This window comes from Squalius cephalus (assembly GCF_949319135.1).
Source record: "Squalius cephalus genome assembly, chromosome: 1".
Classification (NCBI taxonomy): Eukaryota; Metazoa; Chordata; class Actinopteri; order Cypriniformes; family Leuciscidae; genus Squalius; species Squalius cephalus.
The window spans coordinates 49,931,352-50,051,829 of record NC_137122.1 but is presented as its reverse complement, the minus strand read 5'-3'; the positions used below and the strand labels follow the sequence as shown (position 1 = coordinate 50,051,829).

Below are 120,478 nucleotides of genomic sequence, written 5' to 3'. Positions count from 1 at the left end.
TTCTCTTGTGAAAAAGATGTGCATTTAATTGTATTGAGTGTGCACTTGTAGTGTATTTAAATGAAGCCCCTTAAACGACATGTTGAAGGGGGGGATGAGATTGTAGGAAAAATTGTCAGTGCTTTTGTGTTCCCATGCTAAACTATTTGTTCCTCCAAAAAAGTTTGTGTTCCCACGCAAAACTTTCGCGTTACCCAAGAAACTTACCTGAGAAACTTTGTGTTCCCTCGCAAAACTTTAGTATTACCTGAGAAACTTTGTGTTCCCTTGCAAAAATTTAGTATTACCTGAGAAACTTTGTGTTCCCTCGTAAAACTTTAGCGTTCCCAAAGAAACTTTGTGTTCCCTTGCAAAAATTTAGTATTACCTGAGAAACTTTGTGTTCCCTCGTAAAACTTTAGCGTTCCCAAAGAAACTTTGCATTACTTTGCAAAACATTAGTATTACCTGAGAAACTTTGCGTTCCCTCGCAAAACTTTAGCATTACCCGAGAAATTTTGCGAAACCATCGGTCATTTTCTAAAAAAACAAAAACATTTATATACTTTTTAACCACAATTGCTTGTCTCGCACTAGCTCTGCGATGCGCCACGCATTACGTAATCACTTTAAAAGGTCACGCGTCAAAGCGTCACGCAGTACTGTCCTCACATAGGTGGAAGTACAGACCTAGTGTTTACAAAGCGAACGTGTAAAGACTAAGTCAAACACCCTTTACAAAACACATAAATAAATAAAAGGTAAAACAACGATGTCGGACGATTTTGAAGTTGGAGGAGAAAATAAGATGGAGTTTTTCGCCCTACCCTACCTTTTCCACCTGACCTTTCCCACGTGATTACGTAATGCGTGAAGTCGTGGACCTGCAAGACGATCATTTGTGGTTAAAAAGTATATATATTCTTAACGACCAATTAGATAAGTTTCACAAGATAAGACACTTATTCCTCGGCTGGGATCGTGTAGAGCCCTTTGCAGCGGCATTGAAACTGCAATTTGGACGTTCAACCCGTTGGTTCCCATTGAAGTCCACTATATGGAGAAAAATCCTGAAATGTTTTCCTCAAAAACCTTAATTTCTTTTCGACTGAAGAAAGAAAGACATGAACATCTTGGATGACATAGGCGTGAGTAAATTATCAGGACATTTTTATTCTGAAGTGAACTACTTCTTTAAGTGCTAAAATGTTGGGTTAAAAGGTGAAATAGTTTGATGTGTGCAGTTTTCTTTCCTGTGTTGATGTATTTTCTATTGAATCAGGAAATTTGGTCTGAAGTCTGAACATATTGTAGGTTTGTCACTTTTTAAAAAAAATAGTCAATAGCTCTGAGCATAGCTTGTAGCTTTAATGGATGATATCATTGAAGACACTAAAAATTTATAAATTCCAGCCATTTCCACATAAGAAAGTAAATAGTATATAGTGGTGAAAGGTAAGGATTTCACCAGAACAAAAATAATGCACATTTTAAATGTGTATATCTGCCAATTGTTTTTTGTTTTTTTTGTCAGTGTTTAGTAGGACCATAGCATATAGACGAGCTCAGGCTAATCACAAAAAAGTCACAAAATTCTTAGCTTCAAACTGCTTTGAAACTTTTAAAGCATAATAAACCATCCACAGGCTTATCAGTTCACATCTGACATTCGCTCCAGGACGTCTGCCAGTGCTGTTTTCATTGGGGATATTTCTGATCTGTAGACTCAAATGATAAGTTTATGAGTATGATAAATCAAACCGAATCTAAGTAAGATATGACAATATAATCATGTCACATTGGATTTACAACCTTCCCCTTCTGCCGTTCACTTGCACCCGATCTTAGTGTGTGCTGAGCGTCTGTCACCTCACATGAGTGAAGAGAGCCATATACGTGGGATCTGTAAGCAAACACACAGGGTATAGGGCCCTTGAGAACAGCCCTCTCAGCACCCCCAAAAGAAGCTGTGTCTAGATGAGAGAAGAGGAAGATGTTGGACAAACACACTACCAAAGCCAACTCTGTTTACTCTTCACCCTCCCCCAGACGCCATTTGCTAAAAGCTGGCAGTGCCATTTCAGTGGCCCCATGGCAACAGGAGAGAATATGTCACTGGGGTAAGTACTTTCTCATGATGTCATGAATTCATTATCTTGGCACAATGAAATACTGCATTGTCTGGTGCTCTGATAAGCCTCCTAGCAGTGAAGGGTGTATTTATGATAACTTCGAATTATGATTTTTTATAGCAAGATAAATGTGTCAGTAAATGAAGTAATATTGTACAATGTTTAGTACATTTGCCATTTTGAAATTTTCTTCAGAACACCCAAGCATTATTATTATTATTAATTCACTTTATTATTGAGCATCAAACCAGGACACACAGGGAGGAGGGGGTGTTTTGTTTTTTTTGTTTTTGTTTTTCACACACTCTTATATAGTAGTTATTAGAGTAGTTCTATAAAATGTTATCTATTATATCAATATTAGAGAAAATGTCTTAGTTGATGAATATCATATATAGGCTGTTGTCATATCTTTTATATCATGTGTTCAACCTTCTTCCTGGACAACTGCCTCCTGATTTATTCAGTTTCCCACACATCTTGAACAGAATCAAATGCAAACAAAGTAATAAAAACAACCACACATAGTGTTGGTTTAACTTAAAATAGTAAGTAACCTGGTTGCCTTCAAATTTTTAGTTAATTGAAATTAACAATTTCACGCACTATAGAAATTATCGTAAATTCGAGTTTCCTAGTTAAAAATTGGACATGAACGCCCTCTCAAGTCGTATTTACCCCTGGAAAGCTCAGGGATAATTTTGATACCCAAGTTCCCAAGTTGGGCGAGCCATACACTTTAAACATGGCGGAGGGGAGAACCGTTGCTGCTGTGACTGCTATTCTTTATTCGTTTTTTTCCACAACCGCTACATCTTGTCTGGTGCACATATATGAGTAATGCACATATATGAGTAATCATTTGAAGTGAATTGTATGTTTTATACACAGCTCAAATATCCTGTATTTGACCAAAATTCCAGAATCGTCAGCAGGATGTCTATAGATAGCACGGTGAATGTTTATATGGTTGTCAATGAATGGAACGCTAAATATCAGTTTGGCTTTTAAGGGAAAGAATTTCCCAATAAATAGGCAAGAATAGACCTGGTGTTCTCCATGATTCCTTTTCTTTTCCGACAACTAAGCACTTGAATGTGACGAGCTCGTAATCACAACTTCAGAAGTGGGAAGTAGGAAATTTCCGATAGCCCCTTGAAGGTAGTTTTACCTACTGGGTAACTTGCTCACTTGAGAAGCTGCTTGTGCTTAGAGAATGACAGTGAGCAGGACATTTATGAGAACAGGATGGATTGAGACGCATTCAATAGCTAGAAGGACATTGAGGACACTTCTTTTTTGTTTGTTTGTTTTTTTGTCAATGAAGTCCTGGAAACCAGGACTGTTACATTTGTTAGTCCCAATTACTCTAGGAAGTTTGGCCACCAAGGTGTCATTTTGTAATACATTCATAAAAGCTCTGTTCAGCTGAATTTGAACAATAATGTTGCTGTTCAACAGAAGCACTATTAGTTAGTGCTTTTATTAAAGGATGGCGAGTAAACAATAACAGAATTGTCATGCTGATTTAATCAAGTGCATTGGTGTCAGTTTATGCTTGAGATTCTCCCAGATCTTAAATCTGATGAGCGTACAGACACATTAGCATTTGTAGAGAAACTATGTCTCCATTAATTCAGAAGTAGGCATCTCTCTTCCATACTTAAATATCAGCGTCTGAGTCTGAGTGCAAAGCTGGCTGTTTGTTCAGAGTAAAGAGAGTTTGTGGTGTTGCCGCTGCTCTAACGGAGTCCCTGGCAACCAGAGTGGCCCACCCTGACCCGGACCACTTCATAGAGGATGTGAGTGGACCTGAACTAACCCAGGATAAATTCAGTCATTAGAATGAGGGCAGACGGGGTCACAGCGGTGTCACACAGACAACAGCCATTGTGAGGTGACAATGTTGGTTTGGGCTCAGCAGGAAACAGCAGGCGGACGGGCTGTGATGATGGATGGGTCTCTCCGTGGCACAATGGACGAGGAGATTGATAGATGGGAACTGCAGACGGAGGGCCACACAGAGGCGGATGTGAGCTGTTTGCTTCAGGACAAAGTGAGAGTTAAGGAAAGGTGGGGGGTTGAAAAACATCGATAGAGACATTGATCCCATTCCACAGATGTGTGACGTGATTGTGATAGAATGGGTACATTCGTTTCGAAAAGATACACATTTGTTTAGTGCAGATATTGTGGGTTAAGGCCTTGCTTTACAGTGATTTTCCCATGGTTAATGGGGCAGTTATGCATGAGACAAAGCAAATAGACACTAAATAAAGAAATAAAAGGTTGCTTTATGCCAAGTAGTTTTTAATTGTAAGTAGTTTTTTCTAGGCTATAATATAATAATCACTTTATTTTACAACAGATTTGAATGTGGCTCATTCAGTCACATTTTTTAGCTAGTTCTTGTTTGGATGTTTCTCTTAACTGGTAGCCGTTTTGAGAGTGTACAACAACAAATATGTGTTTGTGTTGCAAGACTTTTATTTTGAAAGGCATTCGTGAAAGTGGTTTACTCTGTCAGACACTTGAGATAAACGTGTTGTCGTTGTGATGATTTAGCATCTGCCGTAAAAAACTATACAGAAACGTCACGCCATCCGGATAGAGTGAATTTGATTGTGGTTATATGAGAAGTATAAACATATACCATTCCGACACCCTATTGGTTTGTACGCGATCCATCGTGTACATCGTCTGCCTCTAAAGTTTGACTTTTTGGCGGTTTTGAATTTGATTGTGCGGGTAAAAAAAGGGTTTGGGCGGGTGGACAAAATTTTGGCTGGTTTGGGGTCAGTTCGGCGGTTTTCAAACATCTACAACATTTTAAAGTCTAATTGGTTAAAAAAATAAACTAAAGTGTGCATGTAGTCCATAAAATCAGTCATCATGACATTACCAGAGCCCGTCTACGGAGAGCCTGCCCACTCCCTATTAAAGGAGAACTCCGGTCAATTTTAACATTGAGCTCATTTTTTTGTAAATTTGGAGAGCTGTCAATACAGAGAACAACGACAAAAATCGGTGTTGCCTACACCGTGTTATCCTCTTTTTAAAATTTGCACCCTGTTGACTTCAATGGGGCAAGTTTTAAACCTGCTTTTAGCCTCTTAACATCCTTGAAATAACATCATTTTTATTCATATCTTTCACATCTACTGCAGTCAGATTCACCGCGTGTTCACTCTGAAGGAATCACTCACATGGCTGGGCACTTGTAATGACACATCAAGGATGTTAAGAGGCTAAAAGCAGGTTTAAAACTTGCCCCACTGAAGTCAACAGGGTGCAGATTTTAAAAAGAGGATAACACGGTGTAGGCAACACCGATTTTTGTCGTTGTTCTCTGTACTGACAGCACTCCAAATTTACAAAAAAATGAGCTCAATGTTAAAATTGACCGGAGTTCTCCTTTAAGACCTATTGTACCGAATTTTGGTTGTAGTTCCATCAGAGTTCCACTGGGGGTGATCACCATGAGTGCAAAATGAATGGGCGTCTATGGGGCTAGACGGCTAAATTTGTCTCTTTCACCCGATTGCCGTTGAGAAATCTCAGATTTGATTGTAGGTTTTGCAAGTTCAACATGGGTTATAGGTCGAAAGTTGAATGAACGAGTACTTATGTCCTTTCGATTTCTTACAGGTTGAGTTGTTGTTGCCCATAACACGCTAGCATTCTGCTAATGAACGCTGATTGGTTAGTGAAGGACTGATTACGACCAGAGATACCGCGCAATGGCATCGTGGCATCCGAAGCGGGACCAGAAACAAATAAAACAAAACCTCGTCTAGCACGTGTATTTACCTGTGTCAGCTGTGTCGTCGATGCCTCGAGAGGAAACAAAGTGCAGAGCGCGAAAGCACCAGTGTGACTGAAGGATTGCCGTAAAGCAGTATCTCTGGTCGTACGATGTGTATGACGTCATTGACGCTTTAAAAGACTTTTTAAAGCAAATAAGTGACTCTAAAAAATCTAACACCCAGCAATGTGTCATTTCTTCGCATATCCTTTCAAATACAACATTCAAATTACTAGACAAAAAATAATATCCTGAGAAAAGTGGATTTTGAGGGGTATAGCGCCATAGACCTCCATTCATTCTGCACTCGTCTGCGAGCGCCTTCATATGGAACCAGAGTGGAACTGCGAACCAGTTCAGAAGCAGGAAGTTTACTGAGAGTGAAACTTCTCGCCTTATTAGACATTCTCCGACATTACTAAACACATCAGCTGACGTTGGTATTGACGTCACCGACGAGCACGCACTTTTAGCCAATCAGCGATCAGTGAATATGAAAGTGGTTTACTCATGGGTTTACTCTGTCAGACACAAAGTGCCTGAGACAAACGTGTTGTCCTTGTGATGATTCAGTCTCTGCCTCAAATGAGATTTTTTTTTTTTCAGGCTGCTATGAGTCATTCATTATTCTAATTTTATTTTCATAACTTGTTAATATAAACAGTCTCTCACCTCAGAAAAATGAACTTTCCAGTCCTGTCAGACATGCTCATAGCGCGCATGAATTATTTTTTAATTATCTTCAAAAAATTAGTATGAATGGGGCTAGGAAGTGACAATGTTAGTGACATTCTTAAAATGTATGTCACGTATGCTAAGTGCAGTGCGACCGTACTTGTGTGTATGTCAATCATTTTTGAGAGATTTTGCATGCTTCCTAAAAAAAATGTTCGCGGCTTAAAATGGCAAAAATGTGGGTCACATGGCCAAACCAGTTGAGAATCACTGTACTAATAAGTCTGAAATGTGTAGCAAATCCTTTGTCTAGGCAACTAGAAAAAAACAACAACAGTGTCATATACAGGAAACCAATCTTTCACTGTCTCATCTCTCTGCCGGGAAAGACTACAAATTACTACTGTTATTCATGTGCCAGTAGCCAACTGCTAACAGGTTCATTGGCCTCTATGCAATCACTGAATCACCTGATGGAGTTATTCAGCAACAAAAGAGCTCTGTTCTCCAGCCTGATGCAACCTTTGGAGAAATGAGGGAGGGAGGTATAAAATAAAGCTATGATATGTGCAAGATATTTGGATATTAGAGGAACATTAATTAGCCTACATATAAATGATATATATATATATATATATATATATATATATATAAAAAACGTTACTCCATATTGTGTTATAAATGTGTAATAATTGATATATAATATATGAAATGATAACAATAAACATTATTAAACAAACATACACTGTCATTCAAAAGTTTGGGATTGGTAAGTTGTTTTAATTTTTTTTTTTTTAAAGAACTTATGCTCACCCAGGCTACATTTATTTGATCACAAAAACAGTAATATAGTAAAATATTATTTAAGTTTATATTAACTGTTGTCTGTGTTCATATATTGTCAAATATAATTTATTACTGTGATCAAAGCTGAATTTTCAGCATTATTACTCAAGTCCTCAGTGTCACATGATCCTATTTGATGATAAGAAAGCTCAAAAGAACAGCATTTATTTGAAAGAAATCAACATATTTCTTTACTGTTACTTTTGATCAGTTTCATGCGTCTTTGCTGAATAAAGGTATTGATTTACTGACCCCAAACTTTTGAACAATAGATAACTAGAATTATTGTATGTGAATAAATAATAATTACTAAATTCCTGTGCAGTTAAAATAGGATCCAAAAATGGTTTAACCTTATGATGTCTTTGCAGTGGGACGAACCCTTTGTGCACCGGGACGAATTCATAATTCCTAACCAACATGTTGATCTGAACTCAAGAATACTATATTAAGAAAAAAAATAGTGCTGATCTTAAAATGCTACAAACTTTTACAAATATTTTTAAAAGGTTACACTTTATTTCGATGGTCCACTTTAGACATTCTAGTAACTATAAGTAACTTTGCAACTACATGTAAACTAACTCTCATTAGAGTATTAGTAGATTGTAGAATAGGTTAGGGTTCAGGTTAGCAGAATAAGTTGACATGTAGTTACTTAGGATGTCTAAAGGGGACTATCAAGATGAAGTGTTACTGTTAAAAAAAGGCAAGAGCAAAGCTCAAACCAACACCTATACCACAGTACATGAGTAATATCTGCTAAAAAAGTGTCAGGTCTGAGATGTGTCACACTGTGAAAACAGGAACTTACCAGCAGAAGCAACAAGACATGGACACGATAAGAACGTTATCATTTCACTATCTATGGCGCGGTCTGATGGCAACCCTATGAATAGGGACAAGTGTGTGTGTGTGTGTGTGTGTGTGTGTGTGTGTGTGTGTGTGTGTGTGTGTGTGTGTGTGTGACAGCTGAATCATCAGCTGTATAAAGAATGGCTGAGCAGAGGGAAAGTACATCTTAAACAACAGTCCCACACATATGCACACACACTGTCAGCAGTGCTGGCTGCACATATGCACAATCCTGGCATTTATATTCTTCAAGTGGATAACATCTCTGGGGTTGTACAGGATCAGACCCCTTGACCCGGGAGAATGAGCTCAGGCAAGGAAAACGACCAAAGGGAGCAAACAATGATGACTTGCAGGTGTTTAAATACAGCAGGTGGAAGAGTAAACATATTAGGCAGTAAATTATGAGCACAGGGTAAACAACAGGGATAGGGCCGTAATCATAAAAATGACACATGAAGAGGTTTGAACTCATTTGGATTGGGAAGGTTTTGTGTTTGGTGTGGATCGGGTGAAAAGATTTTGCAAGATTCTTCTAGGGAATAAAATGCAACCCTTTGTGAAAAGGAGGTATAGGCCTACCACCCCAATAAGCATACTTTTAAAAAGAGTAGCCTACTTATTATGATAATAATAGACTTTAAAAAGAATATACTTAAGTGCTAACTTAATGTAATGTTTTCAGACAGTTAATTGCATGTTATTTACAATTAAAGGTACACTATGTAACTTTCATTTGTTCAAAATACAACAATTCAGCATCAGTCCTTCTTTCAAAGTGTGTTTTTGTCTTGCCCTGATTCACTATGGTAAGTGTTTATATTTTAGACCGGGCGGGAAGGATTTTTTTCCGGGAAATTGTGTACATACATCACTTGCTCCTGTGTGTTTCGTTATGTCAATGTTGTAGTAGCGCTGTGCTGGAATTTATTTTCAAGCAACTACCGTGTCTATTAATGGGTACAGTAACGTCTTCAGCTAGTCAGCCTGAGATCCTTTCCAGTTGGTTAAATAATATTTTATGAGCAGTAGGAGAAGCATATTCATTCGAGTATCTTAGTGTATCTTTAAATAAATAAAAATGTATTATCATTTAAATGTATATTATATGCTTATAATTGTACTTTTAAGGTGCTTTTGACCCACTTAAAGCTGCAGTCCGTAAGTTTTTTGGGTTAAAAATGATCCAAAATACATTTTTGAGCAAGTACATAACTAGCCAGTGTTCAAAACTATCTGCTTGCCTTAGCTCGATTCAAAACGGTAAGCTTGTAATAATGTTTTTGATTCCAGTGGTACTGGTGGATTTCCGTGGGAAATTCGAGCATGTCTCATTACGTCACATCTGTACTCATAAAGAAGGAGTCTCGGCTAGTAGACTATGAGTGTGAGGATGTTGGAGGTGGAGATTTAGAGCCTTTTCTCACAGCACTTGATTTAAACGTATCAATTTGATGGCGAAAAACGACAATCACTAGTGACAACTAGAGATTCATCCGTTGTAAAATGCAAAAGACTTCGGAGTGGCTCCAGAAAAAAAGAGACTGCAACCGGGCCCATGCGAAAACAAGGATAAATATCGGAAGGGCATTAAATGTAGTCACGCAATGCTGATGTTGTTAACATTAACAATTTGAGAATAAAGTATAATTTGCACGGTTTGACGTGATATGATAAGCGATCGTTAGATTTAATCAGCGCGATTTACTGCAATGCTTTTTTTCCCTTAGTTGGTCAGAACAAAAGTGGATGTTACTTACTTGTTCAGATGACATTTTCCGGTGAAAATTCATTGGTCATACTTCCAAAAAGTAGAGTCTGTGATTGCGAATGACAGTATCCACACCAGCGCGGTGACTGACAGCCGCACATTCTCCTCAAAACGAGCTGTGCCGTGCCGAGGCACAACCCACGTAAAGTTGATAATTCAAGCGAATAACTGCAATTGCAGATTTCGAACAGAGATGGCGACAAAGAGGAAAAACTACGGACTGCAGCTTTATGTATGACTTAAGTAGCCTACATCTTTATATGCAATTTCATAATTACATTTATTGTCTTTGAAATATAAAGTATACTGCCAAAAGTACTGACAAGCATCTCAAGTACTTTGCATGTGCTTTAAAAACTATTTTTTTTTATTTGACTATTATAAAGTGCACTTTATAAGAGCGTACTTAAGTGTGTTTATAAACATAGCCATAAAAGTGGACCTGCAGGCACAGTTTAATATTTAATTTGATAATATTTGAAGTGCACTACAGGAGCACATTAATTGTTTTGTTCAATGAAATGATCATACTATATTTTAGTTGGATAATGTTTTTTATTTAATATTTTGTACTTTTAGGGGATTTTATGGTGCTAAATTATATTTATGCTATAGTCATAATCCATTTATTCACTTTTTGAACATAGACCTGAAAATGAAATTTCTAACTTAAACTGTCATAAGTCTTGAATGCCTTAGAGCACAGACTTAAGTTTGGCCCTTTTAAAGACCACACCTGGCTGATTATTGCTGAAGTGAAAAAAGTTTTAAAAAGTGAACTTGAAAAAAGTTAAAAAGTGTATATAATTTATAGTTATGAAAAATACACAAAAATAATATTTTTATAAATAAAATATAAAATATTTTCCAAAACACATTTTAATCTAAAACTGTGAGAAAATCAAAGCCATGAATCAAAACAAGCTATGATCCAAATTTGAGGTTGATATCTCAAAAAATGAGCTTTCAGTAAGATTGACTGCAGTACCAAACGTTTCCAATAGATGAAATTCGTCTCCCATTCATTTCCAAAGTAGTAATTTTTGACCACGAACGATACAAGTGTGACTTTTCTCAGGACCATTTAACCTTTTCGAATCGTGTTTTTTTGTGTTCACATAGCAAGTGCCAAACCCTTTACCAAGTTTCGTACTATTCCGATGACAAAAAATTCTGAAAAAAAGAAGAAAAAAAAAGGAAAATAAATTCTTTCAGTCAAAAATGACTGAACAGCTCCAGAGAGTTAAGTGCACTTACATCAATACATTTAGCAATAGTAATTTAACAATAGTTATAGTAAACACTAAATATAATTCACTTCAATACAATTCCAAAAATGTACTGAATTTGTGTTTCTCACGGATTTAAAAGGCTTATGCTTCAGTTCAAATGAGTTTTGTAGAAAGTATAAATTGTGCCTACATTTGAATTTCATTGAAATGCTAATGTGAATTTATTTTTTGTAGTGGATAGTAAATAAAAGGTAGCCCATAAGATGCGGCAAAACTTTTGACTATTATTGTATGTCCTGAAATTCTCCCTCAGGATTACCATGTAGCCACTGTTTCTGGGTTGTAATTACTGTTTTGAATGGTCTTCTCAGATAAAGAGTCATTTGTGAGCATATTTATGGCCGTGTTGTTGAGGGTCATGCTCTGCCACGCTGAACGCTGGGATATATCAGCAGACATTCCTCTCACTGACTGACTGAATGCCTGGCTGCTCAACAGTTGTTGCTGTTAGATGCCGTGAGCTCCCAGATTGATTATGGGTGGACTTAAACTGGAAAATGTGCTGACGAAAAATTCCCTCAACCTCTGCTATCTATAACATGTATATCTGCTCAGGAATGTCGAATGCTATGAATACCCCACTTACAAACATGGTGTAAGTATGAGGAAATGTCCTATAGCTAGGCTTACTCCAAGAGGATTTCAGTGTAATAATATTAAGTAGCTCATATGTTGCTCCCCTGATATACTGTATATGGGTGTTTCTGCAACTATGGGTACTTTTACAGTAGTGACATTTTAGATAATGTTAACATTTGTCATCTGATGCTTCATAAATATAAACATAGTGTCATTACACACCTTGACATAAAAATAATGAATGAATAATATGATTTAATGTAAAATTATGAAGCATTTATATTAAACACCATTTTTGCTGTGCTCTCAGTGTTGAGAGTCCTTACCGCAACACTGAAAAAGACTCTTAATATGACATTTGTTCAAAGCCAAACAAATCTAGTTTCTATGGAAACAGAAATTAGCATGTGAGCTCATGTCTGAAAGATTGGTCCATCTCCATTAGGTCACTCACAAGATTATTTAAAATGTATTTAAAACATTTATTTAAAACTTGTTTTAAATAGCAATAATATTTCACAATATTACTGTTTTTGTTTTTACTGTATTTTTTATCAAATAAATTCAGCCTTGGTGAGCAGAAGAGACGTACTTAAGCAGAAAAATTTAAACATTAAAACACTAAACATAAAGTCTTGCCGACCCCAAACTTTTAAACGGTAGTATATCATATGCATGGTTCTTGTTTTGCTGCTTGTTTTTTTTTTTTTTTCTTTTTTTTTCATAACCTGAAAACTGAACTGAGCTGGACGATGGCATCACGGTTTTCTCCAGAGTGGCTATATATATATATAAATGAACTAAATTAATAACTTTTTTACAATAAAAATGAACTAAATTAATAACTTTTTTACAATAAAAATGAACCATCACTGAACTGCATTATTTTCCTGCCATCATTGTAGAGCTGCTTTGAAACAATCTATATTGTAAAAAGCGCTATAGCCTATAAATAAAGGTGACTATTATTATATAAAAACAATACAGGTCATGAAAGTAATAAAATTACCGTAGGCCTATACCTCAAGGCCTCTCGTAGCTTATTAGTTTACTAATTTCTACGGTTGTTTTTTTCTCCTTTTGAATACATTTACATGACATCAAGCTTTTTGAATTCCTGAACTAGTGCCAGTTAAGCCAGAGGATTTTGCATCATTATCAGGGTTTAACCCAGGATTACTTCACAGGTCACATCTGAGGTGGTGCGACTGAATAATAATTTAGATTTGGGCTCAAGCTCATTTTTATGTTCACGGATTTATATTTCATGATCAACACAACCAAAGTTCCAGAAACTGCGCAGACTTCACTTTTCCATAGGAAATTCTCAAATCTGTATTCACATCCAGCCAGTTTTAAATAAAGACATATATAGATCCACTGCACCCTCTAGTGTTTGAGCGATCCGAAGACTCTGTGAACCGGCCTCTGATGGGTTATAGCCAAGGAAATGAAAAATGTTACACAAAGAGGCATTTTTAGTGGAATCTTCCTATATTTATAATCTTAAGAATTACCACAGAAGAAAGTCTCACACACACATACACACAGAGAGAACATATTTTATGCCTAAAAGGACATTTCTCAAATTTCCAAGCATGACAAATGAAGGTTTATGATGTGGCCTTGAGACGGCAACCATGACTAAAGCTAAGCATCACATAAAAGACACTCACTGTGCGGCTCCATTTTCAATTCATCATTTTTTATACAGTGGTGAACATTAATCAAAGATGTCTAAACAGCTCAGCTGACGCATGAAACTAAATCATTGAGTATTCGGTGGAATAAGATTGTCTTTAATTTAGTCCTTTTTTTACTTGAGTCTCAAAAGACTGAAGGCAAACATTGGCTTGACATTTGCATAAAACATATTTTCAGTGACAGCAGTTCACCAGCTGTGCAATGTGCTGCTCTAGTCAGGGCAAACTTTCTATAATAGTTTACAAGCATCAGCAAACTATTATAGAAAGTTTATTAATCCACATTTGAGTGATTCTGAGAACATTGATGAAAAATGAAGAACATCAAATTGGCTCTGAACATTCATATGCAAAATTATTCAACCCCCAAAAGTCTCTTTTATTCTTCATAACCTCCAAACGCTGCCTATAAGTGCTTAGAAGCGTCTGTCTCCTCTCTACTGCAAACATAGCCCATTCCTCACTTGAAAAAGCTTCCAGGTCACTGATAATCTTTGGTTTCCACGTTACCATGCTTTCTTCATATTTCCACCAAATATTTTCAATGAGATGTAAATCTGAAGACTGTACAGGCCACTCAACAACGTTCTACGACTGATCCCTAAACCAAGCTTCAGTAGATTTGGATGTATACTTTGGGATGGCAGGAAAAGTCCATTGATCATCAAACTTAAGTCTATTTTGCCAAAATGGTTTGATCTTTCAAATAATTCATGATGTCCTTCATACAGTCAAGATTTCCAGTTCCTGCTACAGCAAAGCTCCCCCATAACAAGACTGGACCGCCTCCATGTTTGACCATGAAGATGTTCTTCTGCTCATTAGCTTTGTCTTTTTTGCACCAGACATACCACAGTTTGGTCATTTCACTCCATAAAACATTCTTCCAGAACTCCACAGGTCTTTCCAAGTGAATTTTAGCATATTCAAGTCGGCCTTTTATGTCCTTCTTGGTCAAGAGTGGCATTCGGCAAGATGTCCCAACATGAACTCTGCTTGTTTTTTCCTTCTTTCATCAGGTCATCTTGCAAGTCTTTAGCAGTAAATTGAGGTTTTTTTTTATAATAATAATAATCTTTTATTTTTATCCCCCTGAATAATATTGTGCTTTTTCTTCAAAGCCCTCAATGATTTTCTGGTACATCACATTTTAAACTTATGAATCAGGCTGCCAGCTGTGTCTAGGAACTGCTAGTGTTTTGGAAATCTTCTTGTAGCCATAGACTTTCTAATGTAATAAAACAATTTGTTCTCTATAGCTTTTATGAGAGCTCTTTTGACTTGGCCATATTTGCTACTCAACTTTAGCACATGCATGGAGTAAATGTATGGTTAACAGCACAAGCTAATTCAGTTTTGTTAAAGATCCTGACATGTAGATTCAACGTGTACCTGATGTGGGCCGGATTTGGGCCGACACTATGGTGCTGGCTGGGGAGTTTCCAAAGGCTTAATTGTGTTTTAACACTATTTTGTACCATACCATAAAAATAAGTGACTTAAAAACAGCAGCGTTGAATAATTATGACATAGCTGTATAACAAAACAAAACAAAAATCCTATAACTCAAAACATTACATCATATATTGACAGTATCACTTTTAATTTGCCACTAAACTGCTATAAAACTGTATCTTTAGAAAAGCCTATATATTTGTAAATGACAGTCTCTAGTGGGGTGGGGGGTGAATAATTTTGATTGCCACTGTATATAAAATCCCATTATCATCTCAAATTAAAATCTTTTCTTTTGCATTTTAAAAAGTCGTGGTTAATATCAGTTCAGATTCATTGGAAGTTCATTCAAACGGAAGGAAATGGAAAGTCAAATCGAGAGATGCTCTTTGTAATAATTATAAATTATATAAATCATAAATATAAAAATATAAAATAATAAATATAGATTCTTATTTAGATATTATATAACTTATAAAGTATATAAATATATTTATTATTTATATTCTGTATAAGATATATAATATTCTTTAACATTATATAAGATGCTTTTCTTGTATAACGCACATGTTGGGAATTGTAGTAGGTGATCCAAATACTTCATCCATACTGAACTTCAGACCATACTGTATAGGCCTATTACACAAATAATACAAGTAATATGGTGGTTTGCTATTCTGAACATATAAGCCAGGGCTTCATGCTTTGCTTAGGAGCAGAGCACACATCGTGATCAGTTGAAAGACAGATAAAGTGCATTATTAATAAATGGCAATTTTTAAAGGACACCTATGCATCTGTATTTTTGTCCACTATATTTTGGTCTGTAAGTATATAAGCTTGTTTGCAATTCGATTCTGTTGTGTGTAGCAATAATACAATGTACAGTAGGGGTTAAAAGTGATATCCAGTCTAGGGAAATTGACATCTTTATTCAATCTTAGCTTTATTCAAATATTTTTTTAAATGTGTTAAAGAATTTGTAAGCTTATTTCATAGTTGTGCTTGGAGTCAATTGTTTTATTTGTGATAACGAAATAAAACATGACAAATTGAGCGGACATCATTTTTGGCCAAGCTGTCATACAAAGAAATTATGAACACATGCAAAAACAAGAGAGAATCATTGAAACATTAATAACTGATTTTTTTTTTTTCTATAAATTTTTTCACATTTCTTTGCCTTTTTAAATAATTTAGTCAGATCAATACCTTAATCAAGTTTAGTGTTTTGTTCTACCCTCATTTAAAATATATTAATTTAAACAAAAAAAAAATGCCTGGTGCGTCACAGACCAACACAAGATGAACAATTGTGGTTAAAAAGTAAATACATTTTTATTTTATTTTTAGAAAATGACCGATCGTTTGATAAGACCCTATTCCTCAGCTGGGATCGTGCAGAGCCCTTTGAAACGGCATTGATTTGGACTTCAACAATTTGGTTACCGTTGAAGTCCATTGTGTAGAGAAAAATCCTGAAATGTTTTCCTCAAAAAAAAAAAACGTAATTTCTCTTCCACTGAAGAAAGAAAGACATGAACATCTTGGATGGCATTGGGGTGAGTAAATTATCAGGAAATTTTCATTTTGAGGTGAACTAATCCTTTAATAGTCTCTTGTTGGCCTGTTTCGCAGAGCCATTCATAGAACAAACCCTGACAACTGATAAAAGAACATATAGACACTTGATAATCTTATAGGATGATTAGATAATTGCATTTGAAAGATTTTACTTTCAATAATAAATTTGCAATCGATTTGTAAAAGGTGTTTTTATGCATGTTTGGCCTGGTGTTTTTGTTGCATTTACACTGTTCTGACCACTAGTGGTCACCGTGGAGACGGGTGTGATTGATTCAAAGCCTCGACACGTCACATTTGCTTCAACTGTTTCGGTGTTCAACAAAGCCTCGATCTGCCCACCCCTACTATTAGCAATACAGTAGGATACTTCTGATCCAAAATACTGTGCAAAAAAGTCATTATTTAAACAATTAATTTTTATTTTCATTCACAAATAAAACAGTAATGAGTTATTTCACGATTGGAATCACTTCTACAGCAGAAGCATTACTCAGACCAGACTATACAGAGCAACCTCAGACTCGTAAAGATTCATTACTGAAGCTCTGGGGTGTTGCTAATAAATTACAGGTCGGCGATAGGCTTGTATGGCCAGTATGGATATTTTTCCTTGTCCAGCTTGGTCTCCGGGAAGGTGTTGTTGAGATCCTCTATGGTCATCTGGTCGAAAGGAATCATGTTCCTGAACTTCTCAAGCTGCCAAGGACAAACAATCAGAGAGGGAAAATCATTTAAACGCTTCATACTTGATCAAATCACAATTATTTAATACATGAGTATTATGGAAAACCTTTGGTTTTGTAATAAGTTCAGCGCTCATAATGTGACCGTGATGGTGCAGGTTGAACTTACCCCTTTCTCGTACTCGGCGATACGAGCTTTAGATGCTTCCAAGTAAGCAGCTGCAGTTTTGTTCTGAATACATCAAGAGACACAACATAAGGATATGTGAAAAAAATATAGAAATAATGCCCTGAATTTGGCCTGGTGCAGGTTTCAGAATGACACCTTGACCTGCCATTACAATTAGCTAGTTTGATTCAAAACTCTGATCTCTTCAATCTTTAATTTGCATTAGGACTTAAAAATGTTCACTGAAGCGTTGGCCCTCCAGGAGCGGCGTTTGATCGGAAACATCTCCTGGAGAGAAGAAAAACTGAAGTATGAAGAGAGACTCACAGAATCCTGCTCCTGGGAATCAATCTTCGCAGTCTGAGTGTCCACCGGCTCAGGGACCGTCAACGCAGAGAACTGGAGACAGAGAGACGGGTAGACAGAGAACATAAGGCACGCTGCAGAAGAAGAGATGGGGTCAGAGAGAAATCACTGGATCTCACCTTCTTCTCAAACTCATCCACCATGCCGGCTTTGGCCACAGCTGTTCTGTAGTAACTCCAGTCAATGGGAGCCGGTTTCTCTGGCAAGGAAGCAAGTCTGCAAGTAAACATGGTTCAGCACAAATTATAATCGACTCGACGGATACAAACATTTCTATATCTAAAAACCTTGACAGTCAGACTTAATTTTTAAAATGTTTTTATTTGATATGCTCACCAAGGCTGCATTTATTTACAGTACAGTAAGAAAAAAAGAAAAAGTAATATTGTGAAGTATTATTTCCATTTAAAATAGCTCTTTTCTATGTGAATATATTGTAAAATGTAATTTATTCCTTTGATCAAAGCTGAATTGTCAGCATCATTACTCCAGTCTTCAGTGTCACATGATCCTCCAGAAATCATACTAATTCTTATCAAATAATTTGTGCAGACAGACAGATAGATAGATACTATTTAAAAAAGAAAGCAAAAAAACTTTAGGTAATAGTTTTATATTGAACACAAGAAATTGATACAAAACATTTATATTTAATATAAATGTTATGTTGAACTTTTTTTCCATCAAAGAATCCTGAAAAAAAATGCATCATGATTTCCACAAAATGCACAAAGTTTTCAACATTGATAATAATCAGAAATGTTCATCAAATCATCACATTAGAGTGATTTCTGAAGGATCATGTGACACTGAAGACTGGAGTAATGATGCTGACAATTCAGCTTTGATCACAGGAATAAATGACATTTTACAATATATTCACATAGAAAAGAGCTATTTTAAATGGAAATAATACTTCACAATATCACTGTTTTTACAATACGTGTATAAGCATATTAAGACAACCTGCTTTAAAAAACATTTAAACAAGAATTGCTATTTATGCATCACAGCTTTAGCGAAGTTTAGCCAGCTTGTCCATTGACCTGCACCTGACCTATGGTGTTTTGCTCAAGGGCACAATGATGATGATGGCTTATGGATCACCCCGTGCTGGGTTCAAAACATAAATCCAGCATACTTTTAAAACCATTAGCTTCCATCACTCCTGCATAAACTACATGCTGGAGATTGTGCAGTGATGTAGAGACTCACTTTGCTGTGATGGAGTCACTGCGGGTCTTCAAGCTGTTGAACATGGCTCTCTGGTTCGGTGGGACCCTCTCCGCAAAAGCCAGCCAGTCAATGGCCTTTACAGCTGCACGTCGGCCTGCCATCTTATACTCCTGTCAAAACATTTTATGAAGTTATGGTTATTAAGAATAACAAAGATCTTTCACAAGTCAAGCTAACAGGTTCCAGCTGCAAGTCAAGCAAATTGTACGGTCAGTCGGTCAAATCATATAATAATTGTGAGGCCAAGCACATAATAATGATTGTTTTCCACATGCAAGACATATAATATATTCAAAATGTAGCCTACATATTATCAGTCACAGAATACCAACATATAGGACACTGGGCAGATGGCTCTAATGTAGCATACTAAAACACTGTTTTCGCATTTAAGCAGTATTTATAACTAAAGTGTCACTGTTTAATATTTTGATTACAGAAATTAGGTTTATAAGAACAACTGAGACGTAAAGCCTTCACTAATGCACACAAGTCGACAAGACAAGGTCAGCGTACGAAATATATAAGATAAAGACATAAATAACCACCACAAAACCGCGACATTTCTTATAAACATGAAAGATAAAGACTAGTATTCATGGTTTAATCGAGTAAAAACAATCGGGCGCTGTATTATTTATTAAATGACTGGATTTTCGACACATACTCACTGCTCAAGGATCAAGCCGCTGCAATGACAGAAGCGTGATGGCCGCCGGAGAGCGGAAGCGCGGTTAAGAAAGCAGCGCGCGTTACTGACACCCAGCGGACTGGAGAAAAGCTGCAGCAGACTTGCGGGTCCACTCAATAGTAGACTTGCGGATCCACTCAATAGTAGACTTGCGGGTCCACTCAATAGTAGACTTGCGGACCAACTCATTAGTAGACTTGCTGGTCCACTCAATAGTAGACTTGCATGTCGACGTAATAGTAGTCTTGCATGTCGACTCAATAGTAGACTTGTGGGTCCACTCAAAAGTAGACTTGCGGGTCCACTCAATAGTAGACTTGCGGGTCCACTCAATAGTAGACTTGCATGTCGACTCAATAGTAGACTTGCGGGTCCACTCAATAGTAGACTTGCATGTCGACTCAATAGTAGTCTTGCATGTCGACTCAATAGTAGGCTTGCGGGTCCACTCAAAAGTAGACTTGCGGGTCCACTCATTAGTAGACTTGCGGGGTCCACTCAATAGTAGACTTGCGGATCCACTCATTAGTAGACTTGCGGGTCCACTCAATAGTAGACTTGCGGGTCCACTCAATAGTAGACTTGCGGGTCCACTCAATAGTAGACTTGCGGATCCACTCATTAGTAGACTTGCGGGTCCACTCAATAGTAGACTTGCATGTCGACTCAATAGTAGTCTTGCATGTCGACTCAATAGTAGACTTGCGGGTCCACTCAAAAGTAGACTTGCGGGTCCACTCAATAGTAGACTTGCATGTCGACTCAATAGTAGACTTGCGGATCCACTCATTAGTAGACTTGCGGGTCCACTCAATAGTAGACTTGCGGATCCACTCATTAGTAGACTTGCGGGTCCACTCAATAGTAGACTTGCGGGTCCACTCAATAGTAGACTTGCGGGTCCACTCAATAGTAGACTTGCGGATCCACTCATTAGTAGACTTGCGGATCCACTCATTAGTAGACTTGCGGGTCCACTCAATAGTAGACTTGCATGTCGACTCAATAGTAGACTTGCAGGTCCACTCATTAGTAGACTTGCGGGTCCACTCAATAGTAGTCTTGCATGTCGACTCAATAGTAGACTTGCGGGTCCACTCAATAGTAGACTTGCGGATCCACTCATTAGTAGACTTGCGGGTCCACTCAATAGTAGACTTGCATGTCGACTCAATAGTAGACTTGCAGGTCCACTCATTAGTAGACTTGCGGGTCCACTCAATAGTAGTCTTGCGTGTCGACTCAATAGTAGACTTGCGGGTCCACTCAATAGTAGACTTGCGGATCCACTCAATAGTAGACTTGCGGATCCACTCATTAGTAGACTTGCGGGTCCACTCAATAGTAGACTTGCGGGTCCACTCAATAGTAGACTTGCGGGTCCACTCAATAGTAGACTTGCGGATCCACTCATTAGTAGACTTGCGGATCCACTCATTAGTAGACTTGCGGGTCCACTCAATAGTAGACTTGCATGTCGACTCAATAGTAGACTTGCAGGTCCACTCATTAGTAGACTTGCGGGTCCACTCAATAGTAGTCTTGCATGTCGACTCAATAGTAGACTTGCGGGTCCACTCAATAGTAGACTTGCGGATCCACTCATTAGTAGACTTGCGGGTCCACTCAATAGTAGACTTGCATGTCGACTCAATAGTAGACTTGCAGGTCCACTCATTAGTAGACTTGCGGGTCCACTCAATAGTAGTCTTGCGTGTCGACTCAATAGTAGACTTGCGGGTCCACTCAATAGTAGACTTGCGGATCCACTCAATAGTAGACTTGCGGATCCACTCATTAGTAGACTTGCGGGTCCACTCAATAGTAGACTTGCGGGTCCACTCAATAGTAGACTTGCGGATCCACTCATTAGTAGACTTGCGGATCCACTCATTAGTAGACTTGCGGGTTCACTCAATAGTGTTCTTGTCAGTTTGTCACTTTCAGCTCACCTAAAAACAGAGGATTTCAATCCTTTAGAATAGATGCATCATGGACCCCATCCTCAAATTTAAAAGGAAGTTATATAGGCTATTTTTATGTGTAAAGACCAAATGTAGGCCTATACTGTGAAAAATACTATTAAACGTGTAAAATAGACTATAGTATTTGGAGAATATTTAGTTTATATTATGTTACATTATTCCATTTTTTTCTACTCACTATATTACTGTGTTGTACTGTAGATGTACTATTTATAAGTATTATTTATTTATTTACAATAGACTACTTAAACCATTTTTTTAAATAAATGTCTTATTTTATGACATTTATTTGTGTATGTTTTTTTATTTATTTAGTCAGTTAGTTATATTTATCTTTATAGTTATCGTCCTTGGACCTTTAGTTAATCTTTTGTATTATTATTTTTTTTTAATAAAAATAAATAAATTAAATAAATAATTGTAAAGTAGGCCACGTTAGGTTTGCAGGAGTGCGAGCACGAGCAATACGTTGGTGTCTGCAGTTCACTCAACGGCCACCGGTGTCGCTAAACAAGCGTTTCTGAATTCTACATAGAGCTCGCTTGATCAATTTCAGCTACCCTCAAGTTCAACAGCATTCATGCTTTTGTTATTTTCATTGGTAAATTTACTATTTTCATTTTATTGCCATGGTAAATTTTATGGTTATGCTAAAGGTCAACGAGGTACTCCATATGAAGTAGCCAACATTTCCCCAAAACACAACACAACATAAAAATCTAGGTAGCTGTTACAGTAGGCCTAATTGGATAATAGATGACCCTTACATAAAATACGCATTCAAATTCATTAAGCATAGCCTACTTAAGTAAAGTTCAAGTATATATTTTAAGTATACTTTATGAAGTAAGTAGGCTATACTAATTTCAATGTGCTAGAAGTAGGCTATAGGCTTTTAAGTGTACTGTTTTACTTACTGGCCCACTTTTTAAATTTATAAAAGTATAATTTAAATATACTTTAAGTGTAAAAGTAGGCTACTACACTTCGAGTACTGTTTTTACTGCAACTATACTACAAGTAAACATATAGGTAGCCTATACTGATAGTTTACTAGTCAAATAGGCTACTTTTTGCACATTTTTAGTTAAAAGTACACTTTGAAGTATACTCAGTAAACCAGCTGTAGTAGTTTTATACTGTAAGTATACTTGTTGTTAGTATTCTTTAAGTCAACAACATCATTCTTATAATGTATTATTTATGTATTATTTTAGCACTCTAAGTACACTATATGTTCCTATTTAGATATTATTTTTAATACTTAGGCCTACCTTTAACTACTTTAACTCCTTCCCTTTTAAAAACATTTAAACAAAAAATCTAAATTCAATGTTCAGCTGCCCCATGGCACGTTATCTTGACTGAAGGGTAACTTACAGCTACCATGAAGGGTAGCTGTAAGTTAGCATTGTAAGTTTGGCATTGAGAAAGGACGCATGTGACCGAAACGTTTGCCTTTTTTTTATCAGTAAAAGCACTTGACTTTATCTCGCTTTTTGACGTCTTTCGTCTTTTGTGGAGTGTGCAGACTTTTTTGAAGTGCCTATATATCTTGACTAACATGTTTCTAAGAAGTGAATGACACAAGTTTTCTAATAAGGCAAAGCCATTTTGACCTGTGACAGTCACAATTTATTAAATGTCACCTGTGACTGTTTCTGTGACTTGTTGACTCTGTGGCTTATTCCACGAAACAGACCCCTTTTCCGTTTATGTCACCCAATATGGTCAGCCATATTGAAATAGCTTTGTCAATCAATGCACAAAATAGGCTACATGTAACCCACTCATCAGCAAAACCAAAACTTGTTCTTCTCACAATTCACAATTAAATAATAAAATAGGCTAGTGAAATGATAGATTGGATTAAAAGAATGAACTGACAAGGTGTAAGCCTACTTATATAGGCTACAACCTATCCCTAGTGGTCAGAAGGACTACATCAAGAAACATATTTTATGAAAGACTTCAGAATGGTCTTTGGCCATACGCATTGACGTGGCCGAAATTGGCGAGAACGTCATTTTATTACGTCAGAGTAAATAGCGTGGTAAAGGGGCAGTGACGATGAAATCATGCTGGAGTTGATAAAGTACTGTCACGAGCTCTCTCTAATCCCGTCTAGCGCGCGCAGCTCTCACTCAGTGCGCGTCGCCGCCGCCGTTCACTCGCGCGGGTCACGCTCGGGCCAGAGGGCGCGCGACTGGTCAACAGCAGCACACGCGGAGGAGGACCACTTTACGTCCAGCACAGATGTAAACGTACTAAAGGTGTACCTCTACGTACTAAAGGTGAGGAAAAAACCTATCATGTATTCAGAAGGACATAATAATATCCTGCTGGCTGCTTTATTAGAGTTGATGGTGACTTCATGACGGATGAAAAGAGCAGGTGTGGTGTCTTTATCTCTTTATCTCAGCTTTGTTTGAGTTCTTATTAGGATGGGAGGTTTAAAGGTGAGATTTCCGATCAAAAAAATTAAATTTATCTCGTGTTTCAGGGAGTCAAGGCAGTTTTGTGCATGATTAAATGAATTAGGCTACTGTGCCAAAAAAAAAAAAAAAAAAAAAAAAAAACGATAACCTGCTGCGCGTGCAAGTTTTAGCTTGTCAAACCGCTCTCATGCAGTGAACAACATATGAAATGTAGAGACGCATAAAAAAAAAAGACTTTCGTAACAGGTGCGGATTACCGGTGCTGTTCAGGAGCTGATCTCGCGTTAAAGGCTATGCGCGTGATGCTGCCGGTGAAAGTAGACTAATAATATATGAACAGAATAATTATAAAACTCGTTTTCGAAGTGAGGAGAATTTGAGATTAACATTGACAGTCAGAATGAAATCTATAGGCTTCTACAGAAGACTAAGACTATTTAAATGTTTTGACTAATGCACTTAATGCACCATATGTTCAAAAATAAATGAAAAAGGCAAAAATGCAGAAACCCTCAGATATATAGACACAGTGGTATAGACATAACCAATAACAAAATAAAATAAAATATTATATATTATAGCCTATACACAGCCATGATATAATGTAATTTATTATAATACAATGTAAATGATTATAATACAAATATAATATTAAAATTTCATGTGAATAAAAAATGCAATATTGTTAAATTAATTTAATTAAAATAATGAAAAAAATATTCTAAATGTATATGCACACAATGTTATAGATATAATCCTAACCTTAATGGCAAATGAAATACTTATATTTACACAGCCATAATATAATATAATATAATATAATATAATATAATATAATATAATATAATATAATATAATAATATAAAACATGCCTCAAACACTGTAACTGAAAATGCTTAAAATAATGAAAAATATATTTATATTTTTATTCCACTTTTTTGTTTTGCATAGTCACAGGAGAATTTGGCTTTCAGTGTTTGACACAAACATGAATCTAAAGATATCAAGTTACTCAGCACTCCGTCCCACAGAACAAACAGGGTTTTGTGGCTGAATGTGACGATTTCCATGGTGGAGATTTAAAACCAGAGAAGTTTACTGCATGCAAAACAAGTGCTTATAATCAACCCCTAGTAATATAAACAAAAAAAAAGACTATTTAAGGAGATGTTTTTTTTATAGAAAGTATTGTAAAAAGGATGATAATTAGCTTGTTGTCTAATCCCATAGGCACTTGAGTGAGGAGACACAATGACGGAGGGTGCAGAGATTCATCAGACCCTGCAACCAAACAGGGCTGATGCTGCCAGGACGTCCTCTCTGCGGGCCGTAGAAACAGATTCCGGCCCGGCAGAGACGGCCAGCTGTGAGTCAGAGGAGCCGGACCACCAGGAAGAGGACTCCTCCACTTTTCCAGAGGTGCAGCATCATTCCTCTGCAGGGCCGGAGGACAGTGGCCATGTGGCGCCCGAGGGTGGCTGGGGCTGGGTGGTCGTCGCTGCAACCATTCTGGTCTTAGCCATGACTCTGGCTTTCCCTTCGTGCATCGGGATATTTTACACAGACTTGCAGAACGACTTCCAAGCCAGCAACACTGAGACGTCATGGGTGCCAGCTATCATGATGGCAGTGCTGCATGCATGCGGTAGGGAGGGTTCTCTCATACTAACCGATTCATGCATTTGATCCATTAGTTCATTCGCGCTTTGTGACGCAATCCTCACGGTGCTCCCGCATTCACCCTCACCACAGGGTCAGATACAGTATCTGAAAAACACTTCTATCAAATTACTGTACCAATCAGTTGTGCAACACTGATCTGTTTCATAACATGAAACATAAACAGGCACAGAGGTCAGAGGATGACAGCGGTGGTCTGTTCACTTCCAGTGCTCTTGAACTCTGGGATTGTACTCAAGTTCTTTAGCAATCTTAGAGGGTTAGTTCACCCAAAAAATGTTATTATCCCATAATTTACTCATCCTCAAGCCATCCCAGGTGTATGCATATTTTCTTTGTTTCAGAAAAAACACAATCAGAGTTATATTCAAAAATATCCTGGCTTTTCCAAGCTTTATGATGGGAGTGAATAGTACCTTGTTTTTTGAAGCCCAAAAAAGCGCATCCATCCATCATAAAAGTAATCCATAGGGAGTTTAAGAAAGGCCTTCTGAAGCAAAGCAATGGGTTTTTGTAAGAAAAATATCCATATTTATAACTTTATAAACTATAATCACTGGGTTGCGGTAACAGCCGTACGCGAGTCTAGTTCCGGCGGAAGAGTGACCGTTGACCCGACGCATGACGTAGGATATAGGAGTAACGTAATCTTAGGTGAGAGTTGACGCCTCTCGCAGTTCAAACTAATAGGGCTGGGCAACAAACTCAAGCTCTTCCGACATTTCTCTTTAAAAATGTTTAGACTTCTAATTCATGACCGGTGTCGGCGGATCCGCGTTCATCAATACATCATCCGTCGGGAACTAGACTCGCTTACTCCCAGAAGCCAGTGATTATAGATTATAAAGTTATAAATGTGGATATTTTTCTTACAAAAACGCATCACTTCGCTTCAGAAGGCCTTTATTAACCCCCTGGAGTCGTACGGATTACTTTCATGATGGATGGATGCGCTTTTTTGGGCTTCAAAATCTCAGGTACCATTCACTCCCATTATAAAGCTAGGAAGAGCCAGGATATTTTTCAACTCCAATTGTGTTTGGCTGAAAGAAGAAAGTCATATACAGCTAAGATGGCTTGAGGGTGAGTAAATTAAGAGATCATTTTCCTTTTTGGGTGAACTAACCATTTAAGTGCGATTCTTAATCGTAAGGAGTACACATGCTCAGTCAGGACTCTGCATTAGAAACAAGTGTTATATCCCTTCACTGGGAAATTCATCCAGTCATTGCGGTACAACTCAAAGAATAGCTGACGTGGAGAAAAGGATTTGGGGACTGGCATTTTTATTCAGCTTAATGCAGCTCAGTATTCGTTTCTAGGCAGCAGCAGTTCAAAGTACACTATGCAAATATTACAATCCATTAGCATGGGTTACATAACAGTAGTAGAATATACAAACGGTGTATATGCACAATAATTTTGTGAACTGTAGTGAACATATAGAAATGTTGCTTGCTGAGTGCATGTGCAGGGAGTTGTGAACACTGCATAGGGACAGTCAGCTCTGAGTCAGGCAGATTGCTATTATATTGCTCTGGAACAGCCAATATGCCATTGTTCTTCTGTGAGAAACATTTATTTGTCTTTGTCCAAGTTAGCGCCAAAGACAATGTTAAGGTGATCCCTATTGGTTTATTTTCACACAGTGCCGTGACACCTAAAGCATTCATTTAAGCAGTGCAAATGTTCAATCTCCCTTGGGGTTTTAAAGAGCTTGAAGTAATTTGCACTATACTAACTGCTGTGCTCAGTGGGTGCAAAGTGTTGCATCAAATCAAGTTTCTCGTTTAACAAACAAAAGGAAAAGGGGCAAAAGTATGATACTGTGTGACACTCATTTCCCTCTTGATATGATACCCACTTAGGTATAACTCAGTCGATAAAATCGATAGCTTTCTAAAAGTGTGTTTTTTATTATCCCAGATTAATGTGCAAAGACAGCTCTAAGTTAGGTTTATAGCCTTGTTTCATGAAAAGTAAACAATTTCAGGACATTGCTCTGTTTGTTTGAGTCGTGTCAACATGTCAACCAATGGCGTGAGTTTGGGGCAGGACCAGGAGGATCACTAAAAAAAAATATTCCAGTATAAATGACTAATTACTTACTAAAAATGTTGTTTAATACTGACATTTATAGCGAACTAAAATGTACTTGATGTCATGTATATTTTAATGCTCATGCTAACTTTTGTCAACTTTACAATAAGTAAATCCACTTCACCAGCTAAATACTCTTCGACAGCGATGCCATAGAAATATACAGAGCTACCGCAGAACGGAAATTCAAAGACAAATTTCTAAAGATGGCTGCGCGCTTGTTTCTCTCGCGCATAAGGTCTGTAAGTTCTCTTGTAGTATGGTTGCAGTACAAACGTTTACTTCCGTTACACATAAAGTATACTCACTTTTATACACTATAAGTATACACTAAAAAGTGGGCCAATTTAGTTTCAAGTAGCATTGAAATAAACTAGTACACTTACAGTACAAGTATATTACTAGTACATTGATATTAGTATACTTAATAAAATTATCTTGAAGTGTACTTATTTTCGTACAGGCAATTAAGTGCACTTTTTCAAAAGGGACCAAAATGTGAATAGTGATGTAAGTTTAATAACAGTCGAGTCCATATAATCCAATATTGTGAATTACAACAGGGCCACAATTTTCTGAAAAAATTGAACAAATTTAGTCAGCGAATACTTCATTCGTGGCCATGATATGCATCTTTCCCCCCTCCTGCATGTCATGAAGTGACATGACGTAGGGGCAACGGTAACCCGTACTCAGAATTTGTCCTTAGTAGCGAACACACACACACACACACACTGCAAAACGTGGAGACACACACCACACCCAGAGCAATGGGCAGCCATTTTTGCTGTGGCGCCCGGGGAGTGATTGGGGGTTTGGTGCCTTGCTCAAGGGCACTTCAGTCACTTCCTGCCAGTATAGATAATCGAACCCATGACCTTCGGGTTACCAGTCTGACTCTCTAACCATGTGCAGGACTCCGTATAAACCCAGCCCATGTTCAGGAGGGCAGTACAATATTACTTCATTGAAATGGCAGCCTAATTCCATAATCAAATTTAAACATTTCTGTCAGAGCCTATCAAATACAATGAATGAACTTTAATTTGCATATATATAGTGTTTTAATACCAAATGTAAATATCCAGTGGTTTGGGTGAAAAAAACCCACACGATTGTTTGACATCATCTGCATATGTGTGAGCGTGAGGACATTAAACAGGACCATCTGTAAGTCAATGCAGCTATTGTGCGCACACCGTGACCAACCATGTTCATTATTGTTCATATTACAATGCCATTGTCTTTCCGTAGGCCCCTTATGTAGTGTTCTCGTGGAACGCTACGGTTGCCGTGCAACAATAATCATCGGCGGGATCCTGAGCGGACTGGGAATGGCAGCCAGCTCATTTGCACAGACAATGGTAGAGCTGTATATCACTGCTGGCATTATCACAGGTGGGTATATATTACCTTCGCAGAAACAGTGGTGTGAAAATGATTCTTGCTCAGTAGGATGAACCACATGAAATGGACTGAATTATCATCTTTCCTTCAGGAATGGGATTCTCTTTGTCTTTCCAGCCATCGATCACCATGATGGGCCACTACTTTGTGCGTCGCAGGGCTTTCGCCAACGCTCTGTCTTCCACTGGCACTGCACTCGGGCTGAGCACCCTACCATTGCTGGCCAACTATCTGCTCAGCTGCTTCGGTTGGCGGGGCAGTTTTCTGGTGCTGGGAGGGGTTCTGCTGAACTGTTGCGTTTGTGGGGCCGTGATGCGCCCCCTTGGGGCCAAACCAAAGACAGAAGGCAGAACCGGACCTACGGACAATCACCACCTCAAAACCAATTGCCTTTCCGTTCATCGGGAAAGAGAGGGTCTGAAGGGCCGCCTACGGGCCACTCTCTCCACCGTCATGCCTTTCCTGCGCAGACACATGGCTTTTGACCTGCTGTGCAGTAACCCTTACTTCTGTGCCTATGCTCTTGGGGTGTCCTGGATGATGCTGGGCTTTGTGGTGCCCCTGGTTTACCTGGTTCCCTATGCCACCGCGTACGGTATGGAGCAAGACCGGGCCGCTCTACTGATGGCCATCCTCGGATTGATCAACATCACCGTTCGGCCCGCGACAGCGCTGGTTTTCGGGTTGCCTCGTTTCCGAGGAAGCCATTGCTTTGCATATCTGTTTGCCACGGCGGTGCTGATCAACGGGTTGAGCAACTGCATCTGTGGGATAGGAACGAGTTTTTCAGTACTGCTGGCGTATGTTATAGTGTTTGGGTTTTCTATGAGCCTTGTTGGCTCCTTGTTGTTCACCGTACTTATGGACACGGTCGAGATGAGCCGCTTCCCGTCCGCCCTGGGCCTCATCAGCATTATGGAGAGCATCATGCTACTGCTCGGCCCACCATTAGCAGGTGATGTAATGTTTCTACAGTTGACGTCTCTGACGTTCGTTTGACGTACTACATTTATTAGTGGGTGAAAGCAGAATGCCTGCTTGTATTTGTCAAGGCCAATTAATATGAACTCTCATGTTGTTTTAAACTCATGTGATTTTTTTTGGAAGTACTTACACTTTACATGGTGCTCTTTTCCATGAAACAATTACAATGAGTTTCAAGCTCCTAAAGGAACAACAACAACAACAACAAATAACATAAATGTAGTTCCTCTAGTGCACTATGTAGACTCCCAACTCATGCACTATATCAAAGACTATAGATAAACCAAGACGGTTCACTCGTATTGCTACGAATGGGAGAAACTGTAACGTGCAATATGGCGGAATAAGTCCCGCCTTCTAAATAAAAGAGCCAGTCACAGTAGCTGTTGTTAAAGCTGCAGTTCCTATAGCAAGATTTTAGGACTTTTAATGCTACTTGAGCGTAAGAAACAACCTTTATGAAACAGCTCATGTTAAATAAAATGTTATTTAAATTGCATGAGCAAAAAAGCTCCCTAGAGTAGGGTGACAGTCCCGAAATTAGGAGCTTTGTTCCTGCGTCCTGCAAGAAGTAAGCAGTGTCCTGCATTTCAATTATGTATAATGATGTATTATTTTGTCTTCCCTGAAATTACATCACAATAAGAATTATATTTGAAAAAATCATCCTCATGTTGTTCCAAACCTGTATATGAGTTTCCATTTTAAAGAAAGTCGGTAACCAGACAGTTGATGGTAGCCGTTGACTTCCAAAGTATTTTTTCCTACTATGGAAGTCAACGGCTACCATCAACTGTCTGGTTACCGACTTTCTTTAAAATATTTTCTTTTGTGTTCAACAGAAAAAAGCATTTTCCTTTGTGAAATGCACATGGAGAAAATGAATGGGAAAATACTTCTGGGGAAAGAAATGGCCAGTTCACTCTATTTCAGGGATCAACTTAAAAGTAATTTATGTGGCTTATTATGATTTTTTTTTTTTTTTTACAGGAATCCTGGTTGACACCACTAGGCAATACGCCTATGTGTTCTTTGCCTGCAGCATAACCGGGTCCACAGCTGGTCTCTTCATCATGCTGTCCTTCTACTGGCTGGACAGAAAGAAAGACAGAGAGGTTAAGAGCTCCTCCACTCATAAAGACACTAATACACTGAAGCCAAGCATTAAGATGACCATAGACTGTGATTATAGTCCAGTGCCTTTGCATAGTAAGAATGACAGAGACAGAGAGACTGATGTGTGATGTGTGTCAAGACACCACCTTGAGTGCACTTTACCACAGGCTATTCATTTTTACCTTAAGTCTTCTAGTATTTACCCATCCTACTATTATTGGACAATCAGCTGTATTTGCCATAGATTATGTTCACAAGAGATAAAGCATACCATTTCCTGGACTGCTGTAATAAAAGGATCGGACCAGAATTGCAGGTCTAACTTTTCATAGTGCCATATGGAACTGTTATCACTTCAGATTATCTCACAAAAAAACATGTTTGAAAATACAATTGCTGTTATCACTCTAAACTACTTCAGGATTACTGACAAAAGCCAGTTGCAATTGACATTCATAATACTGTAATGTAGATTCTGAGGTTGTTCTGGGAACAAATGAATGTAGAAAACAGAGAATGTGCAAGGCAGGGTCATGCAATGAGTGTTTTTTATTATTATTATTATTTCTAGATGCCTTAAATGATAAATGTTAGATCTTATAAACAATTTTTTTTTAGTTTTGTATAGATGCTGCTTTTTAAAATCAGTAACTTATTTATATATTTATGTATTAAAGAAAATGTATGCATTTGTGTTGTCTCAGTTTTCCTTAACCAAGCACTCTTTGTGCTTTCTCTTCTGTAGTCAAATCACGCTGTATAGGGAAAAGTGGCACATTCCTCCAGTTGTGCCATAGTTTGTTTTAGGGTGTTCACACACTTGGCAGGTCTGGTTTGAAACTAACTCTAGTGCGATTGCTTTCTTAGTGCGATTATTTGAAGGTGTGAACGCTGTCTGAACCCTGGTGTGCACCAAAAGCAGACCAAGAACCACATTTCAGCTTCCAAATGAACTCTATAGTGTGGTTCATCTGAAATATGATCGCAACACGGACCAAAGGCATCTAAACTAACCAAAAACTGGATGTGATGTCACAAGATGCGACCCTGAAAAAGGACAGATGCTCAAGCATATATTCAAGTTACGTTGCTCATTACGTTACGTCAAGCTCTCAGAGACGAGAGAAGGCCCGGATCCAAGTGCAGAGAAAACATGATAGAATAATATCAAACAAAACAACCAATCAAATACAAGAAAATCCATATAACCTGGGAGCAGAACTGAGAGACAACACAACATCCCACAAAAGAAAAGACCTGACAAAGAACACCGGAAACACAAGGGCTTATAAAGGGAAACATTAACATTACAAGACACGCTGAATGTAATCACAACAATCATCATGAGCATAGGCAAAGCACACTGGGAAATGAACTTCACAATGCAAAAGCACAGGAGTAACAATTACAGTTCTGTACAGGCTTTAGAACCGCATCTTCTTGCAGCAGTTCTTCATTTGTGTGTAACAGAGGAATTCCTGCCGCTGTTTTGACTCCTTTACACGTGTTATGAGCTCTTTGTAAGTTCTTAGCTGGAAAAAAAATGAATAAAAAGACCACCATATGCACATAAACATCAAGCGTGCACTTAGCCCAGCACACAGCGTTGTTTTTTGATGTTCGTAGTTCCGTCGCAATTTACGACGTCATACTTTATATAATAGCCTAGTGTTGTCAAAAATAATATTTCGATATGTATTGATACTGAAATATCTGAAACGGTCAATGCTCCTTTTCTGCAGTATCAATACACCGAAACCAGCTGCGCGTTCTCGCTCTCTATTTTCTCAGATGGCGAAATTACAGTTTGACACCCCGCCTCCTGTCACAATAGTGCTTGCGCATAATTTTACTCATTCCCGCAGGTTTTGTAGGCCTACTCACACCACTGATATAGCCAACAAGTTGCGCTCTCATAAAGCCGCCTCTCAAACAGCTCATGAATACCAAAGTGACTACTTTTTCGTGGCTTATTGCAATTAAACAGTCAAATACATACAAAATGCCCGTCTTGCCGAGTTTTCATACAGTCAGTTTTGGAACGTAAAGTTGAGAGAAAAAGCATGTTATGTAACAGTATATTGGATCTGTGCATTAAAGTGTCATGTTGATAAAAGAAAAGACAGAGAAAAATCACACTGATAACTTTAATTGCAAGCATTAATCTTTATTTAATTTTTACAACGGAAACTATCCAGTGTTATTTTACATTTGATTACTTTCATTTTTGTTGTATTTCTTACCCGAATACTGTTCGACTCATCATGAAAAACTTAAAGCCGTGTTTGTTTCATTTGTCTCTTCATTCTATTGTATTTATTTGTGCTATCGTTTGCAATTTGTTTAATTTTTTAGTTCAATGATTCCAATAAAGCCTCCTTGTGCTGTGTGTAAGTAAGCTATATTAGCCTACAACAAAATTACCCAAATTATCAACAAAAAAAAAGTGAGATAAATTGTCTGTATGGTGGTATATTATATACCACCATACAGACTATTTGTTATCTCACATTTGTTTTGATAATTTTGATAAAAAAAAAAAAAAAAGAAAAAAAAAAAAGATATTCAATACCAAAACTGCCATATCGTATAGGCTATATGGCAGTTTTCCCCGTGGTATTAAATACCGATATTTTTCAAGGGATCATATTGAAGTTGGAAATTCCGGTATCGTGACAACACTATGTTCAGTGTTAAAAATGTCCGTGTTCAAATCTGAGAGAACCGAAAAGACCAGATGTACATGTAAGAGTTAACTAGAGCTCAGTGTGCCTATTTTGACCTTTTATCTAAAAAAAAAAAAAGAAAGGATTGGGGTTTTCCAAAGCAGAGCAAATATCTCTGTGCAGATAATGTCTCTAAGAACCACAAGAGGGCAGTCATGTTGTGACTTGTGCAAACTCTCTCAGGCCATATACTGAATCACTCAGAAGCGCATACCAACTTTAATACGTGCTTGTATAATTTTTACATTAGAGGTGCAAAAGATCTGATAGGATTAATCTTTGTATTAATTATTACCTCACAAAACAGCTGTTTTAACAGTGGTGTGTAGGAGACTTTTACATTCACTGTATAAAACTTCCTCTCTTCAGATGAACACAAAGGGAATCAATTATGAAACACGAGTAGAATGAATTTTGGAAACCATTTATAAAGGCTTTGTGACAAATTTTCAGATTCAACGAATTAATTTGCCCATATTGGTAATCTTTGGTAAGATATTGAGGAAAGGTTAAATTCACACATAAATCACTAGATTTTAATCTATCTGGTCACATGGCCAGGTAGACAAAGCCATTAAACCATGCGGCCATTTTAATTGATTAGATGAGAGAACCTATGAATCTGAGTGCATCAGGGGTATCAAATTTAATTTTTTTACAGTACAGGTCGTGTCCACCCTGTTACCTTTCCACCCTTTTCCAACAATTAACTAATCTAAATAAAATATTGACATCCATGAAGTGTCCTTCCTTACAGAGCTCAAGAAATGGTTTAATGTCTGTCAGTAGGTCACTCTCTTAAAATGTCAGCCCTGTTACCATGATTATACAGAAAACGAAGTGTGGATTTTTGTGAAGTATCTACATTAAATCCTATAGTAAGCGTCTTATAGTTTCAGCTTGGGTACTATAGGTCAAACTATAGATTAGTCAACCATTTCTGAAGGCACAAGTACACCATATTGCATAACATTGATGGCTTGATCACACTTGTACAATTTCATGAATTTCCAAGTTTACTGTATGATTATTAAAGAAACCTTAACTCAACACTCATTGTATCCCTTTATTTATTTGCGCATATTAGACAACCAATTTTACATTTTGATATATGCTTTTAAACCAATGCACAGTATGTAAAATTCAATCCTTGTGTCAAAACATGCCATAACGTTTCTGAAATAAATTAAACAGCAAATCAGCCCAATTTTAGTATCTACAGGCTTTACTGGGCAACGCTGCTATGTTTACAAATCTATATACATGAAATATAACAAGACAAAAGTGCGTGTGAAATCAAAAGACTCAAAGGGGTAAATAAACACTAACAAGTGCTCCTATACTTGAAGTTGAAGCTTTGCATAAATTAACTGAACTTTAACACTGTGACAAACAGAAGTTGGCTTCCGTTCCATGAGTGAAATAAATAAACAGTGAATATCAAACTCACCAGCAGATCCAGAGGCACGTGGGATAGAAATGAGGTTTGTACAACCACTGACAAAGTTCTGTGACGACGGTCACATTGCACAGAGACTGAGTTACAGTCAAAGCAGTTTGTGTGTCAATACAGGGTGATGATGGCCATGAGATCTTACACAGCAAACACTTCATAACCGTGGAAGTACAGAGTGGCAAATACAGAAATCAGTCTTGGAAACACACATACCTTTTGAAGCCCTAAAAGAGAGGTTGCATTACGCAGACTGGTGTCCAGCCAGCTGGGTTAATAATTCATTAAAGGGGCTTTTAAAGGTAGGTGAAGTGGTGTAACATGGAGGTTTTCTTGCATTCATTCTAGTTAAACACATCTGCTGACCTCCACATTAAGACCCTTTACTGAACATGTAAATCAAGGCTGAGGGGACGTTCATATCTCACACATGCCCCAAACACTCATACAACACACAGTGACGTTCACCTCAAAGAAAATCCCTTTTCATTCTTTTTAATTGTTTTTATATTTGCTAAACATCTTTTAAATTGTGCGGCTCACTAAAAACACTCACACTGAAGCTGCGGTCCGACTCGGACCCTTGTCGTTTTGCTGGCTTTAAGTGAGACCTCGTGAGAACAAGAGAACCACGCGGGACGCTCACAGGAACGGCCCCCCCCACGCCTGACATGTATCTGTCAGACGCGCTCGAGGCACGTCATCTCAGTCTCTCTTACGCACACACTCACACATTCTCTCTCTCTCTCTCTCTCTCTCTCTCTCTCTCTCTCTATCGAGTGTCCTCTCCATTTCCGCAATGTGTCCGAGCTTGTGTGGAGGTGGAACGTCTGTCACACGCTGAGAGGGAGCATGCCGGGAGGAGACACGGCTCGTGGGGAAGCCATGGTCAGGGCACCAGGGTCCAGTCCATTTATAGTCCTGTGAACAACAGCCATGAGCAAAACATCAATAAACACAAAATACCATTATTTCACCAATAATATTTTCACTAACAGAGGGGGCTGTAAGCTACACGCTACTTTAGCCATGACACACTTAACCTGGACGTGATCAGAGGACTACTACCATCAACTATCAAAGAGGACACCATTATCGATTTCATGGTAGTTTGTAGTATGCAAAATGGACATAAGGTTTTCTGGTTTCATGGTAGTCACACACTATTAATACTGACAAACTACATTAATACTGTTTATATTTACTACATAACACACACACACACGGGTGAAAGTATACCGCAAAAAGAATAACTAAAAAAATAAATAAAAATCAACTAAATTACACTTGCAACAACTACATTTGCAGAAAGCATATAAATAAAAAGCTAAATAATAACCCTAATTTTAGAAAAGATCCATTTTCAAAACCACAAACATAAAATAACATTTGTAGAGTTAAAAAAGCTAGATTACTCTGTGAAAATGAAAACATTAAGTACAATTTAAAAAATAAATTTTTAAACAAACATCATAATTATAAATTATTAGAATAATAAATGAAACCCACAACAATTAAAAAGCAAAATTTACAAAAGGGTGTTGTCCCCGTATTTGTAGTTCATATATAATAAGTGAGATTTCAATGATATTTTGACCACTGAACTAGGAAATGTCCCTGGTTTACATTTCAGAAATCTGGTTACTTCAAATTAGACATTACTTGGAGAATAAGAACCAAAAAAACACTACTACTACTATGACAACAGCAATCCAAACACTTACGTCTTGTCAAAATACGTAGTGTGGAGTGAATGAGAGAACTTGGTTGCGTTGCTGTTGAGGTTTCCATTTCCTGTGGCGTAACTTTTCCGTGCCGCCTGGTCCTTGGCAAAGTTCCTACAGGCAGCTAGTTTAGACTCAAGAGCCTGCACAAAAACAGACATCCCATGTTTTCCCATCAGAATTTGTATCTCATTTTATTGTGAATCTGTTTGGATACAGGTATCACACAAAATCTTAGTAAGGATTGAAAGTATTCAGGAATTACCCCGACTTTCCGCAGGAGGTCACCAACGATGTTAAGGGCTGAGATGCGTGCGGATGGTGTGAGGGGAGAGTTTCCATAGCCATTGGTCAACCCTTTGGAGAAAAAACATAACATGAATGTTACTGCTGTCAGTCAGACTTTTAAAAGAGTTTGCTAAAATAACATGAATATCAATGGCTAATACAATGTTGATATCATTTACATACAATTTCACAAATAAAAACAAAAAGAAAATGTTTCTATTTTACAGTATCCACTGAAAAGACTTGGTAGATTCTTTGAACGGATGCAAAGGAAACCACCTCTACTGTTCATCGGCTAAGAAGTGAGAGTTATTGGTTGATAATAAACTCAATGACAAAGAACACCAACCTTTGGAAGCAATGAAAGGGTGGTCCATGGTCTTATTCCCCACAGGTGTGGCCGGGAGGGACAGGGACGCTTGCACGGCAGAGTCTGTCTTATCAATGTCTAGGGTGGGAGAGCTGGGGGCCGACATCCTGACATCTGAAGTCCTCTCTCGTACAGCCAACTCTTGCCGCAAGTCTACGTGAAAATGCACATTTTGCACTGATAAACCAGAACAAACTGAAATGGAATGTTTTGTTCAATTCTTCAACTTGACAGTATCTGCAAACATATTGATTACTACAGAAAAACATGTTTGTTTGATAAGTCTGCATTACAAAAACCTGTCCGTGGAGATTTCGGTTTCGATTTCTGCCCAGAATACCTTGACTTCTATTGTACGTTTACATGGTACACTTCTACAATGCAATCCATTCCCAATTGACAAAATCAAGCCCTGTCCTACATGTTTCTTCCTCATTTGATAAATTGCAATTGGGAAGAAAACTTGGTCGTAATTTCCGCTTAATCTCCTTGAAAAGCTGAGCAATGAGTCAGTTTGTGTCAGCTACCTTTAATTGCAGTGCTGCAATGAGGCGTGTCCTGTAGCAGGGCTTGACATTAACACCCACAAACCTGCCAAATGCGGGTGGATTTCAGCAGTGGCGTGTAACGCAGTCACTCCTACTAGACACTTTGGCGGCTTGAATTTTGGGCTGGGAATATTGTGCGTATTGCACATAATTTTACTCATTCCCACTGATTTTGTGCTCAAAGTGCGAGCACAAAGCCGGCTCTCAGCACTAAATTGAGTTATTTTTCCGCTGCTTATTGCACTTAAAGTCAAATACACACACAATAATGTCAAAATGCCGGTCTTAATGAGTATTCATGTAAACAGCCAGTTATATTTTAAGTGAACGTAAACAGTTGAGAAAAAAAATGCATGTGTAACAGTAAAATGGATCCGTGCGTCAGGTCTTAAAGTGACAGCAGCCAAATTATGAGATAATATTAAAAATATCTACATGGCAGTCAGGTCAAAATTGTGGCCAGTGAAAATGCTGAGTGGCTAGTAACTTTGGAAAACCACAAGCCACAGTGGCTGGTGAGCAAAAAAGTGAATATCAAGCCCTGTAGTAAAGTTTACCTCTAGCTTCATCCTTCAGCCTCTGCACTGAGACCAGGAGTGACTCCTTCTCGTCCAGTTCGCTCTCCAGGAATGCGTTCCGCTCTATCGCCTGGTTTAGCCTCTGTTCAAAGTCCTCCAGAGATGTGATGGTGGCCCTGCACAAATCCAGACCGTCATTGTAAATATATCTTTAGCACAACACTCGCTCCATGTAGTTTGGTCAGGGTTTGTTGGACATTAGTGCCGTGTAAGCTAGTCTTGTCCCATTTCTAAACGGTCTATACAAAAGCAGTCTAGCAAATCAGAGCAAAGTTAGTTTAGAAAGACAAAACAATGTTGTCGTGTACCTCTTGGCTCTCTCCAGGTCGTCGTTGGCCTGCTCCAGCTCTCTGACATATTTGTGCAGCTGTTCCTTGATGCCACGCGTCTGGACCAGGTCGTCCTCCAGCATGGAGATCTGCTTATAGCTCTGGGCGTACTGCTGCTCCAGTTTATCCTGCAGTCAGGGACACAGGGGAGGCATAGTCTGAGACACCAAACCTAATAAACTATCTGAACTTTGACAATGGCTGGTGAGAAAACATATCAGCTATAAATACTAACAAAGAATTCCCCTTAAGACAGGACTACTTTTCCTTTCGTGTTCTTGTAACAAAAGGCAAAATCATATCATGAGCACGACACATCTAGACATTCCTGCCTTAACTACAGAGAGCCCAATCCTATCCGAATCAGAGATGTTCTGGTTCAATAACTGTAGCTCAAACATTGATTTGTAAAATTGCTTATGACATTGGATTTATTTTTTTATTGCAGTGGCAATATGGTGAAAAGTCAGCCTCAGTTTCTTAAAGAGAAAACAATATTTGTTTTACTTGCTTTTGTCTTAATATTTGGTCAACTATCCCTTAAATGAGGAACAGGAAAATGAGGAATATCAGTGCATATGGCAACCTTCCCGACTTCTCCTGAAGGTAACCTACTTTATCCACCCCATTTCTTTTAGTCTAAATAAGCATATTGTTTTGGACCATGGTAAAATAATGAGTGTCCTATATTTTCCAAAATGAATGCAAGGACAGTGGGCAAAGGCTAGTTCTATGTTTTGGAGAATATGATCAGTTAATGATCGTGCTTTCTGGGACAGCACAAGCAATCCGTTTAAATGTTATTTGGGTAAGTAGACCTTGTCCAAATATAAGCAAGCTGTATAAATCAAGTGTCTAGCTAAACTCAAGCCATTATCAGGATATTTCTGTCAGGGTATTAGAGGAACAACTGTGCTACAAGTGAACTTTTCTGCTGGACCATTAGCCTTCTATTTTCTTCCTCTTCATCCGGACACCCAATTACAGCGCACTTGGGATTAACAGAGACCCTCGACAGCTCTCACACTGGGCTCTGCTGCATCACAGCACTGTGGGATGTTCTTGACTGAGCACATGGGCTACACTGCTGATCCTTTAGAGATAAAACTGCAGATTAAAGGTGTGTGGAGATATCTCCATCATTAGGTGCTTTTGTATCCATAGAAGGGCCAAACTGTACACTTTTGTTGCATTTGATTTCCCCAAAGTCCACCTGCTACATACTCTTCATGCTCTCAAAAACATCATTAGGTTACTAGTACCTAAATTTGTATTTATTTTTTGCAATTCCCATTCTTCTCAGGCTAGGTTTACACTAATCTGGATACAATTGAAAACAGTGTTTTCATTTAAAAACGCTCTCCGTCCACACTAGCGCATCTCATTCATACTGAAACTTCTTACATCCATGTACTGCGCATGAGTAAAACATAATACGCTTTGACGTGTCATTTCTGTCAGGCGTTTATTTACTTTCTGCCTCTTTGATGTGTGTCGCAGCAAATTCGAGGAAAGGCACAAGTTTTTTAAATGGAGGGACAATGAGGTGGAGTTGCTGTGGGTTAGAAAAAGTTGACATTAATCTTTAACAATGCTATTAAAATGGAGAGCAGCCAAAATAACTGTGGTACAACGTTGTCCACCTTCTTGCTTTAGGATGAATGATTCATATTACTAAAAATGCGTCATCGTTTTCAAAAGCCTCCATTTTCACAGTCCACACTGCAATGTGAAAGCAGCGTTTTCATATTTCAGGCAGAGAGAAAAAGATGCATTTTCCAACAAAACGTATTAGTGTGGACAATTGCTTACCGAATTGGAATAAAAATATAATTCTAAAATATAACTGAAATGCACATAAATACTACCATTATGTACATACAGTACTGGAATATTAGAATGATTTCTGAAGAATCATGTGACACTGAAGACTGGAGTAATGATGCTGACAATTCAGCTTTGCATCAGAAATTAATTATATTTTAAAGTTCAAAACCATTATTATAAATTGTAATATTTCACAATATTACTGTTTTTTTCTGTATTTTTGATCAAATAAATGCAGGCTTGATGAGCATAAGAGACTTCTTTCAGAAACATATTAATCTTTACAAACTTTTGAACGGTACCGTTCTTTTTAACATCTTAAATGTGTCACTTTTGATCAATTTATTTCGTCCTTGCTGAATAAAAGCAAGGACGTAAAATGTATCCCAAATAGGCTTCATTTTAAGGAAAATATTATTTACTATTTCTTTCTTTATGCATGTATTGGAATGAAATATGTCCTAGACATGCTAGACAGGTTTTATGAGATTCTCTCCAATAATGTAATGATTTCTGAACAACCCATTTTCACAGCTTGGTTTCCACAAATGGCCTGGCTGGATTTTTTTTGTGTCCTTTCAAAAGAGCAAGGAAATTCCTGCTCTTGTCTACCTTGAGTGTGTCCACCTCGCTCTTCAGCCGCTGGTTCTCGGACTGCAGGTCTCGGATACGGTGTTCAGCCTGACCCAGCTGAGCTTCCAGCTCGGCCTCCAGCTCCCGACTGCCTTCCTGAAACTCCTGCAGCTCCTCCTGAGCGTCATGACAACTGCAGATACGCAAACATATAAAACAATCACATGTCACGAGCCATCTGGAACAGTGGCGGCACATTCATCACATTAACTATGCAATGCAAATTGACACCCAGACTGCAACAAAGAGCTGACACGCTACACGCATTTAGGCCTTGACAGCTGGTGCTAAAGCAGATAATGAATTACAGTCACTCAGGACTGTGGCCATTCAGTCTGGAGGTCCTAAAAGTGGTCCAAAAGCGACACCCAGTTAAATCCATGACACCGTGTTACCTAACACACATCACAAAGAAGAATTCAGCAGTTCCTGTTGTTTGATAGTGAGTCTGAGCATCTCATGGCCAGAAATGATGCGGTTGTTGAAAATATCTACTCCATGCATCTGCACTGCCAAATGTTCACTTTGAACCCTTGAAGGTCAGGGGTCAGGGGTCAGAGACTGGCTGGAGATGAATAGTGCGGTCTGGTGGCAGGAAATGAGCTAAGCAGAGTGAATGCAGGGTCCTGGTTGTTTTTAGACTGCGTTTCCGAAGCCATGTGGTGCTGTTTGACATGACACATCCCTTTAACCCTGGTCACTTCCCTCAGGCCTCCTTGTGTAATGTGCAGAGGGAACCTTAAATCTGTCACCTCCTCCCTCCTTCCCTTAAATACCAGACACGTGCGGCCTGCGTCCTCAGCACAAAACACTCACTCCACAACAGGAAGCTGCTCAAATGCACAGTCAGTCCATATTGGAGGTATTACTCACTACTGTTCAAAAGTTTGAGGGCCAGTAAGTTTAAAAAAAAAAATAAATAAAAAAAAATAATTAATACTTTTTATCAGCATTGATACATTAAACTGATCAAAAGTGACGGTAAAGACATTTATGTTGTTACAAAAGATTTCTATATAAAAAAACAAACAAATAAACCAAGTTGATGTGAGTGGTGTTTTCTCACCAATCATGATGTCAGGGTGTTGTGGGCGGTTGGGTGTTTGCTTGCGTCTTTTAAGGCTTGATGTTCTGTAAAGTGAGTTAAAAGGCAGACTCATTTGTGTGGCTATTTCCAGGAAAGCATGTTTTGCTCCTTCCTCAGCAGGAAATTCCTGGGATTTGAGAACTTCCTGTGCTCCACCAAGGCTCCGAGACAGTAAAACCACAGCCCAGGAGGAGCATGTGCACGTATTGAAACTGTGTAGGAGTTCAGAGCGAAACAGAGAGAGACCACCAGCAGACTCACGGTCAGCATTAGTGCCAGCACCAACTGCCGGCCAGCTCAGTTTTAGATCAGAGACACTCTCCCCCCACTTTTGGTCAAGTCAAGAACACGTTCTGAGCTAAACAACACCTAAACAATACTTTTAAATCCTGCTTTTGCAGATATGTCTCAGTGAATGATTGATGTTGTATTTAAGTTTATTGCCATACATGTGCTTTAGTATGCAAGTCAACACACCAAAATAAGTGCACTTTAAAACACAAAAAGATTATTAAAACAATTATTTAAGATCTACTACAAGGCAAAACTAAGTTTAACATCATTTTTTTAAAAGAGTACTTAAGAAACACTGAAAGAAAATGAAATATCTTCAAGTACATTTATGGCTAATTCAAACTGCACCAACATAGATCGACCAACGGCAACAGGTACATTCGTCAGGTTACCCCTGTTAGCGCTGGTTGGTGGCCGTTTTAGCCGAGTGAACGTTAAATTGGCATTTGTTGGGTTGTAGAATGATATATGAAACAAACTAAAGGGTGCAGAGGAGTAGTCTTAAGATATGCAGGCAAATCACGTACTTGCATAGAGTGCATTTTGGGCCTGAAACTACATAGATATGCATTTCCCACCACTATTGTTCTTGTGAGAACTAGCACATAGGCTACTATTTAACTGATCACATCAACCAATTTCTTCACTTCAAGCACTGTGAAAGGAAATCAAGCTTGACTATAACGGAACCGAGAGCTCAACATCATATTTCAAGCATTACATGTTTTACAAATGACATTGTGAGATGCCCAACACAATAACTGGAACTGTGGAGCATTTCCACAGTGTTTCAGTGCATCTCTTTTGTCAGGAGCAGTGAAAGGCTCAGTGTGTTGTGGCATCTTCTCTGTTTTTCCATGACAAAGTGCTATAGTCATATTTACAGCCATTCACCACCTGCAGGGCTTGTGATTGTAGGTATGACTATGAACACAGAGACAATCATTACTGCCTCAGCCAGCCAAAGCTTAACTAAAATAATGTGGCCATAAAAAAATAAATAAAAAAAATCCAGATTGCTTGTTAGAACATAAACAGCGGATTCCCCATGGCTTTTATGTGAAGGTAAACTGCACAGTTGTAAAAAAGCTCAGCTAGTTGCTATATTTAGGCTAGTAGTTAATGACTTCAGCTTACCTCTTCTTGTATTTGAGAGACAAGCATTTCCAGTAATCGATTTCCTCATCTTTTGAGGAGAATTTTGGCATCATCTCTGTGTCCATGGTAGAGACCTGTAGAAGCAGATGGGAATTAGAGCAGTCCTGAGAGACACACTGAGTCTGTTCATTTGCACCTCCAACTGCAGTTTTGTCCTGGTACAACCCCACAAACAGATCCCAAGGTGTGTGTCCTCATCTGACACAAGGCCAATACATTTTTGTTTTGTTCACTTAGCTGTTTGCAAGCTCACAGTTTTTCAGGTTGCAGCCTTCGACATTTTAGATTTTTACACCAGACTAATTTCATTTCAATCCCATATCGAAAGAGAATTAAGGGATCGCTGAACCAAAAAAATGAAAATTATGTCATTCACTCAACCTCATGTCGTTCCAAACCCACAAGACTCTCGTTCCTCTTCGAAACACAAACATAAAGACATTAATAATGAAACCAGGGACATTTCTGTCTCACCATTGAAAATACGTATGCAAAAAAAAGTAAAAAGTTTAAAAGTAGGCTATATAATCTACATGAATTGGGCAGTTTACTCAAAGTCTTTAGAAGAGACAATTGCTGAAGTGATATAACTTAAATTGTGTCACTGGATTCCGATTACTTTTGCGATGTCTTTTCAAAGCATCAAAGTTTTGGTTGCAGGACTTTCAGTGGTGGGACAGAAATGTCTCAGTTTTGTTAACTGGTCATTGTTTGGTAAAAGCAAGGACATTCTGTCTAAGGTCTCCTAAATAGAGAAAGTAATAGAGGTTTAGAATGAAATGGAGGTGGGAAAAAGACAACATTTTCAGTTTGGCATGAAATAAGCCTTCATATAGATCACATGTGAAACCATTTATCACAGTAGGACAACAAAGCAGTCCTTCCCTGCTTAAAAGCTTGCTCAGATTAAGATGCATGTTTACAGATAGTGCCCTTTTTAAAACATTAAGCACACTTGGACGTTTATGTGCATCTATAAGTCATGTGTGACTAAAACAACGTCTCATTAACATTCTTCATCCTTGTCTTGTTTTGGGAAATCATTTGTTTAGCAAGCACAGAGATCCAGTGTTTTTCAGAAACTTTGACTCAATTAATTCCTATCGTAGGTCATTTAGTGCGCAATCGCTCATTAGATCTGACACGATGAAGAGCAGTGAGCCGAAGACATCAGTTTCGCTCAGCACAGGGCCTCTAAACTAGTAGCAGATGGACCCGTTCTGCTACTAAAACAGTCCCAAATATTCCACACATCTCTGAATTCTCCGGATTCTTCTCCGGATTCTCAGCAGTGTCATATGGTGCGACCCAGCGCTTTCCCACACCTTCTACATTCCTGTTGCAAATGACTAGGCATACAATTTGGCACATTTAAATAGTAGCCTAAGTGAAACTATCGCACCCTCATTATTGTAAATATGGAAGTACAACAAGCAAACTAACATCAGGTTTCAAACTTCTGATCATACTTGAAGTCGGCATGAAACAGAAGTTGCGATAGTCTTTTCTTGCCTATTCTTGTGACGTATATCCGAGTGAAACAGCTTCTCGAACTAGAAAAAAATTAGTAGTAGTACAGGACTTGATTTTGTCCATTAGTAGCCTAATTGATTGGATGGTTGCGGTTTCCTATTAGTGGATGTGTGTGACATGTTGATCCCGCCCTTACGCCAGTAAACACATCATCAGAGAAGAGATGAGATGTCGCAGCAAAAGGGAAGGGAAGTTATTTTGATTAAAGATTATGGATTAATTGTTTATAATAATGCAATATTTAGAGATCGGACGATTTTAACGATAAAGATTAGGCTATTATGTTTGATTCATCAACATATAGTTTTTAAAATGGACACTGATTGAAAACAAACATAACACATAAAATAGTACTGAACTTTAAAATGTAAACAGTACAGAACCATGAAAATGTACTGTACTTTTTAATATAAAAAATATTAATAAATATTAATATATTAATTATAGCCTACCTTGATCATTTGTTAGTTGATCGTTAGTGCATTAAGTAATGTCAAGAGATACAACTTTAAAAAGTAAAAATGTATTAGTTAATGATGAAAATTAGTTAATTTATTAGCCTTAGTTAATGTCAACTTACAAATGGACACTTATTGTAAAGTGTTACAATCATATAAATCCAAACAGTCATGCTTAAAGATGGCCATCTTTAAATATCTACACAAAGGCCACAGCATCGAAGTGTCCCGCTCTGTGCTGAGGGCAGTTTCATGTGTCAAAACAAACACCACGAGGCGCCAGTAGCCGCGTTTCCATTACCCTTCAAATTGCGCAAATTGAAATTGCGAATTGAAAATACGCTCAATGGAAACACATCAATTTCGCAAAAACTCACATTTAACGCAAAAACGTTTTTACGCTCGCATGAGGTGGTTTTTCAGGCAATTCGAAAAAAAGAAATATTTCGCAAAACTGCAATGGAAACAGTTTTTGCGCATTTACAGGTCACCTGACATAGATGACACGGTATGTTTGGACAGAATACGAGACAGAGTTCTTTATTAAATTCATATAAGACTTTACAGGAATAATGGATTCTAAACCTCAAATTAATGCCACAATCAAGACCTCGAAGCAGATATGAGGGAGAAACACCCAGAAACATCTCATATGTGCCACTCACAAGTATAATAAGGGTCGTTCCTTACCATTAATGCTTGGAAAACACACATACATCTCCTTGGATTAATAATAATGGCTAGTGCAGTGGCTGGGATATAGTACATAAACCTACCAACGTCCGTTGCCATGGTTTTTGGAATGATTTTACTTTTAGTCGTTTTAGTCGCATAACATCGGTTAATGGAAACGCCGTCATTTCGCAATAGTTTTTTGTCGACATTTAGAAAAAAAAAGAAAAAAAAATTCGCAAAAGTTTTGCCAAAAATTTATTGGAAACGCACTTACTGATAGTTTTTATTTCACCTCTAGAGGTCGCTCTCGCACTGTATAATGACAGCACACCCTTCTCATTCGCTGCAGCAACGGATGCAACCAGGATAAACTATGAGTATGGATTTTTTACGATAACCGGTTGTTCAAGCAATTGGTTATCGGTGCCGATTAATCGGCAAAGCGATCAATCGGTCAACCTCTAGCAATATTCCACAACAAAAGAATTGTCCATTTTGATTTCATGGTGACTTTGAGTATTTGTTCCAGCCCTGGATGTCACAATTTTAAAATTACTTTCATCGAGGTTATGTCTAACTTTACGTTTAAAATGCTACACATCATTTACTTGAGAGTAGGTGGCTGTACAGAGTCAAATTATAAAAAAGGGCAAACTATAAATTGAATAAGTTATTTTACATGTGAAAACCGTTTCATGCTGAACACAGTAGTGTTGTTGGGTATGTTCTTTAGAGACTCAACAAATGGTGCCATTTATTGGCTGGACTCGATATTAAACAACAGATTGAGCAGAAAAGTACAACTATTCATTTTAAAAATAATCAGAAATGTCCCTCTAATTTAACGAAACAGCATGCTAAAGAAATCACACCTGTCCTGTACAGAACAATCAATCCATCAAACACAAAAACAGCAGTGTTTTTTGTTAACTAGCCTATGTAGCAGAATTTGGCTCCAATGGGATTCACTCTCCTGAAGGCAGTCAAAGCTGATGTCATTACAATTGTTGTCATTTGTAATGTCTTAAGCCGCCACGCAGAGTTCCTCACCCCTCCCAAACTGACTCCTGACAACGAGGCCATCTGTCCGGCCACAGAGCGCCTGTCCCGCACCACAGGACAGTGGGATGGTTCCTGTCTAACGCAATGCTTTCCGCAACCTACACTCTGTGCCAGTGACTTACACACAGTCAGAGGACTAGAGGATAGGCCAGATTTTTTTTTTTTTTCAAGGATGACATTATTCCCAAAATCACAATCCAGCACACCATATCCTGCTGAGTAATGCACTATAAACATGTGCCATATCCTAAATGATTCGGGGATGAAATCTGTTCTACCATTGAGTTATATGAACTGCTTTCAAGTAGTGTCACTGTCAATATAGCCAAGTTTATTTTATTTTTTTACTAATACTTAGTAGGCTATATCATTTTTTTTTTTTTGGTATGACAAGACTGAAATGACATTAGAAATCTAATCAAACACAATGTCACAAACCTGTGAACACGAGAACAAACATTGCTGCATTTACATTAAAGGTACAACTAACATTTGAATAGATGTGCAAGACATAACTTTAATAGCCTATTTATCATGAATGTTTTACCGCAAGACAAATGACAACAGATCAAAGAACCTTATCATATAATCTAAACAGTAAATAATCCAAACACAATGTTCATTTCTAACAAATATCTGTGTGAAGATGTGCATGACTTGTCAAACAAATGCTAAATTTGTTTAGCTGAGGTTAAGACGTAAGACCAATGAGGTCATATTACCAAATCAGAAGACGACCAGGGGTCAACACTCAATATAAAAACAACAATGAGTTTGATAATATTAAACATTAGCAAAAATACGCACCGTTGATTCGTTGAGAATCGAAAACCGCACGTGAATCATTTCGGTTGATGTTTCTCCCGGCAGGCCAGCGGATTTGACCAACGTTTATAAATAAAACCCAATACAGACTATTATATACCATTTAAATCATTACTATCACAACTCAATAAGCTGTGATTTAAATTCCTCACGATATGAATCGTTAAAGGCGTTTTGACTGTACGCCAGAAGAAACCGGCACTTGAAAAAAGAAAAAAAAAATCATGTTTCAACAACTGTTGGTCTTCAGTGGCCAGATAATGACAGCTTAAGATAACAGTCTGTTTAAATTATAAAGCCTTTCATTTCATTACCACCCTTTGAGTGGGATTTATTATCATAAATGAAAGCATAAAGGTCATGAAACTGTACCTTCTCATGTCCTATTCCTGAGGTCTGCGGACAGGCTCGGCTTCGTCTCCCCTGAGCTCGAGCGTCGGCTGATACAAATGCCAACGCGACTCCTGATTTCCCTCTTCAACTTCCGGTAAGATGACGACACCGCGTCTTTGCGTCATTCTAACGTCAGTGAAACGCTCGCAAGGCGCGTTCTTGTTTATGAGGTACACAGACTGTACAGTAAACAGTAAAGGTCCTCTGAATCTGAAACTGACGCGATCAGCGCGTATGGGTGCTTTTAAAACGGGGAAAGATCAGAGAGTCATGTTTCATTTTACCATTGATGACCAAATCTCTTCTGTAAATCACACCACACGATGGCGCGTTAGGTCTTCACGTAAAGTTCATGTCTGCCTGGAAATAATAATTGGCTAATAATAATAATAATACATGAAAACATATTTTTGTCATTTCTGAAGATCAACATTTGTGAGATTTAGTCAGGCAAATTGATCTAATTTTGTGTCTCTGGAATGATCCATGGCATTGTATTATCAAAGTTTTTTGTGTGTCTGTTTGTAAATGAGGGATTTGTGGACACATCAATGTTTTTAGATTTGTGAAGTAAAAGTTATATATTTTTTTTATTTTGAAGTAAAAAGATCAAAAGTAGACCCTTGGGGTAAGATGAGCCACCACAGAAGGCCAGAGTGGCATGTTGTTACTAGTGTTATCATTTTTGAATGTAATCATTTTTGTAATTAATGGGGTTATTATTCTATATTTACATGAATTAGATGTACTTGTAAGACATCTTTGCTTTTATTAAAACCTATAGGTTAGTTGAGTGAAATCATTCCATTTTTAATAGTGTTGCTATAGCATATCTTCAATTAAAATATGAGCACTTAAATAATTAAATATCCATATGCCTGCATAAGTGATAGAATAATTTTACCTTTCAGATAAATCTCTTTTAATGAGATTCAGTTTTGTGTTGTCAGTTATTAAATTATTTAACTAAATGGTCAAAATTTCATTTTAAATAGAATAGCTGATTTAGTATTTTACATCAATGACACTTTAAAACAAATATATATTATATTAATAAGAATTATATCAAAAGTTATTTTTTGGCTAACTTACCCCAGGACTGGGATAAGATGGCCTCTTTGGGGGAAAAAAAGTACATTTTACAAACAGATGTCTCTATTTATTTCCTATAACACATTGGCTGATGCACCATCATCCTGCACAAACTAAACTTATATCTAAATATGTTACAATTTAAAAGGGTGGTATAATGCCTTTTTCACAAAATGTAAAATATGTCTCTGATGTCCCCAGAGTGTGTATGTGAAGGTTTAGCTCAAAATACCCCACATGTTAAAGTTGTCACTTTTATGTTCAAACCGAAGTCAGAAAGATGGAGAGACTCAAGAAGAAGTGACAACATGTAGACAACATTTCTGAATGGTTAGTTGGTGAATTAATGTGTAGTTATGTTCTAGTCATTGATTAGCATATTCTGTCTTGATAATCTATAAATCGTGTTCAGGGGGCGGAGTTTATGTAAATTCTAGGGTTGGTGATGTCACTAACCCGGGAGGAATGTGGTGTAGTCTCTACCAGCCGTTTAGTCCTTAAAAAGCAATTTCTTTAAAAGCAAATATCTCCCTTTGCTTTGAACTTTGAGCGTTGTAACTTTGCAGATGTTGTTTATACTCAAACAGCAACATTACACACTAACTAAAGTTAGAAAAGTGAAATCATATTCAACCACCCCTTTAAAAGTAAATGCACATTGTTCTTAAGGGGGGGATCTTCCTCCATGTTACCCTAGGAACAGTCTTTTTTTAATGAAATTATCTTAGTTTCCATTCAATTTAGTTGCAAACAGGCCTTGTGTTTTCGGCTATGCGTTTATTTATCCTTTTTCTTCATTTCTTTATATAGACCTAAATGCTTCATACAATGTAAAAAAAATATTTTCATGATTTGTCATCAGAATTTTTTATCTTTTGTCAAATCAACTTAGATAATTAATGTGCTTCAGATAACAGAGTTTAAATCTCCATTGTATTAACTCAAAATTCAATGAACTCAAAATTTACTTACATTTTTAAAGTTAAACCAACAATAATTGTTACAGTGATGAATAATAATAATAATAATAATTAGTGTTATTAGGCAGTTGAAAATATTACATAAAATAAGGGAATTATTTCATGTTTTTAAATTTTTTATTACTCTCTATAAATGTTTTCATATAATATTATCATCATCATTATTGTTGTTGTTGAAAATACTACATAAAATAACAAAAGTAGCCTATATGTCTAAAAGGCAAACAGGCCTTGTGTTTTTTCGGCTATGCGTTTATTTATCCTTTTTCTTCATTTCTTTATATAGACCTAAATGCTTCATACACTGTAAAAAAAAAAAAATCATGATTTGTCATCAGAACTTTTTATCTTTTGTCAAATCAACTTAGATAATTAATGTGCTTCAGATAACATAATATTCTGAGTTTAAATCTCCATTGTATTAACTCAAAATTCAATGAACTCAAAATGTACTTACTTTTTTTAAGTTAAACCAACAATAATTGTTACAGTGATGAATAATAATAATAATAATAATAATAATAATAATAATAAATAGTGTTATTAGGCAATTGAAAATATTACATAAAATAAGGGAATTATTTCATGTTTTTAAATGTTTTATTACTCTCTATAAATGTTTTCATATAATATTATCATCATCATTATTGTTGTTGTTGAAAATACTACATAAAATAACAAAAGTATACCTATATGTCTAAAAGGCACAAGTACTCGGCTAAAACAGCATAACTATGGTCTATTTGGAACTATTTCCAGTTTCTTTAACAACAGATCTAGTTTTTCAACATTCTTCGCATGGCGATGTCTGTCGTCACGAGTGTCAGCATGTTATCTTATGGGAGTATCGGTTACCTGTGCCAGTGTGTGTGTGTGTGTGTGTTTCCGAAGGCTGACGCTGTTCACCTCGTCCAGCATCTCAAAGCCAGCCGAGGCTATCCAGCTGGAGTTATCGAAAGCGGAGAGTCATCATGGATGAGGAGGCTCAGGAAGACAGCGAGTGTCCGGTGTGTTACGAGAGTCTCACGGACAGCGCCAGGACGCTCAGCTGCGGGCATCACTTCTGCCATGACTGCTTAGTGCGAACCCTGGTGAACACCATCCAGAACGGCTCCATTAAACGGGATGCTATCATCTGTCCTGTCTGCAGACACCTGACATTCATCACAAAGCACCACAGATTAACATTTTCCCCGGCTGAGGGCAAAAGGATCGGAAGGACACTGGAAGTGCCACCCGTCCCCGCTCCTGTGTTCCCAAGGAATTCTGTTCCCAGGTCTCACAGCGGAGGTCTCGGCTGTATCGGCAGGTGTCTAGGGAGGATTTCATGTAGACTATGTAGACGACGACTCGTCTGTCCTAAAGACGCTTCAGAGGTGTTCATCATAAGTGAGTTGGGTCGACCCATGACAGAAGGGGATGTTATTGACATTGGGACAGCTTCAGGCTTACAGAGAGACTATGGCAGTAATGGACAGAGACTTTGCACCATCTCCTGTTGCCTTCTGATCTTAATGATTACTTTCACCTTATTGGCACTGGTGGCTGCCACACTTCCATGGGTTCTGCTGGCATAAAGGATCCAGAACTGCTGCCTCATGTACGATCAAACGCTTTAAGAATAGTGTATATTATTATTAAGCCACGCTTTCTGAAAAAGAGCTGCACTGACTGGTTTCACTCGGTCACAATGAATGTTTTATGAAGAACAGGCGGTTATTGTGAGATCATTTCCAGGGCTTGTTCTGACATGTCTTGGAGGGAGGCATGCTGGAGAAGGTTTCATTACAATAACAAAGTCATTGTATATAGTGTTAATGGATAAACAAGTATTTTGTTCTGGATCTGAATCTACAAAGGTGATAAGAAAGTTCTTGAAACGCTTCCCTTGAGCTACTGAGGGGACGGGAGACGTTTAAACCTTGAGACGCAAAGATGAGCTTGTCATTTGATCTTGGAGAAAGAAAGAACGTGGGATTCAGTTGCAGCTACCGTGGACACAGCAGGGTTGAGAATGGAGAAGAGGGAAGGGTGTGATGGCTTTACTTTGAGCTTTTCTTGACTGCTTGCAATGCCTGGAAGGAATGATACACACCCTGGCTTGTCCAGAAATACTTGTAGCGCGGGTTAGCGCTTAGATCCAGCCATGACATGACTAATACCTCACATTCTGCACAAGTTATCAGTCACTTTTTGATTGGAGGGTGTTTGTGTCACATACCTGTGCAGCAATGCACACTTATGAACCTTTAAAAATCTTCATGTGTACATGTTCGTACTGTAGGTGTGTCTTCTCCCAGAGGACTGATTTTATTGTTCAGAAGTTTCTTTCATGGCTCAGGTGACGTAATGGATTTCTCAGTTTTAAGCATCAATTTGTTTAATGTTTCTCCTAAAAAAAATCTAGGAACTTTTTAGTTTTTTTTTCATTCATTTATCTCATAGGGAAAGCGTTTTAAGCACTAAACCAAACCAATCAGAGTTTAATCACAACATTACAAAAGTTTATTTGAAGCAAAAAAAGTATTTGAAAGTCAAACAAAAAGACAAAGGTATACAAGACTTTGTACAGTATAGTGGCCAAAAGCAATGTTTGTTTTTAATGATCCTACAAGTTCGATTAAAATGTGAGGAAAATATTTTATATTTTTAAATATGAGGGGAGAACAAAACACTAAACTTAAGGTATTTATCTGACAAAATTATTTGGCAAAACAAAAGGGGGTAAACTACAGCTACAGGTTTTATTTGACTTTGCAAAAACAAATGCATAGAAAATCAAAGAAGCTCATAGGAAAAGGCATACATTGAAACATAGTCAGTTATTAATATCTGACGGTTCTCTTTTGCGTGTGTTCATAATTTCTTTGTAAGACAGCCTGGCCAAAAATTATATCCGCACAATTTTGCATGTTTCATTGAGTTATCACAAACAAAACAATTGACTCCAAGCACAACTACGCAAAAAATCTTTAACAAAAATTTTAATAATTTGAAAAAAGTGTGAAGATGTCAATTTATTTCAAGGCCAGACATCACTTTTGACCACTTTACTGTACTTAACGATAAGTGAGGGAAAGAACTATATCCCATGAAGCACTGCGAATGACATAATCTAATTAAAACCGATGGAGATTTATAAAAGTATTCATTTAAAGTTGTTGATTATATCTAGAAACAATTAAGTTTATTGCAAAAAATGAATAAATATAAAAAAATTTCAGTATTTTGAGAGCATAGGGAGATCGACTCGATTTACGTCATTCGCAGTGCTTCATGGGAGTGGGCGGAGCTAACGAGATGTTGTTTCGACTCTCTAATTGGTGTAATTTTCAGTACAGCATCATGGGTAATGTAGTTTTCACCACAAATTCCACTGTTAAACAATTATTTTATGAAGAAATATTCTTAAAATATTAGATGAAATATTCATCTAAACATTATTAAGATGAAATAATGCAGGCTGACGGCTGCAGCAGAAGCAAATAGTGTGCAGAAATGTCGGTGCAGTGTCGGCTGCAGTGTCGATAAACAACCTTGTCGCTCACAGTAAGGCCGTCTTTAAAGGTTTATAAGTTATCATTAAAAATCATTTTCTCTATGGAGAAAATTAATGTACTTCCGGAACCCGATTGTTGCACTATATAGTCAACATTATTTGAATCTAGATGAGAAATGTTTGAGTTCATATTGAGATTAACACACCTGATTTGTCAAAAATACGGCAGTTTCAGACATCAAGCTTTTCAATTATTTCCCTTACAATCCTATAAAGGCATGCATGCCTTATATAATGTCAGGACATTGTTATTACAGCAGTTTGAGGTTAACATCACTTCTTAAAACACACAAAAGCACTTACACCAGAAGTATTATTACAAATGTAGAGTTTAATATATATCTATGTATTTCTGACATTCTGATAAGGACTGCGGCAGGCTTCACAGTACAGACTGTGTTCTTCCACTGATATGCTAAGCTGAGGAGGGTGATTTACAGGCAGGTTTGTACATTAGTTCGGTAAGCAGAGCTGGAGAGGGCTGTACATTGTTGGAAAATGTGCACTGTTCAACCTTTAAAGTTCACACATCCCTGCTTCATCACTGACTCTCTTTATTATCTGGTATCATTTTAATGAACACACACACACGATTATCTAAAGGGAATAATTAAATGCATTCTCTGTTCTGTCACTCCAACTTGCTGGCTTTAACCGGATGATGTAAATGGGCAATATATCAACCAAAATGTTCAATACAGATGATTGAAGTGTATTGAGAAAGAGATCAGATCTTTAGTTCAGTCTGTCTCCTTTTTAAGATTTGTGGGATCTTTGTCCATTCCGTTCTTTTTGAACATTTAATTTTATGCTGAAAATGTCACAGATAAATTAATAAATACATGTATCTGTATACATTATTGTATCTATCTGTTCATTTTAATATGGTCTTTTGAAAAGTTATTCGAATCATACATTTCCTTGATTCAAGCAAGTAATGAGAGTCTGTTTGACTCTTTGCATGTTGATTTAACATATCTTGACTCATATGATAATGCTTACAGTCCTCAATAAGAATTTAACACATCTTATAAATTAAACGTCTTTCTGCACTGATTTCCCCCCACAATCGGTACATAAAATGCAAAGAAAAGCATCTGGGTGAATTTCACAACAACATGTCCAGGTAGGCCACTTCACTACAAAATCAAAAGACACTATTAAGATTTTTTGTTACAGCATTGCCATGATAAGTGCATTAGAAATTACTGCAATACAAATATTTTTGTTTTATTTAAATCTACATCAGTAAAGTACAAATCATACTACGATATAAATACAATTTAAATAATATATCATTTTTCATATTATAGATAGTTTTTTTTTCTTCATTGCGGTAATGACATTTGGTTGTGAAATTGTGCTTGATTATCATGAAAATTATTTAATGTAATAATTTAAGCTACATTAAGCTTCATATTCTTTACAGGAATACAATTTCTTGTTTGTTTTCTTCTAATTTTGGGGTGAACTATGACCTTGACAGTTTTATGACATTCACCTGTGCAGATTCTGTGTCAAATCATCAGTTAAAATTATGTTTGTACAGTTCATCAGCTGTGATTCTTTAAAAAGTTCCATGGCTATTACATCCATTCTGTTTTGAGTAAAAAAAAAAGTTAAAAAAAACTGAATCTGATGACAGACTAGTTTAATTTACATATCAGATTGAGGGTCCGTTTACATGACAAAGATGTACTAAAAACGAAAAAGTTTTTCGTTTGCGTTTTCTTTTTTTTTTTTATGCGTACAGACAACAACGTTGCCAAAACGATCCCTATTCAAACGGATCTGCGACTAAAACCGCTGTATTATTCATGCCAGGCCAGTAGATGGCGATGTCACTTTGTAAAGAAATACGATGCGCCAATAGACTGAACGCGTAACAGGCATGCGAATGACGTTACCGTTTTCACAAATACTCGTTTTTTGTAGTTACACAGAGACGATAGCAGTATTGCTTTCAAAAACTTCTATTTTGAAACCCATTTTTTTAATTGGCGTGTAAATGAACAGCCAAAATGCATTTTTCAGTTTTTAGCTAAAAAAAACGATGTTGTGTAAACGGCCCCTTAGATAATGTATAGCTGTGCCTTTTCACCTTAGAAAAGCGTGAAGTAACCGATGCAGTGTTGGAATGGGAAGGAGAATGCATGTACATACTGTATAAACCCCCCCACCCCCACCCCCCACGTATTCATTAACAACAACATTAGCATTCATTATGATTGCTAACAGAGAGAGATGAGCAAAAGTTTTCATGTTCATAAAGAAAATAAACCATGCTTCTATTGCAGCTGCAATAAGGGGCCTTTACGCTAGTGCACTTCCAAGTATAGGCTAAATCACATTCAGTCAGCACACTCAAACAGACACAACGGCCTCCTCACAGAACACCGCGGGAAACGGCACAGACAGAACCTCACGTACGCACGAAACTCGCCGTTAGCTTCAGGTTATAAATACTGAATGTGAGGGCATCATTGTGTAATCACTACAACTATTACTCAGTCACCAATAATCATTAGACTATATTTCATCAAGAACACACACTGAGGCATATCACAGATTTCAGCGAAAAAAAAAAAAAAAGTCCTTTTGTCCCTGACGAACACCAATGCTTATTCAAAGAGAAAAACAGAAGCCATGGCTATCCACCGTTGGAAGTAGAGTCCTTCGTATATCAACAGAGATTGTGTTGTGCCCATTCCTTCCACGGGACAGAAGTGAGCAAATGTTTCTTTGACCTTAATAAAGTCCTGCATTTTTTTTGTGTTTTTTTTTTTGTAAAAGTTCAGACAAGAGAAATTGCAGCATCTGGTAGTCTCGTATAGCCTTGTTTACTGATGAAACAAATGGCCAGACTCGTGCCATCTCAGTGTGGCATCCGACTATGTGTCTGGGAAAAGCAATGAGACTCTGAAGGATTTAAGGGCCTGATATCTTTGAGATGACATTTCACAAAAAGGATCCCTGCCAAGTTATAAATCAGTATCTTTCCATTGATTTTATGGGGAGATACGCTATATAGTGGCCCTAAAATGTATGTGGACACATTGTGGTTGTCAAACATTAGTGGATCATGTTGATACTGTAATTCATGTGATGAACGACACCAATGGGGAACTGACATTGTACATCCACTAAAAACCACTAGTTGATAAAAAGTAATTGGGGGGGAAAAATGGCTAGGTAGTTAGTACTGAGAAAAGATCTAACATTTGTTTGTAGACATTTTAAGTGTCCAAAACATTTTAGGGCCAGTATATTTTTATTTATATAATCAGCCAGTTGCTGTACAATACTAAGAATGAACAGATATACAATTAGTATAATCTGTCGACGACTTAACATATTTTCTAATAATAAGTTGTTGATTTATGCTGTTGATTAAGGCTGTTATTGATAAAGTCGGTTTAGGGATAAAATCTCTCTCGGGAGCAAGTCTACCTAAACTTCTGCCAAGTCTGCATTCATATTTCTACAACTAGTTCATGGCTTACAAAAGTGCAAAAAACTCACTTGCTATGTGAACCTGACAAAAAGTGTTCAGGGACAAAATAATACTTAGAACATTATCTCTATACAAGATAAATATGGCATGTCACATTTATGAATATATAACTCATATTTGCCTTTACATTTGTCCTCTCGTTGACGCTTATCTACACATCTTTATATACAGTATTGGTATATACATAAAGGATAGTGTGGCACTGCATTTGAAGCACTTTGGAGGGCATATGGATGCGGAAACACAACAGAAAATGCAAGGCAGTGGATTAGAACCGAACCAGTGGTTGATCTGAGTAGTGGCTGCCTAATGTCCTGATAATGAAGAAACATGTGTTCGCAGTGACCCATTTTAGCACAAGTACTGTTTCTGTTTTGTGGGAAAAGGGTGAGGAATCGATATTTCCAGGGTTCCCACACCTTCTGACCAAAGAATTTCCATGAACAGTTGTTCTAGTTTCCATGATAAGGATTTTGAAATTGACTTCACAAACAGGGAATAAGTATAATGAGCATATACAGAAAAAAAAAAAGAAAAAAAAGAAAAAATCCATATTTTTTAACAGGAATTTTAAAAATGTTATTCTTTTCCCATGACACAATTAACATTCCCTGATATTTTTCATGACTGTGGGAACCCTGGGTTTCCTACCTTGCTTTCAGACACTTTTTTATTTATTGAGTCTTTAAGAAAATACACTCTAATGCAGCAGTTGTCACTGTGTTGCTATTACTGTATTATGTGCAATTCTGGATAATGTTGTAGCGCAGATAAACGCACAAAATATTAATTGAATTGACCCTCCGCTAAGCTCCTTACCTCAGTTTCTATTACTCACTCTGACAACCTTTACTGAATCCCCCACACTGAAAAGAAAGTTGCTACCTTAAATTTTAAGTACAATCAACTTGGATGTTTAAGTCATTTAAACTTAAATTACATTAAAATGACTTAAAATTAATAATGAATACGTTCAAAATTGCTTAACTTATTTTGATTTTGAGTTAAAGCAATCTAGAAACATGTCATAACTTATTGATCATATAATGTAATTTAAGTTGTAATTTAAATTAATGTAATTTAAATTAATGTAATTTAAGAAATGACTTAAACATCCAAGTTGATTGTACTTAAAAATTTAAGGCAGCAACTTTTTTCTTATACCGTGTGGGTATCTTTTTTCACTATTTGACGAGCCCTGGCAACAAGAGTTTATTGTATTATTTGATACATTTTTTTTTTGTAAAATTCCATTTAAAACTATCTTAACACAAAGGACTTCCATAGATCTACATTTGCCCTGCATTCCATTGTGAAGGACTTACACTGAAAAAAATGATTCATTGACTAGTTGAGTTTACAAATAAAAATTATGTTAATTGGATCCACATAATTGATTTTAGCTACATTTAAACAAATGCATTACGTTGAACTAAGTTCAGCTTAATGCATTTGTTTAAATGTAGCTAAAATCAATTGTGTGGAACCACTTACGATAATTTTTTTTTGTAAATTCAATGATTTCAGTAAATTCATTGAATTTACTAAATGTTTTTATCGTAAGTGGTTCCACACAATTGATTTTAGCTACATTTAAACAAATTTTTCTTAGTAAATTCAACTAGTCAATGAATCATTTTTTTCAGTGTATACCTACACCCTAATCCCTTTGAAGGGTGTACCCTCCAAAGTGAGAGCTTCGAAGGAATGAAGGGTATAGGGACCAAAAAAACACATCTTTGCCGAGCCAATTAAAGATGTGCCGTAATCACACAATTGTGTGTGCTGCTTGCCTGTGCAAAGAATCATGGGAGCGAATGGCCCATTAGTTGTACCCTTCGAATTTCTCATTTCGAAGGGTCCTTTGAAGTGGCCATTTTTGAGCACTCCGATTTGTTCTCACTTCGAACTGCCCTTCTGAGGCGGATTTATCCAGTTTGGAAAGCAGCCTAGATATGAGCACTTGTCTGATAATATAATAGGTGGAAATAGTTGCTAAGGCCAGAGAGTAGCAGTAGCATTTTAAGGCGAGGCTTAGCGAAAGGCCAATTGGATTGGATTGCTAAAGTAGTGTATAGTTTAGATTTGGAGAGAAAGAAAGAAAGAAAGAAAGAAAGAAAGAAAGAAAGAAAGAAAGAAAGAAAGAACTCAGCATTGCAAAATTAGACTTAAACATGCTATATGCCAAGTGACCCATAAAGAGCATGGCATCGACCCTGTAGGGAAAACAACGATGTCCCACTCTCATACTGCGAGGGTGGGTCTCAGTTCCAAGCCTTCAGCAAGATAAAGTTTATGAGGTTCCTTTAAAGTCTGCAGACTGCCCCCTATGTGCATTGTATTGTAATTGCAGCTCTGATAAGGCAGAAATAATAAAAAAAATCCATCCCAATCAAACAAAACCAACAACACAACAACAAAACGAAACAGACAGAATCGTTCAGAGAGAAACAGGTAACGTAACACAAAACTCCAGGTTCCTCCAGTGGCAATCTGAACAAAATCCATTCTGTTGCTTTTTATGGCACCTGTTGTGTGGTTGGCGTCTTCTCTAGTCTAGTATCCGTGACTCAGGGTTTGGCCAAGATGGGGTTCCAGTTGGGCCTCAGCAGAAGATGGCAAGTTCTGGGCGAAGTTGCTTGGTGGGCTCAGGGGTCATAGCGTGGTGCTTTGGCCCTCCTCCTCAGACACGGACTCCCCCTCCGGAGAGCTGACCGCAGCAAAGGAGCTCCGACATGGGCCCACCCTGAACTCGTCCAACAGGCTATCCAGATTGACATTGATGGAGGGAATATCCAAACTGAAGTAATCTGCTACAGGATCATGGGAAATGAGAGCAATGGCCACAAAAGTGAAGTGACAAGACATGTTTACAGTAAAACAGAGAGAAACGATGGAAATGGCGATGATGAGGATGTTGAAAAAACACAAGGAGAGAGAAAACAAAAAGTAATTTCAGTTCCAAGGCCACTGTTAGAAGCGAAGTCAGCGAAGGGTGTTGAATGTGTGTTGCAGCAGGAGAGGGGCACATCAGACTGTTTCCTGGCATTCTACACAGGGATACTTTCTGTCACACCGAGCCATTGGGAAGGGAGGTGAAATAGGTTTTGTTTCGTATATGAAGCCTGTAGTGCTTGCTCCTCCTGCTTCAATCTCTGCTATGCTCATAAAAATATAAAGTAATACATAAAGCTTTTTGCAGTTTTTCAGAAAGTAAAAATAACTGAATCAGCAGTTCACCACAATCAGTGCTGGGGAATGTTACTTTAAAAAGTAAGGGCCGGATCACACAGAACACGTTTTTGCTGTTAAATGAAAATGTTTCGCGGAATGTAAAAAAGTGCAAAGTCTAGAGACGCTTTTTCTTTTTGAAATTTGAACTTCTTTTAGTTTGAGTGCCGCCTTTTTAGAATGCCGTGTTATGCGTGAGATGCTCCAAAAGACATGACAGCAACGGTCGAACACGTCTGTCTAGAGCGTTTACATTGAAAAACGATGAAAAAGCAGCACAGTGGAATGGCAAAACGAGTACTGTGTGAACGGCCCCTAATGTGTTACATTTTCTATGCTCCTAAAAAGTAGCTAAACCAGTTACATTGTTACCTTTTACAGAAAGTAACATGATATTTTGTGTTATATTGTCTCGCCGCCAAGAAGCCAACTGTAACTGTGGTTTCCTGCTTGGCTTGCAAATGTTTGTATAAATTCTGAGGTATTTTTTTGCTGTGAAAAAGTATTTATCCCCTGACATAATTTGCCTGCAACAACAAATATAGCATGAAACATGTCACACAATGACTGCATTAAATGTTTTTACACAGGAATTACAATAGCTGGAAACAATGCATAACACATTTGTCTCCATTTGTAACATGTTACAGATTATAAGGTGGCTTTACTATGCCTTTTATCCACCAATGCACAGGATTTGGAGCCTTAATTTGACAGTGTAAAGATTAATTTATTTTCCAATTGTATCGGACAATAAGCCGAAAAGTAGTGTAACTTGTTACATATTACCGGTATGTGCCATTATCTGTTACGTGTTACTTGTTTGAAAAAGTATCTTAGCGTTAATTAAAAAAGTAACATTACTTGCTACCTGACACAAAATTTGATTACATAATGTGTTACCTGTAACGCACATTACCTGTAACACAGATTACCTGTTACGCACGTTACTTGTAACGCGTTACCCCCAACACTGACCACAATGACTAAAATACTCCACACACAGACAACAAGATGGGAGCAAATTGAAGATGTGGTAACATTAAGAACGTTGTCAGTGGACTTTGTGGATTGGTGGACTGTATCTGATTGTGATGACCTCCCCTGTGTAAGCATGAGATGGACGCGGATGGCGTAGTCATGACTGTGCAAAGAACTGCCACCCTGTGATGGACTCGACTCAAAAAGAGTTTGGTTGGGTGTTTACCAATGTCCACCGATGCGGTGGTGAGGATATTAGGAGGGGGAATGGATCACGATGTGAGGTCAGGGCCAGAGACGTTGAAATGAAATTCATAAGCGACGACGTTGGCAAATATGTGGTGTTGCTCAGGAAAGTAAGGCCATAAGCCATGCACAGACCAGTCTCACACCATGCACAGACTACACTGACAGAATGAAGAAGCCAGAAGCAGTCCCGCGACTTGGAGAGAATGACAGAGCTGGAGAAGGAAGTGTTACGGTATGAGACAGAGAGCAAGGCTGCGGTAGGCCCCAGATTCAGCCACAGCACCAGGCCAGATGGTGTGAGATGAGGCTATGGCACGGGCACAGCAGGTTCTGGCTTACCCTAAATGTCCCCCTCACACTCAGCCCACACTCAGTCCCTGGCCTCACACAGCTGCAAGGTGCACAACGATGACAGGGGATAAAAGAGTCATACATCAATCAGTGCTCAGGAGAATGACTGACAGACACGCCTCACATGATAGAACATACAATCAGTGCCATACAGCGGGCCACTAGAATGATACAAAGACCACAGAACCTTACTTTAGGGAAACAGTCGCACACTGAAGCTGAGAAAACAAGTAGGGCTCGTACTGATGGTGAAGTGTGTAATTTTTCCTTCTTCTAGGTTTTCTCAGACTTTCGCCATAAAGACGTGGATTCCTACTGAAATGATTGGATTTAGCTCAAGAAAATTCACCGAACAGTTGACGATTTCCAGAGAACGCTTGCAAAATCTGCATGGGGAAATCTTTCACCCTCACATGTAATTCTCGTTTTATGTGGATTCCTATTGAAGTGACTGGATTTCGCCTGCGAAAATTCACTTAACAACTCTAAATGTGACTGCACTTTCAGTGCGAAAGTTGAAAGTAAAGCTAGCCAATTAAATTGGAGTGGACGATTTTCAGCAAGTGCTTGCTAATTTTTTTTTTTGTACTGTGGGAATCGTCTGCAGGTTGACTACTCTAAAGAGTGTAAACTAAGTGGAGTCTGACATGTCCATCAGCTTCTTGCTCAAGTAATAGCACAAGTTTGAGTTTGGCATTTAGTTTGTGGTGGGACGGAAGGGTCGGTTTAAAACCTGAATGGAAACATTAATTATTTTTACATTTCCGTTGGTTGTGCAAAAATTACACACTTCACTTTCTAATAAAATATATGCTACATCCCTGGGTTTTGAGTGAATTCCCTTTGTTTCCACTTTTTCACAAGTTATAGAGCTAAAATATAATCATAGGAATTAAAAAAATAATTATCATAGTGTACATCTCAAAGGCAACTGAATCTATGGGTGCCCCATATTTAAGACAAACAAATCTTCACATTTCATAGGGGATCTGGCTCTTTAAAGTCCATCGCTTGCGTAGGACGGAGAGACAGACAGTTTGAGAGAGGGACGCTGGACTCCCACTCGTGATGTTGCCACTGAAGCATGTTTACCTGTGGACATGCTCTCTCCAGGGGACAATCCGTCAAGTAGACCCTGCTCCAGGGGCTGGGGGACCGTAGGAGGGACGGTGGGTGGCTGGGGAGGGGGTAGGCTGGGTCTCTGCCTGGGCTTTGGGGTGGGCCTGGACTTTGTGAGCGTACCAGTCAGAGAGGGCGGCGAGGACAACGTATGGGGTCCCCCTAATGGGGTCTGGCCAGGGGAAGAGGTGGGCGCGTGTCCAGTGGGACAGCCCAAACCATACGGGGAGGGGGTGCTTGGGGGAGTGGGGGACAGGCTAACCGGAGACGGCTGACCTGTGGATTGGTCTGACATCCCCCCCGACTGGCAGTAGGGAATCTTGGGCGGCACAGGGGCCAGTTTCTTAGACGCTGTAGGGAGAGAGATAAGACAAAGTCAGATGCATGCTAGTCGCTTTTACACCACGACCCCGTTTAAACCTGGTGTTAACATCTGTTTTGGGCGAAGCGTGAATTATCTGCAGTGCGTCTTGGGAATTTGTTTAAATTGAATGACTCTTAACAAGTATTCATTACTTCAATGAGCTCATTATTTCTGCCTTAAATTATTACAATTTAAATTAGTACATTTTTAGCTAACTGTGATTTGTATATGTACATTTCTGAAATACATAACCTAGACCGTTACCTCTGATAACAGATCACTCTAAATTGTAATGTGTAATTTTCTGTAAAGCTACTTTGAAACGATGTGTATTGTGAAAAATGCTATACAAATAAATGTGAATTGAATTAAATAAAAAATGTCATGATGTAATTATCAAATAAAATGAATAGCATTCTCCTTTCACCTTTAATGCATGTGTGTACACATCTTAATCATCATTTTCATAGTTTTTAAAAAAAATATTTTATATTATAATTTATCAATACTTTATAGTTAGAAATATTTTTAAAATAATAAATAGATATCATTAAGTTTTGGGGGAGTTATTAAGTAAAGGATAATGTAGAGCAAGGATCAGGATCTTGAATCAGCCTGAAGGGGTTGTATTCGCTATAACAACCGCCTCGTTCTACATTATCCCGCTTATTACATGGCTACCTACCAAATAAATCAATAATTTGACACAAAATACTGATTTAAAAAGGAGTTTATTGATTTAAAAACGATTGTATTGCTTCCGCTAAAGAAAATAGTCCGTTCCGTCTCTACGGTTAGAATCCTGCGTCCATAGCAACGCTCTGTTTTTCATGGCAACGGTGTGTTATCCTTAGCAGTGATCTGTTATCAAGAAATAACAGACCGCATTCTACATTAGAATTCAACCAAGCCATGTAATAAAAATATATATTTTCTTGCTTATTTTTTGAAGACTTGAAAAGCAAAATTATATCTCACGTTTAAGTCTTGCTTTCTTAAAAAAAATTCTAAATGAAGTGTTTATGCTTAAAACAAGTTTTTTTTTTTTTTTTACTTAATATCTAAAGTAATCTTCCTTCTCAAGCTAATTAATCTTGACATTAAAAGGACAAATGTGACTAAATCAATGAAGACTTGTATACACAGCCCGTTCTCATCCCAAGGCGTCATATACTGACGCTTTTGACATTTCGTCTACATCCAACGCACATGGCACGCTTTATCGTCAATATGAGACGCAGATAGATATGGGCCAGAAGGCGCCTTCAGCGGTCTAACCCTAACCCTACCCCAGACCTAAACCTACCCATAACCGAACAAAGCTATCTGCGTGTCATATTGACGCTAAAGGGTGCCATGTGCGTTCGATGTAGACGAAATGTCAAAAGCGTCAGTATATGACGCCCTAGGATGAGAATGCGTTGGTATACACTGATCTGTCTGATCACCCAAGTCAGATGTTATACCAATTTTAAAGAGGATTTTATCTCTACATGAAATTTTATAAAACCATTAAAGAGGAACCCCACTGGGACGAACCATTGCGTAAGGTGTGAGGACTGTGCTCGGCCGAGTGGGGAGACTGGCTGTTGCTCTGCTGACCGCTGACAGGGGGCACTGTTGCTCCTGCCGCCTGCCCAGCCTTGTGGCCAATCACAGGAGAGAGCTCCTTGCTCTTCAGAGTGCTGGAGAGAGAGACAAACATGACTGCCTGCCACACACCATATCATTAATGACAAGGACCCCTCATGTCCCAATCATCAAAACTAAAGTGCTAAACAACATCCTGCCGGTTTTGATTGTGTCGGAAAAGACCTTGACAAAGCATTGGCATAATTGATCTGGGAATCGAACCCATGTTTCTGGCACCATGCTTAACCAGATGAGCTAAATATAGAAGCTTGTTTCTGCCACATAATAAAAACTAAAAATAAAAAATGCCACAATTCTGACTTTTTTTCTCACTATTGTGAGTTTATATCTCACAATTCGGATTTTATAACTCACAATCGTGAGTTTATATCACACAATTCTGACTTTATTTCTCGCAATTGCGAGGTTATAACTAGCGGATTCTGACTTTTTTTTATATATAAACTTGCAATTATGAGAAGTCAGAACTTTGAGATAAAAAAAGTCACACTTATCTTTTATATTTTTTCTTCTGTGGAAGAAACAAGCTTACATTGCTAAAAAAAAAAATTAAAAAAAAAAAAGAGAAAAAATGCAACAAAATATTTTTGTTGCTACTGTAAATTCTCAGATAACATGAAGGAGATTTTAAAACATCCACAACTAAAATCTGCTTTCATGTGAGTGTGATGGGTTTTTTTTTCTCCAAAGACATGTGAAGGTGGATTTACAACGGGTTTCTCATCCACATCAGCGGGAGGGGGATTGAGTGTCCTTGCCCAGCAAACACACACACACACACACACACACACACACACACACACACACACACACACACACACACACACACACACACACACACACACACACACACACACACACACACACACACACACACACACACACACACACACACACACACACACACACACACACACACACAGCATGTATCTTTAATATGACTGAGCATGTGAAGCTTGTTTTTCACTCTGACAGCTCTATTCAGGCGCCTCTCTGCTAAACTCTAGGGAAGATGCATCTATATGCACACATGGACACAAGTCGTCCACATATATCCGTGCAGACATGCAGAGAACGCCTCTATGTGACCATGTTTTGAAATGAATCCCTCACATCTATGACTCAATCTCTGCAGTTCCCTTTCCCTGCGACTTTTGAATGAAGGCTCACAAGGGTATATGGGGTGGGGAACTTGTACCATTGCAATACACAGTCAACATCATTGGTAAAATGGCTAATACTGTCCGTTTTGATGCTAAGCGCTCCTAATAAAGATCTTAGATTGATATTTATTGCATTGATGGAGTCTGCATGTGCAGAAAGCGATGGGAATTCTTGTTATTCCATTGACATTCCTCCAACCCTTCAAACAACTCGGGACACTGATGGTCCAAAAAAAGAGCATTCATATACACAATTCCCACCTCAATTAAATTTGTGGCCTACATTGCTGTGAAACGTTTGAATTCTAATTTGATTTGGTAAGTGTTGTTTCATTTTCCAGTGCGGTTGTCAAATTCAGACGGCTACTCAGTAGGGAAGACTTAAATCTTGCTCAAATGATCACATTTTAAGTGGCCATTTCAAGTGTCTATTGATTTGTTCCAAAAATCTGGTGAGTTATCGCAATGTAAAAACACATGTTGTCAAAACTGATTGATCATATAATGTTTTTTAAAGTGTGAACAAAATGTGTAAGAATTATAAACTTTTGTTGGTGCTTATTTTCTGCAACGATCCAAAAGCCAGATCCAGATATTACCATAATTATAAGCTAAAAACTCAAATGCCACACATAAATATTGGATTTTACTTCAATGGAACTTCTCAGTACTGAGTAAATGTAAGTGCCTTTACCATTGCAAGAGTTCACTGAAATTGATTTTGGGAAGTCCTTACATTTCTATTTTCCAACGCTATCTTACAAAGGCAGAATAGATCAGTTGCCCCTTGTTTGTAAGAGTGTTTGTGTTGCGAGAGCGCCTATGATGACTAAAAGAGCTTAGGTGGGCAGCGCATTAGGGTTTGGAACAGAGATGCTGGTGTTTACGTACTTGCACATCTAGTATGACTATCCCAGTGAGCAAACAGACCTCATGACTCAATCAATACATTCATAAGCATCCATGTCACCATGTGCTGCTCCATCCACGTACTTATTTCTAGCAGGGGAATTATAGTTCAATAAAACTGACACTAAAACTAAAAGCAACCAACTGAAATAAAATAAAATAAAAAAGCTTAAACATTACTCATTTTAATTTAATAGGGTTAAGTTGAAGTAAAAAAAAAAAAACTAAAGTTATAAGTAATTATATATATTTAATATATATTTTTTCAAATAATTAGTTATTATTAGTGGTCAAATCAATTAATCATGATTAATCGCATTAAATATATAATATGTGCATGTGTGTGTAAATGTTTATATATATATATATATATTAAAAAAAAATATATATATATATATACACACACGTATGCAAACATACATAAACACACACATACATATATATATATATAACTTTTATTTTAGATGCGATTCATCATGAATTATTGATTTGACAGCACTAATAATAACTAAATAACTAAAACTGAATTTAAAATCAATAAAAACTTTATAGATATACATTTAAAAAACAAACTACTAAAGATGAAAAAGAAAAAAAAAACATCAAAATTACCAAAAATTTTAAAACAACAACAGAAAATACAAAAATGAAAACCGATTAAAAACTACTAAAAATGACAAACAACAAAATTACTGGAATCTAACTAAAATGAAAAAGGAAAATACAAAAATAAAAACTGATTCAAAATATTGATATAAAATATACAGACATATTTGAAGAACTACAAAAAATGACAACAAAATGACTAAAACCATTAGTTAACCACAACCAAAATTAAAATGAGAATGCAAAATATAAAAACAGATTCAAAACATTATTAAAAACCATAATGGTATTTCAGTGCTACTACAATAGCACTGATTTCTATTTAAAATATACACTTTCGCTAAAGGTCAGTGACATCATCGGTTGCTAGGCAACCTCAGGCTTCCCTGGACAATGACAATGTTACGGAATCTGTGTGATGAGGCTGAAAAAGCAATAACGTCACAAAGAAAGTAAAAAAAAAAAAAAAAAAAAAAAAAACGGGATGGAGCCAGTATGGAGTGATCTGAGGTGAGCGCTCAGACAGTGTGGGGAGCCCTGGTGGACGTCACAGTGTGTTGCGAAGGCAGGGTGGCCGCAGGCAGGTGGTATTTACCTAGTCAGCCTGGGGGGTCCTCTGTCGCGGGCACATGGACAGGCGGCCCACGGCGGGGGGGCGGAGGAGGGGAGGCTAGGGGGGTTTCCGAGAGACATGTCGTGGCGGGTCAGCACGAGAGGGGTTTTAATGTAGAGGGGCGAGGCATTGGCGTCAGGCGGAGCGGCATGCGGGGCGTCACACACTGGGCCGTGTTTGGGAAAGTGCAGGCAGCTAGGCTTGGGGTTGGAGTTGATATCGAGTGAGGAGGAGGAGGAGGAGGAAGAGGAGGAAGGAGGTGGCTGGGGCAGGGGCAGGGGCAGGGGCAAGGGTGGGCCGAAGCCGGTCCAGCGCAGGGGTGGAGGCGGGGAGCTGGGAGGCTGCGACTCGGGGCCGGGCGCCACGGGCCGAGCGCAGGGAGGGGGTTTGGGGTAGAAGTGGTGGGAGGACGAGGAAGGGTAAGGAGGGGGTGGCCGCTCCTCCACGTGGGACGCATAGACATGTGAGGAATCCGGCCGATTGGGCGACACGTCGTCTGAGCTGCAGATATTGGAAACAATAAAGAGCAAACACAGGAGAGAGAGCTCTGGTCAACTGCACACGGATGGATGTTGAGCTCCAGCTGTGGCTCGCTGGCGTTATACAATACTGATCACACTCTCAGGATCCTTCGGTCCGCATGTTTGTCTCAAGCTGGTATGAGCATTTAGCCAGTTTAGCGCACGGCAATGAGCAACAGGTTTAGCAAACAGCAAGCGTAGCAACGAAAAACAGGCGCAAGGAAACGCTTCCATCTCCGTTGGGAGGAAAAGCACAGCAATGCATTAAAATGGAAAAACTGAAAATGACCTTGTGTCTGCGCACTGCACCAAGGGAAGAAACAAAAATCTCTGTTAAAACAACCAAACATCAGAGAGAGTTTGGTGAATATGCAATAATCTATCTAGAGCTGGCGCTTAAACCAAGGTCTCCAAATGCGATGCAAACCCAGAGCAGTTAAACACAGACACAAAAACCCTTTCATTGCCTGAAAGAGTGTCAGAGGAGGGGAGGTAAGCCAGTCAAAACATCAGCCATCGCAAACCCTAAATGCAATGACTGAACCATGGCGTGACCTTCACTTCATTAATGTATGATTTACATATGGGCTTATGGGTAGAGTTTTAGTGAAATTAAATGAATGGGAACAGCAAGAATGTCTTACATTCATGAGATAAACTGTTCCGAACTGTGACATTTTAACCTCACTAAATGATATATACTGTATATAGGCCTGTACACACTGCCAAATCCAGAAGTGAATCCTCTAAATTATCATTTTGGGTGTGAACAAAATACAGGAGTCACTCTTGAAATTTCAACTGAGAAACTGTAAAGATATTTGTAATGTATTTTTGTAAGAGTTTATTGCAATTGATTTTGGGAAGTACTTACGTTTCCAAAACTATCATATAAGGCAGATTAAATCCCTTTTATATTGTTGGGAAGAGTCTTTATGTTTCGAGAGAGCTTGTGATGACTAAAATAGCTACCTAGGTCGGCATCATTAAAAAAGCCTTTACTGTCACTTTTGATCAGTTTAATACATTCTAGCTAAATAATAATTATTAAAAAATTATATTAACTCCCCCCCTCGCAAAAAAAAAAAACCTCTTTATTTTGATGGTTCATTTGACACGTTCTGTTGACTATAAGTATTGTTGCACCTACATGTCTACTAACTCGCCTTAGAGTATTAGTATAGTATTAGTAGACTGGTAGGGTTAGAATAAGTTGCCATGTAGTTGCAGAGTTACTTATAGTCAGTAAAATGTCTGTTGGGGAGTATCAAAATAAAGTGTTACCCCCTTACTGACCCCAAACTTTTGGATGATAGTGTACCCGTTTCACTGACTTTTTCTTGTCCCGCACCAGAAGAAGAGAGACTCACATTTTGCATGGGCTTTTAAGGCAAGACACTACAGGTGAATAGGGTAAAATTTTGAATTAATAGATATCACGGTAGCACTTTATTTTACAGTCCTGTTCTCCATGTGCATACTATGTACTTTTTATAGTAATTTATAGTAATTTATTAGTAACTGGGTAATAACTACGTACTAATCCTGAACCTACTCCTAAATCTAACCTTTACCCATGTAGTTACCTTATATTGCCCAGTATTCTCTTAGGTAAGTACACTGTAAGTACATGTACTGTAAAATAAAGTGCAACCGATATCACCATGAATTCCCTAGTTGATTAATCGCAGTACATGAAGACAATTGTTTTGTATTACACGTTTTCTGCTTAAATGTTATGCTTAAATATACAAAAGAAGCATTATCTAGTTAAATATGAAATTTGAAAAATATTCCAGAACAGAAATTGGAACACTGGATAAAGTTTCATTTTGTGGACATATCTCCAATTTGTCCACAAAATTATGTTTTGTTTGTCCACACTATACACTGTAAAAAAAGACTATTGCACACTAAAAGGTCCACACTATTTCTCCATACATTAAAAAAATACTGTCAACAGGCAGGAGAAAAAAAATACACTTTCACCATGTTTTTAGGAATAAAATGTTATATAAATGAGGTGAATTATATATTAACAAACCGTTCTGTAAAAAACGTAAAATTATTGATAGTAATAAAACTTTCTGCATGAGAAAAAAAAAAGCATTTGAGAAAACAACCTTTGTAGTGTAATCGAAATCTGCAGATGCAAATAGATACAGTGTGATAAAAAAAAAAAAACTTAAATGTGTATTTTGGATGTTTTCTTTCCACTAACCTGAAAAGAAAACAAGTTATGCGAAGAGTCCAAAATCTCAAAATTGAGCAGTGCATTAGACAAACACAAAAAAACAAAAATGTTTTTTGCCTGTTAGTGTCTTGCCTTAATTACTGTACATTACAAGAACTAGTTGTTGAGGTTGGTTCTGTACACATGGCACAGATTTAATGTAAATGTGATTAATTCAGTTGCAGAATGCGGATCTCACTCTGGTAAACAACTGAACTCAGTGTGTACAGAAAAGGATGGAGGACTGGCAACTGTATTCAACTGCAGTGTGTACGCGGCCATACTGACTGCACTACGTAAATAAAAAATAAATGACGTCTATTTATATAGACTCGGTGAGGCAAAAATAAAACGGTAAGTACAACGAGAAAAGCATGAAAAAGCAGAGGAAATGTCATTTATACACAAATGCAGGGAAAGCAAGAGAGTTAATCGCTGAATGGAAAACAATGATGTCAAGTTAATTCTACTGTGAAATGCATACAAAGTACATTGAAATGTCAATGGAAAACAGGTAGAGGATCACGTGTTGTTGTTTTTTTTTTTTTACCTGCCCCTGTCTCCAGGAGGGGGGGTGGGGATTGGAGATGTGGCCAGCTCACCGGGCTGTTCAGAGATCAGCGTGTCCGCAGGAGAGCCGGGCGGTTGTGCGCTGGGAGGCGTGGACGAGGATTTGCGGGACAGCGTCGAGGTACTTTTGCCCTTCACCCACGATGTGTCCATCACTCTGACACCCACACTGCCCACAGAAAGACCACAACTGAGTCAGTCGTAAACACAACATCTAGATGCACTGCACAGAAGCACTAACCCTCCTAATCATTACATCAACTTGTGCGTTGTTACATACAAGCCAGCATGGGTCATTATCTTCGAGAGCAAAAACAGATGTGGTGAAGTACAAAGTATTTCTGGATCATACATTCAAAATATTGTCATTTATTGCAGATGCCAGATGTGATCAACCCTCAATTATGATCATGTATATTCTTATAAAAACAAACATCGTTTGTCATTTAATAATTGATGTCAGAGTGTTAAACACTTTATAGTAACTTTTATAGTTAAAATTAACATTAATTATTGTAATTATTACAATATATAAATGTAAAATATTTTTGTTTTCAATTTTGATTCATACTGTATTCACCATTGTTTCAAAGTTTGAGGTTGGTAAGATTATTTTAATGTTTTTGAAAGAAGACTTATGTTCACCAAGGCTGAATTTATCTGATTAAAAAAAATGCAGTAAAAACAGTAATATTGTTAAATATTATTACAATAATTTCTATGTATTTTAAAATGGCATTTAATTCTTTGATATCAAAGCTGTATTTTCAGCATCATTACTACAGTCTTCAAATGATCCTTTAGAAATCATTCTAATATGATGATTTAATGCTCAAGAAACATTTATTATTATCATCAATGTTGAAAACAGTTGTGCTGCTTAATTTATTTATTTATTTGGAAACCGTAATACTTTTTTTTCAGGATTGTTTGATGAATAGAAAGTTGAAATATTACCTGTTGTAACATTATAAATGTCTTTACTTTTTTGATCAGTTTAATGCATTCTTGAAAAAAAATGACTGACCCCAAACATTTGCAATAATAACGTAAGGAACGATAATTAAAGGGATAGTTCACCCGAAAATGAAAATTCTGTCATCATTTACTCACCCTCAAGTTGTTCCAAACCTGTATGAGTTTATTTCTTCTTCATTGTGTTCAGCAGAAGAAAGAAATTCATATGGGTTTGGAACAACTTGAGGGTGAGTAAATGATGACAGAATTGTCATTTTTGGTTGAACTAACCCTTTAAAGGCACACTATGCAAGATTTGTACCTTAATATAACCGCTTCGAAATCATTTAGATGGTAAACGAACTCATAGTAGGGCGAATCATCCCGATAGCAAAGCGGGGGGGACGCCGCTGGCAAAACCAGCAATGCAGGTTTGATAGGTGGTGCCCATAGACTGTAAAAAAATATGGACGTAGTATCCGTGACGTCACCCGTAGGTTTCTGAAGACCGTTTTTGAAGCCTAAAGTGGGCGGAGCCGGCCGTCGCCATCTTGGCCTTGCGTCACCTCGCGTCACTCCCGGATAACAGAAAATGGGCAAAGAGGCGGGGCGTGAGTGGAGCTCAGGGGCCTGTCTATCTGAAATCACCACCTAGCTCGACGTGATCGAGTTAGCTCATATACTGTCTATGGTTAGCTCAGGCTGGGGAGGTAATGCTATAACGTTATGCTGCTTACAGTACCAAGTCGCGACTGCACAGGGCCTCGCGCTAGTGACAGTTGATGATGTAAAGCCAATTAAAAGTTCCTATTTTTGTCCTTCGAAATATTATAATAGTTAAAAGACATGGCTACAAGTGAGACTGTGTATCGTGATTCTGTACTATTCTGCTAGTTGAAAATGTATTATGCAGTAACTTAAGTTAATATTACTCTTGAGTGTGTGTGTGACAGTGATTTGTGCATACATGTCAGTCACTTTTTTTATAGTCTATGGTCCGTCAGCGCGGCATCGCTCGTCAAGTTCGTAGAGAGCTTATTCAGTACATTTTAAATTCTGATTTTGGCCGCCTCTCAAATGGGTTAAATCATAGATATACTGCCTATGAAGATCAAGTAAATGAGCTAGAAAATCCGCGCTCATTCAAGGATGTGCATTTTTTGCATGGACGGAGAAAGCGCCGACGCCTGCATGATTTCATCTGACGGTACATAAACATATTATAATCTGTTCCGGCAGGGCAGAACGAACGAGCCTTTATTGACGTTTTTAAATCTGAAAACCCCAAAAACCAACGAAATTGTCAGACATCCATTAGTGCATGTTCACAGAGGAAAACAACTGTACAGCGCTGGTTGTTCTCTCGAACGATACTCGACGACAACGACGGAATCCTAAGCCGTGGGCGAAGTAATGGGTGTATTAAATTGTATGAAATAATCCCGAAAAAAAGCACAAACACTGCAGAGATGGCAAGTTCAGCAGCAAAAATTTGCTGAGGTGAAGTGACGGCTAACAGCAGACAAACGGCTAGCATTGACATCAGCGGCAATCCACCTGTCACTCAAGTGGCCACACCACACCCTTAATTATGCAGAACTTTAAATATTAATCAACTAAACGGATGAGTTATAAAAAAATTCACCCCCCTCACAGTTGTCATGAAGGGCAAACTTAGCTGTATAGACCAAAGCCACATACAGACACCAGGCTGTAAACACGTTTTTTTCTGCTGTAAAATTTGGCATTTTAACATGGGGGAGATACAGATTTGACTCACTTCTGACAACAGCCTCAAGCGGCTAGTCAATGAATTGCAGTTTAACTCACTTCCGTGTTGGTTTCAAGAGAGAGACGGGGAGGTTGCCGCTTGGTGGTGCCCCACCAAATCTCGCGAGAATCACGACTTGCTTTACAGCACGACGTCACGTACATCAACAACATATGAAGCAGCCTCTATGGAAGACACTAGCACGCATTTCAGATGTGAAAATGGCAGAGTCGACGAAGAAAACGAAGAAAGCGCAGTCGGAAGAGTGCAGAGACGGCTCTGCGTGAGTGGTAATTATGACAGTAACGGTAAATACAAGTACTCCACAGCGACTCTAGAGGTCGCTGTTTGATAAAAACGGAAACTACATAGTGTGCCTTTAAGTTATAAAAAAATGGATCCCACTTTATATTAGGTGTCTTTAACTACTATGTACTTACGTCAAAAAAAATAGGTAGATAGGTACAATGTTGTATTGTAAAATAGTTTTGCTGCTATTGAGGTAGGATACGGGTAAAGAGAGCGACGTAGCGTTTATTTACTGGATACGGAATATCTGCGGAAGTGTTACTAGTTTCTGATTTCGCAAATAGTTGGTTTCTGAATACAAAAAATGTCAACACGTAATGCACTTTCTCTGCCACTAGGTTTGGATGAAGAGATGTGCTTGTTATTGTTGTAGTCCCGCCCTTCCTCCACTGTGATTGGGCGGCCGGGTAAAAAGTGACAGTGATGAGCACTGCGTTTTACCCAAACTTGAACATTCTTCAACTCTCGGCGACAGGTAAAAAAAAAAAATGCAGAAGCGATTAGCGCTCAGGGTGAAATAGATGCTCAGCACTTCATCTCGCTGCTGTCTTTTTTTAAATATGCAGTGCTCCCGTTGAAAACAATTGGGAAAACACGCTAACCCCAAGAAAGAAAGAAAAAACGCTTTGATGGACACACGGCCTAAGGGAAGGGACAACAGTGATGTAATTACAGAAATCAACTACACCTGTAATTACATGCAGGTATTTTTAAGATATAAGTACAATGTAAAAGCATATATGCACACAATATGTCCATTGCATCAAGTGTATTCATTTAAATGTAAGTACATTGTAGTTAAAACACAATATAAATTGGGACCAAAGGTGTTACCAAAAAAAAAAAAGAAAGCTCACAGGATTACAGAAAATGTGGTGGACAGTACCTTTGAATTTTCCTAATGCTGCATTAAGTGAAGATAAAACAATGATTTTAGAGGAAACGCAGTGTGTTTACATGTCTATAACAAGGAAATGACATGGAGACAGGGAATGACAGCTGAACGATGAACCATGTAGAGTGCAGTGGGGGACATGTGTAGTTTGACAGTGTTTGGTGGATCAGGGCGGTCCAGAGGTGAGAACAAGTCAGTCTAAATGAGCAGCTGGCACTCTTTCCTGCTGCGACACCATTAAGCCTCATTTACTGTAATTGCCTTTACCCCGGGAGCTGTGGACATAAACAATTAGACACATCTCTGCTTTAACAAAACAAATCAGTCCTAAAATATGCTTGATCCGCGTCATTAACTGTTATGCAATCTATACAGAATTTTGTAAATTATATATAATCTCCTCTCCCACTGTTTTCATCTTGATTGGATTACTTATGAAGTTTCCATCAATGAACGAATGTGGCTTGAATTGTGAATAATAATTACATAATTACTGATTTGCTGAATAGTTGACCTCGGAAAGTCAGGGTTACACATAAGCACTTTTCAGGCGGGATTAAAAGGACAGTTCACACAAAAGTTACATTTTTGTCATCAGTTACTCACCATCATGTTGTTCATCTTTAAAACACTATGAAGATAATTTTAATAAAACCTGAGAGATTTCGGTTGCTCCGTTGAAAGTCCATTCCACCGAATATTTACGTAAAACATGGTAAAAAAAATCAAATTGAGCTGATGAAAGATTAAATGTAGGCATTTATCCACAATTAAACGGAAAATGGAAAAGATTCTGCTTTGCAACCACCTGAAAAGCTTCTCCGGCACCAGAACCATCGCTGATATTGCCTTGATTGAAAAACTTTTCGATATTTGTACTTTATATTAAGTATTTATAGCAGTACTAAACAAAAAAACAAATTGTAATCATAAATTTACTTCTATTTTTATAACAAAGTCTGCCTCCTGGGGCATTGATTTATGACTTTCAGCCACAGACCATGGAGAAGTCTTCTGTCAGACTGTAAGTATTTTAAAGTGCTTATAATTTAATTCAGATTCAACTTACTTACCTAAGGTGTCAAATTACGCACTGTAAAACTATATATATATATATACACTGTAAAAAATTTCTAACCCTCCCAAATCCAAAATTTCAAGTGACCGATAACATCTAAATTTTTCAATTGGCCCAAGTGAAATTCTGTAAATTTAATTTTATAATTTACAGAATTTCACTTGGGCCAATTGAAAAATGTAGATGTTATCGGTCACTTGAAATTTTTGATTTGGGAGGGTTAGACATTTTTTACAGTGTATATATATATATATATATATATATATATACACACATAATGTTTTGACACATCTCTGCAGTTAATATTATTGCCATCAATGTTTGCCAAATGTTTGCCAGAACCCAGTATTTTTCTGTAAGGGGGTCTGGAGTAGGGCTCTGACTAACAGAAGTCTGGATATCCTCCTCCGTATGCGGTATTTTTCCACCTGCTGGAGCATTGCAGGTGGCATGAGTCAGAGCCTGGCACATCTGCCACGTGTCTGTCGATAGAGGCAGAAATCCAGCCCCCTCAGTGAATGATAAGGGAGCTGCGGCCCTCCTTCAACACTCCATCCACGTAACCATAGAGACCGTGGCAGCCCATCAGCCCGAGACCAACTCTATTCGAGAGAGGTTGAAGGAGTCGCTGAGATGTTCCCGGAGTTCAACTCCAATTGAGAACAAATGACACAGAAAGGTTACTGGATAACGACATGACTGACGTCCCAGTCTAAGTGAATTACTCGCTGAACACATTAGCTATCTGCCGCTGTCTCATCCGCCACTTCTAATTGGTTTAAGCGGCACTATCTAACCCTGTCGGTAATGGGCAGTTAGTGCAATGATAATAGTGCAGTGTTTAATTTAAAGGGATAGTTCACACTCACAGGAAAGAATCCAAATCCATTCTCAAAACCATGTGACATGGAACATTAAAGGTGAACATCCTGGCCATTCTTCTCTATATAAATAAGGTGAATCTGGATGAGGTCAAGCTCTAAAATAATTTAAAAGACAAATTAAATGGTACAAATAACTCAGAGATGAGTTTGTGTGGAGCAGCATTTGCATAGTGCTGTGCTTCACTCTGAAACACGCAGTGCATTTATTTAATTAAATCAGCCATATTGCGATTTCGGTTTCATTTTGATTCACTGTCCAGCCCTACTAGCCAAGATATTCTTCAAAAATTCACCTTTTGTTTCATGAAAGAAAAAAAGTCATACAGATTTGCAATGACATGAGGGTGAGTAAATGAAGACAGAATCTTCATTTTTGGGTGAACTGTCCCTTTAAAAAGTAAGGCTGGTATGAGAAGGTAATGGAAGCGTGTGGGAGGGGAAATGAAAAATGTAGAGATGGAGGAGGCAGACAAGAGCGCAGAACCACCTACCCATCCTTCTTGTAGAATTCAAGCATCATGTTGTCAGTAGCAACACTGAGTGGGCGTCGGCTCTGCTCGTGCTGCTGCTTACGATCTGATTGGTCCATATCTGGCGAGGGCATGGAGCTGTAGTTGGAGTTGTGATTGGTGTGTACCGGGCTGCCATAGCTGCCTGTCAGGTTGAACTCAATATCTAAGAATAGCAAAGACAAATTAGTCCAAATCTCACAGGAGAACACGCTCGTGGTTATGTGCGAATATGCTTTCACAACTCTTTCTATCTAACCTCCAGGGAAGAACCAGTCAGCATGCTGGATGATCGGCTCAATGATGCCAACGATTTGCAGGGACACGGTGGTCATCATTTCCGTCATGTTTCTGTGAAGAACAACGACCCATTTGATCTACACATTTCATAATGTAAAACTACTAGATCCATTAAAGAAATAGTTTACCCAAAAAATGTCATTCATTCATGTCGATCCAAACCTATATGACTTTTTTTTCTTTTGTGGAACACAAAGGGTTACATTTTGAACAATCTTCATGTAGTTCTTCTCTATAAAAAAAACAATTCATGGTGACTACATCTGTAGAGCTCCAAAAAAACAAACAAACTTGAATGTCACTCTGTTCTACACAGAAAACTTTAACATGACTTCAGATATGGCGCACAAGCCATATGAACTACTTTAATGGTGTGTATTGATGTCGTTCTTGAAGCTTGATAGACGTGGTCACTATGAATGGTTGTTGTATGGATTCTTCAATCGTTCTGCATTGTCATTTTAAAATAATTGATGTACTATTGAAGTATTTATTAATATTTTTTAGCTTTTAATTTGACATTTTTAGTTTTCATTTCAGTATCGTTTACACCAGGTACTAACACACGTTTCAAATGCATCTCCTGTGACCTCTTCTGTCTGAAGTTCGTCGAGACTCCCTTCTTATTTCATGACACTCTAGCCTACATCATTACGCGAATGAATCTAATATAATACAATGTAGTATAATATGTATCTTTCACTTGTTAAGAGTGGTGCTCTACCTCTCGGAAATTAGGTTTTGCAGGGTGGGATGTCTGGAAACTGCTATATTACACACTACATGTAAGGTAATACTGAAAAAAAGCATAATGGGGCACTTTAAAGAAAATATTTAATAGTTTTAGTTAACAATAACAACACTATGCTCCACATAAGAAAAGTAACAAAGTCATAAGTCATATATATGCACTGTAAGCAATAACAGAATTTTCATTTGTCACTGAATTGCTTTGTGAATTTGCTGCTATCCACATAAATGAGAGAAGTAAGCCAAACATAGGACATGCACTCACCCTTCTGAATGTGTCCACAGAAGGTTGGGTCCAAGAACTATTGCAATGTTACCTGGAGTCATTTTATTAGCGTCTTGATACTCTGTGAGTTTGGCTAAGAATTTGATTAGATATCTGTTTAGAAAAGAGGGGAGAAACAGTTTCAGTATAAATCTCAGTTTGACAAAAGGTTTTAGCCCTGGCATTCACTCATACATTTGCTATTCCTGTCACTGTATATTATCAATATTTCAGTAGGTCTGACTCAAGCCAGGTGCAGTCAAACAGCAATGACCCACAGCCTATATCTGGAAACCTTGTCATGTGGGTTAGAAGTAAAGACGTGCCAAATATTCACAGGATTTGACAGTGGCATTGTAAAGAAAATGCACAACCAATATGAACAGGCCTCCTTATTTTCTTAAACCGTAGCTTTGTTCGAATGTATTCCTTGATGATAATGATATCATATTCATTATTGTGGCTCTTAGATTAGCTGTCTTTAGGCCCGTCATTTAGGGCAAAATGAAAGGCTGAATTTGTCCTAGCTAGAAGACAGCATCTATACAGTTGGCACATTAAACAGCTTAGACTAAATTATATTTCCAAACTCAAAAAATATTCTCAGCAGGGCTAATGAACTCTGAATATACAGAAAAACACACACTTCCTGACAATAAAGGAATTGCCACATCACTCATGATATGACCGAGATGTGACACTCCTCTGTGCTAATGAGCTGTTGCATTCATGACTTATTTAAAGACAAAGACCTTGTCAGAAATAATAAATAATAAGTAAATAAGCACCACAAACCTGAAGTTGTTCAAATTGTCTGATGATAGTTTCTCACATGTACCCAACAGGGCTTGAAGCCTTTTGTCCATATCTTGAATACTAGAGAATGGCCATAAGGAGAGATGCATTAAGGTACAGAATAAGGATAAACTGCTGTATGTTCATGCATGGAACTGAACTTGATCTCTTTTGCTATAAACCTACACAGAAACATATTCATATTGGGTTGATTTGACAGGCAGCTCTTCCACGGTATGAGTAAACTGTAAGTGTGATGTTAAGTTCACTAAAAGAAAACCTACAAGTATGCTTTAATACTTGTTTAAGTATGCTTTAACATACAAGTATGTTTTTTTCTTTTCCAAGTATGTTGTATAAAATTTATGAAGTTGGCAGTTTTCTAGGTAGGAAATATTCTTCTGTAAAACTCTGAAATAGTAAACTTACAAGTGTACTACAAAAACACTGATATTAATATAATTTCTACATAAAATATACTTCTTGAACTTTACTTACTAAGTATATTTTGTGTAAGGATTTGCTCAACTGACAACTCACATTTGATTCCGCCAGGTAGGCAGCTCAATATGTTTTTGAAACACCGTATGTCTCACATCAATATGAAAATGGCAAATGGTGCTGGGAAATGGCATGTGTGTTATTGTAGACCGTCAGTACTCACTTTGAGGCTTGAATCCATTCATCATAGAGTTCAAAGGACATTAGAGGTTCGGGAAGTTCACGAAGATAAGACTTCAACGCCCCTGAGGGAAGCAGATGAGGAAGGGAATTGGTCAGTGGAGAGAAGGAGAGAGTGAAAGAGGCAGGGACATGGAGAAAGAGGGAAAGTTAGCCCTTGTGATAGGATGTGTGTGTAGGTGTGCTATTCCCTGCTTAAAATACTAAAGGGAAGCCTGACAAATGAGCTGTCAAAAGCCACAACCAGCATGTAGCGACTGTCATCTGTGCCCCCCTACCTGGCGGCTACTAGGTCACGCTTCAGGCCCGCTGTAATGAGATCAAATTAACCTGAGACAGAATTTAATGTGAACTGCCGTGGGGTCTGAGCCTTTGTAGCTGCGATCGACTAAAAGGACACTGCGGTAGATCAGTGAACAATAGGAAGCTGATAGGAAAGAAGCAGATGCTCACCTGCGATAGCATGTGGGTCGGCTGAGTACTCCTGCACATCAAGAACCCCACAGTCCAGTGACGCCTTAAGTTTCTTCAGCTTGGAGGCCGAGGGAGCCACCCGAAATAAACCCTGAAGTGACAGGAAGAGTTCTCAACCAGGAGGCCAGGGCCAACTAGAGGGCCTCGGCAATTCATTCATTTAGTAATCTTGAGGCGCCAAAATGGCAAAAAAACATTTGAATTAATAAATTATTAATAAATATATATATATTATTTTTTAATTCTTTCCCTAAATGAACATGCTAAATAAACAAAAATGAAATGTATTTCTTATATAATATTATAAATATCTCAATAACTGTTGTTGTATAGTTCTTAATTACTGAGATCACAAAAAAATTAATTTTGGTTTATTTTGTATATTAATACACCCAGTTTCTGTTAAAAAAAGGTTTGAAAACAAGCAGCTTTGTCATGATTACAGCAGAAATACAGGAAATAGCCTATATTGGGTCCCTTCAAACATTGTGTTGCACAATGGGGGACTTTTGAGTAACAAAGGTTGACAATCACTTGAATAGTCCACTCACTGTAGACTACACAATGGAAGACTTTGAAGAAACACATAGGCTAAAATGCTAATTGGGACACCATACAGCAGTGTTGTCCAATTCTGCTCCTGGAGAGCCAATGTCCTGTAGAGTTTTGCTCCAACCTGCCCAAACACACTTGCCTGAATGTATCTAGTGGCAAAATCGCATACTGAGTAGGTACTACATATGGATTTATTTCACGAAAAGTGCTTTAAAAAGTACGTTCTTTATTTTATGCATGATATTCGGATGTACTATATCAGCCATGTTGTTACTGTCATGTGACATAAAGCGTCAGTCGCGTCTTCATAAATCCTCTCCCGTATCCCTTGTATGCGTACTCCGGAAGTAGTAGGTCTCCAGGTACTTTTCGCCTTTTGTTTTTTTTAATACTATGTATTCATACTATTTGCCGTACTTTTTTTGCATACTTTAAAGTAGAGAAGTATTTTGGACGCAGCATAATAATCCTGAAAACCTAGATTAGCTGGTTCAGGTGTGTTTAGTTACGGTTGGAGCTAAACCGTGCAGGATTCCTCCAGGAGCAAATTTGACTTCCATAGTATTTTTATTTTCCTACTATGGAAGTTGATGGTTACGTCAACTGTCTGGTTACCAACATTCTTTAAAATACCTTCTTTTGTCTTCAACAGAAGAAAGAAACTCATGCAAGTTTGGAACAACTTGAGGGTGAGTAAGTAATGACAAAATGTTCATTTCTGGGTGAACTATCCCTTTAATCAAGGTGAAATATTTAGTGAATATTTAGGGTTATATCTACAGTATAATGTCTCTGAATGGCATCTGTGAAATGCCGTTGATTACCACAGACAATAGTTATGACTCGTCCCTCAGTTTGTTAGACAAACTGTGCATACATAAGGCACGTTGTGTTATTTCTCAGCAGTCTCGCACCTCTTCCTCCATGCCACATTCTAGCAGCATGGTGACGCACGCCTCGATAGGAAATGCAATCTCCCTGCCACTGATGGCTAGATGTTCCTCTAAGGCCTTTCCATATGAAGGCTTCTCTATCCAGGCCTCTGGAACACATCATGATAGACGTTAAAATGCATCATTTTCAATCTGTTAAAAGCTACAGAAACAAGTTTACTAACAGATCCACACACGCATTTGAAAGACACCACTTAACTAAACTTGTACGATCAGACACTGAAGTGGAGAGTCTTACCCTGCTGAGCTTTGATCTGTGGCAGCACACTCTGCAGAATCTCCAAAGACTTCTTGTGGTACTCTGCCTGAACCTCTATGAGCTACAGCAAGACCAATAAGAGGACATACACATGTTGTAAACGTTCCCAAGGTATTCCGACCAAAAGCACACACTTCACCTTTAGTGTCCAGAGGTACTTGCCGTTTGAAAGTAGTTTGCATAGTCTATTTCTTTGGCCACAAAGTTGTACATGTCCGCTGATAACTGGTCCTACAGAGAGGGAAACCATGAAATCATGAATATCTGAAATTTCTAATTTCTAATAAAACAAGCAAAACATTTTGAGATGGAGGCTACTAAGTAAGAGTATGTAAGCTTTGCTTTTAGTGAATTGTTTCATTAAAGGCCCCCTGAAGTTTTTTAGCTTTTAGGTTGAATATGTTGGCCTTAAAGTCATGAATAAGCTGGTGTGTTCCAAAACAATGACAAAATTTGCATTTAGGAGATATAAGCATTCAAAACTTACAGTCTCTCACTTCCGCTAAAATGGATCACAGATTTTTATGACATCACCGTGGACTTCAGCTTCTCATTACATCTTCTGTCCAATCAAATGCTCTCTAGAATCTAAAGCTCCGCCCCCAATGCTATAAATACCACCTGGCCAAAGCGACCGTTCACACGTCACAGAGCAATATTGGTTGGAGATGAGTGTTTGGTTGCTCAAACGCTCGAGTTTTATTTTATTTTTATTTTATTCCAACTGTACGATGGTTAAGAATGAAAGGGCTAGAATTTATTCACACCTCTACTATTGAATCCAACGTATCATCAGTGCTCGGATTTGCTTCCATGGTGCTGTCAAGTACGACTTGCAGTCTGTGAGGTAAACTAAACGCTATGTGCTATTTGAAAAGTGGGAGGGGCCACTCAGGATGTCCCGCCTTAGCTTCCTGTTTCAGTGGAAATTTTGTCTGCGCAACATTCAAAGCTGTGCGTTCCAGTGGGCCTTTAAATGCAGAAGAAAGAGTAAGAGAAATCGTCACCCTGCAGATCTCCATCCGATTGGCCGTCTCCTCCATTTCCTCTCTCAGGGCATCAGACTTGGCTCCACCCTGCTGCACATTACTAGGGTGACTTGAAGACTTGGATGACTGTTGCCACCTACAGCCCAGGAGGACAAATGACACCATCAGAGCACAATGTGGATAATGTGAAAGAATCAAATCTCAGGAATCAACCATAATAGTTCATACCGTGTCCTTGCAGAATCCATGTCCAGGACAAGTTTGGCTAAATGTTTTCGCTGTTTCTGAATGTTCGGAATTTCCACCTTAACATAAAACCGTGCACATATGAGAAATAAAAACACAACCTTCATGGATAAATTGAACACATTTAGGTTGTAAGGCATTTTGTAAGGCCTTTAAATTATCAACATAAAAACTTTGCTGAAAAACCTGTTGTAAACTAAATCTAGTACATGCCTTCTGTCATCTGACAGACACAGTCACATGTCTTTTTGCTGTCAAATCTGATTTTTATAAACTAAACATAAGAATAACTTTTATATTGTTAGCAATATTTCAACATGAACACATTGACTGTATTGCATTGCATTATATGATTGTGGAAAAAGTACACAAGATGTGAATATCAGCATAACATTGCAAGGAAAAAACAAACATGCTCACCTCAGCCAGCACATACAGAGGCTCCACAACATCTCTTTCAATCTGTAACTCAAAGACGAGCAGCTCTTGAGCCAACTTCTCCTCCGTTTCGCCACAAAGATTCAGCATCTTACTGCAGAAAGACCACCAGACAGTCAAACTAGTCAACGAAATCAGGACTGCATCCTGGTTCATTCACAAACATGAGCGAATAATCATGAAAGCTCTCAAGAAGTTGGATGTGAGCATGACATGCAGGCCATATCTTTTGATGTTGATGTCAAACGGTGTGTGCCCAATCAGACACCGTGGTGCTGTTTCATCTGTCCCTTCATATAAACTATCCAAATGCAAACCAATACAAGTTGCATGACAAGAGACATTTAGTATCCAAACTCTCAAACTATGAAGACAAACCAAAGAAGTCAAGGCTTGTCATGTTAACATGATCCCATGATCCCTGCAGGTATGTGGTATAACTACACCACCTGGCTGCAAAAAACATCTTTCTTCATTTTGACTGGGTTTACTGGCAGGTTGCAAAACAATGCATGCTGCCACCTATTGTGCTGGAGTGTGGTTAATATTGAGTCAAAGGGTACGTTTACACGACAACGATATGCATAGTTTTTCCTTTGAGTTTTCCGCGTACAGACGACACCATAGTCAAAACGATCCCCATTCACACGGTTTCGCGAAAAAATGACTAAAAACGCTGTATTTTGCTGCCAGGCCATGGCGAAGAAACACTATCCTGAACACGTAATACACATGTGCATGACATCATCGTCTTCAAAGATTCGTGTTCAAAGATTCACTTTGAAACCCCTTTAGGGGCTGTTTACACGACACAGTTTTCAACTAAAAACGTAAAACTTTTTATGCCTTTTGGCCGTTCGTTTACACGACAACGGCGTTTTGGGTGCCTGAAAACGCAAACTTTTGAAAACGGATTTCAAAGTGCAAGTTTTTGAAACCGGTCTCCGTGTTAACAATAAAAACATGAATCTGTGAAAACAATGACATGCGTATTACATGTTCAGTCTATAGTGTTTCATCGCCATCTAATGGCCTGGCAGCAGAATACAGGGTTTTTTAGTCGTTTTCGTGGATCCGTGGATCGTTTTGACAATGGAGTCGTCTGTACGTCTGTAAAACTCAAAGAAAAAACGTCTCTGTTTTAAGCATATCGTTGTCGTGTAAATGTACCCTAAGTTTATAAGTAAGATTTGCTATATCATATGTTTAAACTTTAAAAACATTTTATCATTTTACCTGCTTCTAGTAATTTTGTGGAATATTGAGTATTTTGTGGAGATATTGCCCTGACACAGTATTGTTATTGTTAACTAAAACTAAAACAATTAAAAATCACTTTTGATCACTGAGATAAAGCTGATGTAAAATAAAATATAAATATTAGAATACTATGAAAACTCGACTGAAGCAACTTAGGTTTACTTGATTATCCATAAATCACTTTTTAGAAAAATCATGTTAAAACGTGAGTATCAAATATGATCCACCCGGCTTACGGGGAATGTTTATTTGTATCTCTCCATCATCACTGTACTGCATTGCATTATATGTTTTATGTTACTGAAAAAAATAATAAGTTGAAGTACAAAAATAATGAAAACTGAAATAAATTTAAGCTAAATAGAAATATATATAGAAAACAAAAACTAAGCGACAAAAGCACATGAAATTACAAAAATTTAAAGGGGTCATGACATGGAATTTTTTTAAATGATGGTAATATGTTCCTTGAGAGTCACTTTAAGCACACAAAAAATATTTTTGACTTTCATTCTGACCCTCTGTCTGAAATGATCAGTTTTTAAGGGGCAACTCCTTTAAGTCTTGTCAGTAAATGGCTACTGCTATGATTGTTAACGTCATTACATAGGAAACAGTATCAAAGCGCACTTTTCTATTACATGTAGGTGTTTTGAAAACATTATCCATATAAAACCATAATTTACAGACAATGCATTATGAAATCTTTTACTTATGGTTTGTGATGCAGCTGCAGCCAAATCCAATACGATGCTGCTTCATCTCTCAATAAAAGTTTATTCATGAACTCTTCATTACACTGTGCCTCGTTTATAAAAGAAAAATGCTCCAAACAAACATATAATCCTCCAACACGATCCAGGGCGCCATTAAAATAAACCATTTGCATGTATCAGAAGTGATTTGTCCTGTTGTCTACAGACTCAAAGCATGAGGAGTATTATCAGAAACTGAACGTGCATCTGTATACTGTATCCAGTGTAGACAGCGTCAGTGATTATAATGGGGTTTTATTTGCTTTAGAAAAGTGTCAGCTGTTAAGCGACTGAAAGCCAGGGGGCGGGGCCTATGCTGTGATGATGTGTAACTATGTGTCGATGTCTTGCTCTGAAAGCAGTCATGTGCAATATATTTGCCCGTGTGACGAGACGTAACAAACCCGCAATATCAAAATGAGCCATTTTTCGAGCTTGATTAAATAAATGCTTTGTTTAATGGTAAAAAGACCTCTTACTGTATATGTCAAAAGATCAAGGACAAATTTATTTCTCATGTCATTGCCCCTTATAACTATATTATTACACTGAAAACTAAAAATATAAAAAATCTCATTCAAATAATAGTAAATACAATGATAAATACAAAATACTAAAATATCACTGAGTGTGATACACAGTTCTCCTGTCATTTAGATTATTTGCTTTAGTTCTGCTTTGAGCAATTGCTACATTTGGGTTGCCCAATCAAAGTCATTAATTAGCCATTTAATTTCGATATCAATCTGTATTACAATACAAATAGGCCTAGTATTTTTGTTAAAATATAAAATCTGTCTGAAATGAGTGAGGGCTGAGGAGTGATATCACTGAATCTGAACATTTCACAACCTTTTTTTTTTTTTTGGCTTCATGTGTTGCTACCCTTTTTTAGTCCCATCTGTCAATTTCCCACATTTTCCATTTTCCCTTTTTTTTTTTAACTCAAGGACATAAAACACTGAACCTGTTCATCTAATATCTGCACTTCAAAAAGTGATTTTCTTACTCAGTATTTTTGTCTTGTTTTCCAGTACAAATATTTAACATTCTCTAAAACAAGAAACATGCAAAATTACATAACTCTTGTTTTCTGAAAGTCAAGAAAAATAATCTGACAGTAGGATAAGAAAAATAAACTTGCTTTCCCTTTGAATTGTTTTTTTATTTTATTTTTATTTTTTTACCAGCAGATATTTCTCTCATTAAAATTTCGGTTACTTTGTCATTTTGCTTCTTGTTAGATAACAAGTCTTGTTTCTGAATAATTTATCGAAATTAAATTGATACTTTCTGGGATTACTGAGGGGGAGGGTGGGCCTGTGGTCATGTAAAATAAAATCAGTAAAATGGTCTTTGTGTCTTTTGTTGGAAGAAAAATAACAAAACGGGGCAAAGATCATTTTACTGATTTTGATTTTTTTTTAAGTATAATGTATACAAAAAATATTTGCCAATGGGGTGAAAAAAAAAACTTAATTCAAAATATAAACGTATTTTTTCATACCCCACTGGAATATATTTTCTTGTCTTCAAGAAAACAAGTTGATATCGTCGTAAGTCATTTTGCTTTTCAATTAAGTTTCTTGATTTAAGAATGTTTAGATATTTGCACTGGAAACAAGACAAAAATACTGAGCAAGAAAATCACTTTTAAGCAAAGTGGATTTCAAAGCATATTCTCCATTGATGCCCATTCAGTGCAACATGATCCTGGATACATTAATCCTAATCTGGCATACTATGCACAATGGACAGAATGTTTATTAGGATTCAGCCCAAGAGAAACAGTTTGAGAATTTAGTTAAGAGGTCGAAATACAAAGGCAAGTACTTAATGTATGAGCTCTCACCCAAAAAGAGAGTCGTCTCCTAACACAGCTGCTCCCTCCACCATACATTGAGCAAGTGTCGTCAGGGGCAACTTTTTCTGGTTAGGGAAAAATCACAATCAAGTTGTTATGAGAGTAAACAATTGCAGTGCAGAAAACAGAAGTAACTGAGGTGTAAGACATGACTTACCGCGGGCGATTTGACTGATCTCTTGTCTAAATCGGTGCCTTGTTGTCCCTGCAGACAGGCAGTCAGCTTCTTATGTGTGCTGTGAGAGACCTGCTTTACCAGGTCTAAACGCTTCTCCACCTGAATGCAAAATATGAAACATACAAACAGGGTAGTGTAGATAAGAGTATAGACTACATTACAACAGTGTAGATTAGAGCAGTAGATAAGTATATGCCGTAGGCTATGTGTGTGCGGTTGTGTTCACACTGATCTCAGTACAGATTTATTCTCACCTGTAGCAGGTCTTCACTCAATACCTCTGTTTTTTCAGCCCTGTAATATTATAGAAAACATACATTTAGGTGTTGCACGAGCAAGAGGTTGAATAATTTAGCTATGGGAGCACCTTGGAATGACTATAATTGCCTTCTGTAAGTATTTATTAAAGCTGCAGTCCGTAACTTTTGGCGCTTTAGCGGTTAATAAACAAAACTGAGTCTTGCGGAAGAACATTGTAGCCGGAGCTACTTTTCTCTGTTTGTTTCTATGAAGAGTCACGCAGATACTGTGCTACTCCGCAGTAGTACGACCCACACCAGTCTAAAATAGTCCCAATATAAACATTTGTTATAGGTTTAGCCTACCGTAGTGATTCAGGATAAGACAAAAACACGGTTTGGAAAATGGATTCATGATGTACTCGCTTATGTTGTAAATTTTGAACACAAAAAAGTTACTGACTGCAGCTTTAGGACACAATTATGCAGAAACACATGCTAAACATATGATTATGAATGCAACCTCAAAAAATGTGATAATGACTTTGAGTTGTATTGTAAGTTAAAAAAAAAGTTTTTTAATAAACTGCTGAAAAAATGCTCTCTGTATACAATATAAAACACCTAATCCACAATGAAACTTGTACCATTAGAATTTATTATTGACTTCGAAAGAAACTCTAAGCACCAACTACTAAGACACGATTACGACTGGTTCTGCCCTTATTACCATTCTGTCATTTGACACCAGACCAATATCTTGCATTGAATAGGCTATACTGTAATATCATAAGAAAAACAAATCAACATATGACTGGCAATTCAAGCTGAGGAGATAAACTTTTCAGAAATTAGTGGATGGTCAACTCTGCCCCCCACCCCCTCCAGGTTACATACATTCACGTGCCATGAAAACACTTTCATGATCCCCTATGAATGCACCGTATTGAACTCTAGCCATTATACATTCATAATGAATCACAGCAAGTCTGAGCCACAGCAAGGATGCAGACCAGGTTCTCTTTCTGCTGAGCCTCAGATAAGCAGCATGACCCATATGGCGCTCACATACATACAGAAGAGCAGGTTGCCATGGCAGCAAATGCCGGTGAATGAAAATAGACACAGCACATATCCTTCCCATCCTCGACGACAGTGATTTGTTAGTGTAAAAGAGGGTCTTGATGTACTGAGAGGAGCATTTTATATCTAAGGTAAAGAAAGCAGCATGTGTTTAATGCCAGCCTATATGGTCTTCATAGCTGCCCAGGAAATGGAACAATGCCTATTTTGACCATCAAACACTGATGTTGCTGAGGCCTGGAAGAGTTTGTTTTGTGTTGTCAACATGTCGAGAATACTAAGTTTTCAGCACTGTGAAAGCAAATCCTTTTTGCGTGCACTTCAAAAGGATGAGGACTCCCACTGGAATTGATACGGAAAAACTGACGCCATTGGAAGATCCGGCGCTCAAATTCAGTTATGGTAATAGGCATTTTGTTTCTGACATGCGCTATTAACGGTAGACCAATCACAACAGACTGGGCCATCTGACTAATCAGAGCAGAGTTGACCAATCACAACATACTGGGCCATCTGACCAATCAGAGCAGAGTTAGCCATCTGACCAATCAGAGCAGAGCAGACCAATCACAACCATTGTTGTGATGCAAACATTGTAACAAATTAAGTTCCCGTTTCGGAACAAAATAAATGATCTATAGGTGATAGGTGACGTTTTCAGATGCTCTGAGAAAACGAAGGTGTTTTTATTTTATATTAGATGCATGTAAATCTATTGTAGGATCCCTCCAAAACAAAATTAGGGAACCTTTAAAATATCATAGTGGCACTTTAAAAGAAAGAGGCAATTTTAGAACTGTGTTGCAAATTTCAAGAATTTACAAGGTTGGAAAATGCGAAAAGCAATGAAAAAAGCAAACAAATCACTGTTTTCACAAACAAACCGCAAGAAGGCTTAGGAAAGTGTATCTCTGAATGACCTTTCATAATCTTGTAATATTCCTACACCTGAAAATGCACATTTAGAGGTCTGCAGTTCTAAAACCTTAGAGCTACAAGGGTAAAACTGCAGTATGTTCACCCCAGCCTGACAATAAATAATAAATTACACTAAAGGAAACACTATTGCTACACATTGAACACCATTTGGAGTAGTTTGTCCATGGTTCACTGGGATCTATTGTGTGAATTATTTAAACCCCTGCCTGTATAATGTTCAGAATGTGGGTGTGATTTTTAAGGAGGGGAGACAAACTGACCCTAATTGGATTCAATACAAATCACCACAATTTATAAATTACATAATCGTAATAGAAATTTTGTAAGATTTAGATTTAAGATTTATATGTCAATTATTTTCCAGACTGCAAAATTAGCAGTGACCATGTTGCGGCTTGGGCATGCTGGAACATTAAAATAAATACAAATATTTGAATTAAATTAATTTAAATTAATTAATAAATAATTACAATTACTTAATATTTATTTATTAATAATTATTAAAATGTAATAAATTTTCAATTATTTAATCATTACATTTTTTATTCAATTATATTTTAATTAACTAATACACTCCTGTTTTATGAAGGTTTAAGGCATATTTAATCCTATACCTTCAAATTTGAGCTTTTTTCTTTTTTTTTTTTTCGATTCTTTGACTCATACACGACTTTTCAAAATCTGAAGCCCTTTATTTTAGCCCCTATTTTAGCAGCAATTAATAATTAAAATATTACAGTACATCCTCCTAAACAACATTTGTCAATTTCGAGGGATTTTTGCCCTTAACATCAGAATGCTGGTTTTCCTTCTGTTGGTGACTCATCACTCAGTCTGTCTGTTCTCTTTGAAGACGACATGAAACAGACCCTATTGACTTTCCACATAAATGTCCCTAGTCTTATTGTGCATGATTCATCAGTGCACACTATTACAAAGGAAAAAAAAAAAATTTGTTTGTTTTCATAATCTTTCACAAAATTGTAGAACTTTCTCTGCAACGACTCTTCTAATTCAGTCTGTATGAGAAAAATTATGTTATAAAATAGACAGTTCTGACTCTGATTAGATGAGTCACAATCATAGCCATTTTAAAATAGCCAATACTCACACTTGCGAGCAAACATACTACCGGTATACTAATGAGCCAAGATGCTACACCACATGCCAATCATAAATAGCCTGCAGTTATTTAAATTATTAGAATTCCTTATGTGTCTTTTAACAATTCAGTTTTGAATTTGAACATGCTTTTGGGCAGCAGTATCCTCCTTTTTCAGGTCTATTGATTAAAAAAAAAAAATCTACAACAGATGCTTCAAGCTGAACTGCTCTCCTACTCTGCAAATTTCCCAAGGCAAAGAAAAAACAAACAAGCGGCCTGGCAGAGGAGAACAGATGATGCATGTGAATGGCCTAGTGCTCAGAGAGAGCCAGCCTGCTGGGGCCGGGCCAGAGCTGAGGCACTGACCGGGGAGATTGTCCCGCACACATCCACTCGCCCTGTCATGAGGTTTACAAAAGCTCTCCTCCACTCTCTCTTCAAAATGACTCGCGGGCAGCAGCAGAACTCTCAGATGCAGCAATTAGTTTGCAAACACCTTGCAGAGATGTTTCTTTTTTTAACGAAGGTTGCACTGCATTGATATTTCTCATTTTCGCCGTTATTGTTCTAGTGGGGTGGACATATAGTTATCAACCTTGGTGTGAACCAAAAATGATCGTGATTTTAACAGTAAAAGACTGTAAAAATGTTACGGTGAAAAACTGTTAATTGGTTAACAGAAAGTTTCCGTACTATATATACGGTGAAAAACTGTGATAGATCTACCGTACATTTAATGTAATTTTACAGTAAAATACTGTTACAATTTTTGGAAGTGAAAATAACAAGTCATTGTATAATTTACATTTACAACCCGTAAATTGACATTCCCACAATTCCCTGCGTGACACTTCACATTTGATGTATTTTTGTTGAAATAACTACGTTTCTTCATAGTGTTTCTTAGTTTTTTTTAATCAGTTATACAAATTTGGGTTTTATGTTACATGTTATGTTTTGTTATGTTGTTAAATTAATGTTTATTGCATTTTAAAAATGTCATGTGTGTTACCACGGTGGTGTTTTTAGTGTTTGTGTGAATGACACTGTGCTCGTATTATTTTTCTAGGTTTGTGGAAAAGCTGCTTGTGATGAGCTTTGAATTATCATGTGACTCATCACCTCTGTGATTGATGGTTGTCAGAGTATTACAATGGTACAAAACAGATATTAGTACTTCAATACGTTGGTAAATTAACATTATATCAGATTCTTAAATAAAAAAAATTTTACTGTAAATTTAAGTTAAGTCTGTAAATCCTAAAATGCTGCTACTGTATTTTTTACAGTAAATTTCTGGCAACCAGAGCTGCTGTTTTTTTACTGTAAATTTACCGGATTTTTTTTTACAGTGTAATGAGTGTAATTTCTTGCAATGTCGCGGCTGGAACAACAACATCCAAAGTATGGCAATGATAATCTCAGGTACTTATTATGTGCTTTATTTTATGTTAAAAGAATTTAATGTGAGTTTCAGTGTCGTCTTGCATTAAATTTATAGCCATACTGGGAGAGACCATGGATAATTCACCTCAGATCATGAAAATAAATGGAAAAGGAAACTCGTTGTGAACAAACAATTGCGTCCTATGACAAAGATTGTTTCAGTCACTCAGTTTGTATTTTTAATAATGTTAAAATGGTGTAATATTTGTGAATTTGGCTATGTATGTCACGTGTTGGTGCTGCAAGAATCACATGGCTCAGGAAATAACAAAAAAAAAAAAAAAAAAAATCCACATTCCACTTCGCGTCGGCAGTTCTTTGCCTCCACGTCGTGCATTAAAATTGTTTAATGCACAGCTATCCATGGATTATATATAATATATAAGGCAGGGGTACATACAAGGAGTCCTCTAACTCACATCAATGCATGACCATCCTTCTAATTCCTGGAGAACTGAGTGAATGAAATCACTGCCATTCAGGTCTATATGAGCACGGTCTACTCCCAGCCAAAGATTTCCAAACTCAGCCTGTCCCGTGGCTTCCTGTGTGAGCAGGGTGGTGCCTGACACCAAGGGGACCGCAGGAACAATGTGTGTACGGAGCGCCCTGATCACAGACCTCCGAACAGTCAAGACAGCAGCCACACAGGCTCAGCCTTTCGCCTTCCCACTTCCTGTCCCGTCTGCAAAACCTCTTCCTGCTATTGTGACTCGAGCAGAGCCACGCCGCTGTCGGGCCGATCCGCATAATAGCCATTCTACTGCTTTTATTTAAAGACAGAATGAGACTTTATCACTGCAGAGAAGAATGTGCTGCTATCAGGGCTCTTATCTGATGCCAACAGCCCTGTGGTGGAGGGATTGTTTTTGCCATCTGTTCCTTGGCTCCACTTCTTCCTCCATCTTATTTCAAGCACTTTGTCAGGCCTACAACAGTTTGAAGACTGTTCGGCACAATCGAAGAATAGGGTACAAAACAGGGCTCAGTAAAAGGAGGAGGTCAGTAAAAGGAGTTCCTCTTAAATATTAAGTCATTAAAGTCCCCCTGTAGTCAATATTTTTATCCTTTAAAACTCATCTTTGATCACCAAAATTACATATTTAAACTTTTTTTTTCTTTTAAAAAATTCTTCATGCCTTAGCTTGAATGTATCAGCCTGTCACCCTTGCCTCGTTTAATATACGCGGTTCTATGAATATGTAAATTAGCCCCGCCTCCACTCACTCACACCAGCTCAGAGATCCACTCGTTGATCATCACACGTTGACCTGATTGGTTACAAGGTAGTTTGTGACGTCAGAAACACCAGCGATTTCAAACCGCGTTTTTGAGACTGCGGAAAATACTTGAGACTGGTTCACTGCAGAAAATAGTAAGCAATGGTGTTGACTTATTAATTTGCACATGGTTTGTCTTAAAGCATATTAAAAACACCACATAGACATATAAACGACATTAAAATATTGATTTTTCACCACAGGGGGACTTTAAGAGGATGTTCTACATGAATACAGAGAAAATAAGAAAGTAATATTAAAAGACTGTGAGCAAAAGATAATTTTATTTGCCTGGACCAAAATAGCAAATATGGAAATTAACAGGTGCACAACGCAAACAATTCTGTTTACTTGCATTCGGCAACATTTTTTTTTCCATCTTCATCCTGATATATCCTCTGCAGATCTACATGCAACATGATGCAGAAAGCAGAGCATCTGTCATCCTGCATGTGTGCAAACAGCCCTCGAGGAAAGGTTCCTACACACTGCAGAACTCTCTGCTGGAGCCTTTGACGGAAATGAAATGCGTTCTCCATTGACGGCCATTTAAAATTAGAAATACACTTTTAAATCTAGTTTTTAAGTATCTTATTTTAGATAAAAGCAGGAGTGATGACAGTTGAAGGAGAGATGACTAGGCCTGGGACAGTTCGTTTCGTAGTTGATTTCACCAGCCACTTTATTATGTACACCTTGCTAGTACAGGGTTGGACCCTTTGCCTTCAGAACTGCCTTAATTATTCATGGCATAGATTCAACAATGTGCTGGAAATATTCCTCAGAGGTTTTGGTCCATATTGACATGATATCATTACACAGTTGCTGCAGATTTATCGTCTGCTCATCCATGATGCGAATCTCCCATTCCTTCACATCCCAAAGCTGCTCTATTGGATTGAGATCTGGTGACTGTGGAGGCCATTGAGTTTAGTGAACTCACTGTCATGTTCAAGAAACCAAGACATGATTTGAGCTTTGTGAGTTATCCTGCTGGAAGTGGCCATCAGAAGATGATACACTGTGGTCATAAAGGGATAGAGATGGTCAGCAACAATACTCAGGTAGGCTGTGGTGTTTAAATGATGCTCAATTGGTACTAAGGGGGCCAAAGTGTGCCAAGAAAATACCCCACCCCACACCATTACACCAGCAGCAGCCTGACCCGTTGATTCAAGACAGGACGGATCCACGCTTTCATGTTGTTTACGCCAAAGTCTGATCCTACCATCTGAATGTCTCAGCAGAAATCCAGACTCATCAGACCATGCAACATTTTTCCAATCTTCTATTGTCTGATTTTGTTGAGCCTCAGTTTCCAGTTCTCATCTTACTGGAGTGGTGTGTGTCTTCTGCTTCTGTAGCTCATCTGCTTCAAGGTTCGACATGTTGATCCTTCAGAGATGGTCTCCTGCAGACCTCAGTTGTAACAAGTGGCTATTTGAGTTACTGTTGCCTTTCATCCAGCTCGAATCAGTCTGACCATTCTCCTCTGACCTCTGGCATCAACAAGGCATTGCTAATGTTGAAAAGAGTTGTGCTGCTTAACATTTTTGTGGAAACCAATTAAAACAGAAATCTTTTGTAACATCATAAATGTCACTTTTGATCAATTTAATGGATCCTCGATTAATCTAATTGTTAATTTCTTTTAAAAAATCATACTGACCCCAAACTTTTGATCAATAGTGTATGTATACCGTAGGTTACATACTGTCACATGTCACGGTGTAACCAGAAACGGGCATTAAGAAAGTAAATAGGTAATTCATATTGACTTTTGAATTTGTTCATATGACAGAGTTTAACTTTCACAAACACTCGCATTTTTCCTTTGCATTTGGCAGTGCTGTTTAGGCTGCGAGAGACCGATACCTAAGTCCAACAGGAAGACACATCCATCCAGTTGAAGCCTTCACTGGTTGACTACACTGCTTCAGAGAGCCATTTGAGCCCGACAGGTAGTCGGACAGAAGAGGAGCCTCAGAGAGCGTGCGAGATGACAGGAGCATATGTTTAAGCGGACACTTCAGTGACTCCCACAGCCCCGGTGCCACTCAGGCCAGAGGGCATTGTTCTCAGAAGTAAGATCAAAGCCAGGGCTCTGTATCAGTATGGATCTTTAAAGAGACAAGCTCCTCTACGCTGTTTGTTTTCAGAGGGAGGAGTTTCCTCCTGGGATTTCTGACATGCATTTGAACTGCCTATCACGTCAAGTGCCGAAAGCCAACTGCACAGTTGCATTTTGGGCAGACGGGATATAAACCCAAACACTGTGGTCTTACTGACCTCAAACATAGACAGGATGTGGAAGGAAGGACGTAGTTTGTATGTGCGACTATTTGTGACTTGTAAATACTGTATGAAGTGGCCTACATCAACTTTATAAGAAGTGGATAGAGAGAGGGGTCTGTGCTAGTAATCGTGTGGGAAGAAACCCATTTAGAAGTCATGCAAAAGCAGTTTGACACTGACATCTGTCACCATCTTTCTGTACTTACTTATCATGCACTGACAGAATTAAGATGCCTGAGTCTAAAGCCTTAAAGGTACACTTAATTTACTCTCCATTATAATTTCAAACTATGATTAATGTTCGTTTTTCTATATATATATAAAAAAAGATATATATATATATATTTTTTTTTTTTTTTTTACATAATTCAGCAATAAGTGACAGAAAAGTCATTTCTAATGTTACAAAGGTTTTCTATATCAAATATATGCTGGTCTTTTGAACTTTCTATTCATCAAATAATCCTGAAATAAAATGTATCACAGTTTCCACAAAAATATTAGGCACAACTGTTTTCAACATTGATAATAATAATAAATGTTTCTTGAGCAGCAAATCATCATATTAGAGTGATTTCTGAAGGATCATGTGACACTGAAGACTGAAGTAATGATGCTGAAAATTCAGCTTTGATCACATGAATAAATTACATTTTACAATATATGAACATAGAAAATTGTTATTCAAAATTGTTATAATATTTCACAATATTCCTGTATTTTGATCAAATTAATGCAGCCTAACGCCGGTTTCACACTGCACGCGATAGCAGAGCGTAAGCAGCGCAGGAGCAGTGCATATGGTGAGCAGGAGCAGGACACGCGCGTTTTGCTTTCACACTGGCAGCGTTTGTCACGCGCGCCTGAACTGCGGGTTTTGTACAGACAGAGTAGGCTACTCTATAATGGATAAGTTGGCATTGCTTTATTTCGTTTTCAAATACATTTAAGAGAAAATACTTGTCAAGAAGCTTATTTTATTAATAATTTCATTTATATAACTTTTGGTTCATCTTTGTTTTTATTGTTCGGGCAACGGACATTTGTTTTCTTTTTAAATTGTTTTTGGTCATTTGATTGACTGTTTAAAACACAATAGATATCATCAATGCGCTTTTTGGATGAAACTGCGGTGTATTTTGGCCATGATCAATGCATTGTCACTTTAACGCCGGTTTCACACTGCATGCATTACGCCGGTTTCACGCCGGTTTCACACCGCAAGCGTCAGCGGCGCGTGAGCAGCGCGTATTTTTTTCGGCGTCCATGTTAATCAATGAGTGCATTCACACCGCACGCAGAAGCGGCGCGGCAGCGCGTAGCAGGAGCAGAGCAGGAACAGCAGTGCGGCGATAGTTTCGGCGCCCAGTCTATTTTTAACGCGCCGCTTACGCTGAATTAAAGTGACACGCATTGATCAAGGCCAAAATACACCGCAGTTTTACCCCAAAAGCGCATTGATGATATCTATTGTGTTTTAAACAGTCACTCAAATGACCAACAGCAATTTAAAAAGAAAACAAATGTCCAAAAACAAACTTGTTGCCCGAACAATAAAAACAAAGACGAATCAAAAGTTAAATGAAATGATTAATAAAATAAGCTTCTTGACAAGTCTTTTCTCTTAAATGTATTTGAAAACGAAATAAAGCAATGCCAACTTACCCTGATTATAGAGTACTCTGATACACACGCTGCGGTTCAGCCGCGCGTGACAAACGCTGCCAGTGTGAAAGCAAAACGCTCGTGTCCTGCTCCTGCTCACCATATGCACTGCTCCTGCGCTGCTTACGCTCTGCTAATGCATGCAGTGTGAAACCGGCGTAAGTAAGCATAAGAGACTTCTTTCAAAAAACCTCACTGACTTTGAACAGTAGTGTGTAATGATTAATAATGACACAATTTTTTCCTTTTTTTCTTTTCACTATTCCTATAACAAAAGCCTTCTAGGTAAACTGAATCAGTAGCTACATACATTTTTTTTTTGGTTGTTTGCTCTATTCTATATATATATATATATATATATATATATATATATATATATATATATATATATATATATATATATTTGTGTGTGTGTGTGTATGTACATGTTATATAAACACAAACTTTGTTAGATGCGATTAATCGTGATATATATATATATATATATATATATATATATATATATATTATTTGAACTAGTTGGTAACAATGGAACTTGCGACAATAGCTGGCTAACAATGTGCTTTTGGAAAACACATCCCTGAAAGGTAAACTAGTAAAAATACACAGGCTAATAATTAATTACAAAGTAAAAAAGTCACCCATTCAGACATCATTACTCTCGGTCATATCACAACCCCTCAGCTAAAAGATACACCTCAGTGCATGGGACCATAGTTGTAATTTACAGAGAATTCACTGACTAACGATCAGAAAAGATGATGGCTATTAGTAATAACAGCCAACAAAACATTTAATCTGAAGATGTTCAACAAAGAGACTTCAATGTGATTTGATTGTAATAAACAGAATGAAAAGGCATATTATTCATATATGTGTTTGGTCCTTCACAGCCTGCACTATAATTCTAATTTGTTATAGTGTTAGACGTTGAAGGTAAGAAAAGGTATTCACAGGATTCAAAGCAACCCCTTCGAAAGAGAAAATGACCCTTTAAAATAAACCACGTTTTTGCTCATGTATACCTTTAAGGCTTCAAAGCAAATTAGCTCTATTATGATTGGCTAATCTCTGCTTACTGACAGTCACACTGTTGTTCATCATGCCAGGCCAAGATGCTGAATAGGCTACTGAATAGGCACTGATATGTGAACGTGGGCGGTCATACTGTATGTTCACATGCTCATGGTTGTCAAGGCAATACTATCCCGGTTTTTGTGGCTTATTTTCCATAAAAGATCTGTGAGGACGGAGCTTTGCATTTTGAATGTCAGAGGACGTCTACACACTACATCAAACTGTTATATTTCAAAAGAGCAAAGAAAATCCTATTTTCCATGAGATGTCCCCTTTAACAAGCGCCTCAAAGCTCCTGGTTTTAACCCCAGAGGCGATTTTTGGATTTTAGCCTTAAGACGGTTCAGCCCCATAACAGAATATGAGATGATGTGGGATTCTTAGAGGACACACTTGCGATTCATCCATATTCGACCAGGCTGACTTTTTACCTTCCAGCACAGCCATGAAAAATGGTGCAGAGGAAACTGGCAGCTCAAACTCTTCCTCCTCCTCCTCCTCCTCCTCCTCCTCACTCTGCACCTAAGATGAGTATATCTGATCTAGAGAGAGTAATACACTCCTCTCCCACTGTGCCGCCCACTCTCCCTCTCACACAAGAGATGCTACATTTTAATAACTGGGAAACGGAGAGAAAGAGAGAGCGAGCAGGAGGAGGCCTGGAGCGTTGGCGGTGAACTGCATTTTCTTCATGCGAGACCTGCTTTTAGAGTCTCTCTGTACAGAGTATATTTATGAAAATTTCTGCCTCAAAATGCAGCGAGACACATAAGCGCTACCCTGAGATGATAAGAATGAAAGCCGGGGAATGACAAGAGGCGAGTAAAACAGAGAAACCCACTTACTGAGGGACGTGCAGTGAACTAGGTCACCACTCTGTTAAATATGCAAGAATAACTGCAAGGAACACACACATTCTGAAACATCATTCATTCAGGGAGTGTAAAATCTGATTTATAAAAATAGCTAAACCTTCCTTTCCCTGCAGCACATTACATATGCCCAGATGTCTGACCTGAAGGTACACCATCAAATGCAAAACCCATCAAATGATGTGCAAATGCTTTTGCTCAGATGATACTCTTTCAAAGCTGAGGAGATTTAATGGAGTTCTCAGTTGTGTTTTAAAAGGGGTCCTATTATACTTTTTTACATTTTCAACTTTCTTTAGTGTGTAATGCTACTGTTTGAGCATGAAAAAGGTCTGCAAAATTACAAAGCACAAAGTCACTCGAAAGAGAGTTATTCTGTACATCAGTGCGCACTGTTTCTGAACTCCCTGAAACTCTTATGTTTTCTTTCCAGGAACGAGCACGTCACAATTTCCCTCATTTAAGTAATTTCTGCCCAAGGCATAAGCAAAATAAAGGGGCGGGTCCTGGTTGAGTTAGTTAGTAGTGTTGAAACTCACGGTTATGGTAAGGGCCGTGTCACACGACCAATCACAACACACTGATCCAGCTGACCAATTAGAGCACATTGTGCTATTCAGAAGGAGGCGCTTCATAGAGACAGGAACTAAACAGATTGTTACTGACAGACTGGGAAGAGAGGTGCTGCAACAATGTCAAATATGGAAAAAAAAGTGTTTTTGATCATTCGAGCATGAAAACATATTCTAGTAGACAACAAAAACAAAATCAAGACTTAAAGGGCATAACAGGTCAAATTCAAAATGTCCTTAAGCTTTTGACATATAAGAGGACATCATACTATAAGAATATTCTGTAAGTTGTTAGTCCAAAAACAAACCAAGCCCAAAGAACGACTCGTTTTGGAATGTGCCTAACGTCATAGATATTTGAAAGACCTGCCTCTGCAGAATAAGATCAACGCCTATTCATCATTGCAACTTTGATGTAATATAGTGACGTGTTAGTGAGATGACGAGGAGAGAACAGCGATACAGGATCACTGGACTAAAAATTACATTACCTTCCAAAGGATCCTAATGCAATGTGGTTATTTATTTTTAACAATGTCAACAATATATGTTGAGCATTATTTATTTGAATTCGGTACATTTCACTGTGGATTCTTTGGTAGATCAGTCGCAATTCTAAGGCACAGGCTTTGCAAACAGACTTTTACGATATGCACTCGACAGTAATGCAACAACATGTAATTAACTGTGTTAATTCTAATGCCTGATCTGTGACCAGTGATTTCTGATATGTAATGATTCATGAACAGTCATATGTTCTTTGTCTATGTGTCAGAAAATCAAACCAGTGACTAAACGGTCAACTTCACATTGTTTCTCTTAGTAGGATGAAAATAATATGTTATTTAAACTGTGATTAAATTATATATAGAAAGCGATCGAAGAATGCTCCCTTTTCAATCGCTGGAGCTGTCAATCAAACAGCGCAAGTTTTTCAGTGACTTGAGTTCTGGACGCTCGCCAAAACTCCCGATATAATCAACAAATCTCTTATTTACATTGTGTTTGCACTGTTAGTTATGATGAAAGCATTTGTTAGTGTGTAGAAATCGAGTTGCAATGATGAGATCACTGCATTCATGCTCAACATGTCTGTGACCACATGCTACATGCTCATCACGACAACCTTTCATGCCATGATCCAAATATTATGCTATAGACCTAAATACTGTATGCTACAATCAACACTTTTCACAATAAGTTAACCTTGAGAGCTGAAATAGTAAAAAAGTTTTCAAGGGAGTTCCACATGTAATACGTGGCTATTTCAAAGATGTCAGCCAATCACAGCAGTGGGCGTTTCCACTGAAGTCACAGCAGCTACGCCCCTTCAAACAGAGCGTTCAAATCAGAGGCTAAAATCAGGGTAGGAAAAAATGCCTTTTATTTCTAAATTATGAACATTTTTGATGTAATCATACTAACATTATACTGTAAGTGCACCCCAGAACGCATTATAAAATAATAAATAATGCAGTTCATGACCCCTTTAAGTATCACCTTTATCTAAGACTCTTTAGGACACATATGAGATAATTGCTGACAAAGTAAATACAGAGATATAGAGCTATATATTAGGGTAGCATAGCATTTAAATGTAGAAGAATCTGATAAACAATATTGAATATACTGAAATCATATTGTATCTTGAAAAATTGTAGCACCATTTGAGATTGAACACAAATCTAGATTGAACACAAATGAGAACTTTGTTTACTCTCATTGGTATATCCAAGAAACCAAATATCGATATAAGTCGCAATGAAAGTAGCATCAGATCTTTTCTTACCTATTGTAAGATACATCCTAGTGAAACGGATTAAAGGAAAGAAAAAGAAAGTAGTGCAGAGACATGTTTCCACCGTCTGTTGATTGGATGGAGGCAGATTGAATGAGAGCAGTTGATTGTAAGAAAGGGGCAGAGTTTAAATTGGACTAAATGATTGGAGAAGTCCAGCATACGTCAGTAGAGAGAAGACTGACATTTTAATGGAAGGATCGAGTTATGGCACTTTTATTTAAAATTACAAGGTCATTTTTTTATGAAACATGCATGGATGACTAAATAATATTATAAATATTATATTATATAATAAATAAATAAATGTTTTTTTCTAAGGCATGTTTATAAAAGCTACTTAAATGTCCTAATTAAACTAAGGCTTAATCCTAGCTTAATCTAAGCCCTATCTGTGAAACCAGGCCTAAAGTTTGATTAAAGCTATGCTGCATATTCCACAAATTACCTTCCCGATGCAGCCATTTAATTACAGTATATCTCTGTAGGGTACATTTGGGCTCTGCTTTGTCTTTTCACCTTCCTGCAATAACAGGATGTAATTATCAATATCAAGTAGGCAGCATGCTGTAGATGAACAGGCTTTGAAAACCGAGATGCATGGTTACTAGGCAACCAAATGTGAGATTCCTATATCATTAACAGCCAAAACAAAGTTCTGAAAAAAAACAACAAAAAAAAAAAAACGGACAGTGACCGTGAGATGAATACAGATCTAGAGAGGGAATTTAGCCTGAGGAACAAACAAAATGGCGCATTGAAACAGGCATATAAGATCAGCCAGATCTATAGCGTTCATCAATCCAGGAGGAAACAGACTAATTATTGTCAAATTATACATACGGTAAACCTTCAGGTATGATGAAAAAAGAAAGGTTGAATAAGTAAATACTATAGAGACATATAGAGCTATTAAAATAAATGTGGATATATATAGCATAACTAAATGTGGAAGAATCTGATTAGGAATATTTGAGTTCATACTGAAATAGTACCTTTGAGCACAATTATTTTTTCATTTTAGTTTAATTAAAGTAATTTAGGTTATATATATGTACTATATATATATATATATATATATATATATATATATATATATATATATATATATATATATATATATATTTATATCTATCTATCTATCTATCTATCTATATATATATATATATATATATATATATATATATATATATATATATATATATACCTAAATTTCTATTTAGCTTCTATTTCAGTTTTAGTAATTAAAGTAGTACAGTACTTCAGTTTAACTTATTTTCAGTAAGTTGCAAAGGCAAAATTTCTTTTTTGCTTTTTTTAAGTTTCTAGGTGCTTTCACGCCATATCATTATTACCATAATTACGAGATTATGGTTTGTAAAAAGCATTCACGTCCTAGTACAACTCATAATTACAATTTGTAAACTGGTAATTTTCTGAGAGTTCTGGCCATCTGTACCGCCTGACCACTGCAGATTCATATTGGCATTTATAGTGTTGACATATAAATGCATAATTCGGAGTGAAAGGACGTGAACAGCTCCTAGTAGAACGTGACGTGTTGTCATCTTGTAATTATGGTAATTACAGTATTTAATTAAAGTTTTTCATCTTTATTTAAATTAATAAAAATAATTTGAAATAGCTTTAATTAACAATCACAATACTGACCCTAATGTCTCAAGTTCTGGTAAAGAATTAAACCCAATGAAAGTAGCTGAAAAGGTCAACCTATAATTCTGATATTTTATTTCAAAGAATGATAGTGCTGGTAAAAGGCTTCAGGTGCAGTTGTAGTTGGCCAAATGCAGTTTTGTGACTCAGCTTCACCTGCTAGCACTTGGTTAAATGTTTGTAATTGTAAGTTGATTAAATCTTTTTGTATTGCCAGCACTAATCAGTCAGCAGCTGTACGGTTGAATCATTTTCAATTTCAGTAACTGTATAATGTTCTGAAACAGCTAAACTGACGGCCGCTCCAACTCAGCAATCTATCTTTTATTGGAAACTCCTGCAAAGACCAGCAAAAAGAACAGCTTTCAAGCTTTTACATCTATGAGAAGGCAATACCTTGACTTTGCAGTGAGAAGTTTCTTTCTTTTTGCTTCTGCTCATTGAGAAACATGGCCATGTTTTATGCATATACGAACTTGAATAATTTAAAAAGGCATTTTAAAAAACCATTCAATGTCACTTCGGGGAGCCAAGTTGTTACCAAATGCTTGTGCATGTTCAGATTATCCAAAGAAATTGTGCACAGAACATGTCGTGCTTTAAGTTTTAAAAAGCTTTTTTTTTTGCTCCTCTAAATTTCTTGCGATGCAAAACAAATATGTGACTTGAGGCATGCAAACAACACTAAGGTTTATGAATGAGGTCTGGAACCTTCTGAACAATTTCATCACCAACAACAAAAAAAAAAGCCCCCCAGAGTGGCCTACATGATCCTGAAGCCATCGAGAACAGTTATCTACCGGAGGGCGGCAATTTAGCAGTTATCTAAATCATATGCTCGGTAAGAGCTCCAAATGGGCGAATGAGAAATGGATGAGTCAGTCAAATAATGAGCGCTGCTTAATGCAGGTAAGGAAAGTCCTGCAGAGTCTTGAACAGTAATGACATATCCCTGATTCAACCAAACGTTCAATCAAGCAAGAAATCCTGACCGAGAAAGCCTTGATAGGCCTCAAGAACTGAATGATCCCCAGATAGCATATATCAGGGCCTCATCTGGGCCAACTATGGCACATATAGCTCAGTTCTGGCAGCGGCAAAGGTCATATGGGTCGTATCTGCCCCACACACATCAAGCCGGTTTTAGTGGGAGTTGTGGCTTGCTGTGTGTGGCCCAGATGTGGCCCATGTGACCTTTGCCGCTGCCAGAACTGAGCCATACGTGCCATAGTTGGCCCAGATGAGGCCCGGATATGTATGCTATTGCCAGCCACAGTCAGGTTGAGGCATCGCCGTCATTCCATGTGGTATGTGGGCCAGAAGAATGTGGGAGATGTGGGCCACAACTGGGCCAGATGTCATTTGCTATCTGGGTCTCACCGAACAGCTCATCTCCCGAGAAAAAAATGAATCAAGTTCAAAATGTTCAAAGTAGATGCACAAAGTTGATTCTTGTGCACAGTCATGAAAAGTGCTACAGATTTTCATGACAACAGAAAAGTTTGATTCGTAAGAAAAGAATTCGGAGAAAAGATTCTCCCGTATTTTACCTTGCTATCCCGCTATCATCCCGTTAAAATATTTTCCTGTATTTCTCCCGTATTTTTTAAAATCTTTCTATAAAAAAATTAACATTTGCCATTGTTATGGTCATGCTCCATTGTTTGAGCGTCAGGAACGCATCTTTACGTTTAAAAGTGGCGCTGATCAATCTTAAATTGGCAAATCAAAGTTGGTTTGACATTCCAGATCAAATCTGGATCTTCTACCTGGAGCTTTAGGAACAATATCTTGTTGTTGTAGCTGCCAAATCCAAACAGAGAACCTTCGATCATGTGAATCACTTGTTATATTGCATACTTAATTGCAAAGCTTTGCCCACCTATGCTGTTGATGATACACTGAATCTTTTGTATTCCGTGAATGGGGTAAAGACTTCAATCTCAGATTATAATAACATAAAAATATGGTTTCATAAACTATGTCTAGCTGAAATTAGCCTAAAAATCTGAATTGAACCACACTGGCTCAATGGTAAAACATGCCTGTGGCGACATTTCTGCAAAATAATATTACGTTGCTTCTTGCATGTTTAGCGACACTTTCAAAGTGAAATGTCCAGTGAGTTGTGCTAAAAGCTTGTTTAATTTTATCAGCAACAGATGCATGAGAATCTGCCAACGTTGTTGTTTCGCTGCAGTTTGAAATTAAATGTATGGTGAGTGGTGCTAAAAGGTTAATGCTCTATATATGGCGTTTGGAAATAACAAACCACCAACACTAAACTGTACCCTAAACTTAACCGACAGAGTTAACAAAAGGAAACATGAGATAAAATGCATTAGTTAAAGCAACCATGCCATTTATGTCTTTTTATCATGCTTCATGGGACTCGTATCCAACTGAGCAAGTTTACTATTTCAGAAAAGCCATCCATATGGAGCTGGTTATGTCATGCAAACATCAATATGTTTTAGTTTACAAATCATACACTATGGTAAAAAGCGTTGTACAAGGAACCGCATGAAATGATAATAACTGATAATCTGCCCCTCATAATTTGTAAGGAATAACATTTGTTGGTGTTTTACTGCCAATAGTGTTCATTTCATCTGGAAACTACATCTTTAGAGTTCTGTTAGGATAGGAAATAGGATAGGATAGAAACAACAACAACTGTATGCTAAAATGTAACATACAGCTTAATTCTACAGGCAAAACAGAGGTTGGAAACAGGAGTAATCAAATTATATTATTATATTGACAAATAAGACACACAAATGCATAAAAATACATTTATACTATAAAGTTGGCTTGATACTTTAGGAAGAGGGTCTTTCACATTGGGGATCATCATATTTGGGGGCATCAAAAAGTCCGAAAACCCCTGTACAAGAGCAATGGGGCGATTGAACAGTCAACAATCCCTGCTCAGTAACACTAGTCAATCTGGGTTCGATTTGCGACTGCAAATGCTTGCTTGTGGTCAGAGGGACGTCATGAGAAGCCTGTGTGCCAACTCAGCGGTAATGTATTCCGGCTTGAGAGTGTGTGCATTCTGAGCCAGGCAGAGGGGCGAGACAGATTGACAGAGACAATGAGTGCAAAAGAGGACTGTCCATTCCAAACAGTGGATTCGTTTGGGTAATTGGACCGTGCATTAGAGAGGGGCAGCCTGCCCTTAATTGCTACAGACATCTATTACTGCGCATCAACGTGTATTATTTCAAAAGGCCTGGGCTTTGGAACAAGAGCAGTGAGTGAGAGAGAGAAAAAAAGGGGGAAGAGTGTCTGTTGGTGGCTACAAGGACCTGACGCTAGAGGTCTCAGCTAATATGTTCTGTTCCGGAATGTTCTGGAATCCGTGGAAAGAATCTTGATGTGCTGTATTTATCAATTACACTTCAAAGTTGCATTCATCCAGAAGGTTAATTTGGAGCAAGTTCAATTTAAAGGAGACATATCATGAAAATCTGACTTTTTCTGTGTTTAAGTGCTACAATCGGGTCCCCGGCGCATCTACCAACCCAGAAAACGTGAAAAGTGACAACCCAGTAACTTTGTTTTGCTAAGCCTTTCACTACAAGCATGTTAAAAAAGAAGCCGATCAGGTTTCTACGTCAGAAGGGGATCTTATTATAATATTACCGCCCCTTAATCTGCAAGTTTCCACCCACGGTGCCGCCATTTGGTTTTCGCAAGCGACAAAACAGTGTAACCAGTTCTAACGTAAAAATTTGTGAAAAGCATGCAAACTGTTCTGTCGTCGCTGCACAGACGAGCACACAACGCTATTTGACGTCACAGCTATTAAAAGTCTGTATTATAAAGACCTCAGGGAACTGTGTCAACTTGTGTAAAAGTTAAACATGAATCATTGTAACTCCACAACAACTACATACATGTATCCACTAACCATTCAGTCCAGGTTCAGTCTAAAAGTTACAACCTCTTCTTGAGTCTCTCTGTAAGGGTGCACTCCGCTACTGGTTATTTCTGAGATTTTGGATGAGTGAGATTACTCGCGTGTTTTGTTATTCCTGGTGTATCCGAAGCTCGTGTAAAGAATCGGCCCTCTTCTGAATGGGGGCGCGGCGCAGCATTTAAAGGGACACACACAAAAATGGCGCGTTTTTGATCACACCCAAAAAGGGGCAAATTTGACAAGCTATAATAAGTTATCTGGGGGGTATTTTGAGCTGAAATTTCAGACACATTCTGGGGACATCATAGATTTATATTACCTCTTGTGAAAAGGGGCATAATATGCCACCTTTAAAGGTCTCAAACCCCTTATTGACTTACTTCCAGGCCACCTTAAAAAAGAGGGTGGTCACTATTGTACTCAATTGCCACTGAAAAACTCATATCGGTCATCTACTCTCTCTCTCTGTGTGTGAACCCACTGCAGAAACTGACTGCCACTAACCAGTGAACACACACCAGCAGCACTGGCATGAGTTTAGTCTCATTGCTGCTGACACTGCACACCTGCACGGCCCCAGAGACACTGGGGGAGAGAAGAGAAGGAAGGAGAACTTCCTTATAGAAGCGTATCCCATCTAATTTAAAACTAGGCCACTGCAGATACATAGACGAATGGTCGCCATGATGTCTGAAAAAAGAAACTGTCCCTCTGACTTACATCAAATATAGGCTAGGCTAATGATAGAGCTACAGTAGCGGGGCTAAAGGCTCAGCTTCTGTCCCAGAGTGGCACACATTGACCCTGCCTGTTTTAGGACAAGTTTTAGAACTGGCGAAACTTTAAAGCATTTTCTAGTAGGCTATCCTTTAAAGGGAGGCATCACATTGTTTACAAGGCAAAGAATGATAATGTCAGAGAAACAATACATAAACTAAACCATTTGACTACAGGGATGTGCGATATATTGGAGACTATATAGACCATTTCTGTGTTTAGTTTTAAATTAAATTCAATTAAATAATGATCCACTTTTTCTACTGATTATGATTTTAGTGGTAAAGTTATATCTGAATTAATATTATAATAATAATTTTAAAGGTTTTAAATCAAGTACATTTGGAGCATTAATCATATTAAGCTACAGTGGAAAGTCTGCAGGTTCCTTGTAGCTACAAAAAAAAGACAAAAAAGTCCCAGTTTTAATCTGATAATTTTCAGTATGCTACAGGAGAGCCCTGTTTGATTTCCTGGTTTAAACTATAGGTCGACTGATATGGATTTTCGAAGATATCACCGATAGTGTTCGCAATTATTAGAAAATGATTATTAGTATTATTAGAATTATTGCAATTATTAGAATTGTTGCACAAATACAATAAACAAATGAAGACGGAGAATGGGAGCTCCTGTGCATGTACAGTCTCAGCACTGTCAAAATAAAAGTCCCACTTATGACACTTACCAGCAAAAGAGAAAAAACATATCAGCTGATGCCGTTATTTAAAAAAAGAATGCGATATTGAAATATTGGTGATATATATCGTTTGACCACTAGTTTAAAGTGCCTAGTTTAACGTTTTTAAATACCTTCCATGTAGTGAGTAATATAGCTGTTTAAATGTAAAAGATGAGCACTAGCAGGGTTGTTCCTAATTGAGTGAAAGATTATGACAATTATAGAGGCCCCACAAAATCCAGCAGTTATACAATATGCAGGCCCTTGTTCTGTAAATAATTATAATATTTGTATTAGTTGTATGCCTGAGATTTTAATGAAAACCATAAAAACATGCAATTTGGTAAAATAAGTTTGCCAAATATCTGCTCCTCTCCCCTCCCTAAAAATGGTTTAGTCTGAGTAGAGTAGACCAATCACAACAGACTGGGCCATCTGAGCAATCAGAGCAGAGTAGACCAATCACAATCTCTGAATCTTGTTGGTGTACAAGCATTTTTGGGCTGTTTGAACCGCTTATACAATCTCTTTAGTGCAAGTCCAGAGCGGAGGGCAATCCTTAAAAGACTGCTCCCTTCAACGCTTGTCCGAGACCAGGTGGGATACACGCATAACTGCAGTTAAACCTTTTGCAAACCACTTGCCATCAATCATAGAAGCTCTGGACACCATCCCTGCTAAGTGCAGTTTAACCAATGAAGCCAGGTCAGAGGCCAGTGGTCTAAAACTTCATGTCCACTTCATGACTTCGAAAAAGATCAGATTCGCCCAGCTTGCTAGTTATAAGTGAGCAAATATTTGTGTATTTTGCCTTTGCTGATGTTCAGTAAAAACCTTTATTTGCATTTAATGTTATCTGTTTTGTTATTTTGTAAGAAATCCCTGTTAGGTTACATTCGGGCCTCCATGATCATATCTTCTACAGTATATGATATGGGCGGAGGGTGGTTGGGGCCGACATTAATATCTTTTCACGCAAATAATATATTAACAAACTTTTATGTTAGATGCGATTAATCGCGATAAATTGATTTGACCGCACTAATTGTAATACTATAATAATCGCGATAATTCGCATCTAACATAAACGTTTGTGTGTGTGTATATATATATATATATATATATACACATTATATATTTACAAACTTTTATATTAGATGTGATTAATCGCGATTAATTGATTTGACAGCACTAATTGTAATACTATAATAATCGCGATTAATCTCATCTAACATAAAAGTTTGTGTATATATATGTGTGTATATATATATATATATATATATACATTATATATTTTCAAACTTTTATGTTAGATGAGATTAATCGCGATTAATCGATATGACATCACTAATTATAAAATATATATATATATATATATATATATATATTAGGGCTGTCAATCGCGATTAATCGCATCCAAAATAAAAGTTTGTGTTTACATAATATATGTGTGTGTATGGAGTATAATTATTTTCTCTATATAAATACACACACATGCATATATATTTAAGAAAAATGTGTTATTTATATATAAAATATTTATATATAATATAAATTATATATAATATAAATATATATACACAGTATATACATGCAAATATTTCTTAAATATATACATGCATGTGTGTGTATTTATATATAGAAAATAATTATACACCGTACACACACATATATTATGTAAAAACAAACTTTTATTTTGGATGCGATTAATCACGATTAATCGTTTGACAGCCCTAATATATATACCACTCACTAATTATTGCTCTCTAAGGTAGAATAGATCATATAAACGTTTGGTGTGTGTATATATATATATATATATATATATATATATATATATATACAGTTCATACATAAAAGTATTCCCCTGCAACATGTGGGCACTCACTGTTGTGTGGGCATGTTTGTAACGCGGGGCCATTAATCAACATACACACTGTTCCCAATCTCTCTGCTGACGGCGAAAAACACACACAGCTCCATAAGCACTTCCGACGTACTGTTCCTAGTAAAACCAAGCTGGCAATCTGAAGGAAGAGGGAGGCTGCCATACTTCCCGAGAGAGAAAACACTAGAGGCATGGTGCACGACCCCACCAAAAAACCCCACAAACACTCACTGCCACAAAAACATGAATGAGAAGACTATAAATATAGTTTCAATGAGAACACAGAGAAGGTTCACAAATACTGGCCCCTGAGCTAGACAAACACAAATACACACACAGAGCAGCGGGTAGTCGTTTTCATTCAAAGAGGGCAAGAGGAAATGTGATTTACAAATGATGACAAATTAAAACAGTAGGGAGGGTGGGTGACACAGCTATAAAAGCATCTGGACAAATGTCAAATACATAAAGGGATGCACATTATTGCAGTATGACAGTATCACAGTACAGTGTGATAAATTTGTTTTGTTGCAATGGCTTCAAGCATGACTCGTCCAAACAGAATTTGGTCTGAATTACAATAATTCTGTTTAAAAGTTTCAGATCGGTAAGATTAGTTTTGAAAGACGTTTCTTGTTCACCAAGGCTGATTTTACTTGATTAAAAAAAAAGAGAAAAACAGTAATATTGTGAAATATGATTACTTATTTAAATAACTGTTTTTGGTTTGTTTTGGTTGTTTGTTATTTTAAGGTGACGTAGTTATATTGTACTTACTCAAATAAGTACTGAGTAATATTAATTAACTACATATACTTATAGAGTTACAGTTAGAGTTCATTTTAGGGTTAGTTACTTGTAACGCATAATTTACTGTTATTACTATAGTAAATACATGAAGTAACGTAACTACGTCACATTAGAATAAAGTGTTACCCTGTTTTCTATTTGAATAATGTTCCTGTGATGTTAAAGCTGAATTTTCAGCATCATTACTAATTTGCAGCTCAAAAGACTGGATAAAATATTGTGGAAAAAATATCAAAAATCAATATAATATTTTTTTCAGGATTATTTAACTTTTGATTAATGTAATGTGTCCTTATTAGATTAAAATATTAAAATTATCATCATTCATTTAATAAAAAATAAATAAATAAATAAAATAAAATACTTGGCCTAAACTTTTAAACTGTACTGTTTATAATCTGTTTAGAATGTTGGTTTCACTTTTTAACTCAAGTGTTAAATAATGGGAGACATATCATTCATAAGTTAATAAATAATTGTATATTTTAAGTTTACCTTCATCAAATTACAAATAAAAACAGAAATACATCAAAATGGCTCAAATGCTTCAAATTTCCGCGCCATACGCATAAAACATTTGAGAATAAAGCAGCGTTTCCATCCTATGTGTTTAAGTGAACAAAATAGACAAAAATGGAAGTTGCTGCAATCGGGGAAGCCATTGTGGCTCTTTATTGCTACATCATATATGAGAGATGAAATGCAATAAACACTGACATGTTATCTGTTATTTGGATGCTGTTGTTTGTGAATGCAATCGTGTGAGACGCTTCTGGGAGGGAAATAAACCAAATCTTTCTGATGACAGACTCTGGCTAAGGCATTTCAGAATGATCAAACCAACATTTGAGATGCTGCGATGCGATTGGTCCACTGGTTAGTCCAGTTATTCAATCACATCCATTGTTGAGGCTAAATCAAAAAAAGGATTTATTCCGTAAATGTGTTTTTCGCGCATGTCTTCTTATTGGATAAAAAATGGATCCGTAAAATTGATGTACATTTTTTTTATGTGCATTTTTTTTAGAATTTATGCTCATTTTAGCGTCTCTTTCCACGCGCATAAAAAAGTGAGCGTTGCATGATGAAATGAAGGGAGATCTGAATGCACGTCAGCGGAGCGAAGACAGTGATCACAGGAAGAATAAGATATAACATTATGATTAACATTTTTGCACTTTTTTATCACATAAAAATATATTTATGCATGCATAAATCGCAATGAGATCAGTAACACAAATGAATAAAATAAAGTCTAATTTGATCTCATGCTGACTTTAATTTGTTTAAGTAGCAAGCAAAAGTAAAATGGTGTTGATAATGGCTAACATATGTCAGTGACGTACCAAAAGACATCGGACATCTCTTACACTGCATTACCTCTGAAAGACTGTCAAGGTCATGAACACGGTTTCTAAGTGTCACTCTCAGCTGATATGGGGAGATGTGACTCTGCACTCCTGACAGGAACATGCAAATCTATTTTCCAAAGCAAACATCAATCCAACATGCCCTTTCCGGCCCTGGAACATATTATTAATGAGTCAGGACACTGTGTTGTTCAGGAAACATGTTGTTTCTCATTACCGTACGGCTATACAGACAGAATGCCACCGTGGGCTGCTGCCACAGTTCCCTGGACATTACCAAGTTAAGGTAGGGAATACTAATGCAGAGCTTACGCACAAATACACACACACACACACAAAATCGGATGCCCTGAGCAAAGCTGGAAATTTTGGGGAGCTGGGCTTGCCATTTTCCACTGGCCTGCTGATGCCAGCCAGAGGCGGTAAAAGAGAACCGACCCTACTAGCCCACCCACTGAGAATGCATCTGAAATGATGACCCACAACATCACGCTGGCGTAACCACCCAGCAAGGAGCTGCCTGATAGCGATGCACACCTTCTGGCCCCATGCAACGCCTTGTGCACGACAAGCCCTCCTTATCAGGTGAGAAGAGAGGGGCGAGCGAAAGGTCAAGCGTCGCACACCCACTCCAACGTAAACAGGATAAATGTGGCAACCACATCAACCTTTCTAAAACAAACTTCTTTTTTGCAATCCGCAATGCATACTGCATTATAAGTTCTGTGTGCGGGGAAATTCAAAGCTATGCATTCTGAAGCAACGATGACCTTCTCCATCACTGACAGATCTTGCTGATGTACTGCACCCAACTCCTCCTTTTTTTCTTCTTTTTTTCTCTCTCTCTCTCTCAGAGATCAGTGTGCAATGAAAACATTGCGCCTTTCACATTTTCCCACTCATCCGCATCCATCCACTGCATCAGCTGGCAATGGAGACATGTCATTCTCCTCATTCAAATCAACGTGTGCTGATACAGCAGTGCTACATAAAGCTGCGTTTGATGGAAATGCATCCGGGAGGCTCGTGCATGAGGGGGGTGTTGTGTCAGTGGCATGGGGAACCTCCGAGAAGCATTTTTTTTTTTTTTTTTTTGCTGGAAGAACTGCCTCTGCAGTGAACCCGTTACGCACAAGGCACGGATGCACAACCTTTAATTAGCTATGCCTTTATAATAACGCATGGGTATGGTAATGAATAAAGCTATTTTCAGATGCATTGCGCAATCAAGCTGACGCTATTAGCAGTAGTGATGGCTCAGACCAGCATTTGGGTGTTTAAATATGCATTTAGCTTTATATTAAGAAACAGTGAAAGTTTGAATGGGAAAATATAGCCTATGTGAATAGGAAGCTACTGCAGCTAAGGATGGTCTCCCATTCTTTTCTGTAAATAAATGATAATGATAAAAAAAAAAACTTCCGTCACGCAGTAAAATGATCGTATTTAAGATCATAGCTCTCACCTGCCAACAGTCTGGTTGGCGAGCTGTCGCATCCGATTGAATTGCTTCTTCATTTTTGTATCTTTTTTTCTGCGTTAAAACCTCGAGCGCAAAACAATCCGCATTTCTCTCAAAATAAAGAGACGTAATCCGGTGCGAACATCCCCGTTATTCCCATCACACGCCCTCATGGCAAACCGAAAGAGGGTGGAAATGTCCTAAGATGCGTGTTTCAGTGCATGTTTGCGCTGCTGCTCGGCTGAGATGCTGCTGGGCGATTCTCGCATCGGCGAACTGACAGCAGCGGAACGACGCGAGCGCGGTGCAGCATGGGAAATGTAGTCTTATTACACACGATCCATGTGCGGAGCGCTTTTTTTTATTTTTTTTTATTTTTTATTTTTTTTTGTCTTATGCTGGACAGCCAGGTATGCAGTGGAGCTGATAGCGTTTAATCTGTACTGCAGTGCAATTCATTGGTAGCATAAATAATGTTTGTAGACAACTGTGTAAACAATGCTTGGATTCAAAAGGGTCTTACAGTAGGCTATAGGTTATTGTAGCCTATGATACAGCTTTCATTGGCTACTTAAACGCCAGGTAAAGAGGCAAGTCATTTTTTTAAATTGGAGTAGCAATGTTTTTAACCATGGTTTGTGAAATTCTGCTTCAGAGTAGGTTTAGCATCGCTTTTTGTCGCGGTTAACTCTAAATACAGTGTATCCTAGCAACAGACAACCACCTCATTAAATATTCATGAAGTTTGTAGGCCTACAGTAGCAGAAACTTTCCCGCTGTGTTTAGAGTCTCTATGTCTGAGGAAAATGTCGGACAATGAGTGCACATTAGCACATAATATTTATTTTAAAAAGCACATTTTATAAGCACAAAGCTAGAACACAGTTAAAAAAAAAAATTGCTGCCTTAAATTAAGTACAATCAACTTGGATGTTTAAGTCTTTACAACTTAAATTACATTAAACTAACTTAAAAATGAGCTGAACCTTGAAACATATGAAAAACTTATTTTGATGTGTTAAAGCAATGTAAAAACATAGGCCTATTGATCATATAATGTTTTACAGTGAATAGGTAAAATTATTACCATTATTTATTAGTTTGTTTGTTTGCTTAAACAGATTCTGACGTTTTTCAGATTAAAGGCACACAATATCATATATTTATGGTATAATACTACACAGTGTTGCGATATTAAGCATAATCTGTTAAAAAATCTTGGATGTAACACGCCTATTAAACGCGTTAAGTGGAGTGATGAAGATAGCTACTAAGGCCTACTCTTTTTTTCTCCTCTTTTTTGCTGTTTGTATCAGATATGGTTGGCTACAATTTTGCAGATGAACAAGAATTAAAACAGGTCACTGGATTTGTCCAATCAGTGCTGTTGACCTTAAAAATGCAAATAAGGACGTTAATGCTGTAACCCAGGATTAAATAGCCTATGATGAGCCGTGAAATACATGTAGGCCTTACACCCAGGATATCAAAATGCTGTAAAAATCCATAAAGAACCAGAGGAAGAAAGAAAGAAAAATATACACTTTACAAAATATGAACACTCGATATTAGTTTTGCTTTGTGTTATTTCCACTGGGAGATGAACAAAGACTAGATATGGTTTTGAGAATGTTATTAATTTCCACTGGGACCTGAACATGAGCTGAACTCCGGGGCTTTATGAAGATAACAGTGCCATCGTGTGGCTGCATTCGTGTAGTTTGACTTGCATGATAAGGGTTTTCCACAGACTCCACAGTCCTGACAGCCAGAAACTGCATTATTTATAGTGGAAATCAGATTGCATCTCAGGAAAGTTTCAGCGAGAATTTTTAAAGCGGGGCATGTAGCCTATTCATGAAACCATGCCAAGTTTATACTCTCATTATTAAAAAAAATTGATTAAAGATAAATCCAAAGATGCTTTACAGACCATGAGAAAACAATTAAACTGTTCATATGAAGATGGGGAGGACGAGAAATCAAACTTGTTAGATGTAGGCCTACATATAGGAGAATTCTGAGCCAAATAGTTTTAAAATAGAGAGGCGTTGAAATGGTGATGACAGGCTATACCACATGGTCTCATTTTGACAAAAGGCTAAGATGATTGTGATTCACACATCCAACACAACAGAAATTTATTTTATTATTTGGCATATGCTTTCAATCCAGTTCCATGCACCTACAGTCGTGAAGCAGCATGAGGTTAAATAAATGAAATGGTTTGACAACTTTCTTTCCTGTGGTGACATGCTGGAAACAGAATGTTGGTGCTATACACATCCGTATCTATTTCTGAAATAGCTTTTGATAATATAAAAAAAACACCACTTTTGCTGGTTGATTACAGGAAAGAAGATCTATAAAACCTGGTGAAATCTATCCGTTAGCATTCCCATTAATAACAGTTGCTTGGCCTCTCATCGCTGCTTGCGTAAACGGAAGTTGCAATAATCTTTTCTTCTCTATTTTGATGTAGCCTACATCCGAGTGAAAAGGCTTCGCAAACAAGAACAAATGTAGGGCGGGACTTGATTTTGTCCATGTGGAATTGATTGGATGGTTGTGGTTTGCTATTGGTGGATCCAGTGAGAGGTTGCTCCGCCCTCATGTCAGTAAACAGGTCATCAGAGAAGAGAAGAGATGAAGCAAGAGGAAGGGGAAGTTATTCTGATTTAAGATTTTGATGGCACACAAATTAAATAAAAAATAATGATGTGCACGGATGAATCATAAATACTGAAATATTCCATAAAGCAAACTTAAAACTACACAACTTAACTACTTCACTAAAACATAATTTTACCTTTATGTAAAACATAAATTAATTTTAATGTCATAATAAAGTTATAAAGTAAATTTTAGCTGGCAGTGTGAAATGGCGACAGGCAATATTTTGGAATTCACAAAAGATTAATGTTTTCCACATCTGGAATCTGCAATTTGTTTTCCATTCTAATCTGTCCTTTTTACTATTGACACTTGTATGTGTAACTGATTTAAATGCAGATTTGCTCACAGCAATCATCGGGGTCCAAGCAACAATGACTCTTGTGGACAATAAGATGTTGCGGTTGAAATGTATCTTTTCAAATACAGTGCATGCATAATTAATGTGCAAGTCAATATTCTGATAATAGCTTTATTC

General features: G+C 37.7%; 5 protein-coding genes across 16 annotated transcripts; 2 read left to right on the top strand and 3 right to left on the bottom strand.

Annotated features, from left to right (window-relative positions):
• Window positions 1–17,074: 17,074 nt before the first annotated feature.
• atp5pd (ATP synthase peripheral stalk subunit d) lies at window positions 17,075–35,772 on the bottom strand. 3 transcript variants are annotated; one of them, XM_079880612.1, is made up of 6 exons: window positions 35,711–35,772; window positions 19,113–19,243; window positions 18,017–18,113; window positions 17,859–17,930; window positions 17,532–17,594; window positions 17,075–17,375 (listed from the first exon to the last, which is right to left on the bottom strand). In XM_079880612.1, exons 2-6 carry the CDS (start codon window positions 19,232–19,234, stop codon window positions 17,244–17,246), a joined length of 486 nt encoding a protein of 161 aa, XP_079736738.1. In that variant the 5' UTR covers window positions 19,235–19,243; window positions 35,711–35,772; the 3' UTR covers window positions 17,075–17,243. The 3 variants fall into 3 exon arrangements, with proteins under 3 accessions (XP_079736738.1, XP_079736736.1, XP_079736737.1); XM_079880610.1 differs by lacking the exon at window positions 35,711–35,772 and adding an exon at window positions 19,801–19,885; XM_079880611.1 differs by lacking the exon at window positions 35,711–35,772 and adding an exon at window positions 19,805–19,885.
• Window positions 23,888–32,222, top strand: slc16a5b (solute carrier family 16 member 5b). The gene is made up of 5 exons (XM_079886562.1): window positions 23,888–24,103; window positions 25,478–25,892; window positions 29,282–29,425; window positions 29,526–30,389; window positions 31,409–32,222. The coding sequence occupies exons 2-5, from the start codon at window positions 25,499–25,501 to the stop codon at window positions 31,660–31,662; spliced, it is 1,656 nt and encodes a 551-aa protein (XP_079742688.1). The 5' UTR covers window positions 23,888–24,103; window positions 25,478–25,498; the 3' UTR covers window positions 31,663–32,222.
• Window positions 35,554–49,803, bottom strand: ndel1b (nudE neurodevelopment protein 1-like 1b). The gene is made up of 9 exons (XM_079880495.1): window positions 49,475–49,803; window positions 44,529–44,623; window positions 41,990–42,143; window positions 39,530–39,678; window positions 39,201–39,337; window positions 38,075–38,248; window positions 37,703–37,794; window positions 37,438–37,580; window positions 35,554–36,634 (listed from the first exon to the last, which is right to left on the bottom strand). Exons 2-9 carry the CDS (start codon window positions 44,612–44,614, stop codon window positions 36,547–36,549), a joined length of 1,023 nt encoding a protein of 340 aa, XP_079736621.1. The 5' UTR covers window positions 44,615–44,623; window positions 49,475–49,803; the 3' UTR covers window positions 35,554–36,546.
• Window positions 49,804–52,452: 2,649 nt separating this feature from the next.
• Window positions 52,453–59,597, top strand: LOC307156069 (RING finger protein 222). Its single transcript, XM_079867275.1, has one exon. The coding sequence runs from the start codon at window positions 52,539–52,541 to the stop codon at window positions 53,142–53,144; it is 606 nt and encodes a 201-aa protein (XP_079723401.1). The 5' UTR covers window positions 52,453–52,538; the 3' UTR covers window positions 53,145–59,597.
• A 707-nt stretch (window positions 59,598–60,304) lies between these two features.
• Window positions 60,305–117,605, bottom strand: arhgap44a (Rho GTPase activating protein 44a). Of its 10 annotated transcripts, none has more exons than XM_079866280.1 (23): window positions 117,331–117,594; window positions 90,623–90,662; window positions 90,348–90,467; window positions 90,179–90,255; window positions 86,294–86,405; window positions 85,856–85,932; window positions 85,646–85,763; window positions 84,801–84,869; window positions 84,618–84,699; window positions 84,341–84,468; window positions 82,851–82,962; window positions 82,381–82,462; window positions 81,717–81,797; window positions 80,922–81,035; window positions 79,866–79,957; window positions 79,589–79,772; window positions 77,127–77,144; window positions 73,184–73,372; window positions 69,862–70,380; window positions 66,475–66,620; window positions 64,545–64,922; window positions 63,441–63,492; window positions 61,342–61,453 (listed from the first exon to the last, which is right to left on the bottom strand). In XM_079866280.1, exons 1-22 carry the CDS (start codon window positions 117,381–117,383, stop codon window positions 63,485–63,487), a joined length of 2,799 nt encoding a protein of 932 aa, XP_079722406.1. In that variant the 5' UTR covers window positions 117,384–117,594; the 3' UTR covers window positions 61,342–61,453; window positions 63,441–63,484. The 10 variants fall into 10 exon arrangements, with proteins under 10 accessions (XP_079722402.1, XP_079722404.1, XP_079722408.1 ...); XM_079866281.1 differs by having other exon boundaries at window positions 61,394–61,450; XM_079866276.1 differs by lacking the exon at window positions 63,441–63,492 and having other exon boundaries at window positions 60,305–61,453.
• Window positions 117,606–120,478: the final 2,873 nt, after the last annotated feature.

Coding starts and splice junctions, on each gene's coding strand:
- atp5pd (XM_079880612.1), bottom strand. CDS start 19,234: ATGGCAGGCCGACGTGCAGCTGTAAAGGCCATTGACTGGCTGGCTTTT. Junction 18,114..19,112: donor AGTGACTCCATCACAGCAAA/GTGAGTCTCTAC, acceptor GTTTACTTGCAG/ACTTGCTTCCTTGCCAGAGA. Junction 17,931..18,016: donor TGGATGAGTTTGAGAAGAAG/GTGAGATCCAGT, acceptor CTCTGTCTCCAG/TTCTCTGCGTTGACGGTCCC.
- slc16a5b (XM_079886562.1), top strand. CDS start 25,499: ATGACGGAGGGTGCAGAGATTCATCAGACCCTGCAACCAAACAGGGCT. Junction 25,893..29,281: donor GGCAGTGCTGCATGCATGCG/GTAGGGAGGGTT, acceptor GTCTTTCCGTAG/GCCCCTTATGTAGTGTTCTC. Junction 29,426..29,525: donor CACTGCTGGCATTATCACAG/GTGGGTATATAT, acceptor TCTTTCCTTCAG/GAATGGGATTCTCTTTGTCT.
- ndel1b (XM_079880495.1), bottom strand. CDS start 44,614: ATGGACACAGAGATGATGCCAAAATTCTCCTCAAAAGATGAGGAAATC. Junction 39,338..39,529: donor GACCTGGAGAGAGCCAAGAG/GTACACGACAAC, acceptor GGATTTGTGCAG/GGCCACCATCACATCTCTGG. Junction 36,635..37,437: donor ACTACGTATTTTGACAAGAC/GTAAGTGTTTGG, acceptor TGTTGTTCACAG/GACTATAAATGGACTGGACC.
- LOC307156069 (XM_079867275.1), top strand. CDS start 52,539: ATGGATGAGGAGGCTCAGGAAGACAGCGAGTGTCCGGTGTGTTACGAG.
- arhgap44a (XM_079866276.1), bottom strand. CDS start 117,383: ATGAAGAAGCAATTCAATCGGATGCGACAGCTCGCCAACCAGACTGTT. Junction 84,870..85,645: donor ATCGGATGGAGATCTGCAGG/GTGACGATTTCT, acceptor CCCTCTCTGTAG/GACCAGTTATCAGCGGACAT. Junction 84,700..84,800: donor ATGCAAACTACTTTCAAACG/GCAAGTACCTCT, acceptor GTCTTGCTGTAG/CTCATAGAGGTTCAGGCAGA.